General features: G+C 36.7%; 1 protein-coding gene and 1 long non-coding RNA gene across 2 annotated transcripts; one reads left to right on the top strand and one right to left on the bottom strand.

Annotated features, from left to right (window-relative positions):
- Nucleotides 1-2764: 2764 nt before the first annotated feature.
- LOC131029560 (uncharacterized) lies at nucleotides 2765-5566 on the bottom strand. The gene is made up of 2 exons (XR_009102794.1): nucleotides 5121-5566; nucleotides 2765-2991 (listed from the first exon to the last, which is right to left on the bottom strand). It is a non-coding gene; the product is annotated as an uncharacterized LOC131029560 (long non-coding RNA).
- Nucleotides 5567-51557: 45991 nt separating this feature from the next.
- On the top strand, nucleotides 51558-95454 carry LOC131029563 (uncharacterized). The gene is made up of 5 exons (XM_057960073.2): nucleotides 51558-51816; nucleotides 66500-67054; nucleotides 95032-95108; nucleotides 95239-95254; nucleotides 95390-95454. The coding sequence occupies exons 1-5, from the start codon at nucleotides 51558-51560 to the stop codon at nucleotides 95452-95454; spliced, it is 972 nt and encodes a 323-aa protein (XP_057816056.2).
- The last annotated feature ends 17426 nt before the right edge of the window (nucleotides 95455-112880 follow it).

Raw genomic sequence — 112880 nt, 5'->3', positions numbered from 1 at the left:
CAATGGACCTTTTGACCGCTCTACCTTTAAGACTTTGATTCTACAAATTTTATCCATGACTGTCCTTTGACAGTGAGCTTCCTTTCATTGTGTTCTCTATGTTCTTCTCTAATCACTGGCTTAATCCTTCATTCACTATTTTTGACAATGACTGCATTATCTGATTTGTCTTGATTGAAACTCTCTTTATGACTATTTCTTTAGTTTCTTCATGCATTTCAGTGGCTTCTTCATGCATGAAAGATTGAATTTTTGTGTAGAATTGAATGCTTGCATGACTTCTACCGAAGCTCTTCTTTGCAACTTAACTCACAAAAAACTTATCTTCCACGTTCAGGCATGAGAGGAAAAGATAGGGTCTATACAAAACTCAATGGGAAAACCTAATCATGTAACATGGAGATTACAACTTTGAATCTCTAGTTCCCTCCATATAGTGCATGAATACCTTTTGAAAAAAAATCAAGGATTTTGACAAGAGAAATATTTCAATCTTTACTCCTTCAAAACATAAATCAAGAGTATTTGGATATATTGTTTTCCCTTTTACTCTTTTAAAACAACTTGCAATAAAGTCCTTAAAAGACCTAGGACTTCCCTTTTAAGGTATTTTTATCCTGTATGCAAAAAATATTTAACAATTACAATAGTAGATGGTCCAAGCTAGAAAACCATGCTAGGAGATATAGAAGGGGTACTAGTCATTAGGGTTTTGACAACAAGAAGTCTTTATTGTAACTTAGTTATGGGTATATTTTGCCTACAAGTTGTTTTGAAGTGAATAGTAACAAATGAATATGCAATGTTGAATAAGTATAAAGAGAGGCCACATTATCTTTTTAACAAACCCTTGTCTCTATCACTTTTCTTTCTATCCGCTCTAAAGGCTTCTATTATCTTTTTTGCTCTCTTAGGATAGTTATAAAAACTAACCAAGGATCATTGTTTTTGACTTTGATTATCTTCCTTTTTCTCTCTTGAATCACATCCTTATTATGTAAAGGACTCACTTTTATTTTGCATTGCAGAACTTTGTTGATTCTCTAGGCTTCAAATCTTATGAAGTATGGTGAAGAATCTATGGGACATGGGGAATGTAATGAACTCCCCTTTTTCAAAACTCGTTGCTGTCATCTATAATTTGTCATTGTTGCTCGTCATCATCTGTGGTTCATTGACTGGTTGCATAATTTTATTTTGATCCTTGCTAGTGCTAGTAGGATATAGAAAAACTACTTATATTTGTAGTGCCTTGAGTTTTGTTTTTTACTTTAGTTTCTATTTTTATGGATATACTTGTGATTTGGTGCTTTTGAAGTTGAAAAAATCTAAAACTTTTAGTAGAATTAATATCTGTCCAGAAGATGGATTTAGAACACATTGTATTTACAATAAGAATACATCAGATAAACTATATGCTTTTCAAGCTACCTTAACTATATGCTTTTCAAGCTACCTTGCACATGGATTGTAATTGTTTCATGCAAGACTAAAGGAATTGAGAAATTGTTTTAACATTCACTACTGCAGGATGAAAGTTAGATTAAGGAACTTCAATTATTTACAATAAGAATACATCAGATAAACTATATGCTTTTCAAGCTACCTTGCACATGGATTGTAATTGTTTCATGCAAAACTAAAGGAATTGAGAAATTGTTTTAACATTCACTACTGCAGGATGAAAGTTAGATTAAAGAACTTCAATTCTCAACAATAGCAAAAGGGTATGAACTACCACCAAATGTTTCCATCATCACACTACAGGTAACTTTTGTGTAACTGATGATTTTAATTCAATATAGGTGCTCTTATTGGGAATCAATATAAATTGCCAAAATAGTGAAATCAAGCTCTTATAGGTGCTCTTATTGTTGATAATGAGGTGAATATCAAGCTCATTCAAATGAAACACTGCAATTGCCTTTTGTGTCTCCCTCATTCTCCATGAACTGCACCTTGAAATCCTTCATGCAAATGGTGCTAATATTGAGGAGCATTATATCTTCATTCTCAATACAAAGGTAAACAACCATTATTTCTCTTATAACACCTTCTAATGACATAAAATACTAGTAGATTAGAATGCTTCATAGACCACCAATTTTCTATAAATCTTGTGCAAGTTGGGAAATATCAGAGAAAAACTATAAAACTAGATTTTTGTTCTATCATTCAAATAAGATATTAATTTGTATGAATTCCTCATATGTTCTATATATTAATAGAAATAGTTGGTTTTGTTTTCTTTATGTAGATCTATGAAGGTTCATGTGAATAGGCAAGGTCCATTGCTACAAAATTGATGGAAGTTGTAGATCGTCAAACAAACTACATTTCTAATTTTTGAAGTACCATTGAAGAGTTGATGTATTTATACATTTGGTGATTGACTGATAGGCAGTTTTCTTGTAGAAATGACACTTGAGAACAATTAAATGGTGGCCATATGGGGCTTTAGATGCAAATGATCACTGCCCTCCTATTGCAATAGCTCTTAGAAAACCTATTATAGTTCATTCTTCACTATCTAGAAAACTGTGAGCAAATTTTTTTTCATGTATAACTTGCGATTATTATGTACTCGTACAAAGTCTTTGCTAATGCATACAATGTACATTTGTAGTTGTCAACTAATTTTGCTCCCAACTCACTCAGATAGAGCTAGAAAAGTGTTTACAGCTTAAAAGGTAGAGGCACACATTTAAATTCTACTAAGTATTATTTTCTGAAAAAGAAATGCAATCAATGAATAACATATTCATGAAAGTATTTGAAAGAGAAGAAAATTACATAGCTTTAAATATCAAAATATTGTTTTCTTTATTCATAAATGTTAAAGATATAATGTCCCACACAAGCCGTGGGAATAATTAAAATGATGCATCATAAAAGAAAACAATGCATATGAGAATGAAGTACAAAAAAATGACGAATCTCATAGTTGAATTCTCTATCTCTAGCTCCAGTTGCTTCGCCATCCAAAAATACCTGCAAGGAGATAGGAGAGAATATGTTAGAGCTCGGGATTCCAGATCTTTACTTGCACATCATTAACTGATGCACAATTTGCCCTCACAATACATCAGATCAATTATGCAGTCATTTTATCTATCAAAGAAAAGCAAAGAACCATCATTGGGATTCATCAAGATCATAAGCAAATCAGAACTTCATTGTTTTATCCAACATGTTTGTTCACTATGCAGGTACATGTATTATGTTCATTACTGAATACTTTAAACCATTATCATAAACATCACAACATGTGGAGTAAAATGGGCACCTACAAGGGTTGAGCCTAACGTGATGCCCTCTTATATTATGACAGAGATAAGAGTCTTGCATTTTCATAATCATTATATTTCTATCAGGTAAACATTTATCATTTATGACAGTGAATAAAAGTGTCACTGTTAGAAACAACAAACATTTGCTCAATAGAACTCTAATGGTTATGAAAATGCAGTGCTAATGGCAATCATAGTTTTGAAGACACCAAGTATAGTGACATATAGGTGTGCATATCTCAAAGCACATAAAAATGTTATAACATTAATCTGCAAATCAATGGCCCCATCGACTTATGCATAGTGATCAGCCCCATCGACTTATGCGTAACAATCCATTGATCAATGGCCCCATCGACTTATGCGTAATGATTAGCCCCACTTATGCGTGACAATCCATTGATCAATGGCCCCATCAACTTATGCGTAGTGATCAGCCCCAGGTAGAATGGCTAGCTTGAATTCTCCTCGCGGACTACTCTCCCCACCCCTATCGAGTCCCCCTCACCCGGGAATCTATCTGTGACCTGTTCATTTCTCCCGGAACTATAGTTCGAAAGGCCCTATATATTCTATGGGATGATCAATTCATTAATCAAAATATCAAAATTTTAGGTCATATGACTGCCATAAATTTCTTGGGACAACCCATAGAGATGTCAACTTCTTTTTGTCTTCGCATCTGGATCTACGATCGGAAATGCCAGAACTACGGACTCTCGATCTAGAAGTGGATATGAAACAACTCAATCTGTTCCTTCAGATTCTCTTCCTACTCTCCCTAGTCATGTACGAGAGGAAATGGAGGGGTCCAAACTTTAGTTCTACCAAAAAGTTATGCCCTACTCTCTTAGTCCTTTTTCGGTGAGTCTAGTGTAAGTAAAACGCCCATTATTGTGTAGGCTTGACACATTGAAATGCTCCATGTTTGTAAAACAAGTGTTTGGGTTGATTATTGAAACACCCCTTCGTGTGTCTAGTTCCTTCACTTAAATACACCATGCCTTGAACTCATGTGTAAAGGAAAGGTCAGCCAAACTACTGCATTGACTTTACCAATTGAAATGCTTCCCTGATCCAGTGTCTGGTTTACCTAGGAAAACGCCCACCCAAATATGTGTATAGCTTCCTGAATGAAACACTCCATGCCCGTAAAACAACTGTCTGGGTTGCTTATTCAAATGGCCAAGTTAGTTTGGTTTGCCAACGGACCATAAAATTTTAGGGGCAAAACGCACACTACTGTTTCTAGTTTCGGAATACAAATGCCTGGCCTGTCTCCGCTCCTGCTAGATCTCGGTATCGATATGGAAGGGATTTTCTTGATGCTGGTAGGTCTGCCTCTATCTATACTGCTGGCTTTGGAACTATCTTTACGATCAGAGCATCACTACTTGGCCAGAAAAATGTGGGGGAATCACTTATAAAATAGAGCATCATTGTATATCGAAACTAAAATAAGCTATGCTACCATGATACCATCCTTGCTCCTGCAACTGATGACTTTGCTTTTTCCTACTCTTTGACCATCCTATGCAAGCATTTGAACTGGTTCTAGCCATTGATCGATGTTGAGCCAATTGCCTATAGAAACAATGGGGGATCCGGTAGTAGGAGAGGCAATAGCAGAGGTACTACCACTTGTTGACCCAGTTGATCCAGCAAAAGCAACATAGCTAGTTATTTATACTTACCTGCTCTCTATGCAGGTAGAGCTCACATGTCGCATTAAGTAGATTTTATTAGTTAAGCGCAAGTGATTCAGCAGCTTACTAAGCAGTAGATCTAGTAGCTTGAGTAGATTTAGTAATTGGTTAAGCAGTTCCTTACCTACCAGTTGCAGTTCTTATACCAGCTGCATACCTTCCATTTCGAGAAACAACCCTTTAGTTTCTTTAGGCCTGTACTAAGAAAGACAAGGGTAGGTGCAAGTGTAGATCAGGATTGAGACATCGTAGCTATGGTAGATTCATAACCGACTCTCTCTTTGTGGGTCTAATTATTGCCTTTATCCTTGTCTATGCCTCTTCGGGATCAAATGATTCAAGGTAAACTCGCTCGAACTGCACTTGGAACGAAGGTGCACGTATGAATGAAGATACAACTGGATGAAGGTACGGAGTCACTTGCATGCTCCCATGATGGGTCATTCATACATAGGGGTGGCATTTGAACCAGTTCCAATCGCATGAATTCGATAGTTAGGAGTGTCCCTTCCTATTAAAGAGAAAGACACAACATCAAGGGTAACATAAGTTTAGGTGGTGAAACCCACAACGAAAAGGCAACCAATTGCAATCTATAAACTCCCCAAAGGACAAAGTCAGGTAGAGCGAAGGCATAGACATCGTAGGTAGATGTGCGAGAAGGGATGCGTCTATTCTAGCTCCAAAACGGACCTTTTGTACAACGTGTTAGCAATAGGTTAGTCAATCGCGGCCGGTAATTGCAAAATCGATGGTGTAAAACGCGCGACTAACACGCGTGTTAGTCAATCCATACTGTCGTTTTGGAGCCAAAATAGACACATCCTGAGAGAAGAAGCATAGCTAGGACTTGGAGTCAGAGCATAAACTAAGCTCATAAGTATCAAAGGCTCGACAGGAATCAGAACTATAATAGTGGGGAGGTGCACCGAAACTACTAATCTTGTAAAGGATCAATGGCAGCAAAAGAAAACCCATGACCTTCCCTTTGGCCATATTACTTGCTTTACTTGTACATTCCTATTCCGGTCATTGCCTTTCATGTTCTGTATTACCACCCCTATCTTTCCTATCCTACCAATGTATAGGTTTGACTAATCATGTAGGTTGTGCTAGAGAATTATCCGATTGATCATTTCTCTTTCTGCCCAACCTATTTTGAGATGGTCATATGGGTGAGGAATAAGCCTATGGTTCTGCATTTTATTGAACCGAGCGAAGGTCGACTACCTATATCCACTTCCTCGAATTCTAATTGGTTTATCTAGAAAGCCAAACTCTGGCTGGAACTATAGTTTTTGGCCTGTCAGATAGGTAGGTAGGGCCTCCCACCCAACGGCTAATCCCTGGAACATATATAGAATTGGGGCCACACCCCCTACCATTCTATAGGCTAGTGGTAGATCCCTTACTATTCGGCTAGGGTGGGCCCCTACGGCTTCTATAGGTAGTTTAATGATGCCCTAAAATGGTGTCTATACAGAACTATAGTTTCCCACCCCCTACTATTTGCCTAAAGAAACAATTGGGGGTCACTAACTACAATTCCCAACCCAACCCAAGTGGAAGGTATATATATATATATATAATTCTTTAAATTTACCTATGAGTTTGACAGTATAAACATTCATATGCAAACAACTTAATGTAGAATTTGAATCTCCATTTCATTATTGTTATCAAACCCCATTTATCACTGTGTTCCAACAAATAATAGTCACTATCTTCTAACCGTTTTGATAAAAATGACTAAATCTACAAACAATGGACGGAAATCGATGAATAAAAATGACTAAATATACTACCAATTGACAATAATTAATTATTAGAATGACTAAATAAATGACCAATCAACAACAATCAACGACTAAATTAATGACTAAACCAATGACCAAATTAAGGGCTAAATCAATGACCCAATTAATGGTTAAACCAATGACCAAATAAACGATCAAATTGATCAATCAAAACAACCAACAAAATGACCAAAATGGTTTAGTCCTAAATTTGGTCACGTTATAAATGACCGGCAATAAACTAACATTGGTCACGTGACCAAGTTTGGTCATTTATAGTCCATTTTTAGTAGTTTTTTTAGTCATTTATTTCTATTTTTCTACTAATGAAGCTCAAGTGCATGTTGGTGCTCCTCATCACCTTTTATTTTCTTCTTCTTTTTGTTATTCCACATTTAATAAAAATCTAAATTTCTTAAAAACCAAATTATTACAATGCACTACTTTCATTTATATAACTTTGATGATTTCCTTTACGTAGATGAACATAACTCTCATAACCAACTTACCAATCCATATTTCATATGGTGTGTTATAATCAACTAGAGTAGTAATAGAAGAGCACTTTATTAAATTAAAAACAATACTAACAACTTTAGCCCAAAAAGATTATTTTTTTAACATTACATAACATACTTCTACTTCTAGCCATTAATATTGTGTTCCTCTTTTCTACTACTCTATTTGTGGTAGCATAGAAGAAGTTCCTTTTTGTTTCACAACACTTACATATTTCAAGAGGATATCAAATTATCTAGAGTAATGGTATCCCTATTATTTGAGCTTAATATTTTTATGTTCCCATCCATATGATTTTCTACAACCTTAAATTTTTTAACTTGCAAAAAACTTTAAGATTATGTCTCAAAAAACAAATCCAAATATATCTAAAGAAGTCATCAATAAGGGAAACATAATATTGTGAAACTTAATGTCGAGATTTAGCAATAGAAGGAAGACCCTCAAGATCAAAAAGGCCATTGCGTATAAACTCTTAAATTTCTTGTGTTCTAGTACTACCAAAATTAAATTCAACTCTTAAAATTATCAAATAGAAAAATGTTCACAAAAATTGAAACCAACAAAATAATCTAACAAACCAACTATCATATCTTTATTGACCAAGGTTCTTAAATCTTTTTCAACAATGCGACCCAATTTATGGGGTCACAACATAGTTGAATCAAAAGGTTCAATTAGATAAAGTGAAAGCTTCCATTTTAAATAAGGTACCAAATGAACTCCCCTTAGCCAACACTAAACTCTCTCTAGCTAACATGTAACCATTTTTTTATTATAAAAAATTGACATATGAATCAACACGATTCATTTTAGAGACATAAATCAAAATTCTAAAAATCCCTAGAATATGCATTTAACATCAAAACTTAGGCTTTCCACTCTAGTATCATTGCATACTAGTTTTAACTTTTATTAATAAATAATTTTGTGAGAACTATTGTCATGAAGAAACTCTCACCACCATCATATTTCTTGTATTATAAGAAAAGCCCCTTATAAAGACTAATCTAAGATAAGATATCTGAATTAATCAGCCATGAATCGTCATTAATAATGTTAACTCATACAAAAAATGCATCACCACTAACATCACTATCCAAATATTTTATAGTAGATGAATAATCATCCCTATTTATTTTTATAAGTATATGCTCTTTCTTAATGTGGTCATTTTTCTTGCAATTTGAACATTTTACTTTGTTTTTACTAAGAGACTTAGACCTATCCTTCAATACAAATATTTCCCTATCCGCTATCCTTGCACCCTCTTTTCTTAGATCTACTCTTAACATATACAACATCATTGGAGCATTCATCTATGAATTTTTTCTTAATACTCTGCTTAATAGTATAATAACAAGCATATCTATTTTACGTGTATAGACATTGCCACTAACAACAATAATTAGATTTTCTCATGAATTGATTAATGAGTAGAGTAAAATAATACCTAATTCTATCATCTTCATCCAATTTAATATCAATTCAACCTAGTTACTCACAATCAATTTAAATCATTTAGATGATTTGTAATAAATTATCACTTCTTTGAAATTAAAGACTCTCCAAATATATAAAGTCATGGTTGAATCTCTTTCTTTGTTTGACTTAAAAACATCGATTTCTATGTTTGGTTCGAATCATGAACTCCATTGACTTTTTAAAAACTATAAGAATTTTCATTATGCAAATGAAACCATAACTTTGATTTTGAATTCTCATATGTTCAATCTGCTAATACTTTCATTCCTTTGAAACATCTTTACATTACAAACTTCAAAGAAATTTATTATAATGTTCCCCTGCCTTCTCAATTAAAAGATTCTTATAAGAGTGGATTTAACATAATATCAAAACAAGGTTTTAGAGGACAATGACTTGGAAAATTTGAACAAGGAATTTGAGTCCCTATAAACCCTCCTACACAAATTACCATAGAAGGCCTAGGAAATAATAATAAATCTCCTATGGATGAACTCCTTAGGATTCAAGACTTCAAAGATCATCTTGCAAGACAACAAGTCATTCGCTCCCGTAAAAGTGCTTCTTTTTCAAAAGCTCATTTTTGTTCAAAATTCAATAAAAGAACTTATCAATAATGGTAAAGTTAAAATCATGGATGACAATCCTTCTTCTTCTAATAATATCTCTTGTCCTCAATCTCAAAAGAATAAGCCTACGCACTCATTAATGATCAAGAAAGATTAGCAACTAGAATCTTTTGGAAAATGAAGTATGACAAGAATGTTGTTTTTCCTTTTGTGAAGTTCAGCAATAAACATAAAGAAGGAAATGGATATTGTCTTTTTCATCATGGTGGTTCTCATCGTCTTGGAAAGTGTAAAGCATTTAAGGAATTTGTTCAAGAACAATACGATTGTGCTTGTATATGTCTTTCAATCAATCTTGCTCACTTTCTTGGTGAAAAGGTAGTGCCTTAGCACTCCTTTCACCCTCATGTTTCTCCTCACCCTATGACACAAGTAGTAAACTTAATTGAGGGCTCTTTTCCATTAGAGGTGGTAATTCTTCAACATCAAATATTTTGAGGTGGCAACATGATTTCTCCTCTATCTTTCCTATTTCTAAGGTTTCACTATTCCCTTTATGGATTGCATTATTTATAACTTGATGTCTTTTCTTGCATGAAATTATCCTTCATGCGAGAACATGTTTGTTCCTTGGACGAGACCTATTCCTTGCTTGAAACGGTGCATTTATTATGAATAATCTCTCCTTATAGAACTTGTGTGAACCTTCTTCTTCCTCTTTCTTTCTCTTTGAAAATTACCCCTTCTTTTGTGTTGTGTTATTCATAATTTGATGTCCTTTCTTGCATAGAGTTATCTTTCATGCAAGCACATTTATGTTCCTTGGTTAGGATCTATTCCTTGTTTGAAATGGCATGTCTCTTATGAATAATCTCTCTTTAGAAGATGTGTAGTTCTTTTCCTTGTCCTCTTGATAGGGGGCAAAGATGGCTTTTTCACTCTCTCTCTTTCTATCTAATGTATCACTATGCCCTTTATGGGTTGCATTTTTCATGTGTTGATATCTTTTATTTCAATGGTATGTCTCTTATGATTAATCTCTCCTTAGGGGAATATGTGATCTTTCTTTCTTTCTCTCTATCTTTTAAGATTACCACTTCTTTTGAGTTGCATTTTACATATGCTAATGTCTTTTCTTGCATTGTATATTTATTCATGTAAGTACATTGTGCATTTGCTTATGCCTAATCTTTCCTTATAGGATTGTGTAATTCTTCTCATTTTCCTTATAATTGGGGGGAAATTATTTATTTATCTCTCTTCTTTCTAAGGATCCACCTTTCCTTTGTTGAGTGGTGTTTGTTTCATAATTTGGCGTCATTCCTTGTGTGAAGTTATTGTTTGCTCAAGGATTCTCTCTTATACAAGAGGTGTAAGTCCTTGGTTACAACCTCTTCTTCCCTTGCCAATGTACATCTATCATAAACTTACCCTTCACATTGGCTCAAAAGGTGTGTCATCCTTCATCAAGAATCTCTTTGACCTAGCAATAGGAGGAAGGTATGAATTCTTGTTCTCCTTCCCTTCTTTTGGTAGCAGATGTTATGTTTGTTCAAGATAGCTCTTTTTGGAGGTAGATGTCCTTTGAGAAAAGATCTCTTCTCATCTAAGGATCTCCTCTACACATGTTGCAAGATATCTCTTTTTCAACTATCTTATCCTTGTTTGAAGAGTATTCCCTCTCTGGCTTGGATTTATGACATTGTTTCCTAAAGGATATCTCCTTGGTGTTGAAGGATGATGTCCTTGTTTCTAATCTTCCTTAAGACATAAACAAAAAACTATGTTGACATCTTAAGGGGGGGCACCCATATTGCTCCCTTTGTATCATATTGTACTATATTTTTGCGTATCACTCTTGCATGTCTTAAATGAGTTTTTCATTCTCTGAACCAGAGTAAAAAATCATAGAGCGAGATGCTTCAAACTCAAAACAAGATGTAGTATTTGATATATGTCTTAGATGGGGTTACACATCACTGAAACTAGAGCAAAGACTCTTAAACAGGATGACCTCGAAACCAGGCATGTATTTGTCATTCGCCACTTGGCATTTGCATTTACATTATGTGTCTTAAACAAGTTGAAGTACACTAAAAAACAGAGCAAAGACTCTTACACGAGGTGATATACACTTGAAACCAGAAATTACTTGCACACACGCACAAGGATGGGTGGAACTAGCTAAAAATAGCTAGACTATTCTTACTCTCCTCTCCACATGGATCACCTAGATAAAAACATCTAGGGGCGAGTTGTCCATGTCCTTTCCCACCATGGATCAACTAGATAAAAACATATAGGGGTGAGTTGTCCATGTCCTTTCCCACCATGGATCACCTAGATAAAAACATCTAGGGACAAGTAGTCCATGCCCTCTCTCATCATTCTTCTCATGGATCACTTGGATAAACACCTCTAGAGTGTATTCATGTTCTCTCTTCTTCCTCTCATGGACTCATAGTTTTGCTATTGATAGTTCATGGATGATGCTTGCTTTGATCTTTTATGTGATCATTTGTGTTCGTGAGATGGCATTTTTTTTTCAAGAATGATATTAGTTGTTGAGACCTTTTGATATCGATGTCTCTTCGGCTAGTTGACTTGAGGTCTTGTTTTGGTCTTTAGCCTTGGTTGTGTGTCTTTTTCATTTGTTTGCCCTTTTGTCTTTGTTTTCCTTTTTTTTTTCTTGGTTTTTTTTTGTTCCCTTGCATATGTTCGAGTGAGTTAAGATCCTAAGATTGGGGGCTTGGTTCCTCAAGATTAGTGATATCTTATACTTCTTGTGATTTTGGTCTGCATTCCTCATCTTCTTCATCTCTCTTTCTTATACTTTATCATGAGTATTTGCATAATCTCATACTCTCGCTAAAGTGGCGACTAAACGTAGTGTCCTAAAATTGCATCCCTTGCAATTTTGACCATATTTGGGGCCCTCACCTTAGCAGTCTCATCATCAAGCTTGATCGGGACCTCTTTGTGCCTCCCCCATGCAACCAAGCTTCATTTTTCCATCTTGCACCTTGCATAGCCCCTTGTTCCTGACCCAGTTTGGGGTAGTGCCTTGGTCCACCCTGATTGGGGCCCATTTTGGCCCCTAGGCCCTATCTCAAATTTGAGCGGGAAAACAATTCCTCATGTCAATCAATATCAAAAAATTAGAATATTTGACGACAAGCAAGTATATAAGGAGGTCTCCCTCTCTCATTTTGATATAGGAGGAAATCATGATAACAAGTATAAGGAGCGTATAGGCGACAAAGGTGAAGAAGGCAAGGAGACTACATCAAGCATTAAGCATTCTTCAAGGCTGCATATTCTTCATTGGAGAAACATTACATCATTCATTTGCAAGCATGTGTGTGTTAGTATTTTATCATGTTCATGCCATTTCATAGAACATATGTGATTACATTCAAGAAGCAAATCATCATTATCAATCATTGCAGATATAAGGCATACATTTCCATTATTTATTTTAGTATTTGTAATATTTCATTCAAGGTTGATTCCTCAACCGGGGTTTGACTTAGGCAAACCCCTATTCCCAACACATTTCCCTTTCCTTTTGTGTGTAGGAAATAGCTAAACGACTGTAATTTTGGAAATAAGCTTCAAACACAGAGACAGAAACACACTTTTCGATGATCGGAAATTTCAAAGGACCAAGAGGGGGCGTCTTGGTCCCTGCACTCGGTCCTTGCTATTTTTGGCAGTTTTCGCAGGGCAGTTCCGAATCAGCTCAAATTACTCAGATCCAGGTGCACGATGGAATCTCGAACCTGTAACTCACTGTTTCTGCATATTTTGTCTTCAATTTCAGCATTCTACTTATTTTAACAATTCAACTTACAAAAGAGGAAAACCCAAATCAATTCAATCCACTCAATATTCAATCCTTGTCCCATTTAGGATTGGATCTAGTGGATTCCCTTCCCTCTTTTGAATGTAAAGGTTTTCCAAATAAATTTGATTTGATTATTTCTCCCTCCTATGTTGCAAATTGCCAAATCAAATTTTCCCCTTTACAGGAACCATATCCCCTCTCTCAAACACTGGACAAAATTGTCCTTAATTCATAATTGTATAGGATTATTTATTCATGTGATACACTCTACATCAATTAGACAAGTCACTCTTTTGCAGCATAGTGCCAACAATAGACATGAATGAGACCTTAAATCCACCCTTGTAGAACACTCTTCCTTCACCAAACACCATATCTACCTATATGTCGCACAAATATTAGTTAAAGAAGACAAGTACTTCAAGAGAAAACTCAAAGATGTCATACATGGAGTTTCTCTTGACAACCCATATCAGCTCACCTCAAAAAAATATCCCCCACTCTTGAACCTCTCTTTTCTTTTTGTTCTATTCCTTTTTTCTCCTTCTTTCCTTTGATTTTTTCCCATTTACATTCCTCCCCTCTCCCTCCACTATCTCTCCATTTTTTCCATTCACCACTTCTTTTTTTATTTTCCCTTTCTCTTAACCTTTTTTTTCTAAAATCATGTCCCCTATTCCAATCCTTGTGAGCCCTCAAGCCACCTCTACTCTTCTTTGAGATCTTTATATCCTTGTTGGGTCCCAAAATTATTACTTCACAATCTTAGAACTCCTCTCACTTAAGGGCTAGGGGTTTGTTATCAAGAAGATAAAAAATTAGGTCCATCAATAGATTGAGGATGATTAAAGGCCAATTGATGAGGTTGAGTAAAATATCCCATAATTTGAGCTTAGATAGATATAGGAGGGTGTTCCTAGACATAACCTTGAACAAGGTTTTCACTAGGATTGACAATAAACACATGATAAACATATTACAAGAGTACCCAAATGCAAGTTTGATCCCAAATTTTGTCACTAGATCATAACTAACTTAAGACTATGACCTCTACTAAGATGACTAATACATATTTCTCTTAAGGCCTACTTATGGTTTAAATATTTTCTCATTTAAGGAGGATGATTGGTCACACATTTCCAAGATTAGTGCCTATGCAATGGGCACATAGTCATAATTTACCATGATGAGAAACACATCAAAAAAAAGAATGACTAGTTGTCCATTGACATACACTAGAGATATAACATCAAACACAAAATGTACTTAATAATCCATCCACACACTGCAAAAATCCATGTGAAATATAGAAAAGACCATTGCAAAGCTTGAAATAAATTAAAATACTATCACATTTATCAAATACACATTACACTCATACAAAAAAATATGACGAGAAAATTGTAAGTTATTCAATAATTCCCTAAAAAATCTATAGGCATATATAGATACATTCATGTGTTGATTTGACATCAAGTTTTATAAATCTTGTAAGATTCACAAAATTATTGCTTAAAATGGATTGGGCTTGTGGATTAGAAATAAAACCAATGTGAATTATCAAAGAATAACCACAAAACCCCTCAAATTAACAAACAATTCTAATCTACCAATGAAGCATGCAAAATGAATGCATGAATAATGAATTATACCTCACTCGAACACTTTGCTTATCTTCATTGTCTCTTCAAACTCTCTTTGATGAATGATTGTATTGTTGCTCTTATATTTTTTCTCAAGCACAAGTAATCATATGATAGCGTGAAATCTTAAAGATTGTGGTTGGAGAATGATGATGGATGAATGTCAAAATTATATATTGTTTTCATATCAATGAATGGTGGAGATCAGTTGAGACAAACCATAAGATCAATGATCAAGAATTGGATGGCCCTAAAAATATGAATTAAATGATTGCTTGATTTGGTGAATTGAATGCATGAAGGAATGATTGATGAGTAGATTGAAAGTGAGTGTTAGTTGAATTTGATGAAATGAAGATATTAGTGGAGTTAAATAATTAAATAGTATTTAGTTTATGTGCATGAGGAATTAATTAAAAAAAGAACCAAATAAATCAATTATATAGTTAACGTGCATGTGAAAAATAAATAATAATAATTTTGTTTATTTTTAGAGGAAATATATTTAGAAAAAGAATAATTGAATAAAATAAAATAATTTTTAATCATAGATGGATAATTAGCTAAATAAATAATTAAAAATAATTATTTAGTTTTGTGAGCTAGAAGAAATTGATGAAATTAATTATATTTAAAAAATATTTAATTAAAGTGGACAAAATAAATAAATTAAAAATTATTTTATTAAATAGGATGAAAATGGATAAATTGATAAATGACTAATTAAATAATTTTATTAATTAATTTGGTAGGCGTTAGGTGATAAGGTGGTGTTGTGTATACTATGTGATATGATGATTAAATGAACTAGGTGCAAGCAAGACCTAGGTGATGCTTAGATGAATTAGGTGATAAGTGAAGTGGAAATCTTTAAGTGTCTACATTTTGTCCCTCTTTGAAACAATGTTCAAAGTAGCATTGTTTCAAAGGAAAAAAAAGGTAGCCAAGAAGGATAATTAGAAATGAAGAAGAACATGATAGACATGCCCCAGTTAGGTATGGAACAAAAATATTAGAAAACAAGGTGGTCGATGCTCCCTCAAGAGAATATTGTGTATTAAAGGCATGAATGATTTCTCAAAAGAAGAAGTAGAATAATGTTAGATGAAAGATGAAAAATGAAGAATGAAAGATGGATGTAGGAATCATGAAAAATGAATGTAATGATGAAATGATGATGATGTGAAAATTGATATGAAATTGTGATTTTCTTGTGCTTTTTATCATCCTATAGCTTTTTATTGTGGCAAATGGATATATGTATGCTAAGATACGAAAAATGAGGATGACTTTGGCACCCTTTACATAGATTGTGGCTTTGCAAACAAGGAGTGTCTTGTTCATAGTAGACACAATACAACCTTGTTGGAATATGCGAGGAAGTAGTCGTAAAGCATGATATTCCAAATGTAAAAAGTGTTAGATGACCTTATTTGCACCAGATGATCATTCATACAAGAAGTTATTATAGCACACACAAAGAATGTATTTTCTCTAGTAATGTTTAAAGAACATTCCACAAACATGACATATAAAGACAATGACTATGCCCATCATCACTCATCTAATCATTTGTAGATATCCTTGAATAACAACATAGGAGCATTACATAGGAACATAGGAACATGACATAAAATGAATCAAGCAAAGTCAAAGACTCATTTACCAAACTAATCAGTAGTCATTTAGATCTTTTTGCTAAAAGATATGTGCTTCAAACAAGATGATGTTGGATAAGATACCTATTTTAAGAAATATTTTTCCGTTAAGGCATGATATTGTGATAAGGATGGCTAAATTTGATTAGGCAATCGATCAGTTAGGCAATAGATAGCTTGGTAGTCATCTTTTTGTTTGCAATTTGTTTAAATCTTGATGTTTTCCATGTAATTCTTAGTTTGTTCTCGTCTAAGTGCTAGATTCTAGGTGAATGACCATTTATAATGGATCCATAATATATGATTAGATGGTTTTGACTATTTGACTTTCTTGGTATATTGAAGATTTTTTTGGGGATTTTCAAGATATTTAAGTTTTTGGATTTTTAGAATATGTGATTTTTTGTTTGTTTTTAGTATATAATATTTTTTGAATTTATGGAATATTTAATTTTTTAGATTTATGGAATATTTATTTTTTGGATTATTTTTTGTATTAAAGATAGTTTGATAATGAAAATATAAAATATCGTGTTAGATCAGCCCATGTGGCTACACAACAAAATGGAGGAGACCATTAGGGTCTCAATTCAACTTAAACCAACTACAATGTACTTTTTTTATATGGAAACATAATGCATCTACATAGAACCATCATCCTTAAACAAATGAAGCTAGACATATATGATACTATACATGATGGATCATGCATAATGGGAGATAGAGGAAGGACTCAAGCGTTTAGTTCCTTGGATGGTATCACTCGATGATGTGCTACAATGGACCATGGCTATTGGAGGTATGCACATTGACATTGGTAGAATGATGATAAAGGAAGATGAGATACACAGTAAGATGGAAAGGGGTAAGGATTTATGAAAAGGATTGGATGAGAGGGATGGAAGGATGGAACATAGGTGTTGGATAATGGATGGGGTGTTGTAATATTTATGTATGAGTGGATGGAATTATTGGAAAGATCAAAATTGGCATACAACTTGAGCGGTGGTGGAGTGATGGAGGAAAATTAGATTTTGGATTTTGAAATTTTGACGGAGGAATGGATGTGGATTTTGTGACATAAGGACCCAAAATGGATGAAGGAGACAATGAAGGATTTAAGATAATGGATTTTGGCACATAGGAACCCAAAATATATTTGAAAGGTGAGGGATTATTAGATGGAGGAATGAAGCTTTTGGAATAGAAATTTTGGAAGCATATTTTGATCATTCTTTGAGATGTATTGCTTCTATGAGAAAATCCACATGGTTTTTTATTTTTTATTTTTTCTTGATGGGCCTTTTTGGCCTTTTGAATTTTATTTTTTTCTTTTCGATAAATTTTTTCTTTCTTTTTTGATGTCTTTTAGATGAGACATGCCGATCCATAGATGTATGTTGATTTTTGAATCTATGTTATTTATGCTTGGCATCCAAATTGCTTCCAAGAGCAATGAGATTCATGGTCCTGGATAATTAGAAGTGATATGGAGGTCTTTTGGATGTGTTGGCATTAGGTGGATTGTTGGATGAATGTCAAGGATGTGTGCCTTTGTTGATCTTGATTTATGATAGGGTAAATGGATTGTGAAGTATAGTCTTATGGATAATGGATGGAGGATTATAGAGACCTAAGATGGATGGAAGGGATGATGGATTGGTCTTTGCAATATACGATCAATACAAATTTGGAGGATGGGGAATGTGAATGTTTGAATTTAAATGGAGTGACTTAGGATTTAATAGGGATGCTAACATCTTGAGAGTGAACTATGTAGACAAGTGTTAGGGATTTGGTAGTTCTGAAGCAAATACAAATTAATAATTATACGTAGATACAAACACAAAAGATGAAGAAAAAATGCATAACACAGATAACATAGATTTAACGTGGTTCACCCATGATGGGCTACATCCACAGAACACAGTCATCCAATCTTTTCTTATTATCCAGTAAATTAGTACAACACCATTACAATGCCTTTTTTACATTCCAGCTACTTATAACAAGCAATTTTTAGGGAAACACTCAATGATAGTTATTTTTAGGGGGTTTTCAATGTCGGTTTTTCAACAAAACAAAAAACAAAAAAAAATTCCTTGGGGGTTGCACCCCCACACCTCGACAAGGATACACAATACTTGCATGATCAGTTGCCATATATCAACAACAAGGCCATGATAATTTGGATTTTATTTGATATAAAGAGATTCTAATATGCCTTGTTCATGGAGGCCTAACCTTTTGCCTTAATAAATCATATTTTGACAAACATTTTTACCAATAGAATACTTGTTGCTTTTGAAACAATATGCAAGCCCGTTTAGAGGAGGATTTGGAATGGAAGGAATGATAGCTCATGAAGTAAACCAAATTGGATGAAAATGGAGGAACCCATTTGGTAAATAAGGGGTTCATAAATTGCTTGGATAGGGGTAATGGGATCTTGAGGAGGATTAGGATCATGAGGGGGATTATAAAGGATAATGAGATCTCGGGGTGGATATGAAGGACTATGAAATGGAGATGAAGGGATAATTTGATCTTGACTTTTAAGGGGATCTTTGGATCGACTGGAAAGGGTTCTTCACTCTTGATTTGAATGAGATCATTGGATAGGATGAAAGGGTATCATGATATTTCTAAGGAAGTGTACTATGAATTGGAAGGATACTTTTTTGTTGATATGGAAGAGGATCAAATTGGATGAAATGAAAAGGGATCATGGGATTCTAGATAGATGGGATCTTGGTCAACAATTGGATGAGATGGGGGAGTTTTGGTACCTTGATTCATTTAAGGACTCTTTTCTTCATTGTATGGATTACCCTCTTGAGATAGATTCAATCCTAATGATGGGATTGAGTTTGGATATGTATATGGGTATCTTGGATAGTTTCAATACTTTGGCATGATATGAGTTAATTTTTAATAGGATTCTATGGATTAGGATTGATTGGTAATGACATGCATGATGGCATTGGATCTAGGATTTCTAATCATATAAGGGATTTGTATAAATCAATACATTAGCTAGGATTTTGTGATCATATATTGTGGATAGCCCTTGGGGGTAAAATTGAAAGGTTTCATTGTCAAGTGAGTTGTTTGATGGAGATGGTGTGTATTGTTTCTACAAAGCTTTATGAGATGAAGGAATGGTGCGGGAGATGGAGGCTACTTGTGGCCCAATTTCTTTTGGATAGCCTATTATAGAATCATATGAAATGGACATATTATGGCCATGGGTATTATTGGTGTGATTGTTTTGGAATGAACCATTGCTAGAAATGTATGGTTGATTTTGATCATGCTTGAAAAAATTGTCTTGACATATATGCCTAATTTATCATTGGGTGATCAATGAATATTATTGGTGGTTACTTTTGGTTGAAATGATTAGATGATCTTTAATGGTAATGTCACCTTAATTGATAAGTCCTGAAAGAGATTTTTAAATTTTGTGCAATTAGGAGTTTTATGTCTATTGGTCATATGGTATTCACAAAAGTCCATGTATTTCCACTATGATAGTTTGATTTGTGGTCATATTCAACAATTTTAGGTAATGTGATGATATTTAATTAGACCAAATTTCTTAAGAAACATTTGATTTGTTCTCCAAGATGAGTGTATTTTTGTGTTGGCTTTTAGAAATGTTTTATATAGAGTTGTTGTTTGGAGGAATGCATGAGTAGTTTTGAGGATTTATCAGGCGGATGGATGTAGTGATATGGCTAGGTGATGTGGTTTGTTGGTAGAAGGGATTTATCAATTGTGAGATATATGATGGTGATTGGGATGATTAACATGAGTATGTGGAGATTGGATAATTTTGGGACATGGGTAAGTTGGTTTAGTATGATTGATATGTTGGTTGTGATGGTATGATCTCGTAAGATAATGAAGGTTGGTATGATAGTGGTTGGATTGGAGGCATGGTTTGATGAATTAGGTTTGATATAGATTATTTAACTTACATATCCATTTTGTCAAACCAATCCATGATGTTTTTTTTATAGGTTTAGGATTAGGATTAAGTATCTTTTAGACAAAAATGATGATGTGTCAGATGTGAACTCGATACTTGGTTTTAATGTTGAATTATTTGAATGAAACAAAAAATGGTCAAAGAAAAATATAGATCTAATTATGATGGGATCAGGTTTGATGGATATGTTGAATTTGGACTAGATTAATGAGCCCAAGACAACAAATTAAGGGGGACAAAATAGACCAACTTAAAGGCAACCAAAAAAAACTAATCTAATATAACGAGTTGATAGGATAACTTGACCCTCAAATTGGATAAGGAAAACCTTCAAGAAAAAGACCAAATTAGAGATACATGGGATGTAAGATCTAGATAGCTTATGAGAAATTTTAGTGTGATATTGATTGTTTTCTATTTAAGGATGGATGATAAGTTTTTACAAGCCTAGTTTGATCTAATTCCAATGAATGTTTGAGGTGTTGGTGGATGGATGCTTGTGATATATTTCAAGTTTGATTTAAAAAATATTTGTAAGTATAAGCACATCAAAATTTAAAATCTTCAACCATTATGGTATCAAACACAAAGGCAATAAGATTCAAAAATAAAGAAGAAAACAATAACAATTGTGCAAGAATAAATGACAATTATACAAGAATAAGTGATATTATGTAGGAGGATGTGACAATTGTGTAGGAAGATGTGAAAATTGTACATCAATTAGTGACAATTACATAGGAAGATATGACAATTATGAATGAAGATGTGACAATTGCACAAGAATGAGTGACAAATAGACAAGAAGATGTGACAATTGCACAAGAAGATTTTAATAGCAATTTTCTCTAAGGAAATTATTCTTGGAAAATATGATTGTTTTGATTTACTTTTTTGGCAAGAAGAAAAATTAAAACTATAAATACATAATGGATTTTGATAATTTTTAGGGTATAAAGCTAATTGGTTTCATTGGTCTTGCACAATAAAGACATGCCAAGTTAGATACCAACCTATCTTTTCAGCTGGGTATGTTATTCCTCATGGAATCACAAGGTTGACATTCACCCCCACTCTATGAGAATGGTGACACTTGTCCCCTTAGTGCCATATTATCATGGAAAGGATAGCTAGAGAATATTGGGTCATGAACCACCATACATCTCTTACTTTATAGGACTATCCTTTCCCAAATTAGACTTTATCTTAGTCTAAGGAGACATAATGTGAGCACTTCTTGTTAGCAACAAAGAGGAGGAAAATTAAGAGTTGGGGGGGGGGGGGGGGGGGCGGGTGAATCAATTTTCACCAGATCTACAAACTTAATCACAAATATAGAAGTGATAAACTATAAGAATAGCAAAGATAATAAAATTGAAAGCACAACTCACAACACCAATATTTTGACGTGGAAAACCCGGTTAAGGGAAAAACCACGGTGGGAACCTGCCCACAGTAAGATGATACTTTGCAATAGTATGTGAAAATATTACAATGGGGAATGCACATGCATTCAGGCATACTACCTAGAGCTCACTGCTCAAATACAATGACTCGGAAGGCCACAACCCTCAGGGAAGTCTCATTGACTTACAACAAGATTCAAACTACAATCCGGAAGAAATGAACTTAAAGAATAACATCTCCAAGTGCCTGATTACAGTTCTGGTTAAGCACAAATGTCTTCTCAGAAATACAATTCTCTCCTCAACTACAACACTTAAAGATGAATCATTGTTTGGACATAAACTACTCTCTGATAATGTAGACACAATTTTGATACCTAAATTACATGAATATATCACATATTTATACAATCCATCAACCTTGATAACTAGGCCAGATGAACCCTCAACTCACAAATACAAAATTACATCTCATGATACAAAGATCAACTACTGGACCAATATAATAATTTAAATGCAATAACATGGACCTAATTCAAATTCCCAAATGCTTAACTCCACCAAAAATCATGCCAAGATCAACTGCAACACGCTACACCACCAGGAAAATCACATAACACAAAAATAATCACCAGTTCATAGAAACCATCAAAAAATCACACAATGATCAATGCAGATCACCAAAACAAATAGGACACGACTAGGAAAGACCAACAAGCATGTTAGAAACATCAAAATCAGCTGCACCAACACCACTTATCAAATCTTCATTTGTCAATGTCTGAAAGCTCAAGAACACAACCAATCAGCATCTGTCACGAAGAAAGATAGCTTGCAGAGCACCAAATCAAAAACCATCTGAAATGAAGATACACAAGACCATCCCAAACAATATCCCAAAATACTAGCACAAAATCTTATCACCCTAGAATATAGCGGAGGAAATACCGAGCTCTGCAAAGCAAAACAAAACTGCAAAACCGGATCATAAGATCTTCCCAATCTACAGTCACCGGAGAAAATCATAGGAATATGCTGACATAAATGACAATAACATATCCTAGCAGCAACAATGACCAACAATATCCAACAATCTCCCCCTTTGGCATTGATGGCAACATATGAATGTGGAAAACAATCAATGCAAAGAAAGAAGATATCTCCAACAAACTCCCCCTAAGATCAAGACATATAAAGTGGCTTTTCACATGATCTCTCTCCCCCTTTGACAATAATGCCAAATATCTCAGAAAAGATAACCAAATCACGATTCTCTATCCCCCTGACACACACAACCAAGTCAACAAACTACTCCACCAAAGGAGCAACACCATCTCATCAATCTAGATAAAAGGATAAGGCTCTGAAGTCCACCGGATTGATGCAACTCAATGCATATAGTTCTCAATAGGAGGGGTAGATACCCCTAACTTGTCTCTCAAATAGACAAATGTATCTGCAAGCAAAGGGTTAGTAAAAATATCAGCTATTTGTTCCTTTGTAGATACATACTCCAGCTTCACCTTCTCTTCACTGACTTGCTCTCTCAAGTAATGATATTTGATTAACACATGCTTAGTCTTTGAATGTTGTACCTAATTACTTGACATGTTAATTGCAGTAGAGTTATCATAGTATATGACAATAGGCTCATCATAGATAACTTTGATATCTTTCAACATTTGCTTCATCCAAACTACCTGAGTGCAATTACTAGCAGCAACAATGTACTCAGCTTCAGCAGTAGATAAGGACACTGAATCTTGTTTCTCACTATCCCATGAAACCAATTTCTTTCCCAAAAAGAATGCTCCATCAATAGTTCTCTTCCAGTCATCTACATCACCAGCACAATCAGCATCAGTGTAAGCACATAACATGAAATCATCATTCCTGGGATACCACAAACCATAATCCACAGTTCCCTTCAGGTATCTGAATATCCTCTTCACAACAGTGACATGACTCTCTTTTGGATCAGCTTGATATCTAGCAACCATGCACACAACATGCATAATGTTCGGTATATTTTGAGTAAGATATAGCAGTCCACCAACCATAGATCTGTACAAACTTTGATTAGCTTTCGGAGATTCATTATTCTTAGACAATTTACAACCAGTCACCAGAGGAGTTCCAACCGGTTTGGAGTCATCCAACCATAACTTCTTCAATAATTCCTTGACATACTTAGTTTGAGATATGAATATACCTTTTCCAATATGTGAAATTTGCAAACCTAAGAAAAATTTCATCTCACCAATCATAGACATCTCAAATTCTTTTTGCATATCACCGGCAAACTTCATGCTTAAGTTATCATCTCCTCCAAAGATAATATCATCAACAAAGACTTCAACAATCAAGATGTTATCATTCTCAATCTTAAAGTACAAATTGTTGTCAGCAACTCCTTTATTAAATTCCAATTTCAATAAATACTTATCTAGTCTAGCATACCAGGATTTAGGGGCTTGCTTCAATCCATAAAGAGCTTTCTTCAATTTACATACCATGTCTCTTGTTGCCAATTGACACTCATCCGGTGGTTTTTGGTGGTTGATTATAGGTTTAGGGTTGTCATTGATGGAAACTCTTCATAGAGATTTGATCTGGTGGTTGTAATTCTTCTTATCTGGAAGTGGGTGTTAACTGGTAGTTGATTAACCAGTATTTTAGGAAGAACAAAGCATTTTTGGGTCTAGAAGCTTTCCGGTGATCGTGGTGCATTGAAGTGTGTTTGGGATGATTGGGACAACTTAGACACATCATTTTATTATCATTTTGGTGATCTGCATTAATCCTTTTAGATCTAGTCAAGCTGACACATGGCTACACGTTACACCTTAAGGCCGACATGGTAAATGACCTATTTTGTGATTGTCGGTATATAAGTTTGGTGTGGGTGATCTTTTTGATATGTGGTGCAATTGTATGTGAGCGAGAGGTGATCGAGAATCTATTTTGGCATAGTTTCATTTGCACATTCTTGATTTGGTAGCTAACTGAGAGAGAGAACATGGCAGAAAAGAGCAGAATGGAGAAGGTGCTCTAGTCAATGTATTTAGAACTTAATTGGAACTCATCCAAGCATAGTAGATGTTATTTCAGAGTTCATACATTTTAATCCATCAAAGTAACAACTTTTTAATTCAGTGAGACTCCCATGAGGGTTGTAGCCTTTTGGGTTATTGTAATTGAGTAGTGAGATCTAGGTAGTGTGCCTGAATGCCTATGCATTCCCATTTCGTAATATTGTTTTGCTACTGGCCATAGTGGAATAATATTGTGGGTTCAAATCCCACCGTTATTTTTCCCATTTGGGTTTCCACGTAAAAATACCGGTGTTATGATCTTGTGGTTGTTTGGTTCATGTTTCTGCATTTCAGTTTTAAGTGTTTGCATTTGGTGGTTGAAAGTTATTTTGAAAATCTGCTAATCGGTAGATCATTGATTCACCCCCCCCTCTCAGTGATCCCTAATTCCAACAATTGGTATCAGAGCCTAGTACCTATGAGGAAGCTTAATCGCTTGAGGAAGGTCCGGGAGATTGATTCAATGGATTTCAGTTTTCAAAGACAACTCAGTGTGGCACTTGAGGATCTTGATGCATCCAGAAATGAGATCTGTACCTTGAAGAAGAACCTGAATGCTCCTGATGATTTCATTGATGAATTAAAGGATCAAGCGAACACTTCAAGAGACAAGAGGAAAGAATTGATGGACAAGCTGAAGGAGAAATAAGATTAGATCATGGAATACTAGGATAAAGTTGATGAAGTCAACAAGCTTGAGAGAGAGAATGTTGCTTTGAAGAATTTGATGTAATCCATTGTGATGAGGCTGAATAAGGAGATTGAGGACCAAAAGAAAAATAAAGAGAAGCTGGCACAATCATTGAAGGAAAGAGCTGATGAATGCTTTAGGCTTACCTATGAGAATGATCAATTGAATCTTGAATTGACTCAGTCAAGGAATAATGGTCAAGAACTTGAAAGACAAATTGCTACCTTAAGGGATGAACTTGCTACTGATAATGAATACAAAGACAAATTTAAAGCTAGCTCAACAAGGCTTGATGAGATGCTGGAAAATCAGAGACATGGAAAGGACATGCGAGGACTTGGATTTGGGAAAGGTGAATCCTCTGGATTTGGACAAGGCAATGCTAAACCTAATCAAAATAAGAGCAATAATCCTCCAGTAAGACAGCCTAATGCTCACAAATTCAATGGTAGATGATTTACTTGCAATAAATTTGGTCATATGGTGAACCAATGCAGAAGTAGGATGAATAATGGAATGAACAACATGAATAATGTTCCCACCTTTATCAGTCAGTGTCTCATATGCAATAACTTTGGACACAATTCAAATATGTGTAGAGAAGTTTTGAATAACTTCGAAAACAAAATATGCTATGCTTGTGGGATGTTTAGACATATCTCTAATTAGTGTAGGACAAGACAAAATTAGATGAACTTTAGACCTATGCAGAATAATGTTGGTTGTTGTGCATGCAACAAAACTAGTCACATTGCAAAGTACTGCAGAAGCAAGAATAGTGTTCTGGTAGACAAGAGAAAATCAAATGAGAAGGGAAAAGCGAAGGTAGAAGAGATCATAGACAAACATGAGAAGACGTGGGTTAGAAAATATGAATCCAAAGCTGACAATGGGTCTTCACCTGAATCTGGTGCAAGATCTTCATTCGATAACTAGGGATTTATGCCTTAGGGGGAGTTTTTCATGCAGATTCTAAGAACCCCCTCTTCGGTGGTTTGTAATCGATTTTGGATGGTTGTAGAAGGATTGCATCATATGTGCAGATGATATCCAAAAGTTTCAGTAATGATTTGATGCTCCAGTATGCGACTTTATGAAACTCATGGTAACCGGATGCTATATTTATTACAGTGGAAAATTAGGTTTTCGAAGGATAAAATTTCATCTCAAATCTTTGTTTGTCACAATGTTATCAAGCGAACAATGCAAAAAACTAGAGTAAAGCAATTTGGAGATTTCAGCAGCAATTTCAGCAACTCCAAAGCGAATTTCAATGCTCGGTTGTGAAGAAAGGTATATATCCATTCAGGATTTGTGTTTTCACAAACCCTAGCATTCGAAATGGCTTTAGTTTCTGGTGTTGCTACCCCATTGGTGGTTGAGATTAAGGACATGGCCCAACCTGTTTTCAAGAAACACCCTTTTAAGTCGATTGAGGATGATCCGGAAGGTACATTTTCATCCGTGCCCTACGACGTGCTTCATAATGAAGATATCAGGGCTTACATTCATTGTGATCTCAAGGAGCTTGAAAATGCGGACATGCTAGACCTGTACAACAAACATTTGGCCAATGGTTTGGGAAATCTCAAACCTAGATACAAGATGCTTCAAGATAAGGGTTTCTCATAGTTCATTCACTTTTCGTTGTTCAATAAAGCAAAGTAGACCTAGTACATTCTTAGCCATGTTCATGATGAGTTCATATGGATTGATAGGTCGCACAAAATCACCAAGCAGGTGATTTGAGCTGTGGTAGGCTTAGCTGGAACCCGTGATGTGTCCAACTTGAGGAAAGTGTCGAATGACACGGTGATAGCTACCACTGGCTCCAAATTTGATAGCAAATCAATGACCATAAATGACATTCTGGAGAATGATGTGAAATTTGCATCGATGGTAGTTGGTTACAAGGTTTACCAGTCAAGTAGGTACAACTCTATCTCTAGTACTGCCATGTAATCTGCATATCAGATGCTAAAGGATGACAAAAGGTATGACCTATGTTCAACCCTCCTGAATAAATTGTTAAGTAATTTGAAGAAGATCAAGAAGGATAAAAAACACACTTTCAAATATGGTACACTCCTTATTTGCTTGGCTTTATACTTTCTGAATGAGATACCCGATGTAAAAGGAAAGGTCCAATGGGCCTATGATAGATCGATGGCCATGCAGATCAAAGAAGGATTAGGGGGAGTTGGAGATGCAACAATGAGGATATCTTCTCTTTGGGGATATTTAAAATCCTTTCAAAAAACAATGAAAAGAAAGGAAAGGATCCCTAAACAGATTGTTGAAAAGTATGAGAAACCATTTTCTTCATGGTTAACAAAGATCAATGCCAAATGCAAGTAGTGGAACCCAAAATCATATGGATCATGCCCATGGCGTATGAACTTGACTCCATTACACTTGAGGCATATGCCCAACACCTTCTAAGTCAACCAGTGGACCCTAAGGAAGGGAGATTTAGAACATTCAAGGAGAAAGACCTTGAATTGCACAAACAATTCATTGCACCAGACAGGAAGAGAAATGTTACTAAGATGGCAGAGGAAGTGGTTGCTTAGATTGGATTCACCCAGGAGGAGGTGAAGAAAGAAAGGTATAGATATACGCAGAAGGAGGCCAAAGAGGAAACCAAGAAACCTAAGGTTGATCTAGTTCCCTCCAAGGTCAAACCTAAAATAACCAAGTCTGCTCCTGCTCCAGTGACACAATTTGCAGGACCTAGCCCATCCGGGAAAGGTGTGTTGAAGTAGAAAGAAAAGCCCAAAAGGACCTATGTTGTAGTATCTCCGATGGCTTCAAAAACTGAGTTTGAGGAGGAAGAAGGAAAAGTGAAAAAGAAAGGAGAGTTTGTGAGAGTGGTGAGGAAGCCACAGTCTGGTGGAGCCCAACAAAGAAAGAAGGCAAAATCTGATCGTGCTTCTACTGGAAGATCCAAAAGAGGTAGACAGGTAAAAAGTAAACTTGACAAAGACCTTGAGTCTGGTGACTTACAAGGTAAGTACACAATTGTTCCTCCACTGTCAACAAATCAGCTGATAGATGAAATAATATTTGATGAAAATTTAAAGAATATTGGAGCTTATTATGAGAATTTAGATGAAGTTGATCAATGAAAGATTGAAGAAGTAGTTGTACTATATTTACACAATTTTAGCAAAACATTAATTGAATTGGAGAAGACCATTCCAAAATATTTGTACAGCCTTATAGACACAAGAAGAATGACTGCAAGTAAGATTGATATGGAGATGAAGGAGAGAGAGTTAATAAATGTTTATAACTATGCCTCTCAAAGTGAAGCAAATAGGCGAATTGAAGAGGCTAACAAGAAGGAATTCTAAAGCAAGAACATGATTAACAAATTGATGATTGGAAATGTGGAAGAGGTGAGGGAAGAAACAGAGGAGATATGGAGAAAGATAATTCAGAATGACCCTCTGTACAAGGATGCATTCAAATCATTTCAACTGGAAGAGAAGCAAGGTGTTTTCGGAAGTCAGAAGAATAAAAATTAGACTGAGGATCATTTAGAAGATCAAGGAAACACTACAATTGATGCTAAGACTGGTGATGCTTTGGTGGTGGACAACTCTATAGCCCCTGAGATCCAACAGGTTGATACTACACCAAGTGGCAACACTGGTGCAAAATTTAAAGGGGATGAGTCAGAAAAGAAGGATGCTGAGAGCGCAGAGGCCAAGGTTGTTGAGGTTGATAAAGGTAAAGGAGTAGCTGACTTGACAATTGTCACTCCTCAGGTTGTACAGGGACCCTACCTCAGATCCCTATTAATCTTGATGGTTCTGTTAATCTTGGAAAGTTGTCTCATGCAGAGATGATCATGCTCACAGTTGTTGTGCAAGCCCAGGCTAGTCAAGGTCTGGTGAAGTTAGAGTCTTAAGATAAAAAGATAATTTTGATGTCAGTAGATGTTTTGCAAAAGGTGGCACCAAATGTACAGTTAGACTCAAATAACAACCCCTCTAGTAAATCATTACAATTGATTAACAATGTAAATACAAGTTTTGAATCTTTGGAGAAGACTGCTACTTAAAAAGTTTTGGATAAATTTAAGGATGTTAGGATGCAAACTTTTCAGAAGATGATTGAGGATAATAGAGTAATATTAAATAAGAGATTGCACATTATTTCTGACACATTGTCAGAAGCCGGTAAATTATACAAGTCTTGCCTAGTTTTGCCTAAATTCACTGTTGACATAGACAAGTAGATAGGTGTTTGCTAGGGCAATCTTGCTGGTATTTCACAGGCCTTTGATCCAAATGTAACTTTAACCAGAATTATTCAAGGGAATATTATAGCTCTAAATGATCAAATTTAAAGCCTCCAAGCAGACAAGGACAAAATTTTGAGAAAAGTAGGTGAACTCTGGAACCTGATTGCCCCCCGGTTGGATACTATGTTGAGTAACAAGGTAGATTGCATGAAGGAGATAGCCCGACATGTATCATCTGACCTAAGGGAGTTATAAATTCACGCTACTGTATTTAGTGCATTCATCACAGTTTTGGATAACTTGAAGAGTGGGCGGGATACTCACCTAGGATTTTTGAAGACTATTTATGTTGACCTCTTCAAATACTTGTAAATTTTTGGAGAATATCTCTGTAAATAGGTTTTGGGCAGGACCCCATCTTTGGCATTGTTGTCAAAGGGGGAGAGGAACAGTGAAAAATGTATAGTATTGAAGAGTGGAATTATTTTTCTAAGGGGGAGCCTTGCCTTAGAAATTTCTTTGATTCTTTTGAACCGGTATACAACGCTCAACACTTAGTCATTTTTCAAGAGTGTTGCCATCAATGCCAAAGGGGGAGATTGTTGGCAATTGATACTCATCTGGTGGTTTCTGGTGATTTTCAGTGGTTGATTATTGGTTAAGGGCTATCATTGATGGAAACTCTTCATAGAGATTTGATCTGGTGGCCATAATTCTTTTTATTCGAAAGTGGGTATTAATTGGTAGCTGATTAACCAGTATTTCAGGAAGAACAAAGCATTTTTGGGTCTGAAAGACTTTTTGGTGATTGTGGTGCATTGAAGCATGTTTGGGATGATTGGGTTGACTTAGACACATCATTTTGTTATAATTTTGGTGATCCACATTTATCCTTTTGGATCCGGTCAAGCTGACATGTGACTACACATTACACCTTAAGGATGACATGGTAAATGACCTATTTTGTGGTTGTCGGTATATAATTTTAGTGTGGGTGATCTTTTTGATGTGTGGTGTGATTGTATGCGAGTGAGAGGCAATCGAGAATCTGTTTTGGTGTAGTTTCACGTGTGCATTCTTGATCCGATAGCTGACTGAGACAAAGAACATGTCAGAACAGAGTAGAATAGAGAAGGTGTTTTAGTTAGTGTATTTAGCACTTAACCAAAACTCATCTAGGCATAGTAGATGATATTTCAGAGTTCATACATTATAATTCATCACTGTAACAACTTTTTAATTTAGTGAGACTTCGCTAAGGGTTGTATCCTTTCAGGTTATTATAATTGATCAGTGAGCTCTAGGCAATGTGCCTGAATGTTTGTGCATTCCCATTTTGTAATATTGTTTTGCTACTGGCCATAGTAGAATAATATTGTGGGTTCAAATCCCGCCGTGGTTTTTCCCGTTTGGGTTTCCACGTAAAAATACTGATGTTATGATCTTGTGGTTGTTTAGTTCATGTTTCTGCATTTCAATTTTAAGTGTTTGCATCTAGTGGTTGAAAGTTAAGTTTGAAAATCTACTAACCCATAGATCATGGATTCAACCCCCCCCCCTTAGTGATCCTTGATTCCAATAGTCTCCATCATCTGATAATAAAAATCCATCAGGTTTCTTAATGTAGACTGCTTCCTATAGATCACCATTCAAAAAGGCAGATTCGACATCCATCTGATATACCTTGAAATCTTTATAAGCAGCATATGCAAGCAACAATCTAACAGCTTCAAGTCTGGCCTCCAGAGCAAAAGTCTCCTCATAATCAATTCCTTATTTTTGAGAATATCCTTTGCAAACCAATCTAGCTTTATTTCTAACAACTTCACCGACTTCATTCAATTTATTTTTGAATAGCCATTTAGTACCAATAACATTCTTATCCTTAGTTCTAGGCACAAGTTCCCAAGTGTTGTTCTTTTCAATCTGATCTAATTCTTCTTCCATAGCTCTCATCCAATTTTCATCTTTTCAAGATCCATCAACATCTTTAGGTTCAACTTTGGAAATCAAACATACTTCTTCAGCAAATAACCTTCTTCTAGTCATCACAACTTTATTTTTATTACCAATAATCTGATTTTCAAAATGATTCAATCTTACATACCTCAGAGTCTTCTAATTGTTTTGATTATCAGGTTCTTGCACATCTTCACCGGCAGCAACAACATCTGGGTTAATTGTTTCTATCGGATTAGTCTTCTTAGGTTCTTCAGTCTGAATAGGGTTTAGAACAATATGTTGACCATCATCATATCCACATGCTCTGCTCTCTTTTCCAAGGTTCTCATCCACCTTCACATTTGCACTTTCTACTATCTTCCTTAGTCTCTTATTGTAGCACCTGTAGGTTTTTCTCTTTGTTGAATATCCCAAGGAAATTCCATCATCACTTCTAGCATCAAAATTTCCTATATCCTCATCTCTCTTGATATAATATTTGCTACCAAATACTCTGAAATATCTCACAGTAGGAATGTGACCAAACCACAACTCATAAAGAGTCTTACCGGTATCACCTTTAATATGAACTCTATTGAATGTGTAAATAACATTTCTAATAGCTATTTTCCAATAGATCTTTGGAACATTCCCTTCAATCAATATCGTCCGTGCAACATCCAAGACAATTTTGTTTTTCCTTTCAACAACTCCATTCTACTGAGGGGTTCTAGGAGCAGATAATTGTCTTCTAATTCCATGCTTCTCACAAAAGGAATTGAACTCACCGGAACAAAATTCTGCACCTCTATCAGATCTCAGACATTTTACCTTCAATCCAAACTCAGTCTCAACCTTTGCTTTGAATACTTTGAACTTGTCCAATGCTTCTGATTTCTCCTTCAAATAGACAACCCGCATCATTCTAGAATAATCATTAATTAGCAACATAAAATATCTATCACCCTACACACTTCTAACATTTGTAGGTCCACATAGGTCAATATGCACAAGATCTAGCAATCCATCAGACATATACTATTTTCTCTTGAAATAAATTCTTGTTTGCTTACCCAACTGACATTCTTTACATATCGGATTAGCAGGCTTAACAATATTAGGCAAATCTCTAACAACTTGTGTAGAACTGATCTTAATCATTGAATCAAAATTTACATGACACATTCTCTTATGCCACAACCAAATTTCATTAATCTAATCAATCAAACAACTTTTCTCACTGGCATTGAAATGAAAAATGTTACCTTCAGTCTTAGTTCCAGATGCAATCTCTATATCAGAGGCATTCAGGATCTTGCATTTTCCATTCTTGAATTGTAGATCATAACCTTTATCAACCGTCTATTCAACACTCAAAATATTATGCTTCAAACCTTCAACATACAAGACATCATCAATATTATGCTTACCATCAAAAGAAATATAACCTCTCCCATGGATCACACAGGCTTTGTCATCTCCAAATCTAACTATTCCACCATCATATCTTTCCATACTCACAAATTTGCTTTTATCATTGGTCATATGATGTGAAAAACCACTGTCAATCACCCATTCATCTTTCTCTTCAACTTTAGTAGCTAAAGCTTTCTCCTCAACAATACAACTTGTAGAATCAATAGGCACAGGTCCATCTTCCTTAATGGCAAGAAATACAACTTCATCTCCTTCAGATTCATCATCTGTAACACCTTCATCAGTAGCATAATAGCAATTCTTCTAATTCATATACTTCTGGTTAGGCTTGTAAGGCTTGTTATACCTGTCATGCTTCTCATATCTATAATTCCTATTATGTTTGTCAAACTTATCATGCATGTCATACTTAGCCATTCTCTCTAGGCATCTAGAAGAAAAATGTCCTATCTTATTACAAGAGAAACATTTCAAAGGCAATTTTCCATCATACTTACCAGCTCCTTTAGGCAATCTTCAAGCAATCAATGCTTCAAGCTCATTATGCTCTTTTTCTTTCTCTTCCATCTCTCTTCTCTCTCTTTCATATCTAGATATTTTGCACTCATTAGGATTATACTTCTCCTTTCCAGATACAGATGCTGATGTTCTAAATGTTGTCTCAGACTTTCCATGTGATTCTCCAAACTCGCTCAGTCCAAAAAAAGCAATCCTTTCAACCAACATATCTCTCATCACTGTAGTCACACTCTGAATCTCATCAATAGCAGCAACCTTATGCTTATAAGCAGGAGGCAGAGATCTCAACACCTTAGCAACAATTTCATCTTCTTCAAGGGTTCTACTAGCACATCTGATACCTAGGACCAAACCATTCACCTTAGCCATGGAAGAGTGTATATTCTCATCATCTCCCATCTTCAATGTCTCATACTTTCCTTTCAAACTCTGTAACTTAGCAACTTTTACTTGTTTATCACCTTCATATAGTAATTCAAGATTTTCCCAAATCTCATGTGCGGTCTGAAGTCCCATTACATTTGTCATTTTAGAATTAGTCAGGGCACTAAGAAATGCTTCCTTCACTCTAATATTATGTTCAACTTCATTGATGTCATCAACAATAACTGGTCCATTTAGAGGAGTAGAATAAGTATTCTTTGTAATCTTCCAATAATCCTCTCCAAGATGTTTCAAGTGCACTTCCATCCTGTTCTTCCATATAGCATAATTACTTGCATCAAATCTCAGATTGTTCTTCTTAAAGATAAAACCTACAGCTGCCATCCCAGATCTCCTCAAGCGGTCAAGCTTCTTCTAGAGGATCTAGCTCTGATACCAATTGTTAGCAGCAAAGAGGAGGAAAACTGAGAGGGGGGGGTGAATCAGTTTTCATTGGATATTAAAATTTAATCACAAATATAGAACTGATAAACTGTGGCAATAGAAAAGATAAAAAAATTAAAAGCACAACTCACAACACCAAGATCTTGACATGGAAAACCCAGTTACGGGAAAAACCACGGTGGGAACCTACCCATAGTAAGATGATACTCTGTAGTAGTATGTGAAAATATTACAATGGGGAATGCACATGCATTTAGGCACACTGCCTAGAGCTCACTGCTCAAATACAATGACCTGGAAGGCTACAACCCCTAGGGAAGTCTCACTAACTTACAACAAGATTCAGACTACAATCCGGAAGAAATGAATTGAAAGAATAGCATCTCCAAATGCCTGATTACAGTTTCGGTTAAGCACAGATATCTGCTCAGCAACACTAATCTCTTCTCAACTAAAAAACTTAAAGATGAATCCTTTTTCACACATAAGCTACTCTCTGATAACCCAGACACAACCACGATACCTAAATTACATGAATATATCACCTATTTATACAATCCATCAACCTTGATAACAAGGTCGGCTAAACCCTCAACTCACAAATACAAAATTACATCTCACGATACAAAGATTGACCACCGGACTGATATAACAATTTACATGACATAACATGGACCTAATTCAAATTCCCAAATGCTTAACTCCATCGGAAATCATGCCAAGATCAACTGCAACACGCTACACCACCAAGAAAACCGTACAACACAAAAATCATCACTAGTTTATAGAAACCATCAAAAACTCGCACAATGATCAATGTAGATCACCAAAAAAAAACAGGACATGACTAGGAAACACCAGAAAACACATTAGAAACATCAGAAACAACTGCACCAACACCACTTTTCAAATCTTCATCTTTCAACGTCTGAAAGCTCAAGGACACAAGCAATCAACAATCATCACGAAGAAAGATAACTTGCAGAGCACCAAATCACGAACCATCTGAAATGAAGATACACAAGACCATCCCAAACAATATCCCAAAATACCAACACAAGATCTAATCACACCGGAATATACCGGAGGAAATACCGAGCTTTGCAAATCAAAACAAAACTACCAAACCGGATCATAAGATCTTCCCAATCTGCAATCACTGAAGCAAATCACAAGAATGTGCTGATATCAATGACAACAACATATCCTAGCAGCAACAATGACCAACAATATCCAACACTTCTCCTCCCCATCAATGATGCACCACTTGGAATAATGATCGAAGGTCTCAAAGGTTTCTTAAAGAAAAGGTTCATAGTGGGGAAATATATGAACAATGAACTTGTTTATAGGAGCCTAAGATTGGAGGATCTCCAAAAACTCACTCTCCTCACTAGAAAGTCTTAGTGGACTAAGACCAACTTTTATTCTCCCTCCTTTGTATAGCTCATCAAAAAACATGCTTGAGGTCAAACCCTAGGGTGATGAAATCCCTAAGCAAGCTTTCTACTGATTTTTTTTTATAAAGATACTATTATTTTTTATCAGTTAGGTTTGCACTAGGTGCAAAGAGAAAGCATACATATATAACACCCTTGGGTAAATAGATAATAGATATGTGTGTAGACACCTAAAATTGTCCTGTCTAATTAAATAAATATTTTTATTTATTTAATTACTTAAGCCTAATTCTTCTATTAATTAAATAAATATTTATTTATTTAATTAATTCATTTATCCTCTTCTAGCCTTATTTTGTATTTAAATAAATACTTTTATTTATTCAAATTATCCTTTTCTTAAATTAAATAAATAATTTTATTTATTTAATTGATCCTACTTCTATTAATTAAATAAATCTTTATTTATTTAATTAATTCATTAGCCTTTTCTACCTATGACACATGTCATTCATCTCTTAATTCCTACACTACCTACCCTCTCATTATTTTATTATTTCTTTTACCTACCCTCTAATCATAGCCAACCATTTATCTTTTACACCTCTCAATCTTATCCCTCCATTTTCTTATAGTGTCTTCTATATAAGGAGATGCTTCCTTCATTATCAACCCTAATCTCCTAATCATTCTAATCAGCCCTACCCGACTACGCTTTCAAATTTTTATATGCGATCAAGCCTACTTGCAACCACATTTCCGTTTTTTGTTGAACACTTGTGCACACATAAAATCTGAGAGCAAATATATAAAGCAAGATCAATGGAGATAGGAAGAATGGAGATCCAAACCCTATTGGACATGTGATGGTATAATGTTTGTGATTTCATTTGATTTGCATTGTCTTAGGTAATCTTCATATGTTATGGTGGATCTTTGTTGTTGTTAGGCTAGGGTTTTATGGTTGAATTCATTTAGTCTTTCAATATTGTTGTTTCCACTTTTCACCATAAACATTTTGGCACGCCCGGTGGGACATGGATTTTTGTTAAATCTGTAATTTTTGTAGCTTTTTCTAACCCTATATTGTTGTTTTGTAAAACAATTTGGAGACTAACCTTGTGCAGCTAGGGTTTTGGACACAAAATCAAGATCTTGGAGAGATTTGATCCGATATCACAAACAACTTGAAATTTTTGCATCAAATGTTTTTTACAGGTTTGGGACAGTATCAAGAGCTCGCAATCCAAAATTCAGATTTTTTGGAGTATATTTGAATTTTATATGGTTTTTTTAATGAATTTTCATAAAAAATTAATTTTGAGGGCAAATGAGCTAATTTTTCGGATTTTCTTATATTTTTGGAAAGCTCTCTTATTTATACACAAGCTCTGTTCTTTATGATTTTAATTTTGATGCAAAATATTTCCTCAAAAATTGGATCTTTAAAAATTAGGGTTTCTCATTATTTTGATCAGATCTCACAAACGGTTTTGCATGATCAATTTTTTTTGAAAGTCAAGGACATTATCAGAGGTTCTCAATACAAAACTCAATTTTTTTGGAGGATATTTGAAATTTCTATGAATTTTTTATGTATTTTCATGAAAAATCAATTTTGAGAGAAAATTAACGAATTTTTCGGATTTTCTTATATTTTTGGAAAGTACTCTAATTTATACACAAACCCTATTCTTTGTTATTTTAAATTTGATGCAAAATCATTTCTAAAAAATCGGATCTTTGAAAATTAGGGTTTTGCATTATTTTGCTCATATCTCACAAACTGCTTGGATTTTTTGCAGATATTTTTTTATGCAGGTTGGGAAGACCATCAGGACTGTCCAGTAAAAATTTTAGATTTTTTGGATCACTTTTGCATTTTATATGATGTATCATAAAAAATTAATTTTTGGAGCAAATTAGCAATTTTTTGGGATTTTCTTACATTTTTGGAAGTTTCTTGAAATTTTACAGGTGGTCTTTTTTTAATGATGAATTAGATCTTTGAATCTATCAAAAAAACGTCTTGTTGAAGGCCCCTATTTCACAAAGTCTTTTGGATCTAAAATTTACCTAACTTGTGTGCTTGCAGGAGGGGTATTATTGCAAAACTACTAACAAATATTTTTTTCATAATTTTGGCAAGGGTTTTTAATCTTTATTGTGTGCCTTGTTTTCATAGATTATCAAACACTTCAATTGGTGCACTAAAATTGAACCATTGTCTTTTTTGTCTTGAGCAATAGGCTCTTTTTGTTTAATCTCTAGAGGGCCTGTCTCCCCGTGTGGTCATTAGGATTACTAGTGAAGAGAGAACGACCCAGGTGGTAGCGAGGAAAACCCACCTCTTTCGAACCACTATAAACAACTGTATCCATGGTGAAAACCATGGGTAACGTGTGTTGATTAGTTCATACCGACACTATGTTTCCCCATAAACCCGTTTGATCAAATTTATTTGATCGGTTGGGAGCCTTCTGTATTTACAGAGCTGAAAGTGCTGCATGTATGGCTACACGAGCGGATGCCCTTACTAGCACCTTTTTGTTTTAGAAAGTCAAAATCCTTCTAGTTGTTGGGTCAGGAGGTCGGACCTCTAGAGCGACCCACACATATATGGTTCTTAGTAGAGATACAAAGTTCACCACAGGGAGTTTTTGTGGGGACTAATGCTTGGCTTCCCTAGAGAAGTGAGTGCTGAGGGTGGAGCCAGTGGGGTCAAGCATCTAAGTGTCCACTCTGAATAGTGTAGCCTCGGGGGAAACCCCATGTGGGATCAACAACTATTGTCTTGGCTAGCCATAAGAATTGTGCTTGTCTTATTTTGAACACTCAAACATTCAAGATCAAACATCAAAACATTGTGTCTTTTGTGTCTTCAAGTGTATGAAAAACATTTTTACATCAAACAACACACTTTTTCTTTGAGTCATTTTGAGTCTAAACACTTGCAAACATTGAGTCTTCATCAATATTGTGTCCTCTTGTCACGAAAACAGTCAAAAAAATTCTGATTTGGTCACAACAAACAAATTGGAAAAATTTACAGTCCAACAAACAAGAGCAATCAATTTCAGAATTCTTGAGCTTCCTAAGTTATTTCTCTAGGTTTTCATCTAGAATTCAACCTATCTTTGGGTCTCACAAAGTCCATCATTTCTTTACATCTTGCATTACATTCACATTTGTCTAAACTTGAGTCAAAAGGTCACTTGCTTGTCCTCATCTTGCTTTGTCAACACACTACATACACCAACATTTTGCAAAATGGTCCCTCATCAAGGTCTATCACCTTTGGGTCTCATTTGGTCTTACTTAGAGTCAAGGTCAACTTACCTCATCAAGAGAAACTATCATCTCTTTGGAAGTCACACCTACTCTACTACATACAAACTTGTTCTTACACTTTGGACATTGCAAGTACACCTCAGATTCATTTACATTCCATCCAAACTCTTGGTCTTCCATACTCTTTCCATTTTCATCTAGTCTCCCACATCTTGGTCAATACCTAGTTCATGGTTGAAACCCGTTCCCAAAAATCTAGGAGAGAAGCTAAAGAGGCTCAAGAGTCCGCAAACATGAGTTCCTATGAGAATGATAATGATGTCTTTTTCAATTCTGATCATACAACATTACCTGACATGAATGCCTACAGAAACATTCCAAATGTTGAGAACATGGACACTACAAACAACAATGATACACACAATGACAATATGGACAACATTTCAGTACATTCTGAAGAAGTGGAAGACTCCATTATGGATCCCCATTTCAATCAATTTTTTGAGGAAATAATGAGGAGAGATAGACAATACTTCTTACAAGTGATGGCACAAAGTGAAGCCAAAACCCCCCATGATTTTGACATGTCTCAAATAATGGAAAATTAACCTTTGCAACAACCTCACCTCAACATGGATCAAAGGAGGCCTAATAGTGGAGGCAATAGAGGACCACATCTTGTGCCTGAATCACCATCATCTTTGTTTCAAAAACTTGAGGTCCCACATACACATGGTCAAGCTTATGATAGTCACCTTCGCAGACCATTATGGAAGTCTTATGCAGAAAATATATGCTCAATCACATACCAATGTTAAGGACCAACCACCAAGGCAATTGGATATCCAAAGGCATAAACAAAATTTGGACACAAGGAAACCCCATGTCAAATTTGGGGGAAACACATTAGAAAAAACTCATGACATGCCTGTAGAGTATGGTATACATCGACAAAACAAATATTCCATTCCTCATCATGACTCTATACCAAGTGGTCCCTATATGCAACATCATTATAGACCTCCTCTATATGAACATGTGTATGATCAATACCATCCATATATGCAACATGCTCCTCCTCCACACAGTGGCTCAAGCATGGGGTATGGTCCAAGAAGTCGATCTCCACCTATGAACAATTTGGAACAGAAAATTAAGGACTTACAAAAGAAAATGGAGGACATAAATACACCGAAGCTAACTTACACAATGAGAGACATATGTCCCTATCCATTTGATAAAAGCATTCCAATGCCTCCTTTTCCTATACACTTTGTGACACCTAAGTTTGATAAGTACAGAGGAAAAGGGGATCCTAAGGCACATATAAGACAATTTTTCACAGCTTGCATTGAGGTAGCAGCAGAAGAGACATATTTGATGAGATTATTCCCACAAAGCTTAGGTGATCAAGCTATGGAATGGTTCTCCCAACTCCCACCTGGAATTAAGTCATGGGGTGACTTAGCAGAGGCATTTATCCAACATTTCTCATAAAACATAGAGACAGACATATCAATCACCACTTTGTGCAACACCAAGCAAAAGGATGGAGAATCTTTTTCATCATTTTTACAAAGATGGAGAAATCTAGCCAGTAGATGCTCTTGTGAAATTCCACAAAAAGAAATGGTAGAGATGCTCACCTAGAATGTTAACAAAGACATTGGTTATGACTTGAGAAAAGCTTGTTTGTCCACCTTCAAGGACGTAATTGAAAAAGGCTTAGCAACAAAGAAGGTCCCGATTGAGCAAGGCATCATCAAAATATTCAAAGAAAACAAAGAGGACTTTAAAGGAAAAGACAAGCCAAGATTTTGGAATAAAAACAAGAACACAGTCAATGATGGTGTTGTTGATGCCAATACAGTACGACCCAAAATTATTTTTTCGGGATCAAGCTCTACAAACAATCAAGTGAATACTCAAACAACTTCAAAATCATGAAGTACACCCCATTGGGAGAACCACTAGAGTCAGTTTTCAAAAAGCTAGTGGCAAACAAGATAATAACAATTCCAAATATGCCTCCATATGAGACAAAGGTCAAACCAAATTGGTGGAATGACGATGAATACTGTGAATATCATAAAAGCAAGGGACATAAAATAGGAAACTGTCATCAGCTGAATAACATCATACAAGATCTCATTGATAGAGGTGACATTGAGATTGAAGGACACTCATCCAATCAAGAACATGAAATGTTTAAGGAACCATTCCCAAAACATGACAAGGGAAAAGCTAAAGCCACAGATGAGCAGACCAACTATACCAGAGCATCCTCTAACTATGATTCAATTGTCAATCACATTTCGATGGACAATTATGTCTCTACCATTATCATCAAGGACAAAACGCCTGAGAATTCTACCCAAAGACCCAAGGTTGTCCTAAAAGGTATTGGATCTTCTTCCAAACCTACCTCTGAATGTAATGTTACAACTCATCGAGGTAAATTCACTTTGCAAGGTGCTCCAACTAAAACCATCGCTTCCTCATCAATCAAACCTGAGTATGACCTTGTAGAACAGTTAGGGAAGACACCCACACTTATCTCAATCCTTGAGCTCTTACGCATATCCCCTGCACATAAGGCCATTCTTGACAAAACTTTGAGAGACACTTCCGTCCCCACTGATCTGAATGTGGACTAGTTTCAAGCCATGGTGGGATACCTTTCCATTCCACACTCCCTTACATTCAGAGAAGCTGACGATGCCTCCATGAGCCAACCACATAATACACCTTTACACATTGAAGCTTTCCTACACAAACATCGAATAAAACGAGTCTTGATAGATGGAGGAGCTAGTCTCAATATATGTACTTTGAACACTATAATACAATTGGGATATTCAGATAAGGTTGTGAATTCTGCAAACAAAATTACCATCAAGGCATATGATGATGAAGAGCGCTCATCCAAGGGCACAATCACCTTACCTCTCAGAGTAGGGCCAATTACGAAGGATGTGGTTTGTCAAGCCCTAGACCTCGATCTCACATACAACATACTTTTGGGACGTCCATGAATTCATGAGATGAGCGCAATCCCATCTACATATCATCGATGTATCAAGTTTCCACACAATGGATTTGAAATAGCCGTCAAAGATGATCCAAATCCATTCATATATTGCAACAATCTATGACCTAGATCAGAACTAACAATTCCAGTCAATCGAGAAGCTATTCCTTCATTAGCATATGTGGATCCAGAATCCTTGAAAGCTTCTACATCAAAACAAGCAGAGATCAAAGACAAGTTCAAGATTAAAGACATGGGATGTGGTGAGTATATCTTTCATGTTGATCAACTCCCGCTATCTCCTAAGGTATTAAGTCAACAAGGACAACCTACAAAAAATTTGCAATGCCAAGGAATTGGGTATGAACCACCTAGTGTTGTGGCTACTAAGTCTGAATGCAAATCTCCTCTAGTGGTGTAAGCAACTCTTGATATCAATATTCCTAAGAGTGGTTCTAGCAAAGAATTTGTTGAGCATATTGCCAGCCCTCTTGAGAAACCATATAGCCTTACCATTTCATCCGCTCATTCCATTTCCACTCCTCTCCTAGACTTGGATCAACAAGAATTACAAAAGCCCTTACTAATTGGGGACGAAAAATCAAGCCTTGAAAAGAAAAAACTAAAAGTCAAAAATAAAGAGAAGTCCTTTAGTTCAAATCAAAATCAAAAGCTATTGGACTCTACAAAAATCAAAGTCAAGGATAAAAATCCTATGAAAGAAAAAGAACAAGAGTTGATCTCCCCTAATATCAAAATAACTAGGGGCAAAAGTTCTAAAATTTCAAGTCAAAAAGAACACTTGTTGATCCTAAGTCTCCATCATGCTATCCTACTTTCACTTCTTTTCACAATCATAAGCCTTCCTAACTCATCCACTTGTTCCAAACATCCTTTCCCTTTTGGCAATACATCATGGACCTTTAATGGAGCTTCCTCGAAGGACTTTGTTATCAGGGGTGCCCAAACTTCTTCGGGTGACACGCATACGGGTCTGTGTAGTCCACACACTAGTAATTCTATCTCAGTTCCTTTACCAAGGAAGACAGTCACTTGAGCTACACATCATTTAGTCAAGGAACAATCCAACTACAATCACAAGGTGAAGCCTCGCACATTTGAGATAGGTGACTTAGTTCTCAATGAAAATCCTAAAAATCAACAAGACAGAGAGAAGAAGGGCAATTTTGAACCAAATTGGCTTGGTCCTTACATCATCACGACAGTCTATGGATCTGATGCATATCAACTTTCAACTCCATATGGTGAACCTTTGGAGGATCCTATCAACATCATGCACCTTTGCAGGTTTTACACATAGCTCTTCAGAGTATCCTAATTCAAAAATACAAAAAAAAAAAAAAAAATCAAAAATACAAAAAAATCATAAAAATAAAAAATTGTTACTTGGTGAAAACATGGCAAACAGGCGCCTTGTGACACAAAAAAAAAAAAAAAAAGTAAAGAAAAAAATTTCGTCCAACGGTGAAAATCACTTCGGTGGTGCCCTGGGCAAGTACCATGGTGAAAACCGGGTCACCGACGCCATGTGTAGAGACATTGCTCCTCTCTCCTTCAGAATTCCATCTCATCCTTTCACTCTGCACACACTCACAACCTATCCATTCATAACAAACTTACCCATTCCCATCATGGCTTGTTATTGATCTACCCAAGATTGGTTAGCCATTCATAATAACATTCCTTCTTACCCCTTTCCATCCATAATAAATCAGCTCCTATCTGTGGCTACAAATCCTAAGTCTCGTGATGGGTGTGGAACTGAGAGCATCGCCTGTTCTGAGGAGTACAGTTTCTTCCAATTTTCTTCAGTCTATCTGTGCACAATCCACAATAAAGCAACACTTGCATCGCCAATCCGCAATAAAGTTCCATCTTCTCCGCAATAAAGTATCAGTTGCATGGATTTAGTCAGTTTCAAATGAGATGTAGTAGCAACAATGGGCTTCAACAAATCAAATTTTTCAACATAGGCTTCAACAAATCAAATCTTTCAACATACTCAGACAACATTATGGTTCAATGCTATCTATCCTTTTGTGAAAGTAAACATTGTGACCACAATAAAATAGACTTATACAAGTGACAAGAGACACTAAACCTGAGGACTACAATGGATGTTGGTGTCGATTCTTGGTTTTCTTTTGATTATATCTTTTGGTGACATGTCTTTTAGCTTTTCTGGGATGTCTCTGACTAGAGATTCTATCTCCATGATGTCTTTGACTAGAAAGGCAAGGATGGGGTATCGTCACCTATTTTTCTTTGTTGTCTGCAGATTGTCTCCTAGTAATGCTATGACTTGTCCAAGGATATGAGGATACTATGAGTCTAGTGTGAACTGGGGCATTCCTTGTTTGCGACTATCTGATCTCCATGTAAACGGGTATAATGACTTTCTGGGTAACCTATTTTGCCATAATAAGCTCAATGATGATAACGCACAAGAAGCTCTTTCACTTCCATATCTTCTATCTTCCATCCCCCTTTCTTGATTGACCTCCATCATCCTTCCCACGTCCGTGTAGCCCGCTATCATATGACTGAGTATAATGACATGCCAAAAATATTTGCATTTCATATAGCTTTGCACCTGCATTATCACATGTTAGCATTTCATACATACATACATACATATAGATATCACAATTGCACCATATCCTGCACACAACACATGTTAGCACATTTTACATTCTCATCATGTAAATAGTTATTTGCATTTATCATATTCATCTTCATTTCATACATTCACATTTGCATTTACATAACATATTAAAACATAAAAAGAACAAAAAAATATATTGCATTTCATCATGTACATATTTGCATCCATATCATAAGACACATAGAAACATCTCATCACATAGGTACACATGCATATAGCTTCTGCAAGGATGAATCATCTCATATATATATCAAAAATCATAAGTGTCATGATACAATGATGTCAAAATACATATGGCTACACAATCACCCGAAGGTGTCTACATCATCATACACAATGGTACAAAACTGATACATAGGGAGCCCTCTAGGCTATGATGAACTCCCTCCCTCAGAGCCAGCTGGCCTCGACAGAGTCTGAACCCTAGAAGGACCCGCCCCAGGATCATCTCTCCTGCCCCCTCTATCTAGTGGTGGTGAAGGATGCATGACCCCACCACTAGATGCATGTCTCTTGTCTCTCCCTCTAGTGGTCGTCGCAGTCCACGATGGTCTACAAAAGCTCCTAGCCCGTTGCTCAGGTGGCACTGCTCCATAGTATAGGTCTCTCCAGTAGCCTATCTCCTCCTCTGCCCGCAGAGCATAGGCGTATCTGACCCCTATGTCCTCTGCTGCCTGCCTCCTTGCCCTCAGTGGTATCTCAACCTCTATATAGCGTTGAATAGTTCGATCCCTATCCTGCTCACTATCCCTCAGCTATCTCTTGAGTCTAGTTGTATCCCTCTCTAAAGTCCTCCCCCATCCTACAGCCAATCCTCGTGTCACCCTATCTGAACAAAGGAACCCATTGATCACTCCTTCTAGTACTGCTGGTAGTGCTAATCCTATCTGTGTCATGGTATCCCAAGCCACATGTCCAGCCCTCATCTCCAATCCCGGATCCTGGAACACTCGTCTCAGTGCATCCCTGTGTCCATCTCGATCGTAGGGTACTAACTCTCCATTGATCGATATCCTCAGAATCCTGTAAACATCCTCTAAGGTGACTGTCATCTCACCCATCGGTAAATGAAAACTACAAGTCTCTGAGTGCCATCTCTCAGCCAGCGCAGTCAGCAACCCCATGTTCACTCGAAACTCAGGCACATACAAAATATGTCATAGGCCCATAGCCTGAACCGCTGCTCTCTCCTCGACTGTCAGCTCTGCTCGCAAACTCTAAGTCGACGAGAATCTCTCTCATGACTCCAGCATAGGTAGGTCCTCCTGCAGTCAAGCAAATCAACTGTGTTAATCATAGTGGCATTCCCTATTCATCACAAAATGCTGCTTTTTATGCTAGTGGTTATGGTACTCTATCCTAGTGACACTCCCTGTTCATCACAAAGTGTTGCCATTTATCCTACTGGCACTCCCTGTTCATCACAAAGTGTTGTTGTTTATCATAGTGGTACTCCCTGTTCATCACAAAGTATTGCATTTTTTTTTGCACTCCCTGTTCATCACAAAGTGCTGCTCTTTTTAATACTCCCTGTTCATCACAAAGTACTATGTTTTGGCATTCCCTGTTCATCACAAAGTGCCTCGATCTATCTTATCCTAGGGCCTCTGCTTAAGTGTATCCTCTTGAGTAGCTTCCCTATTGGCAACGTATGTTCTATCACAAAATTGTCAATCCTAGCCCTATCTGCTATTCTAGTCTTCCCTAGAGGACCTGATTGAGTGTATCCTCTCAGCAACTTATCCAATCGACAACGTATGTTTATCACAGAACTGCCGATTCAACCTTGAAGACATAAACGCGCATTCATGACACAAATGTGCCTTAACATTTTCCCCCCCGCTTGACATATTCTAAAAAGCATTAAATGTGCTACCTAACATGCATTTATGACAACATTTCATGCGACAAAGTACAAGGAGGGTTTGTGGTACTCACCGGCTCTCTAATCGGCGAACGCGATCGAATCTGTGAACCAATGCCATCGGTGCTGACTGCTCTATTCTCTCTCTGCACTCTGATCTCTTGGATGTGTGGATGACAATGAGGATGTTTTCCCCTTGTGGTCTATCTTATAGACTACCCTAGCCCTAGCCCTAGCCCTAGTCTCCCGTGTCAGTCTTCGTTATCCCGTGACTCTATCACTCTATCCTATCCGATCAGTCCATTCTACCCTTTATTTCTTATCGAGAGATTGTCTGTGATCTTTTCAGACATTTTCGTCCAATCTCTCGAGGGGGCATATCATTCCCATCTTGGGACAACTTTGTATCAATTCATATTATCTTCTTTGAAACAACGCGACAAGTTGCATTGTCTCAAAGAGGGGCAAAATGTAGACACCTAAAATTGTCCTGTCTAATTAAATAAATATTTTTATGTATTTAATTATTTAAGCCTAATTCTTCTATTAATTAAATAAATCTTTATTTATTTAATTAATTCATTTATCCTCTTCTAGCCTTATTTCTTATTTAAATAAATACTTTTATTTATTTAAATCATCCTTTTCTTAAATTAAATAAATACTATTTATTTAATTGATCCTACTTCTATTAATTAATTAATTAGCCTTTTCTACCTATGACACATGTCATTCATCTCTTAATTCCTACACTACCTACCCTCTCATTATTTTATTATTTCTTTTACCTACCCTCTAATCATAGCCAACCATTTATCTTTTACACCTCTCAATCTTATCCCTCCATTTTCTTATAGTGTCTTCTATATAAGGAGATGCTTCCTTCATTATCAACCCTAATCTCCTAATCATTCTAATCAGCCCTACCCGACTACACTTTCAAACTTTCATATGTGATCAAGCCTACTTGCAACCACATTTCCGTTCTTTGTTGAGCTCTTGTGTACACATAAAATCTGAGAGCAATAATATCAAGCAAGATCAATGGAGATAGGAAGAATGGAGATCCAAACCCTATTGGACATGTGATGGTATAATCTTTGTGATTTCATTTGATTTGCATTGTCTTAGGTAATCTTCATATGTTATGGTGGATCTTTGTTGTTGTTAGGCTAGGGTTTTATGGTTGAATTCATTTAGTCTTTCAATATCGTTGTTTCCACTTTTCACCATAAACAATGTGTACTCACAAGGTTGTTGATCACCCAAGATCATACTAGGTGCAAGGGGAGAGCAAACACTTTAATGAATACACCAAACACAACAAACAAGTTCGGATATGATAACACGAAACCTTATAGATTGTGATTAGAATGATGGTGTATGAAGGTCAAATTTATAAAAAAAATTGATATCGATCAACGATGGAGAGTAGTTGAGAAAGATCATAAGATTAATGGTCAAGAATTGATAAGAAGAATTGAAGGCTAAAAATAGGAGTTAGTTGATTGTTTGATTTAGTTAGCGGAATGCATGGAAGAATGATTGATGCGAAGGTTGAAAGTGAATATTAGTGGAACTTGACAAAATGAAGATATTAATAGTATTAAATAATTAAAAACTATTTAATTTATGTGCATGAGGAACTAGTTAGAAAAACAATTAAATTAATATAATTTGATTCATGTGCTTGTAGAAAATATATTTATAAAAGGAATAATTAAATAAATAAAAATAATTTATTTAATCATAGAGGATTAATTATCTAGTTAAATAATTAAAAATAATTATTTAATTATTACGAACTAGAAGAAACATTATAAATTATTTAATTAATACGGATAAAAGAAATAAATTAATAGATTAATTAAATAATTAAAAAAATATTTAATTAAAGAGGATGAAAAGGGATAAATAATTAAATGACATTAGTTAAATAACTTAAGAATTAAATATTTTTTTAGGTGTTAGGTGATAGGGTGGTGTTGTGTTTACTGCGTGATATGGTGATTAAATGAACTAGATGCAAGCAATACTTAGGTGACCATTAGATGAATTAGGTGATGCGAGTTAAGTGGAAGTTTTAAAGTGTCTATAGGACCAATAAGATTTGAATTGCTAGAAAACTTTGACACCTATAGCCTGTAAAATAATAAATAACTAATCCTATATAATGAACAAAATACCTACATATATAATGTTAGTGTAAATGAGGTTATTTCCTAACTAATTATTAGTGGGAATCTATTCACATGTTAAGTTTACTTAGGTTCTAGCTTGCATTTAAGTTAGGTTCATCATCCTAATTATTTATCCTAGGTGGCATGATAGAAGTTTGCTTATAATGGGGTCACGTCTCATTATTTACTTTTGACACATAGGCTTTTAATATTTGCACATGCATTTAATGTTTGTATCAAGGGTAGTTGTCTCATCACATAGGATTAAGACACATGTCCACATCATGTGTACTCCTACCTCATCACCTCGCCTATATAAGTAAGCCATGTGTACATTTGTATTCATACTCAACCATTATCAATCTAAACATTGTTATGTAATTTATCTTGCCATTCTCTCTTGTGGAAGCTATTTTGTTCTTACAGGAATCTTGGGGGTGTTGAGGAGTCACATATCTACTCCTACATGGTATCAGAGATCTAGGTCTACAGACATCTTCCCAGATTGGAGAGTGATCATATGTCTTGAAGATCTTGTTGATTTCTTTTTGGGGTTTTATTGACCTCATGGGTTGAGTGGTTGAGAAAGTCAGAATTGGCTTTTATTTTGTCAAATTTCATTATCATTGCAAAATTTGCAAGGGTTTGAAGATAAGGGCTTTAGTTTTAAATTTAGGATGTAGCTACAATTTTGGGGCACTTGGGGTGAAATCTGACCACACCATTATGCTCAAAAGGCCCAAGAACCTTAAAAATTACTACTAAATCGTTAAAATTTGAAACTTAACTTTGTTCCAAGGGTGTTTTTGGATTTGGTGCCATTATGATAGTCATATATGTTTGTATTGGCCATACGATTTGTGTAGTATGGAATATTGCAAGCATTAGAAAAAAAGGTGGTGTAGGGGCACTAGGACATGTGTCTACTTCATTTTGACATGTGTCTACATCATTTTCATTTATGGTTATGTTAGGAATAGAATGTGCAATGTGTGTGTTTGAAAGCCTATTGATTAGGCCTAGGTAGTGTAATAAGCCTTAAGACCCCAAGGTGTGTCAACTTGGTCAAAGGCCTTGTATGGGCATTTTATATGTATTTTTGGTGTTTAGGGGTTTGCAATAAGTGGTAGGTTAATTCTCGACCTTTGGTGTGAAGGCAAGACCAAATTGTAGAAAGCTGACAAAAGTTGCAAAGTTGCATTATTGTCTTAAGCAACTTTTTTTGCACGATTGTGAAATGTGGTTATCCCAATGGTTAGTTGGTTGATTGTATGCTTTGGAGTTAGTTGTAGGAGTTCCTTGGTGTGATATAATCCTAGAGGAACGATGCCTACTGGAGAGAGATGATATTGAATGAATTTCTTGTCTTCAAAGAAAACGGTTATTGTGATTTCCTGCATTTTTCTTGATTTTTCTATTCTTGCATAATTTCATGTGAATGGTGGGTATGAATTAAAAATTTGGAAATTTGTAGAAGAGGTTCACTATCCATTTTTGGATGCAAATAGTGACACAAATCAGCATCTCTCTATGGGATTGATTTGAAACCTGGGAGGATGTTGATTTGACATGTATACTATTTGTTCCTGCTAGTGTTGGAGACAAGAAGTGTCATTTTCCTTTCCTAAGATGATACCCTAGGCTTGACATCGCTCATGTGACAAGCCTGTGCAGTAGGAAAAGAGGGTGGAAACCTTGAACAATAGATTGAAGGATGGCCAAACTTGGAATGAGAAGGACCCTTGGAGAAGTGTAGACCCTTGGCAAGTGTTATCCTTTCATTCCTTTGTGATTGGTGAAGCTTTTGAGAGCTTAAACCCCAATACCGACTAGAAGAGGCTAAATAGGGTCAGTAGGGTTTGACCATCAGTACTCAAAACCCAGATGAAAAAGTTTAGAATATTGTAGAAGGCCCAAAAGGGTATTAGAATATAAAATTTATTCAGGGGGTTTTTTAGGTAGGTTGTGAGACAAATCAAGAAAATTCCAAGTGGAGGGCTAATTGCTTGTAGCCCTATTTTCTAGGTCCAATAGAGGAAAAGATACAAAGGGCTAGTAAACACCCATCTAAGGGGTCAATATTAGTGAAAATACCATATAAAACATGTGTAAACACTCACATATGTTAGATTCCACCTTTTGAGTAAAGGTCCTTTTGCTTGGGGTTTGGGATTGTTAGGCGTCCTTGGTTGAAGGGTTGGAACCTTAGGGGTAGGAGACTCATTATCAGTTGTCAATTGTCCTGACTGAAGAGATCTTTGGGAAGGATATAGGGAAATATCTAGAAACCTTGAGAAGCATAAAGAAATTGGTCCATTGGATGGTACCAACTGGAGACCCTTTTTGAGTAAAAACCAAGAAAGTGATATAACATCCCAAACCCTCTGCATCATATTGGTATCAGAGCTATACCAAGAGTGGAATAGTGTATGTCAGACTCAAAATTTGGAGAAGAGGCTGCTACAATGCCTTCTAAGGCAATGAACCTAGAGTCCATCAAGAAGATGGTAGAGGAGTTGCTTGAAGATAAACTTAAAGAGAACGAACAGTCCAAGGGAAAGGACAAAACTTGTGATGATGAATCAGAAGAGGAGAATAAGGAGAAGGAGGCCATCCCTCAAAATATGGAACTTGGTCAAAAGATGTTCTTGGATGCCCTGAAATTAGTAAATATGGATAATGTGGAAAGTCTACCTATCTATAGCGATAGCCTGAATGGAGAAGAGGTGCTTGAATGGATAGAAGCACTCAATAACCACTTTGAGTACAAAGAGGTCCCAGAGGAGAAAAGAGTGAGTTTGGCAAAGTCTAGACTCAAGGGGTTTGCCTTGTTGTGGTTGACACTACTACGGGAAGAAAGGGTGAACATAGGGAAGAAGAAGATATCCTCTTGGGAGAGGATGAAGAACAAAATAAAGACCAATTCCTACCAATAGACTATGAGGTTCAGATGTATAAGAAGTTGAAAAGTCTTAGACAAAGGGAGTTGGATGTGAATGCATATACCGAAGATTTTCACAAGCTAAGTCTTAAGTCCAAGAAGCGTGAAGAAGAGGTGGAGAAGGTGGCTAGATACCTGAATGGGTTAAGGAAAAATATCCAAGATGAGATCAACATCATGGCTCCAGACACTATGTACAAATGCTTCCAATTGGCATTGAGGGTGGAAGATAAGATAAAGAGGAGAGGAGAACAAAATAATAGAGGAAGAGGTGACATAAATTTCAGAGGTAGAGGTGGCTTTGGAGGAAGGAATACTCCTTTTAAAAATGGTGATTCTAACTAGCAAGAGTCCAATAGAGAGTTCAATAACAAGAATGGAGGCTTTAGAGGGAAGAAGACCTTTTGGTAGGGGTAGGAAAGGAAACTAAGGCAAAGGACCTAGTGTCTTCACTGGTAAATGTTACAATTGCAACCAGGTGGGTCACACTATAAGTAGATGACCAAAGAAAGCTTCTAGCTCACATGGACCGAAAAAAAGGACTCAACTTGTGCAAGAAGATGATGGAAAAAGTGTTAATTCACCCATGGGAAATGCAGGTCCCACCTTGGATGAAGAAAGCCTTATGCTAAGGAGGACGTTGTTGAAGATACCCCAAGGCAAAGAGCCCCCACAAAGAAAGTCACTCTTCAAAACTACTTGTAAGTCTCATGGTAAGGTTTGCAAAGTGATTGTTGATTTTGGATCCACAGAGAATATTGTTTCTTTAGAAATGGTAGAGAAGTTAAAATTGAAAAGGTTACCACATGTGAGTCCTTATAGAGTATCATGGCTTAACAAGGGGCAGCATGTAGTAGTAGATGAACAAACTTGGGTAGATTTTGAAATGGGGAACTATAAGGATAAGATCTTGTGTGATATCCTTCCTATGGATGCTTGTCACCTATTGTTAGGTCTCCTTTGGCAGTATGATATGAAAGCACAACATGATGGTGAGAAAAATGTGTATGTCATTACCAAGAATGGTAGACAGTTTAGGATGGATCCTTTACTTGATCAAGGGGAAGAGAAGATTTTTAGTCCACATGTCATGTTGCTTAGTGGAAAGGAGTTTTTGGAAGTCCTAAAAGAAGAAGAGACCCAAGGCTATTCTTTAGTTTTACACCCAAAAGATGAGTCCAAGCAAGGAAATGGTGAGAAAGGAGAGATTCCTAGGGAATTTCAAGCCATGTTGGATAGATATAAGGGAGTTGTGGCCAAAGACATGCTTGATAACTTGCCTCCCATTAGAGAAATCAATCATCAAATTGATCTAATCCCTGGAGTGACCTTGCCCAATAAAGCTGCCTACAAGATGACTCTTAGTCAGAATGAGGAGATATCAAGGCAAGTGCAAGACCTTTTGGATAAGGGGTTGACTAGGAAGAGTTTGAGCCTATGTGTTGTACCCACTACGTTGGCACCAAAAAAAGATGGAACATGGAGGATGTGCATTGATTCTAGAGACATCAACAAGATCACAATTAGGTACCGGTTTCCTATACCTAGGATTGAAGACCTAATGGACTATCTTGGAGGGTCATGCTACTTTTAAAAGATTAATTTGATGTCAGGTTACCATCAAATCAGAATCAAACCTGGTGATGAGTGTCTACCCCAACTATAATGACAATAATAATATCTCTATTTGAAATCTCAATCCGAAGTTTGGGCATTCATATTGTAGAGTTTACTATTTTCATGGCTAGTGTTTATTTAGTTGTCAATCCAGGAACGTAAAACTTGAAATGGGTCTGCAATATATATGCACTAAGCTCCTTAAATGATTATTCTGCATTACTACAATGACTAACATTATGCAGAAAGGAAAGGCATGAATGGAAATCATAAAAGGCTACATGAAAGTTTCACAAAACAATGTTGAAATGATCTAATGAAAATAACAGAAATCACACCGTTCTGTCTTGGCTACAGGAACAATCAACGGATCTATTTCCAGTGGTTGCAGGAACAATCCAGTCATGAACTTCTACTGCAACTAAGTAAAAACTAACTTCAATGATCATAAACATGTTGGCAATATTACAAGGATATTGAGAAGGTTATTGATGATTATGGACATAACTGATTAAAGATGTTTTACTGTCTTGATCTTATTATTTTGTCATTGATGTCAAGAAATTGATTTTCTAATTCAGTATGATGTTGCCATATCTTAAGAAATATGATATGAAGATTATAAAGAAGTCGGTGAAGACATAGGAAAGAATATGATGAATAAAGGGATAAGTTATTCAATGGGAAACTCTACCGAGTCAGACAATGATGAGATCTTGATGTTTTAGATTGTTCTAACATCATACATATATTGTAAAATGTAAAGGTCAATACTATACTATGTTATCAAGCAAAGAACCTAGTTGGTAAACCCTAAGGAACCTAGTCAGTAAACCCTAAGGTTATCGCAGTCGGTTAATGAAGACAGAATGTCTACCGAGTAAAGTTTAGTATTCACCGAGTTGTAACCGAGCTATAACAAAATGCATTAAATTTTTACATGTGATATTTAATGAAAGATGTTGATGAGCTGGAGCGGATCAATGATTGGCAAGCCGTAGAAATTTTTTGTTAACGAATCTAAAGCAATGGAAAGTTGACAAGAAGATCTATAGCTCAGATTGAACCGCATTACCCTAACACAAGTTCTAAGATGAATGTGCAAGTTCCGAGGCGGGGTAAAACATTTTCAGATCGAAAGATACAATGAACTTGGACAAGATTGAAGATCTGATGGCTATGATTGATCATGGGAAATGTGATCAAGGAGATTAAGTGGTTAGAAGATTGTTTATAAATAAGGAATTGTTGATAAACAATGTATGCGGGCAAGTGTATGCACAAGGATGCTACATAGTGATTACCAAGCACAGAAGCTTGAAGACCTGTTAGAATAACAAAGTATTGATGCCCAACAGATAGACAAGATTAGTTCTATGTCTAGATTGTATTGAACAAATAAGAATCCGCTTTAGCATTTAGATGTGAAGTTGCAGATAGATTGTATTATTGTTATTTTGTGAAAGTGACAGGAAATCTCTTAACCGAGTGGACTTAACAGTCTTATATGTAAATCCTCTAACAAGGTGACATTCTGATTGAGTGTTTGAAATCCTTTGACAAGGTCACTTCTAACAAAGTGAAGATCCTAACAGATCTGAAGGAAATCCCTTAACCGGGTCACATCTAGCAATGTGTTTTGTAATCTTTAATAGGATTGGCTTTTAACTGAGCATACTCTAGAAGAGTATATTTCTTAGTGGGTCCAAAATCCCACAGTGGTTTTTCCCTATTTGGGTTTCCACGTTAAATCTGGTGTTATGAGGTTTATATTGTTCATATGCTTTTGAATTTGCATGTTTGACAGTTTTTGATTATATGACTGATATATGTTACCGAGGTTGAATTTGATGTTTTCATTGATGATTAAGTTTGTATGATTCACCCCCCCCCTCTCATCTTGTTGGCTATTGGATCTGTACTTATATTAAGTATCAGAACTATCAAAACACAGAACCACTCACCAAGTGGGCCCCCTTGGATGAGTGATATCAAACTCTCAGCAAAGTACTATTAATAGATCAGAACAACATATTCTTATTCATTTCTTCCTGAAAATGATTACATATTCTAAAAGAGAAAAATTCAGAATGCTTAACAAAACTCTGCTCAATTCCTTTCCATTCTGTCTAACTCTCAGAAAGAAGGAAGAGCTTATTATAAAGAAAAGATCAACTACAATGGACAAATCAAGTTACGCCCAGAAGAAGAGGCGGATAATTGTTAGATGAAGGAGATAACTAAGAGCTTGGCTGCAGGAACCGTGGATCTGAAACCGAACCACAGTCTTTGCACGCCAAAGCAATATCTTGCGAATTCAATATGCACCAGAGTTAAACTCCCATGGTGAAGTACAACTGCTCCGATTATGCCATTCATTGCGCTTGCTTGAATCTCCTTCAGTTTGACCTCCAGTTATCTGAACGTGATTCTCCAGTCCTTAGGCGTGAAAGAAAATCATACATCACAGCATCAATTATTATCTACACTAAAACAAAAACAACATACAAGGACATGCATATATATCTTACTTAATTAACACATTCATTAACTCACATATGACATTATCCTAAATAATCCGCATATAACAGGGACAAATCATTTGGCTACAGGAATAAATTGGCATGGCTGCAGGAATTAACCGACAAAGTTCAAACATGATTTCTTAAGTTCAGTTTTAAAACATGGATTACATATAGTCAATTCACAATACTTTACTATCACAACGCAACCCAAAAGATACCAAAAACCTAAGAGTATTGATAAAAAAACATGTCAAAGCATCGACTTATCATGCCCCCCAACTTTAAGGGTTTGTTGCGCCTGCAGCAAAAGGAAAATTTCTGATTTTTGCTGAAACTTTGAAATCACCAACAGTGTCTAGTCTGGTTCCCTTGGAAGGAAAATTCCAATAAAATCCTTTCACTTTCTACAACCTGGACCATCTAGCTGTTTCCTCTACAACTGCATCATAATTCTGTTCTATTGGTTGGCATGCCAAAAGTGGCCACATAAGGATCGGAGGCTGAAAGATTAATGGCAACCAGTTATTGGATTTCTCCCTGCCTAGCTGTATGTATCTGGAGGCTCTTTGTATAGCTGCATGAAAATTCTATAATGAGTAAGGTTCTCCCAGTTTTAAATGATCTGGTAGATGATTCCAGCGTTGAGTTAGCCCCTCTAGTGCAGTTGTCCTGTGGGTATGAACTAAATGCTCATACGCTTGATAGACTTCCTCTCTCATTGGAAGTACTATCTTACTAACATCATCTCTTATTAGCAACTTTTTCCAATCATAATACAGAACCCTGGGTGCTTCTGATTCCCTCCTCAATGGCAATGGACAGTCAAGTTCCAATTTTTCAAACTCCCTGGCTTGTGGTCCTATAATCATCTTATTTTGGATCCACGACATTAGAGCTCTGAGATGGATATCCCCAATATACAATAAAGGATTCCATTCTCTGTCTTGGGGTACAACATAGTTATGTAAATATAATTCACATAACAAATTCCTTACAACATGTGGAGAGGTTTGATAAGCATGATAGAATTCCTTAGGTGTTTCCAAGGATGGATTAAGGTCCCTAACAATGTGGTTTAGTCTAAAATTCAGATATCGCTCTTTCAAATGTACTGCATAAATTCTTGGGGGTGCCCTACACTGTATTATCTCAGGAACCATACCATAAATCTCTTCTACCTTAACTTCCAATTCTTTAATTCTATTATCTTTCTTTTCAATATCTTTTTGCTGCTTATTAATTATCCCTTGCAACCTATCCTTCTCTATTTCCCATTGCCTAAAAAATGTTAAAGCAATTGATAAACTAGTTAGGGATGAAGAAGGTCTAATAGGTCCTACCTTAGACCGTGGGATTTCTTCAACAAACTCCTCATTCTGAGTTGACATATCTCCCACATTTTCTTTAGGTTGTTGTAGAACATCATCAACAAACTCTTCACATTGTAATGCCACTGAAGAAATATTTGCTAGCTTATCCATTACAACTTCTTCCTGAATTTCTTCTTGGATTTCTTCCTCTGCAGGGTTTTCTTGAATTTACTCTTCCACAGGGTTTTCTTGCATTTCCTCTTCCATAGGGTTTTCTTGCATTTCCTCCTCTGCAACATCTTCTTCTTCCAAAGTTTCTACTGCAATAACCTCTGATGGATTACTCACAGGTTCAGTCTTTTGTGTCCTCCTTCTTGTTCTCCTTACATACACTTTTGAAACAGATGCAAGAGTTTTTGTTTTTGTTCGATGCCTCTTGGCTGGAGGAGGAATATGCACTTCCTACGGCCAGATAACAAATTCTTCATCTGATTCATCCTTTTCCAATTCTTTTCCTTCCCTTTGCAAAATAGGTGAATCTCTTTGAAGAGAGGTAGAGAGTTGTCCTTCAATTGACTCCGCTTCAATATTTCCTTCCATAATAACTGCGGCTCCTTCGGCAACCAGCAAACCCTCATCTTCATCAGAAAGATCTTCTGCAACAATCTCTTCTTGAGCTGACGGATTATTCGCAATAGGGGCTTCATCAACCCTAAATTGCAGAATATCCCCAAACACACCCCATTCCATTTGTGAAACATCTCTCAGGGACCGTTGTACAAGCAACTTCACCAGTCCATGATGGCTAACAAAACAATTTCCATATTTTTTAATCTCCTTAGCACTTATAGAAATGAGATGATACAAGAAATTTGGGACATTAACTCGTCGGTCATGACGCAGATGACTAAGTAACTTGAAATGAGGTGAATGTAGATTTGAATACCATCCTTCACATGTAATATATTTCATAATATACAGAGCTACCTGAGGCCAATGTGCTAGCAAAGAAACCCTTCTAGTCCCTTGTCTATCCACCATTAAGGGTCTGTCAGTAGAAACTGTGAACTCTGCCCTTGCACTCCTTGCATCCTTTGATTCTGGAAAGAGTTCTCCTTCCTGCAGTAACCCTGTGACCTCTGCAATTCGCTGCTCCATAGCAATTACCCTCAACCCTTTAACTATAGCTTCTCCTTCATCAAAGGGATGCATAAATTTTGCAGCTATTTCATCATTGAAATCCCTGATTTTCAAGAAATAATCTAGCCAGCCGTGGTTTTGAAAATAATGCACACAGACAACATCCTGTAGCAACCCTTCATGGACCATTGGTTCATGGCGAATTAGATCACCACCCATCTTTTACTCTGATACTTCCACAACTTCACCAAAATGTTTGATAGTTCACAGAAAACTAAAATCTACATATCTTAATTTTGGCGGCAGACCTTATTATTCACTTGCGTGAAATAATAATCATCATAAGTAATGTCAGTTAGAAAATCAATTCAGGATATCAAAAAACTGATAATAAATCTTATTGGAAAAAGGACCATAAATTACCCCCCCCCCCCCAACTTAACCTAGCACGTGTCCACACAGGCTGATGAGATTTCAGGTTTGGAGCGAATTTAAACAAGATAAAAATCATAATGAACTAATAAATGCATAATTAACATAAAGTACAATATACATGTACTTGCAATTGGGCGAAAATGATGGTGAAATGAAATGAAGTGACAAGTAAGAAAGTGGAATGGAATGTAGTGGATGGAACTTTATGTACGGAGAACAATATTCCCATGGAAATATTTTATTATGATACGGTGAATAAGTTCACTATAGAGGCTATAGGAACATCACCTTTATCAACATGCTCAGGTGCAACAAGAAGCTCATGAATTGATACCGAATCATTGGCGGTTACTAGAGGAACCTTGCCATTTACTATAGGAATTTGTATTTCATTTTGGGGAGCAAACTGCTGTAGGAACTCTTCTCTAGTAGCTGGCTTGTGATAAAGTTGTAGTCGGTGTCCATTCACTATGAGTTTAAATCAAACAGGATCTATTGTGGACAACCGGACTGCTCCATTCTAAAAAACTTCTTCTACCTCATAAGGACCTTACCACCTTTTTTGGAGTTTTCCCATAGCATCCTTATATCTGGAATCATACAAGAGTGCCTAGTCACCAACTTTGAATTTCTTTTCTCTGATATATTTATCATGCCATCTAGCTCTTTGGTTTTGAATCAATTCTGTCTGTTGAACAACTATCTTTCTCCATTCATCAAGAGCATTTAACTACTAAATGCATTCCTTCTGTGCTTCAGACAATGTCATATTCAGCTGTAGAGCTGTTCTCAAGGTTTTATGCTCAAATTCAATAGGCATCATTGCTATTTTGCCATAAACCATCTCAAAAGGTGTGAATCCAATTGGTGTTTTCCATGTTGTTCTATATGCCCATATTGCCTCTGAAAGTCGATGAGACCAATCTTTCTTGTGGATAGACACTATTTTGGTAAGAATAGCCTCAAGCTCTCTATTGGTAACTTCTACCTGTCCATTAGACTGTGGATGATATGGAGTAGATTTCTTGTGTCTTATATTGTATTCATTGACCAAAGCTTTTATCAATATTGATGTAAATTGAGGTCCCTGATCTGAGACAATTTTCCTTGGTACTACATACCTTGTAAATATTTCTTCATAGAGAAACTCAACCACCTTATTATCTCTTGCATGTTGCATAGCTCTAGCTTCTACCCATTTTGTCACATAGTCTGTACACACTAAGATATAAGATTTGCCATTAGAAGGTGGATCAATGGGGCCAACAAAATCTAATCCCCACTTGTCAAATGGTGTAACAAATATTTGAGGATATAGTGGCATCTCATCATATTTTGTAGGTCTACCCATTCGCTGACATCTGTCACATTTCCTTGTGTACTAAGCTGCATCCTTGTGTAATATAGGCCAATAGTAACTGGTATTGAGTATTTTCAGTGCTATCCTTTTGGCAGCAAAATGACCTCGACATGGCTTGTCATGACATGCATGCAAGATGTCATATGTTTCATCCTCTCTGACACATCTTCACATGACTTCATCAGGTCCATTATAAAATAGACAATTAGCAATCCATGAAAAGTTAAAACTTTTTTTGACTAGCAACCTTCTTTCCTTAGGAGAAAAAGAAATTGGCATCTTAGCTGCAGCTAAATAGTTGGCAATATCAGCATACCAAGGAGTATGAGCCTATATGAGAAACAAATGCTCATCTGGAAAAGTGTCATCTATCATTGTAGAATCTTCCTGCAATTGAAGACGTGAAAGATAATGTGCAACAACATTAGACTTCCCTGGCTTATCAACAACTGTGATATCAAATTCCTGCATCAATAATAACCAGTGAGCCAGTCTACCGGTGATTGATGGCTTATTCATGAGATATCTAATTGCAGTATGATATGTATGCACAAATATGGGATACCCTATAATATAGTGTCTAAAATTGTTAAGGGCATATATGATAGCTAGCATTTCCTTTTCAGTAACTGTATAATTCAATTCAGGTCCTTGCAAATTCTTGCTGATATAATATATTGCATTTTCCAACTTGTCAACTTTTTGTCCCAGCACTGCTCCTATAGCATAATCAGATGCATCAGTATGGATTTGGAATGGTAGAGACCAATTAGGTCCTTTTAGAACTGGTGCTTGAGTCAAAGCATGCTTAAGCTTTAAAAAAGCTTCATTGCATGCTGAGGTCCATTTAAATTCTGCATCTTTAGTAAGCAGTGTATATAAGGGACTTGCAATTTTGCTGAAATCTTTGATAAACCTTCTATAGTATCCAACATGGCCAAGAAAACTTCTCACATCTTTCTGCTTCACAGGGTCATTAATATGCTGAATAACCTCAATCTTTGCTAGATCCACTTGTATACCTTGTACAGATATATGATGACCAAGGACTATTCCTTCTTAATGAAACACTTCTCACTGTTTAGAGACAAGTTGTAGTCTTCACACCACTGCAAAACTTTCTTCAAATTACCTAATGCTTGATCAAATTCAGAACCATAAGTTGTAAAGTCATCCATGTAGATTTCCATAATCTTGAGAAATATCAGAAAAAATATTGATCACTGCCCTTTGAAAAGTGGCTGGAGCATTACACAACCCAAAAGGAAGAACAGAGTATGCATAAGTGCCCCATGGGCAAGTAAATGTTGTTTTCTCCCGATCCTCAGGAGCTATTTGTATCAAATTATAGCCACTAAATCCATCCAGGAATGAAAAATATCTCTTACTAGCAAGATAATCCAATACCTGATCCACAAATGGTAGTGGAAAATGATCCTTCCTTGTGGCTAAGTCTAAGGCTCTATAATCAACACATACTCTCCATTTGCCTCCCTTTTTAGGAACTATCACCAAAGGTGATACCCATTGACTGTCAGAGATAAACCCAGCTTTCAACAATTTCTGCAATTCTTCTTTAACTATCTCCTTCAAGGCAGGATTGACTCTTCTTTGAGGTTGTCTGAGGGGGCAACACTCATCCTTTATATAAATGCAATGAGTACAAACTGCTGGATCAATTCCATTCATATCCTTGTAATCCCATGCAAAAGCATTTCTATGGAGTTTTAGCAAGTCCACTAGGCTATCCTTTTGAGTATCTTCTATATTCTTATTGATGTTCAAATATTTATTCAATTCAACCTCTATCTTGATAGTAAGATCAATCTGATTTATATCAGAAATATGAGAATAAGACAATTCCTGCAGCAACAAGTTATGCAAAATATCAGTGGCTGTAGGAGAGTCCAACCTTGCAATATTCAGAACCAATTCCTACAATTCTTGGTCTTCTATTAATTCATTTATCAAGACCTTATAAAGGATTGATTCTTCATCATATAGCTGCATGAGTGGCACTCAATTAATCATCATAAGGTGATTAATAGAGTCAATTTCTTCAGATTCCTCTCCCAAAGTAGGCCAAACAACCTGCTGCTGCTCAAGCTGAGGTTGTGCAGGGGAATACAAGGCTAATGTTTTTGTGGAATTGCCATCTGAAATAGTCATGTCTCCTGATCTATACCCAATATATGCATTAGTTGTGGCAAGCCATGGTCTTCCCAAAATGACTGGATATCCCCCCAATGTTGCTTTTGGAGATAAAATCATAAAGTCTGCAGGATATTCCCAAGAATCTAGAATAACTACTATATCCTCTATGATACCATCAGGTCTTACTGCAGAACCATCAGCAAGTTGGAGAACTACGGGTGTAGCCCTTAAAATATCTATCTCTAGATGTTTCATTACTTCCCTTGTCATTACATTAATGGCTGCCCCTAGATCAATTAAAACATTTTTTATTTGACTGCCATTAATGACTATACTCACAACAGGACTACCTGGATCAAAATACTTTGGAATAACAATTTTTCTTAACATAATATCAGCTAATTGACGCATAACATGAACTGTTTGTGGATCCTTTTTCTTTCTGCCAGGTTTCTTTAGGCATGCTTGTCTCAATGCCTTACCATATATTGGGACATCCTTTATTGCTTGCAACAATAGAATTTTAACACAAATATGCTTCAGTTGATCAAGAATATCAAAGCTTTGTTGTTGTTCAGTGGAAACTTCTTTGTCTTTCAGTCTATGGGGAAATGGTGGTAATATTTGATTCTGAGGTATTACATCTTTAGGATCAAAGATTGGTTGTTCTTCTTGTACCTCAGTAATAATTGGTTGAGAGAGATTAGGTAGAGTTGTGCCAGATCAAAGGTGAATATCATCTAGTGATAAAGAATAGGCTGGGTATTGATTAGCATCAGCTGAATAAGATTGTTGTTGTTGCTAAGATTTGATATTTGGATTAGGCAACAGTTGAGTAGGCAACTGTGTTGGCTTAGGAGGTGGTGTTATTGCTATAGGAGGTTATGGCTGCTGAGCAGGGGGCTGATATCCAGAAGATTGGGATGACCATGATGGGTTTCCCCTCCATTGAGAGGTAGGTTGCCAATTCCCTTGAAACTGGTTCCCTGCACTCTGAGGTGGATACCAGTTTCCCAGTGGCTGCTGCCACGAGGGGATTTGATTAACAAATTGTTGTCCTTGGCCTTGTGATCCATACCAATGTGGATAATTACCAAAATTTTGAGAATACTGTGGTTGCCATTGGTTATTTAGTGCATAAGAATTACCACTATAACCAGAAAAGGAAAGTGGATCAGGTGGCATACCTTGTCTTTGAAAATTTGGTCTTCTTTGAGAAACATAGAAGACTTGTTCATCTTCACCTTGAATTGGTTTGAAATCTGGTACTTCAACATTTGCAACCTTCTTACATCTACAATCTTTCTTCCGCTGCTTACAATGAGGACAAAATTCTGCAAGAAATGCATAAGCTTCCTCATGCTTCTTCTTAGCTGCCAATGTATCCAACTGAGTAGCCATATTGTTTATAATGTCCTCCTTGAAATCTTTTAACAAATGGCTAAGTTCCAATCTAGAAACTCCAATTCCAGATGATGATGATGGTGCCCCTGGCTTAAATCTCCTATTCTTCTTAGAAGTAGATCTGGAATACTTCTTGCAAATTTGTCCTATTTCAGCCCAAGTAGATTGTGTAATGTCACCTCCCCCCATGAGATCTAAGGAATCGGTGCATTCATCACTGATACCCCTCAAGAATATCAATTTGAGGGAATCTTCATTCAGAGTACTATGCTTGGACTTCTTGACACTAAACAAAAACCTTTCCATATAATCCTCAAGGCTCTCACCTTCAGTTTGTGTCATTCTAAAGATATCATCCCCATGACGATCAGTGCCTCTACAATAATCTTTGTATTTTACAAGAAACAACCATTTCATCTCATCTCATGTATTGATTGTGCTACTACCCAATCTCATAAACCATCTCAAGGATGACTCCTTCAAAGTGGCTGAGAATTTTTTGAGTCTATGGGTATTTGTAGTATAGTCAAAACTCCTATAGAGAACATCAAAATTAAACAGAAGTTTATTCGGATCCTCTGTCACCAACCCATAGAATTTAGGAAGTGAAGATGTTGGAATGTTCTTGAGGTTAGCATTATCATGCTAGTCAGAGATGGGAAACTCAAATGTTGGACCAGGTGGTGGTGGTGGATTATTTCCAACAGGAGGTGGGTTCCCTTGCATTGGACTTGTGGGGGTTATTACAATAGGCAATTCTTCTTCTTGTGGACCAAAAAGAAACTGAAGACTACCTTCTGGAAATTCAGACTCAGGGTGATTCAAATTTTGTGGGACTTGATACAGTTCAACAAAAGGGTTTATATCTGGAAAATTATCTTCTGCATGAGTAGTATGAGTGGGTAGAAATCTACCTCTAGCATCTCTTCTTCTATTATGCATGCAGATTCATAAAATTTCAAACAATTAACTAAAAACTAAAATAATCATAAAAAGTTCTTAGCTTGACACCATCCCCGACAGTGGCGCCAAAAATGTCTACCCCAACTATAATGACAATAATAATACCTCTAATTGAAATCTCAATCCGAAGTTTGGGCATTCATATGGTAGAGTTTACTATTTTCATGGCTAGTGTTCATTTAGTTGTCAATCCAGGAACGTAAAACTTGAAATGGGTCTACAATATATATGCACTAAGCTCCTTAAATGATTATTCTGCATTACTGCAGTGACTAACATTATGCAGAAAGGAAAGGCAGGAATGGAAATCATAAAAGGCTACATGAAGTTTCACAAAACAATGCTGAAATGATCTAATGAAAATAACAAAAATCACACCGTTTTGTCTTGGCTGCAGGAACAGTCAACGAATCTATTTCTAGTGGCTGCAGGAACAATCCAGTCATGAACTTCTATTGCAATTAAGTAAAAACTAACTTCAATGATCATAAACATAGGATCACTCACCAAGTGGCCCCCCTTGGATGAGTGATATCAAACTCTCAACAAAGTACTATTAATAGATCAGAACAACATATTCTTATTCATTTCTTCCTGAAAATGATTACATATTCTAAAAGAGAAAAATTCAGAATGCTTAACAAAACTCTGCTCAATTCCTTTCCATTCTATCTAACTCTCAGAAAGAAGGAAGAGCTTATTATAAAGAAAAGATCAACTACAATGGACAACTCAAGTTACGCCCAAAAGAAGAGGCGGATAATTGTCAAATGAAGGAGATAATTGAGAGCTTGGCTGCAGGAACCTTGGATATGAAACCGAACCATAGTCTTTGCACGCCAAAGTGATATTTTGCGAATTCAATATGCACCAGAGTTAAACTCCCATGGTGAAGTACAACTGCTCTGATTATGCCATTCATTGTGTTTGCTTGAATCTCCTTCAGTTTGACCTCCAGTTATCTGAACATGATTCTCCAGTCCTTAGGCCCAAGATGCAGGTAGAGGTAAGAATATTTGTGGAGCATTGTCCTATTTGTCAAAGGGCAAAAGGCGTTTCAACCAATGCTAGTTTGTATCAGCCTTTATCGATTCCTACTAGGCCTTGGGAAAGCCTTAGTATGGAATTTGTACTTGGATTGCCCAGGACTCCTAGGGGGTTGGATAGTGTCTTTGTAATTGTTGATAGGTTTAGCAAGATGGCTCATTTTATGCCATGTAAATGCACAAATGATGCATCAATATTGCAAGTTTGTTTTTCAAAGAAGTTGCAAGGATACATGGATTACCTCTCAATATTGTCACTGATAGAGACTCCAAGTTTGTTGGTCATTTTTGGAGGACTCTCTGGAAGAAATTAGGTACCAATCTATCATTTTCATTAGCATACCACCCTCAGACTGGTGGGAAAACTGAGGTGGTTAATAGATCCCTTGGCAATCTCCTTAGATGCCTTACCAAGAAGCATGGACAAAATTGGGATTTATTGATTGGACAAGCTGAATATGCATACAATGATTCAGTCAATAGGAGCACAAGGAGAAGTCCATTTGAAGTTGCGTATGGCCTGCACCCCAAGGGGATACTTGAACTCAGAGATCTTGGAGGCATGGACAAAAGGAGTGCCCAAGGAGAAGATTTTACTAACACCATGAAGGAGATTCATGAACAAGTTAAGCCTTCACTTCAACAAAGTGCTGATAAATATAAAATCAGAGCAGATGTAAAGAGGAGATATGTTCAGTTCAAAGTAGGGAATTTGGTGATGGATTACCTAAGGAAAGAAAGGTTACCTAAAGGCCAACCCTCTAAATTGCTCATGAAGAAGATAGGTTTCCTCTGGGTGGTTCATAAATTTGGAAACAATGCATATGAATTTGAACTTCCAGCAGACTTGGGAATATCTCCCATCTTCAATGTATGTGATTTGATAGCCTTCAAAGGATCCTTGACAGATGCAACACCTGATTCATCTCTTGAGGAAGAGGATGTAGAATGGATGAAAGATCTGCCACCTAGCAAGCCATTGGAATTGGAGTGCTTTATTGACTCCAAGGTGATAACAAAAACAAGGAAAGGTGTGTACAAAGACTATCTGGTCAAATGGAAGGGGCTTCCTGAGTTAGAACCTACTTGGATGAGTGAAAGTGATATTCTCAAGCATGGAACTACAATCAACCGGTTGGCAACTTAAGGGACTTGAGTTTTCTTGTCCATGGGAGTATGGTGTAGGGGCACTAGGACATGTGTCTACATAATTTTTACATGTGTCTACATCATTTTCATTCATGGTTATGTTAGGAGTAGAATGTACAATGTGTGTGTTTGAAGGCCTATTGATTAGGCCTAGGCAGTGTAATAAGCCTTAAGGCCCCAAGGTGTGTCAACTTGGTCAAAGGCCTTGTATGGGAATTTTATATGCATTTTTGGTGTTTAGGGGTCTGCAATATGTGGTAGATTCATTCTTGACCTTTGGTGTGAAGGCAAGACCGAATTGTAGAAAGTTGACAAAATTTGCAAAGTTGCATTATTGTCTTAAGCAACTTTTTTTGCAAGATTTTGAAATGTGGTTATCCCAATGGTTAGTTGGTTGATTTCATGAATTGGAGGTATTTGGAGGAGATCCTTGGCATGATATAATCCTAGAGGAATGATTCCTACTGGAGAGAGATGATATTGAATGAATTTCTTGTCTTCAAAGCAAACAGTTATTGTGATTTCCTGCATTTTTCTTGAGTTTTCTATTCTTGCATAATTTCCTGTGAATGGTGGGTATGAATTAAACATTTTGAAAGTTGTATCAAAGGTTCACCATCTGTTTGGAGTTTATTTGAGGTCTTGAAGCCTTCGGGTTTGGAAGAAACTGAATTTTCAATCCCACTAGCCTAACAAAACCCTCAAAACCAAGGTTTAGATGCAAATAGTGACACAAATCAACATCTCTCTATGGGATCAATTTTAAACCTAGGAGGATGTTAATTTGACATGTATACTATTTGTTCCTGGTGGTGTTGGAGACATGAAGTTTCATTTTCCTTTCCTAAGATGATACCCTAGGCTTGACATCGCTCATGTGGCAAGCCTGTGCAGTAGGAAAAGAGGGTGGAAACCTTGAACAAGAGATTGAAGGATGGTCAAACTTGGCATGAGAAGGACCATTGGACAAGTGAATAACCTTTTCAAGTTTTATCCTTTCATTCCTTTGTGACTGGTGAAGCTTTTGAGAGCTTAAACCCTAATACTTGCTAGAAGAGGCTAAATAGGCTCAATAGGGTTTGACCATCTGTACTCAAAACCTAGATACAAAAGCTTGGAATCTTGTAGAAGGTCCAAAAGGGTATTCAAATATAAAATTTATTTAGGGGGTTGTTTAGGTAGGTTGTGAGAAAATCACTAAAAGTCCAAGTGGAGGTTTAATTGCTTGTAGCCCTATTTCCTAGGTCCAATAGAGGAAAAGATACAAAGGGCTAGTAAAAACCCATCTAAGGGGCCAAGATTAGTGAAAATACCATATAACACATGTAAACACTCACATGGGTTAGATTCCACCTTTTGAGTAAAGATCCTGTTGCTTGGGGTTTGGAGCTGTTAGGTGTCATTGGTTGAAGGGTTGGAACCTTAGGGGTAGGAGACTCCTTGTCAGTTGTGAGTTGTCTTGACTGAAGAGATCCTTGGGAAGGATCTAGGGAAGGCTCTAGAAACCTTGAGAAGGTTAAAGGCATTGGTCTATTGGATGGTACCAAATGGAGACCCTTTTTGAGTAAAAATCAAGAAAGTGGTATAACATCCCAAACCCTCTACATCAAAAGGCTACTATGGGTTCTTTTTCAACATTTGATTTGACATATTTTGGCATTTAAAAAAAAAAAAATTGTTTTCCACATTCATGATTGGGCACCTTCATTGTGTATTTTTTGGGCAATTTTTTTCTTTTTTTGGTGATCTTCAAACAACATAATCTTTGGTCATCTCACATAGGGTAGAATACTATTCTCAGCATATTCAACATTCATACTCTTTGCATCATGACAATTTTTTTTGCAAAGAAGGTTAAAGCATCATGATGATTAGACTATGCGCCAATGCTAGTTTGTGGTATGATTTTTGATCCAATCATGCCTTCTTTCACGGGTACACTATGCTCTACAAGCTTAATGAGACATGGTACTTTATTTCATTGTGAGGTAAATTGCACATAACCTCATTAGTAGTAATCTAGTCAAATCCGGTATGAATTTTTCTTTGTGTTGATTTTTGTTTTTGACAATTTGGCATATCATCTGTATTATGGCCTAGTCAACCTTACCTTTGTTGTCCTCATTTTTGTTTCCAAAAATGAAGGACCACTACATGAAATTTTTGTGAAAAAATAAAAATTTTACTCTATGGCATGCTTCTCGAGGCAAGATTTTGACTAATCCTTGGACTGGCTTAATCTTCATTCCATCCTTGAACTGTGTTTTGAATTTTGTCAAATTCTGGGTTCGTTTGCTATGTCTTTCCTTCAATTTCGGGTTTTAAAATCTTGACTGCAGGTGGAGAATTTTCTTCAAACTGCAGGTTTTAATGATATTCATTGTTTTGGTTGTTGTAGGGAAATTTTTAGCTTATTACATGTGCACTTTTATTAAAAAAATGTTACTTGCAATTTGTTTTAAATTTCCCTTTCTTGTTTTTGTCTTTTTTATTGTTTTTTGGTCTTGTTTAGTTAAAATAGGGATTTTTTCGCCCAATTACAAGTAAACTTGCAGTTTGGTCAAAAAACCCCTACTTTAATGGTTTTTGCATGTAATAGGGATTTTAAATCCCCATTACATATGTGCAAGTATTTCTAACTTGTTGTAGGGATTTTATTTCCCTTTTACAAGTAATTAAAACTTGTATTCCTCTCCAAAAAACCCGATTTTGCCTTGCAAGTGCATTTTTGACAATTTTAAACTTGTCATTTGTCTAAAAAAACCTGATTTTGGCTTGGCAAGTGAAAAAGTAAAAATAAAACTTGTCATTTGTCTAAAAAAACCCGATTTTGGCTTGGCAAGTGAAAAAGTAAAAATAAAACTTGCAGTTTGCTCCAAAAAACCCGATTTTGGCTTGGCAAGTGAAAAAGTGAAAATTAGAACTTGTCATTTGCTCCAAAAAACCCGATTTTCACTTGTTATGCAAAATCGAACTTGCACTTGTCTTCCAAAAACCTGAATTGCAAAAAAAATGGTTTTTGAAGAATTCAAAGCAATTTTTTGTGGAGATTTTCTAGGAAGGAAAGGCGTTTTTGTTTCTACCCTATTTTCATGCATTCATGGACATCTTTCATGCCAAATGGAGGTTACATTGACTAGTTTTTTGCCCCAAATAAGCAAAAATGTGTTTCCAAAATGCCACATTTTGGGGGATTAGAACTTATTGAAGTTGCATTCTTCTAAATCATTTTAAACTATCCTACCTAGGCATGGAGTTTGGGATAAGATTTAAGCTATTTAATGATCCATCAATGATGCATTGAATACCACGTTTTTCCTCCATGTGACTCCTTTGGTTGCAAATTGGAAGGGTTTAATGCCATTAATCTTTGATAAGATGAATCGGTTTTTCTTTCCATGCTAAGGCGTTGGGATTTGAGGAAGATTTGACCTCTTCTTGTGCCTCCAAGTTTGCATTTTGTGCCACGATTTTCTGCTAAAAGACGTTTTTCAAAAATGTGGCAAGGGTTTGTGCATTGCGGTTTGGGTTTATTTATCAGTTTTCCTTCTTCTTTCCAAGGATTGTTGCATTTTTGGAGAAGCATTTGCATTTTCAAGAAAGGTATGGTTTCTTTCCTTTCTTTCCTTCATTTTGTTATTTTCTTGCTCTCTTGATTTTCATTCTTAGTTGTATTTTTAGCATGTATTGTTCTTCCCGCAAAAATCGGTTTTTGTGAGAGAATTCTTCCCTTGTTTGAATTGTATTGTTCTTCCCTGAATTTTCCCTCTTTACTTGTATTCAGGATTTTTAATCCTGATTACAAGTTCACTGGAAATTCTTGTTCTTCCCCTACGGTTAAGGAATTTAACCATTTTTGGTTGAAATCCCAAGTCGAAAAGTGTGAAATACCCCTCCCTTGCAAATTTGGGTTTTGAAAACCAGATTACATGTTGAAGAATTCTTCCCATTTTCATGAAAATGACTTTCCTGGATTTTCCCATTTCTATCCATCCATGTTTGCCATATTCGTACTTTCCATTTCCGTCATTTTCTGCAAGTCAAAATCTCATTTTTCGTCCATTTCTCCATTTTCAAATTTACAAGTGTACTTGTATTTGGGTTTTAAAACCCCGATTGCATGTATGTCCTTTCCAACTTGTACACTTGCGAAAATTCTCCCAAGATCCGAAATTGGTCAAAGTCAAGATTTTCCCATTTCTACATATTTCCCCTCTTCCTCTCACAAAATCATGAAATTCAAGGATCAAAGTTTTACCCATTTGGAGAAGGAAGAATGACATTTGCAGTTGACTATGATGTTGCCTTAACTCTTTTAAGTCTTCATCATAGTATCCCAGGTTCACAATCAAGGTCAAATTTGCCAGCATCTCCAACTCCAAAGAAGATGAAATACAAATATGACAAATATCAGAACGAGGTTTCACCTTCCCAGGTTTCTTCTCCTTTGGATCACATCAGAGACACAGAGATAGGGCACATTGATATGGCAGAATTCGTCAACAGGGTAGAAGATCCACAGGATAATAACTTGCAGCGGCCGTTGGACAACCATATCCATCATGCATCTTCCTTCCCAGTGGCAACCCTAGAACCTGAGTTCGTTCTTGCATGCGACCATCATTTTGACAAAGAATCAAGAGTCATAAAAAATGATGATGGCGAAGCTATAATCCGTCTTGATGCAGATATGATCAAGAAGGTCTTCAGAATACCTCCTACACTTGTTTATATGGAAATCACTAAAGAAAGTGCAGCAGAATATTACGTGAAGAGGGAAAAAGATTGCAAGTGACACATCAATAGGTGGATCCAAGAGCCACGAGCCTCCTTATCAAGGTGGGCGAAGTTGTACCGCTGTGATTTCAAATGGGAGATAGGAGACACCATCACTCTTCTCAGCAGGATGATGGGCCTTGAGCATTCCAATGTCTTTGAGCCATGGATGTATTAGTTCATTATGTTCATACGACAGTCACATCACATTTCATGGGGGGAAGTCATTAGCGATGCCTTGTGTGAACAACTTGCAGTAGTTCCTACCACCATGACCTTCTTCATGAATTCTTATTTGGTATATTTAGCAACATCACTTAGACACTTTCTAGGTCTTTCTACCAAGGGTGATCGCTCACTTATACCAGCTTGGAAATATTATGACCAGTTACTATTGAAACCCAACAGACTGCATTTCAGAAGGGTCCAAGATGCATTCTTTGGATATTTCATGTGTCAGTTTGATAGAAATCTCAGGAACAAGAGAGTATTAGATGAGGCATGGGACAAGGTGTACGAGTATGGATGTTTGTTTCTGCAGTTTCCCACCTTTACCTATATAAAGATCGGATGCTATGATGGTCAGCCACACATGCTTCCTAGATACCCAACTAATAAGATCATTCTTATGGAGTTGGGAAGACAGATCATGGTTGTTCACACTTTTCAGTCTGCTAAGCACAAGGTTGGAATGGGGATCTCTACCACAAACCCATTGAAAATTGGCTGGTACTCCCTTGTCACATATGTGAAGGCTAAGGCCATGGAGACTGAGTTGCAAGAAATCAAGCTTAAAAGGTTTAAACCTAGAGTTGATTTTGATTATAGGGGTATGAAGGAGAAGATCAAGAAATCCTTTGTGCATGTTCATCGCATTGAAGACATCTAGGTAGATCTCCGTACAGAAGCTGAAGTCCTCAAGATGGATTACTGTAAGCTCACTGTTGAGCAAATTGTTGATTTGAACTTGGTGGATATCCCACAAGGGATGATTGATGATGGACATATACTTGATCCTGAATACACTTCATGGAGGGTTGAGGAAGCTCCACTTCCTTTGATCCAATGGTCACACAAGGAGTGCATCTCCATCCTTGACAGATTTCAGCCTATCTTGGCCAACACCAAGTCATGGCTGAAAAGTAATGTTGTTAGACTTATCAAAATCAAGGTTGGTAAAGAAGATGATTCTATGGGGCCTCTTGGATGGAAGTTTGAGATTCAGATTGATGACAAGGAGGGTGCTTCATCTTCAGGCACAAGGATCAAGTTACGATTCAGTCATGCAATAGTGCTTCCTCTTGAGGAGACAACTGTTTGTGGGAAGGAAAAATCATGATTCCATGTTCAGGTGATTGATCTGGATAATCCAAAAGAGGGGCAACAATCTGATGATGCTCCTAAGTCTCCAGTTTCAGACTCACCTCATGAGGTCATTCCTCCAGTTTACATTGAGACGCCTCTTTCTCCTCCTAATTTGCTTGTGGATGAGTCTCCTCAGAATGCAATTCCTATTTCAACATATGAGCCATCTCCTGGTCATCAACAAGAGACTATGTTGAAAGATCTTGAGGATAATCCTACTTGCATTCAGTTGTCAGAAATTGATACTTCCACTTCTGGTTTTGAAGAGTTCATGAGGCAATCTTCATGCCCATTGGTAACTGAGCAAATTGTGGTCGTTGTCCAAATAGATATTCCTCCCAAGATGACCACGGTGATTCAAACAGAAATTGCTTCTCCTTTGCCTACGGCTGTGACTGGAGGGGAGTTGATGACTTTGCCTCCATGGCTTAGTTCTTTCACCCCGAAAAGGAAGAAGCAAGAAATCTCACCTGACACCTTTGACTATCAACAACTAAAACATTCCAGATCTAAATATGCTAAGAAGGCCAAGACTATCTCCAGAGTAACTGTTGATAGTAATAAGATGAAAGTAGCTGAAATTGTGGAACCTATTGCAGATAAGCCACTTGATGAAATGTCAGCTGCTGATTATAAGGTTATAAGGATAGAGTTGGGAAAACAAACGCATGAGGTCATTAAACATGATGCTCAGTTTTTTGTTTCTTCATTGGTGCAAATGTGTGATGAGCTTCTAGCAAAGAAAGACAAGCTAGAAGAGGAAAACCGACAACTAATGGCAACCATTCATAAAATCACAAAACCCGCTGCTGAAGGGAGTAACTCCATAGGTTCTTTTGGTTCCCAAGAATCAATTCATGGAGTGGAAAGGGCTGCCCAAAAGGTACAAGCACTAGATTCCTGGGTTGATCAGCTTCACAATCTATGTGCACAGGTAATGACAGATATTTTCCAGATAATGTCTAAGTTGGAGACCATTGAGGAGAAACTGGATTAGACTTCTAACACTTTCAAAAAGAATCTGGAAAGCGTTGAGAAAAGTCTGACAATCTGGCATACCATGCCCCAACAATAGTTGAGTGTTCTACAAGAGCACGCCATCATCTCTTCTAGGGTCATGTACTTGGAATTTGAAGAACTCCTAGAAAATAAGACCCTTGTTCTTAAATCCCTCATTGAGGAGATCAGTGATGCAAGGAGATTCCGGGGTGAAGTTTTTCGAGATATTGTCTCACATTGTGAAAGGGCCTCTTGCAACATAGTAAGTCAGGATGGAGAGCTGATTCCAGAAGAAGAAGTTCTTGCTGATTTACAGATGAGGATTCATAATGAATGGAGGAGCAAACAATTCTCGGCAGCTTCAATTCAAGCATTGATGAAACACCAAGCCTTTCTGCATGAAATCCAATCTATCCTAGATAAAAACAATTCTGCGCTCCTCCGCTATCATGACACTATTGTGAAGACTATGGTTGTTGCCAATAACACCCATGAACCAAATCTCGATGAACTACAAGCGAGCATCCATAAATTTCAAGGATTTGTGTCTTCACAAAATGCAACTTAAGTGTTTTTCAACACTTAGTTGAATTTTCCCTCTTTTGTAATCTTTAGTTGTAATTTAGTTTTGGCAAGTTACATGTAAAAGTATTTTTTGTAAAATGCAAGTTACACATTACTTACACTTTTGTAATTACATGTAAGACAACTTCAAGTTATGTCCGATTAGGACTGTAGTTGGAATAAGTCTTAGTTAGCTGGAGTAACTCTTAGCTAGTTAATGAAGTCTCAGTTAGTTATTGAATGAGTCTTGGTGGTTGAGAGAATCTCTCAAGTTAGTTAGGATCCTCACACCTTTTTCTCAAGGCTCCTCTTCTATAAATACTTAAGGGCTCTATTGTAATATTTATCTTTTGGAAAGCAAGCAAAAACTCTGCCAAATTTACAGCAAGAAGTCTTTGAGCCTATGTATGTGAATTGAAGGTTTTGAAGAATAATAAAGAAGGATTACTCAAATTTTGAGTCTTTGAGCTACATCTTTGAGTTTGAATCTTTTTATCTCTTCTATGCAAAGTGTTTCTAAAGGAGCTTAGTCCAATCTGATTTGAATTCTTTGATCTGCAAGTAGAGAAGATTAATTAAAATAGGAAACTCTCTTGAAGGAGCAGCAAGTCTTTGAGCTTGCGTCTATTCTTGAGGAAAAATTATTGTTTGATAAGAAATGGCAGCAAGTCTTTGAGCTTGCATTAGTTCTTGTCTTTGTGTTGAAAGAATAGATTATTCCAGTCTTTGAGCTGTTATCTTTTATTCGTTGTAAAATTTAGTATAGCAAAGGGTAGATAGGACTTCTAATAGTCAAGTCTTTGAGCTTGATATTGCTGTCCCGTCCCGAAGGAAGTGATGGAAGTCTTTGCGCTTTCAAGAAACTTCATTTCCTTTCTCTCATTTCACTTGAAAGTGGTTACTGCTGTTCATATTCAATCTCTATCCTCTTCTGTGAAGAGAAAAGGATATTGTCTTTCTTGAAAAAAGAAGAAAGATTGCTGTCCCATCCTATTTTATTTTCCAAGTTGTAGTTAGATAGGGGGAGTCTTCCCTTAATTAGGAGAGTTTTTACTTGTGTGCTGTGGTTGAAACCACAATTTTGTATATTTCCCCAAGTGTACAAAATTTTCAACCAACAACCTTTTTTGGCCATGTATATTCCTTGCTTTGATTGGCATTGAATGATTTTGCATTGCTCGAGTTTGGAATTGTCTATGTAGGCACCAAAAAGGAGTCTGACAAGACAATTTTCCTTATTTAATAATTATTTTAAAAAACAAAATTATTGTATTGTGATTTTTAAAATAATTATTAAATGAAGAAAATTGTCTTATTAGGCTCCCTTTTGGTGCCTACATAGACAACTCCCCAAGTCTGATGGCATGGACATGGTACTTACATGGATCTATTTATGCAGGTATCAAAAAGAAGTATGATAAGATAATTTTTCTATTTAATAATTAAATTAAAAATTTAACGATAATTGTATTGTATTTTTTAATTTAATAATTTAATATTTAAATTTGTCTAATTAGACTCCCTTTTGATTCTTGCATAGACAATTTCGTACTTACACAGACTGGAACTACATTCCATTGGACACATTTCCTATGTTCCTTTCTCTATCGTCTATTGCGTCCCTTACTTACATGGAGCGATTTGTTCCTCAATGCTTTACTTGCTTTTTCATGGCATCATATTGTGCACTTTATTACCTAGGCATCATTATATCTGGTTAGCTTTTCCTTCTTCTAGATTTGTTTGGTATGATTTGTCACATTCATTCCATGGTCTATGGCTTGACAATTATAGTTTGACATCTTCTAGTACTAGGATGCACAATCTGACCATTTATGATCAAATACCAAAAGCCATTTCAATTGGATTTCATTTTCCTTTAAATTAGGCATTTTATTGCATCATATGTGTGTGGTTTCATATCAACAGTCCCCTATGAGATTCTTCTTATTTAAGCAGGAATGTTCACTCTAGAAGCCTCAGCTATAATTCGTTTGATAAGTTATTTAAAAAAAGTTAAAAACATGGATGAGCAATGTTGGCCCAAAATGGTGGTTGAAGAGGAATTAAAACGGAGGAAGAAAAATTGGATGAAGCAGAATATTAAATGGACCAGCAAGTGGGACACCAATTTGAATGATTTCCCAAATAATAATGAGGAGATTAAAAGGTTCGTGTTTGAAAAAAATAGAATAGCCATGTGGACAAAGCAGGTTGACAGAAAAAAGCACATTATATCAAAGAGTTTAACCCGCTTGGTGAACATGTGGTTAAAGACTATCTAAGGGTGCAAATTAAAGGAAAGGCTAGATTGCTTGTCACTCAAATAAAAATTGGGTCTCACCATCTAAGATGCGAGGCGGGTATATGGACAGTTCCAAATGGAGATTGAGAGGAAATAATTTATCTTTTTTGCAATAAAGGGGTAGTAGAAATTGAATGGCGCTTCATCTTTAAGTGTGTAGCTTATGAGGATATTCATATGTAGTATGAGGAAATTTTGAAGGGATCCAGTCTCAAAGAGATATTTGAAGAGGCTAAAGTTCACAAGACCACTCGCTTATTATCAAGATCCACAACAGAAGGGCTGACAAGGAAAAGAACTTGAAAACTGCTAATACTACTACTTTGGGTCCCATAGACTAATGGTCTCGTGGACATTATTAAAACTCATTCGTTCATTAATTCATACTTTATATGTTATAAACTTTATTTACTATCGTAGAATTAATGAAGCAAGCATGTTTAATATACGATTTGACTTGTTTTATGTGGATGACATGTATTATGATGATCGCTTGTTTATTTGTTGTGATTTATATGCCTTTGGCAACGTGCTTGAGGAAATCCACATCTCTATAATATATTTGGGTTATTTGGGTTGCATGTGTTTTATTTGTGATAAACGTTATGAGCTAAACTTGTGTGGTCATATCATACATCGATGGATATATGCTTAGGGTGGTGCATCTTATGGCCCACCACCCCAACGCCTCTATTAGCATCGATCACCCTAGCAACACCCCTTGTTGCTAGTGGCAAGCCTATTTTTGCCTCCATTAGCGGTAGGGTCACATGGGTGCCTAGGGGGCTAGCCCCAAGGTGTTTTTTTTTCGTTTTTGTGCAACTTACTCCCAATGGGAAATTTAGCATAAGTTGGAAATAAAACAACATTTTTCTGCAAATCAAATATCGTTGGAAAGTTGATTCTGCCAACTTTGTAATAGAGCAAGTTATTTTGTTAGATTTCACCGTTTGTAACTATTTTTATTAGTTGAAGCCAAATCTTCATTTTTGATTATTGAGATCATAAATTTTTGCCATGATCTTTAATTTTCATGATTCTTGCAACATTGAAAAGGTATTGAGGAGCTCTATCATTTATCCTATGCACATTTCTAGATTCAACCCTAGGTACATTTTATTTTTTAGACATCATCCAATGGGTCCTTGAAGTTGTACTTAGATATTATGTCACTTGGGAAGGTACTATTTTGATATTTGTACTTCATATTAGTTCCAAATTATTAGTAAATCACTTGTTGTATCATAGATTATAGGGTTGTGCCAAATTGAGAGCTTTCTAGTTGATCCTTCACATAAGGACTAATTTTGTTTGCTTATCATGATTCCTATGAGACACCCTGATCAAGAGTTCTCTAGTGTTTTTGTATAGATATATCTGGTCCTTTGATTGCTGAGATTTGAGGGTTTCGGAGTTTACTCCACACATTGCTTCCAACATTCTTTGCAACAAGTTATCCCATTGTGAGAGGCAACGTCTCTTGTATTAATCCTTTGTCTAAAGAGAGATTGATTGAACTTGTGATGGATCTATTTTTCTTTTAGATTTGTAATGGAGGGCACATCTTCATTGCCTTTCATATTTATGATGGAGGACATACACATTTGAGAGGTTATCTCTCCTCTTTGATGATTGATTTGATTGTCTTATTCATCTTTGGAGCTTATTCTACATCAATTTTTGCATCGTTTCACATTGTCACCTTCTTCATTGATTGGGCATTCACTTGATTCGATTGTAGCATCATCTAAATGGACAAGGTGGTGTGAGCATTGTTTAGAGATGTCATCAACATTCCTGCATTCATACATGGTTTTGTTTCTTCTAATGGGATACAAGTTATTTGTATGCATGACATCACGTTTTCAGACTTTAATATTGTGTAGGTGATTATACATTACAAGGGGCTACATAGTCTCTCTCCTTCTCTCTCATAGGGGGTCTATCAATTGTATCTTTGTGATGGATGTATTTGTTGGGGGCTATTGATGTTGAGACCTCCATACATCACTCATTCTATCACTTGATCTTATTTTCATTTTCTCTTTTTTTAGAGAGGAGTTTTGTTCTATAGGGTTTTCTCTTTTTCTCCATTTGTGAGAGAGAATTTGCTTTGTACATGGGTACCTAGCATGGCCTAGTTGTCAAGACCCATCATCATATCATGTTACATAGTGCATCATTATCTTGCATTATTTGCATAATAATTTCACTCCCTAAGTTGCACTTAAGGGGGGTGCTAATGCGAATGAAGTAATTTCTTAACCACTTATTAGTGGGAACTTATTCACATGTTAAGTTTACTTAGGTCCTAGCTTGCATTTAAGTTAGGTTCATCATCCTAAGTTAGTTATCCTAGGTGGCATTCTAGAAGTTTTCTTATAATGGGATCATGTATCATTATTTACTTTCAAAAACACAAACATGTAATATTTGCACATGCATTTAATGTTTGTATCAAGGGTAGTTGTCTCGTCATGTCATGCTCACGTTTTACATAAGTGAACATAACACAACCCCAATTTTTTTAATTTCAAAAGCAATTAGTTTAATAATTCAATAGAAATTACCCAAACCAAATAAATTGTGTTCACTATTTTTGTGCACCCAATAACACTTGAGTTGTGTTGACAATCACATCCTTTCTTCTTTTTGAAGTCTTATATAATTGAAAACTAATTTTATTCATGACTTCCCTAAAACATTTAATCATTTTAAGAATGGAGTCTATACATATAAATGAAAACATCACCTACAACTAAATGCTAAGTACATAACACTTCAATAAAATAGCTCATTAAATTTAAAATAATAAAAATTTGATTTCACTTTAGTTTCAAAATTTAAACTAGTGAATAAATTATCATAGGGTCATAAGAATATCTAATAAACATTGTAACTTCTCTAACCAAATTTTGAATAATGATTCAATTTTTAATAATTATGAATTATTAGCCACTTAAATATATGACAATTTTTTATAATATTTTAATTAATTTAATTGACTAATCACCACAAGGGACTTAATATTTATAAAACTACATACAATTTAATTCAAATATTAAGCTACTCATTAATTCATTTAAAAAAATGATTATTTATTAATAAAAAAATATTTTGGAAAGCTTATTATTCTTACATAAGACGATAAATTTGATTTAAAATAATAATTAATGTAAATTAATTAGTTGAGAGGCTTTTTTATCCCTATAATTTTAATGAATAGACAACGGATAATTTAAAAATAAACTAAAATTAAAAATCTTAATTCTCTAAAAATTATATTTTTCAATGTAGATTTAAAAGATACTTCTAATTAAAAAAAATATGTTTTTAAATCTAGATTTAAAAGAAACTTCTATTTATTTTGCATGCAAATCATTTCATAATCTAAAATAAGACTAAATTCTAATAAATATTAACCATATGAAATTAACTAATCTATGCTAAAGTAAAGATTTTTTAAATTTGATATCTCTCGGCGTCATTTACATAAATTTTATTTATAAAATATAGGTATGCTAGTATTTAATATGAACAAATCAACATTTAAATTAGAAAGTAAGATCAATTTATGAAAAAGTGAATTTCCAATTATCTTATTCGATTTTTTCTTCTTTACTTTTTATTAGGATATTAAACTTTCCATTTTTTTAAAAAATAAATATATAAATCACTTATTCAAAATTATTTTATTAATAAAATTTAAGAAAAAAAAAATACTTTAAGAAAAATGGCTCTGCAAAAGCTCGGATCCACAAAAAGTGGATTACAAAAAAACTCGACTGCAAATTTGAAAGGAACAAGGCAGAAGAAATCTCATGGATTCACTAAGTGCTCACCTGAGAAAACATGATAACCTCAAAATTTTGCACACTGTAATAAGGTGGGGTTTGCAAACAGATTTGAGGCCTTAAATACTTGCGCTACGGGGGGAAATTCCATCCCGATTTCTTTGAATTAAAGATGCAAGGAGGCGGCTAGGGTTCTTAGGGGTCCCCCAATCAATATTGAGGTCTCACAATCTCATAAAATAAACCCTGCATCTGCCACATGAGTCTCTAGCTGGTATGGGAAACAATGGAACCCTAGACTAGCTCTTAGCATCCATTACAATGTAGGAATGTGGATGGTCAATAGGCGGCCTCCACAAAAGTCATCACCTCCTGGTAATTTTGTCGCCACTGGAGTGAATTTGACAAAATTAGGTGAAAAACGGATTAGGGTTGAGCCTTTGTCAAAGGTCCCTGTGAACCCTCCTCGGGTTAACATCCCAAAAAATAAAAGATTGAAATGCAGAGAGGAGCAACAAGCAAAAAGTTATTCCAAATTGGACCAAAAAATAATTATTATCAGCAATCAATACACAGACAACCTTTGGGAAGAATATATGAGGCAGAGGCTGTTTGGAAAATGGTGTGGATATGGCACTTCCTCCTCGAAAATCATCCAGTGGCTGGTTTTGGCCACCAAGGGACAGGTAAGTATCACAACCTTAGAGGACAATTATCTGTTTATTCTTTGCAATTCATCAGAACTAAGGGAAAATATACTTAACAATCAATCTTGTTTCTTTAAAGCTTACTATTTTTCCTTTTTTTAATGGAGACAAAATTTCTCCCCTAAAATGTTTGAGAATTGCTTAGTTCCCAGATGGGTAGAACTGCCAAATCTCCCAGTAGAACTTCTTAATGAGCACTGTCTGATTAGAATAGGGGATTCATTGGGAGGTTTTGAAGGTTTTGAATAAAATTATAGAGACTCTGCTACAGCCAGAATAATGGCTAAACTGCATATAAAGGACTTAAGCTTGGAACCTATTAAAATAATAACTAACCATTCGATGTATGTGGTAAGACCAGATATATATATATAAGGATAGGGTGGAACATATTGAAGTAATCTTACCATGTCCAACCCTTCCCATCCCTAAACAACACAAAAAAGATCAAAAAACACCATTTGAGGATATGGTAAATGCCACCCTTAGCCCGACTGAAAGCGGTTTAGTTAGAGAAAAACTGGGGGAGAGAAAAACTACCAACACAGATTCAACAAATATGAATGCAAAGAGAAATCCAGATCCAAAACCACTTCCACGAGAAACTCCAACCCTAGAGTTGGAGGAAGGGGAAATTGATTGTAGCTCTGAGGGTGCATATGAAATTCCCTCACTAATGGACCAAGACATCCTGATTCCTCCCATGAGAGACCAAACCCTCCTTAAATGGTGCATGGAGGATCACTCAAGAGAGAAGACAAATTTGGATTGTCCTATGGAAATGAAACATAGCCTGGAAAAGGTTACCCAAATAGAGAACACACATGAAAATGGTAGCTTTGAGTCATCACCCATTAGTCCCTTGATAATAGAAACAAAGTAAACAGAGGAGGAGTATGACAAGAGGATCATTGAGGAGAATAAAATCATTTTGGAGTATGTGGGCAATGAAACAGTCAATGACTTGACTGTCTCCTTTATAAATGAAGTAGCGGATGAGAAGGAATTGGCTTATCAGAAAAGACTACTAATGTCAGGTCTCCTGGAAGAGAAAATTTGAAAGGCTAAAATTCTAGAAGTCGAAGCCTCTATGGATAAAGTAGAAGAGGATTTGGGCTTAGCCAAAATACTAAACATTATTGAATCCCCTGATTGTGCAAGATAGGTAAAAAGAAGAGGTAGGAAAGCAATATTAGAACTCATTAGTAAAGCGGGAAATGCTGAGGTCCAAACTACTCTAACTAATATCTTTCAGGAAGGGAAGGGGAAGGTCCTTCCCAAGGAGAAATGAAGCTCTTTACATGGAATGTTAGGGGCATGAATGGCCCTAACAAGTAGCGCATTTTAAAATGCTGCATAACTAAATTTAACCCAGATATAATAATGATACAAGAAACCAAATTATGTAAAGATGAGTTAGAAATATTTGACAAAAAATTGGGAATAAGGAGAATGGAAGGCTCCCCAGCCAAGGGGGCTTCAAGAGGAATAGCAATAATATGGGACCCCAAGATAGTGGCCTTTAACCTACTTTATAAGACCCCTAACTGGTTGTGTGGCAGGATTAATAATATTAAGAGTAATTTAAATTTTGTCTTATTTAATATCTATGGACCTATTTAGAATAAAGACAAAAAGAAAATCTGGGATGAGATAGAACAATTTCTTACCTCTATCCCAGATCAGTTATGTATCATTGGAGGTGACTTCAATGCCATTATTGATCCATCAGAAAAATGGGGGGGCAAAAAAAAAGTCAACCAGGCCACCTTTGATCTCAGAGATTGGATAATCAATTGTAACCTCATGGAGATTAAAATAGCTCTTTCACATGGAACAATAGAAGGAAAGGTATTTGTAACATTGCAGAAAAGTTGGACAGATTCTTCATAAGAGGAAATTTGGCCAACATTTCAAACACCTTTGAAGCAAAAATCCTCCCTCTCTCAGGTTCTGACCATTTCTCGATCCAACTTTTCATCTCTGAATCCATCCCCTCCTCTAAAAGCCCTTTTAGATTTGAATTAATGTGACTAAGAGATGAAAACATCTTAAAATTAATAGAAAAATGGTGGATGAAATTTAGAGTTATAGGCTCTAAACCCTTCAAATTAATCACTAAATGAAAAACAGTTAAACAAAATCTAATAGCCTGGAACATAAATCAGTTTGGGAACCTCTTTCAGAAAAAAATAGAAATAGAGGAAGCTCTAAAAGAAGTGAATGAAGAGGTCATTAGTTCTAGGATGGATAATAACCTCTACATGCAGGAAAAATCCTTATTAATTGAATATGAGGAAACTTTGGCCAGAGAAGAAATCTTTTGGAAGAAAAAGTCTAGAGAAAATTGGTTGGAGTCTGGAGACAAAAACACCAAGTTCTTCCATAACAACACAAAGTAGAGGAGACTAGTTAATAGAATTACTAAAATTAAAACCAAGTCTGGGGCTCTCAGTTGCAACCCGGAAGTCATAGGTGCAGAAGCAATTGAATACTTTATGAACATCTTTAACAATCAGGATGGCTCTAGATTATCCTCGTGGAATGAAGTGCTCAAGTGCATCCCGAAGATAATAAACAAGGATCAAAACCAGTTATTAAATGCTAAATTCTCTAAGATAGAAATTGAGAAAGCCCTTTTCCAAATGAATCTAGACAAGGCCCTTGGGCCAGATGGATTCCCTACCGCCTTTTTTCAGAAATGCTGGCACTTCATCGGGGATGAAGTCACATAGGCATTAGAAGGAATTAGGAATTCAGGGAAGATCCTTAAGGAATTAAACAACACATTCATAGCCTTGATACCAAAAAAAGACAAAGCTAAAAGTTTTGAAGAATTCAGACCTATTGCTCTATGTAACACATTATACAAACTTCTAACTAAAACCATAGCAAATAGACTTCACAATCTACTCCCTTTGTTAATTAGTGAGGAACAAACAGGTTTTGTTCTAGGATGCTCAATCTATGATGGAATCATTATTGCCCAAGAAGTGATACATATAGTTCAAACTAATAAAGACCCGAGTATGATCATCAAACTAGATATAAAAAAGCCTATGATAAGGTTGACTGACACTTCTTATGTAAATTCCTTGAAGCTTTTGGCTTTGCTAGACAATGGATCAATCTTATATATGAGTGTATATCAACACCAAGAATGTTAATCCTCGTTAATGGGTCCCTAGTTGGTTTCTTCAATATCTCCAGGGGACTAAGGCAAGGGGATCCAATCTCTCCCTTCCTCTTCATACTAATGGTTGAGTCCCTCGAAAGACTATTAAATACTGCAAGAGAACAATCATTTATTCAAGGAATTAAAATTACCAGTGTCCTGGAAGCAATTACACATCAACAATTTGTGGGCGACACCATGCTCTTTGGACATAGTAATGTTCAAGAAGCCAATGCCATTAAACAAATTCTACAGACCTACTCATTGGTGTTGAGACAAGAAATTAACACCACAAAATCAAATATTTTAGTCTTCAATACTAAAGAGAAACTAGCAGACAAGATATGCAAAACCTTCAAATTCAATAATGGCATAATACCATGCAAATACCTGGGCATCCCCTTGAACAAAGGTTGCAGATCCTCAAATTTGTGGGATCAAATTATATCAAAAATAAAAAATAGAATGAACTCATGGAGCGAGAAATGGCTATCCTTAGCTGGCAAGGCCACTATGATAAAATCAGTATTATTGGCTATGCCCATTTACTGACTCTCTTGTATAGACCTCCCTTAAGTAAAAAAGAATGAAATAAATAAACACATTAGAACCTTCTTCTGGCAGGGAGCTAGTGAGAAATTCAGAAAGCCTCTGATGGCCTGGGAAAAAATCTGCAAACCAAAAGAGAAAGGGGGTTTGGGGATAAAAGATATGATACTACAGAGCAAAGCCCTTGGAGCTAAATTGGTATGGAGAATGCATAACAATCCCCATTTAAAATGGGCCAGGATCCTATACAATAAATATCTCCATAATAACGATCCAACCAACATCTTTAGAGTTCTTTCACCCCCCAATGGATCCAAAATATGGAATTTCATGATGAACTGCATGGAAATAGTATCAAAAAAACTAACATGGAATCTAGGGAATGGCAAGAAAGCACTATTCTGGTTAGACTCATGGGGAGGTTACCCTGCAATAGGCAAAGATAACAAGTTTGAAACCTCTAGGGTTATCTTGGAAAGACTATGGGGAGATAAGGTTGCTGATTATATTGAGAAAAATACAGTGGAGGGTATAAAAGTCTGGAGATGGAAATCGTTTGAAAATTTGGGACTGCCAGCCTATGAAGTAAGAGAACTGGAAAAGATACTATTGTCCAGGAAAACCTCTTTAGATAACGATGAGGATGGAGTAATCTGGGCAGGGACTAAGAATGATAGGTATAGCACAAAATAAGGATACAACATTCTTATAGAGAAGGGGCATGATACTGCTAAGGACATTCCATTAAGACTTTGTCAGGATAAGAGATGCCTTCCCAAAGCAAGGCTATATGCTTGGCTAGAATTACATAACAAAGTCCTAACTACTGACATGATCAAAAAAATGGGGTATGAAGGCCCAAGCAGATGCCCGCTATGTGAGAAGGTAGAAGAATCAACCAATCATCTCTTACTTACTTGTGAATACTCTCATAATTGTTGGAGTTGTCTTAGAAATCAACTAAATTGGTACTCGCCCATCCCAGACTCAGTCATAGTTATGTTTCAGGCATGGCCCATCAAGAAAAAAGGGAACATTTATGATGGACTTTGGGTGGCAGCTCCCTCAATTCTTGTATGGGAGCTTTGGAAAGAAAGAAATAGGAGAATTCTCAGAAATGACAAGTTGGAATGGTAGCAACTCACAAACAAGTTTGAGGCGGCCATTATAGAACTAATTAATAGTCACTCTACAAAAAAAAAACATGGAAATGTCACTGTGGGATGATAAAATGAGATTAAAATGGACCGGCCTAAAGATTTCCCTGTTTGTTGGGGATGGTCCTATTAGAGCTATTCAAAAATGCAAAGACTGTAAGTGGATGCCCCCAAATGAGGGTTGGGTTAAACTCAATTTCGATGGAGCCTCTAGAGGCAATCGAGGAGTGGCGGGCATTTGATGCAACATACATAACTCAAAGGGAGAAGAAATAGCAGCTCTAGCTCATCCTTTGGGATTTAGCACAAATAATGAAGCTGAACTTAGAGCTCTTGAGGAAGGAATTAAATTATGTAAAATCTTGAAAGTTAACAAAATTAACATAGAAGGAGACTCTGCCATCATTATCAATGCCCTCAGGAAAGGGGATATGCCCAATTGGAAACTCAATACAATCCTTAAAAACATTCTTAGTATGGTCTAACCCTTCGAAGGAATAACCTTCAATCACATATATAGGGAAGGTAACTCCAGAGCGGATCATCTTGCAAACCAAGGTGCTGATGGTAAACCGAGTATCTACATAAAGCCTGATCACTCACCTCTAAGTTGATCCTCTCAACAGTCAATAGTGGCAAGGGATGACTAATAGAACCTAAAAACTGCTATAGAAACTACAAAGTAATCCCTTTAATTTAAATAAAATCATAATTCTTAAAGAAGAACTCCGTAGTTAAGAAACTATGAGGCCCCCTCTATACATAGCACCAAGATAGCATCTAAACTCAACATATGTTATGATACTTATTAATGGATAATATTTACTTCCCCATGAAAGTATAGTTTCGAGGATGATGAGGTGCCATTTAATTACCTTGCTGACCTCACATCACAAGTAGTAATAAACCGATCTTATCAACACTCTACCAAGTTATGGGAAGATGTACTTATATGATCACTTTTTTTGGCTAACGGGAAAGATCTGTCTAAATCATAATTACAATTCGACATCAAAGGCGTGCCCATTAATTATGGTGGTATCTAGAAAGTTCACCTCTAGCTTAATAAAGCTAGACATAGTCGTCTTCACTTACGATAGACTCTCGCTAAACTATCTAATTCCCTATGTTACCAGCTTCTTAGACAAAAACCATGGATACCCCAGTAAGACTGAAAAGCCTAAAAAAGACAAATGGCTTTGTTGGGGAAATTTCAAGGGATAGGTTGAAAAGGATCATCAAATTCCCTCATGAGCTGGTGATGGATGTGGTGGAACGCATCCTTGGCGAGGAATTCTTAACTAATGAAGACCGAACCAGAGCCAACAATGACATTGCGGCCATGTTCTTAGCGGTCACGATGTTTATGGAAAAGGATAGAGACATTACAGAGGGCCAATGCAGGGCAATCTTCAAGGCTTCAATTCTAGTTGAATTAGACAGGGTTATGGTCAATATCAGTGATGAGATGACCATTCCCAGACCTTCACACTATGACATTTTGATTTTAAACAACAATCTGGTCCCTAGAAAGACAATACTGGTAATTGAGGACCATGAGGCCTTCAATGCAAGGATAGAAGAGATACACAGAAGCATTGAATTTCTCCTAAATCTATTCCACCTCCGAGCACCTAGGAAGGCGTCGTGGTTTGAAGACTACCTCAAGATACAAGGCATCAAGCTCGAAGGGGAATCCGAATCCCCAAAATCTTCAGAAGAAAGATGATATACCTGAGGCAAGCCCTCTTTCTTTCACAGTTTTTTGGTTATATACAATAGCTAGGGATTATGGTTAACAATGCATAGTTTATAAATTCTCTTTATACTAAAATAGAGGCATATTATAGCTAGAAGAAGATCCGCCCAATAGATTGTTATATATAAGATACATATGTAATCAAATGAAGTCAGAGAAAGGTCTGGGAAAACTCTGAATTTAAAGTATGTTTAAATATAAGGTTATATAGTGTTACTGCAGTTTATATAGTTTAAGGCAAGTGTATGTTATTGTGCCCTGTAATAGGTGGGAATGGCGCATTTGGCAAAGCGCAACCCTAATTTTTTGATATCTGGTTTATACTTAAATTTTGCTAACCCTCTCTATGGAAATAATTCCTTGCATCAAAATAATTCAACGCTTAACTGTATAGTACTTAAAAAATCAAGTTGGTTCTTGATAATTATCTACAGGGGATTCAACAGGTAATGTGGGGCACCCATAACAGGCAAGCTAGTGTGTAACATTTACCTACGGAGTGCCCCGTATACACTAGCTCACTTATATAAATATATAAATATATATATGTATATACATATATATGTATATACATATATATGTATATATATATACATATATATGTGTATATATATATATACATATATATGTATATATATACATATATATGTGTATATATATATGTATATACATATATATGTATATACATATATATGTGTATATATATATATGTATATATGTATATACATATATATGTATATATACATATATATGTATATACATATATCTATATATATATATATCTATATATATATATATATATATTTAGACATATAAATATAAATAGACTTATATATATAAAGATATATACATACACAAAAGTGTATTTTATATATATTCATAACTTTATATGTTGTCATTATCAATCTGTCGTCCTTTCGTGCCAAGCCACAGGCAATTTAGGGCCTTATTGTCTAATTTGATCTAGTGGTAGCCTATCATGGCTGGTTGTTCCCCTCATGGTTATTAACAATATTGGAAGTGCACTATTAAGGAGGATATCACTAGAGATTATAAGATAAGACTAAATCTAGGCATTAAATATTCATCATTCAAAGATATGTAAACTTGTCAGAAAACTGCCAGAACAGGGTAAGCCAGGACCCTATTTTCTGCTACCTAAGATCTTCATGCTTGGACTCCCTATCAAAATCGGGGATGGGTCATTTAGAGACTGTGAAATAAGACAGGTATACTCCATGCAGGATATGGCCTGTTGGAGGCCTCGGGGTGGTTACTACTATATTAACTCTTAATAGAGCATGCGAATGCTACCTGTTGTTATTTAAGACAAATATGTTCTGAAGGTTTTGTGTTCCTTCTCCTATAAAACACTATCTATAAGTAATAAGTTAGCTAAATTTTGTGTTTCTTTCCCTTTAAAATTTATGTGTTAAAGGGAAGATATGAGGTCCTTTTATCCTGAAGTCAACGCAAACCGGAAACATCCTGCTGGGTTGATTTCAGGATACAAGACTTTGTACCCTCCCCTCTGTTATTAATATCATTTTTGTGCAGTTGGCTGGGAAGGAAGGAGACAAATTTATGACTGACCTATTTATGATCAGTAATGTATTTCTCTGCAACATTCAAACAGGTTTCACTGGTATTTATTTGTGAGATCAGGGGGTTTGGTCCTTTCACATTGAGCATATATATGATAATATAATTGCATATTCCCAGGGTATCAAGGAGGATATGGTTCTAACAAATGCATTCGATAGAAGGATATGTGTTTTGGTGTTCTGGTTTTTTCTATGTGCAGGAGGTATCAGGAAATTGAGGAAATACATAAGGGTCCAAGCGCTCCTGGAAGGATGAAAAAAGAAAGCACCATGGCACCACCTTGAAGACATATAAATAATACCACAACAACAACACTGATGAAAGATTTAACACAATAGATATTGTGTATTTTGTAATTGGTTGGCCAAGCCTAACTATAAAACAACAAAATGGCAAATAATGTAAACTTATATGCTAGGAAGAAATTCCTTGGGTGAGACTGGAGGTTTTCTTGACTCGGTTCTTTCCTACCAGTGCCCACATTGAACCGAGGTGTAACTCTTAAAATTTAATAAAATATTGCGGCTACGGCCTATTACCTATCCAAAAATAAATAAAAATAAATAAATAAATATTTAAGAAAAAATTAGTAAACTTGAGAAATATCAATTCACTCCTATTCTAAAATAAATTTGTCCATTATTAACTCTTATTAGTACTTTCCCTAGGCAATACTATTACATTCACTTAAGCCTAATTAATCGATTGTTTGCACCAATCAAAAGTGATTATTATTTTTGTTTTCAAAATAAATTTCACTTTTATAAAGTTGAGATTTATATTTTTAAACTAGAAATTATTTATCTACAGTATGATTGGATGAAATTTTTTGGTGTTATAGGAACAAATTTATAGTAATGATAGACATTATAAGCTTTTTTAAAGATTTTTTTACATTTGAAAAAATAAATTTCTATTTAAAATAACCTGTTTCATTTTTTATTGATAATCTTGCAATAAAGTGATTTTTTATATAAATATATATAAATTTTAATTTTTTTTTGAAAATATAGGTAATAAAATCTACTATAATTTGATTCACACCATTTAACCTAAATAAAGTAAAAAATTAAATAAACAATTAAACTATTTCATTACAAGCATTGCACAACAAATATTTCTATTTAAAAAAAACTCAAGTATGCATCTTTTATAATTATAATTTTGTATAATTTTTTTTGAAATCATTCTATTTTTTATTAATACTTTTTGAAAATCATATTTTTCTTTTTAATCATTTTAATATAGACAATATAATTTTATAACATTTAATCATAAATTTAAAATTTTTAATATATACAATATAGTGTAAAGGGTCAACAAGTTTTGTTGCTTCTTATATCAAAAAAACATAAATTTAAATATTATTTATTTAATCATTAAAAAATACCTATTTTCACTTTATTGTTTATATTATATAATTTTATAATTATTAATTGTCATTTTAGTAAGATCAATTATATATATATATATATATGATCGGTAATATATGATTTTTATTAATTAGAAAATCTATGATTCATATCGTTGGGCTGAGTCATAAATCCAAGCGACATACCGCGAAGGTTGGGGATACCATTGGAGTACCAAAAAAATATATATATGTTTTTTATTAATTAGAAAATAAGGATTACATTTAAAACTGTGAAATAAAGCTATCCAATATCATCCTAGTCTAAAATAGTGACAACCCAAAATGCCCACCACCTTCCCAAGCCCCATAATACCATACATTTTTCAGAGTACAAAATTCTGTAAATTCTATCTGCCATTAAAAAAGACTATAAACCAAAATGGTCACCTGAAACTATAACACTATACATACTAACACTACCCAAACCCTATTCATATATAGAGATGGAAATATCAAAAACTACGTACGATACAAAATTGCAGGCAAATTCATACCCCAAAAACTCCATCCCTACAAAAACAGTGTACACCTTGCTTCCTACTACTTCAGCTTTCCAAGTCCATTGTCCAAGTAGTATTCTAATTTAAAGCTCAGACCTTCACCACCTTGTCTCCTTTTCTCCTTTTGACACTGTTGCTACTTAATCTCCTTCTCCCCAACAAATTCTTTCAAGCCTTCTCAACCGATTAAGGCCTCCTCTCGTCATTCCTCTCCGTTCATCCCATCCTTCCAAAGATTGAAGGGCCTAAAATCATCACTCTCTTCTCAAGTATAGATGCCCTCACTTGCATTCCTTCATAGACTCTCCCCTGGAACTGCCTTCACTAGTAAAAAATTCAATTCAAAGAGATAAATCTTTGGAACACAAGCTTGAAGCACCCATTCAACCTCCTCCTTGATGCCTGATTCCAAACCCTAGGTCGCCATCATAAACATAAAATCAACATTGGTTTGAACCTAAATTCCAATTTCATATAGTCTTCTCCCAGTAGTAAATCTAGAATTTTGATGAAAATGGGCTCCTCATGCGTAAAAATTTCACTATTGGATGACAAGAGTGTGAAATTCACCTCCATGGTCACTCTCCTGCAATAGTTTGCCAACTTTAAAATACCCTTGCTTTCACTCTTTTCTAACTCGCTTTGGAAAGAATAAATAACCTAGAGCATCCTTTTATCCCACACCACCTGTCCTAGCCACTCACAACCATCATTCCCACACAAACATCATCATACTATCATCCCCGTGTGACAACTCAGTCCCTTGGAAATCCTCCCAAATCTCCCTCCCTTGCAATACATTTAATGATGCAACTACTTTAGATAGCGCGCCCACCACTGTATTGCCCTCTTGCAAAATGTGAGATATTTAAAAGTTTTCAAATTCATTTAATTCTTTTTATTAATATTTCTATAAATTTATTCAATTTCCATGACATCTTCTCTTTTGATGAGGGTGTTGACAATAATCAATGAGTCCCCTTCAAGGTGCAACTTTGAAACGTTCAATCTTTTAGCCATCCAAACACCCCACAATGCCACTTGAGCCTCAACTTCATTATTGGTCCCTTCTAGAAGCCATCTCATGCCAAGGGCAAGTATATCACCCTTCAAATTGTGAGATACATATCCAGTGCCTGATGGGTCTAGATCCCTTTTTGATGCACCATCAAAGTTGATCTTTATCCGTCCCTGATCTAGTTTTTGCCATCCTTGACACCGTCGTTGTAGTAGAAGCAAACAAATTAGCAATTAGCCAATCCTCACCTAAAGATCATTTGCACAACCCATTCAATGTTAGCACATGGGATGGAAAAAGCATCACTTAGGTGCAGAGGAATGACATTTCCTCCTGAAAAGCTCACATGAAATCTGCATTGTAAATTAATTCTAAGAGCCATAATGTTGCCATAGAGAAGCCTTGAGTGCAAAGAAACTGGAAGCCTAAATTGGGAAACAAAAGCCTAACCCCATATTTATCAATCAACACCTTGAGATCGGATATTAATATTATTTAATTGAAGTAAGAGTTGTAGTTAATATTACAAAAATATATATTTAAATATATAATTTTAAAATAATAATATTTCAAAATTATAATAATTAAGAATTACAATAAATATTTTATTGCAATATAAAGACAAGTACTCGCTATTACATAACACTTGTTTAATTTAAAAATGCAAAATTTAATTATTCTATTGCAAGATTAACTTATTTTACATAGACAAAATGGATCCAATTCTAAAATAGCTTTATAAAGGTGGGGGATGAATCTCATCCATTGGATGGGATTCATTCTCAACCTTAGATCAAGGGCTTTTCTATGTTGCCCTAATCTCTTATTTTTAGACTATTATCCAGATAGTTCTTTTTGTAGACACTTAAAATAATTATTTTAATTTTTTTTATTCCTCGCATAATTAATTAATTATGAAAATTCTAATTCTCCTCAATATTAATTAATTATAATTAATATTGTCAATATAGTATGTGATTGATTTATTTAATAAATCAATCCCTCTTTTTATTCTTCTAAAAATTAAATCTTCTCAAATTCCCCTCTTAGATAATTAATTTCAATTAATTAGTTAACCTACATGATTCTTACAAATCATCTTCCTAATCCATCATTAACCTAATAAATTCTTCTAGAAACTCCCTAAACTCACTTAACCTTATTCTTCTAATTTTTAATTCCCCCCACTCATTCTCTCTCCTAGTCAAATCCTCCTACAAATCCTATCCCACCTAACCTTTCCTCTAATCCCCCTCCTAATGAGTTGCTAGTGGCTAATCATCATGATTAGCCACAAACTCAACTCCTTGTCTCTTCCATCCAACCACTATCCTTAAATGTTCTTTTCCTAGGTGCATGTGAGATTTTCACATTCCTCTAGGCATTTCATCTCCCAAAGAATTTTTAATTCCTTCTTATTCCTCAAATCCCCACGATCATCCCTTTTTGAAGTATTTTAAATTCTTCCTCCCCATTCTTCAAGGAATGTCCCATCCCTTTCTCTTCTCAAGGCACATTGGGAAGTCTTCCCAATGCACCTTGAGGAGTGTGGAAACAAGAAATGCCTTTAAGGCATATCTCTTGGTCTCCACACCCTCTCTTGGGCCTTGTGTGAGCTCACAAGAAATCCTAGCCCTTCATCTTGGGTCCATCCTAGCCATCCATTCTTCCTCTCCTCTTCCTATAAATTGAGGACTTCATTCCTTCATTCATCATCTCCAAGTTTGGTAAGCTTATGCTGTTAATTTGAGCCTATAAAATCATCATAGCATCCTTACCATGCCAAAATCATCTCTCATCCACACTTAATCATCTCATCCATATCATTCTTCAAGATCCATTTTTATCCATTTGTGCACAATATTTGGAGAGCCATCCACATCAAGCAATAAAATGAGCACATCAAGTGGAGCATCATTAAGGGGTGTCTTCACTTCACCAAGCTCAATCTGAGGGAGAGGTAAAAAGGTTGTAAGGTATATGCATATCATTCATGTTTTCATGTGATTTAAGTTGTGTCTTTGATTTCATATGCTTCCATGTTTGATTTGCATGTTTATTAACTAATCCACCTCACTCTCCTTTTCACCATCTTCATTTTGGCACGCTCGGTGGGACCCACGTCCCTAAAAACTAACATTTTTGTTAGTTTTTGTGAGTTGTGAGATGCAGATTCTGGAACAGCGCAAGAGATTGCAAATCAGCACAAGCGACTCAAGTTCAGCGCGAGAGAAAAACTATTTCGGCGCGTGCGCAGGCGCATCAGCGCGAGCGCAAGCGCATTAGCGCGACCACTTTAAAACATTCAAAATATTTTCCCGCCCTATTTAAATTTAAATTTTTTTTTGCTTTCTGTCTGTCTTTTTTACGCTTACACAGGCGCATCAGCCTGAGCGTAGTCATTTCGACGTGAGCGATTTCTAATCAGCTCGACCGTTTTTACAAAATTCTCGCTCTTAACCCCATTTCAATATTTAAAATTGAAAAAAAAAAATATTTACCTGCTCACTTGTTTGGCCTATGTTTGCAGGATTTCAACGCGAGTACAGGCATTTCGGTGAGCGCAGGCGTTTTAGCGTGAGCGCTTTAGATTAGCATGACAGACAAGTATAAAACTCTTGTGCGCTCTATGTTGATTTTATCCTTTTTTTATTGTTTTTATTTACTTCAACGCGTACGCAGGTGCTTTGGCGTGGCTCACTACACTTCAGTGCGTGCTCTGTATGTACAGTGCAGTGGGTACTAATTTCTTTTTTTTAGTTTTGTAGTTTTAATTGACCGTCCAAGACCTTAAAAAGCAAAAAAAACTACTTATGCACTTTTTTGCAGGTTACCTAGGAGACCCAACCAAACATTGTTTTTTTTTTTTTTTTTAACTAGGCACCTAGATGTTAATTAAAGGGTGAATGAATCATTGTTTGATGTGTTTTGAGAAAAGCGTAAAGGTAGGAGAGTATGCTCTCATCTAGCTAGACGATCAGAAATCCAGACCCTCCAACCTTTTCTTGTTTGATTGCATGCTTACCCTTAGCGAGCCTGCCCTCCTAGCTTGCTCTTTGAGAAGGTAAGAGGGGAACGACCCAAGTGAGTACACCCAGACCTGGGGTTCCCAACTCACTATAATAAATAGGCCATTGACTACGAAAGAGTCAATGGTTGGGGCTATATGAGAGTTCACTCTCACATTGGGTGCTTAGTAGGATCCTAGAGATCTCAATCACGCTTGCGTGACTGCTAAGTTCTTGGTGCTTCGTTGGGCTATAGGCCTCAATTGCGCTTGCACAACTACGAAGGGTAGCTCCTAACAGGAATCCATACTAAACACCTTGTGCATAGTGGCCAAAAACCTTCTAGTCATTGGTGCAGGAGGTCGGACCTCCGAAGCCACCCATATTTTTACGACCCTTAGTAGAGACACAAAGTTCGCCATGAGGAGTTTTCATGGGAATTGATGCTTGGCTGCCCCAGAGAAGTGAATGCCGTGGAGGAGAGCCAGTGGGGTCAAGCATCTAAGTGTCTGCTCTAGGTAAGCGTAGCTGGGAAACCAATTGGGAGCCAATGACTATTGTCCTTGCTAGCCTTAAGAGTGGTATATGAGCATGAGTGTCTTTGAGTAAAAATGCATTTGATCATTGTGTTTGCTTTGTTTGATACATACTTGCCAAGAGTAGACTAAAAACACATCATTATCCTCAAACACTTTGCAAAAACACAAATAATTATCCAAGTCATTACCCACATAAAGTCCAAAATTGCGTCAAAACTTCGTTCGTCTCATGCTTCATAAGTCCAAGTTGTATAAATATCCTAAGAAGTCAATTCACTGACCTATCAAGAAGAAAAGGCTAACACAAGCACAACTCCTTAGGCATAAAATTTTTTGGTATACCAACCGTAAACTCTTGCTCAAACATAGGACATACTTGCATCATTACCACGATTACGTCCATGGTCATAGAAATGAGTTTGATGCTAGTGATGAACTAAGAGTCCATGCTCTCCATCAAGGTTTAGGTTTGTCCTTTAACACCAACTATCATCAAAATCAGGGTGGTTGCGTCCCTTCATACAACTTGCCATCTGAACCAATCATCTATTGAGTCATGTTCATGCCAAGAATAACCTAGTCATCAAGTTTCTTCTAGTCATCACTATCATACATCCTCAATCAATCATCCTCAATTTCCTAAGGACTTAGCACATCAAATAAATCTCCCTCCACTATCAAATCAATTCTTAAAATCCAAATCCAATCATCCTTTAATCCAATTTAACCTCACGTTAAGGTTTCATGCCTTGTGAAGTTCCATTTAGACCTCATCATTAATCAATTGGCTCTTGTGCTTAAAGAAGAATCATCTCCAAGTATCTTTTGCCTCATCCTTTTTGAGTTGATCAAGACTCTTAACTTACGCCTTTACTTTGCTTAGGGTCATTAGTCAACCCTTGGTGGAAAAGAGGCTTTTTAATCATCATTCCAAGGTCTAAATTCTACCCAACTTGGTCATTACCTTGCTTGTGGTCTCATCTGCCACCTAAAATCCTCATCCAAGGACTAAGGTGTCAATCCTAATCAAATCCGGGCTCTAATCCAAGAACCCCACCAATTAGTAAAATCCCTTGTCATCAAAGACAAAATCCAAAAATTCCACAAAAATCTTGCTAAGTCCTTTCATCAAATTTTTCTTCCTCCAAGCTTTTCTAAGGTTATTCATGTATGGTCACAACTCGATCTCAAAAGAAAAATATGGCTAAACAACAATATGGCATGCCAGACATTAGTGTCCTATATGAAGATCCCACACAAGATCCTACACAAAGTGGGCAACCTAGTAATCAAGATCAAAGCCAAAATCCTAACATGGTTAGCCAAGATGAACTCTCTCTGGAAGTGCAAACTTTCCTAGCAGACTCTTATAACCAAGAGATGAATGAAAAGTTCATCCAACACAATCCTACTGCACTTCTAAAAACTCTCTTTGAAAATGGAGCTCAACTTCCACCTGAATTTGATAGATCCGCTCTCGGCCAACAACAACAAGGAGACCTTGCTCCCACACAAAATGTTGCACCTGTTAGTCAAACTCAATCAATTGCTCCCCCATCAATTATCCAAACTCAATCAATGTCACTAGCGGAACCTCCCACCATGGTCTCCATCCCACCTTCTTCCTCCTTACCATCTATACCACTATCGAATCCGATCTCATCTATTCTCCAACACACTTCTATACCACCTCCTTCCATTCAACCACATATTTCTATTCCACAAACTTCGCTTCATGTCAACAATGTCGCAAATTTTATCCGAGCCGTACTCAATCCCGTCACAACAGTTTGTGGACCGCAACCAACTATCACTCAAATCCCTATGACATCGATTATCACATCTCACGTTCCCGCCTCATCATCATATCAATACATTGGTGGTGGTGCACTTTCCTTGACTCATCCAATTCTTGGGGCAAATACAATTCATCATTATCAAAATCCACAACAAGACCTCATCAAGGAAATTCAAGATATGAAAAATATCTTCAAGGACATGAAAGAAGGGACTAATAAGAGGAAACCTTACTCGTTTGAGGAATTTTGTCCTTGTACTTATGACCCATCTATATCAGTTTCACTTTACCCTCTAGGATTTAAGATCCCTAAATTCACCAAGTATGAAGGCAAAGGAGACCCCCGCGACCATGTCCGAGATTTTCACATCTTATGTCAAGAAGTCTCCTATAGTGACCTATATCTTCACAGGCTCTTTCCCAAGAGTCTCACAAGAGAAGCCCTAGCATGGTTCTCATCTCTACCACGAGGCTCCATTCTCTCTTTTGCAGACTTGCAGAGAAATTTGTAGCTCACTATGCCTACAACATGGCTAATGACGTTTCTATGATGGACCTATGTAACACAAAGCAAAGGCTCGAAGAGACTTTCGCCAACTTCTTACAAAGATGGCGACATCTTATCAAGAAATTCCAGTGGGACATGCCAAAACAACATCAAATTGAATTATTTCAAAAGAACTTGGTACCCGAACTTTCAAGACCTTTGACGTCTCAATGTATCAATTCCTTCCAAAAATTGACCGATAAGGGCCTCGCCCTCGAACGTGTCTTGTTGGAGGAAGGAAACTTGAAACATTACCAAAAATCGACACAAAGTTCTTCCTCTTATCATAATGACAAGCCAAAGTTCTAGAATAAAAATCAAAAAGTAGTCAACGATGGTGTAACTAATGCAAAGCGGGTCCAAACCATGGTTGCTCCCTCAAAATCCACCACCAATAATCATCAATTCAACAATCAAAACAATCGAAATCAATCCCAAGAACCTCACATCAATGTCTCAGTGCAGGGATGACCACCCCGATCAAATAACAGGACTCCAAGAGACTTCACTCCTCTTGCTGAGCCTATTGAAATGATGTTTCAAAAACTTGTTGAAGTAGGTGCAGTGGTTTTTTTGATCACTCGCTCGTTTGACCCCAATCAACCCAAACCTAGATGGTATAATGAGAATGAGTATTGTGAGTATCATCGTATCAAGGGACATGATACACGAAAGTGCATGAAGCTTAAAATCTACATACAAGATCTCATCGATAGGGGTGAAATTGAAGTAGCAAATGCAAAACCTGGTAATAACAATGACAAACTTAAAATGTACCAAGAACCCTTCTCGAAGCATGATAAAGGAAAAGGCTCATCATCTAACGCAATAAGTTATGACTACACTAATCACATAACCGACTTTGACTCCTTAGTAGGTCGCATTGAGCCCGCAGAGAACCATGTTAATGTCATAACTATCCAAGGAATTAATCCTCCCCCTTCCCAAAGCAGACCAAATCCTGCTAAGATAGTCATTCAAGGCGCCATGCCTTCCACCTCCCATCCCTAAAATGACTGCAATGTAACCACACGTCAAGGTAAAGTCACTGTCCAAGGAGTTCCTCCCCCACCAAACCCCCCGCCCATGTCTTCCACCTGCCGATATGACCTCCTTGACCAACTTGGGAAGACCCCCACGCAAATTTTCATTCTAGGACTTCTCAAGACTTCCCCTGTACATAAACAAATTTTGGAACAAGCCCTCCTTGAGTCTTGTGTCCCTGATAATATCAATCCTACCCAATTCCAGGCTCTTATTGGAAACCTTGCTACCCAACAACACCTTGTATTCACCTCCAATGATGCTCCCGCAGATGGAGACCACAACAAGCCTTTGCACATTGAATCCCTTATCCAAACCACAAGGTCAAACGTATTTTGATAGACGGTGAATCCGGACTTAATCTATGTACATACAAGTTAATAAAACAATTGGGACTTTCTGAGGACCTGGTAGACACATCAGAAAGGATCACAATAAAAGCATAAGATGACGCGGAAAGAGTTTTGAAGGTCATGATCACCTTACCTCTTCAACTGGGCCCTATTACAATTGAAACCCCTTGCCAAGTACTAGATATTGATCTCCCCTACAACATTCTCCTCGGTCGGCCATGGATTCACTCCTTGCAGGCTGTACCCTCTACCTATCACCAATGTATCAAATTCCCCTTCAACGAAAGAGAGATCACTATCAAAGGTGATCCACAACCTTTTCAATATTGCAAACTATTGGAGGGGAAGCATCCATATCATTGCCCACTAAATAGACCTTTGCCAATGCCTCCATCTGACACATCAAATGTTGCCTCCACTTCATCCCAACAAGATACTCAAATCGAGATCTTGGACAATGGTTGTGAAGAATACAAATTGGAAGATGTCTTATTAATAGGCAACCTCCCCCTATCTCCTAAGTCATTTGGAAAACCAAAAGAGCTCAAGAAAGACCCGGAACTAGTCATGCAATGCCAAAATACCACCTTCCAGCAATGGGGCCCACTTGATGAGGAGAGTCTCGATGTAGATGTCTCTTCATGGTTGTACTGGGAAGACGATGATGATCCAACGAAAATATCCAAAAAGATGTACCCAAAAGCATCAGCTATAGTCAAAAAAATGGGTTACAAAGGACACGGCTTGGGACTAGAGGAAAAAGGAAGAAAAGAACCCATAAATTCTATCTCCTACAAGTACAACAGAGGCTTGGGGTACACCCCGGTGCCTAAGATTACTATCGCTGATGCCCCTTCTAGTCCTTCTTTGGATATCAAAAGCATTGACGAAGAGGAGTTCCACGAAATGCCTTATGAATATGAAAATGATATCTTCTTTGACTCTCACATCAATACCATCACCCCCATAACCACTCCCCCTTCACATGAGCTACATCTTGTCCATCTTGAACTCATAGACTGGGGCCAATGAGACAAACCCACTTTAGACATCTGCGCCGATGATAATGCTCTCATTACTCTCTTGACAGTGCGAAATCTGGAAGATTGTAACAGAATATAGGGTATTCAACTACATGAAAAGGGATACTTTGGTAGTCAAGTCAATGCCCTTAGTCGCAAAAAAGATAATCAAAACAAAAAACATGATTCCCTAGGTGAAAACCTCTCTGAGGCACCTTTGGATGAGCAAAAAATAAAAACAAAGGGCATATCCAAAAGTGAAAACCTGGAAAAGGCACTTGACGATGAGGGACTTGACCTCCCTACCATTGGTTACCTTCCATAAGACAGATCAAATTTGCTGATAGAAGAAATAGACAACATCAACATGGGCATCAAAGTCACTCCGAAAAATGTGCTCATTGCCAAGTCCCTCACAAAAAAAGAGAAACAAGATTTCATCAACTTCCTTACAGAGGTAAAACTCAATTTTTCATGGTCCTATGCCGATATGCCAGGGTTGGATCTTGCCTTGGTGGTTCACAATCTTGCTGTCCGCCCAAACGCAAAACCTGTAAAACAAAAATTGTGCAAAATGCACTCACATATTGCACTCCTAGTCAAGGCAGAACTCCAAAAGATGGTAGACACAGAATTCATCAAACCAATAGACTATGCTGAATGGGTCTCAAACATTGTACCTGTCGGCAAACCCATCGGGGGCATCCGCATCTATACAGATTTTTGAGATCTAAGTAGAGCTTGTCCTAAAGACGATTTCTCGCTCCCCAATATAGATATGATTGTGGACCTTACAACAGGACATGAGATGCTGTCGCTTATGGATGGATTTTCTGGATACAACCAAATCAAGATTGTAGACGAGGATCAGCATAAAACAACATTCACAACACCATGGGGGACTTTTTGTTACCAAGTCATTCCTTTTGGCCTCAAAAATTCTGGAGCTACATATCAACATGCCATGACAACAATTTTTCATGACCTCCTGCACAAAATTATGGAGGACTATGTGGATGATCTGCTAGGCAAATCTAAGACAAGACAAGAACACATCCCTATTCTGAAGCAAATCTTTGAAAGATTGGAAAAATATAAATTGCGCCTGAATCCCAAGAAGTGTGTTTTTGGGGTCACATCGAGAAAACTATTAGGATTCATTGTTTCTCGCAGAGGCATCGAGGTCGATCCTGCAAAGGTAAAAGCTATCATGGAAATGCCTCCACCAAAAACTCTCAGAAAACTGTGCAGTCTCCGGGGAAAACTCCAATCGGTTAGACGTTTTATTTCACAACTATCAGATAAGTGCCATCCATTTGTACACCTGTTGCGCAAAGACATAAAATTCAAATGGGACTGCTTATGTCAAAAGGCCTTTGAGAAACTAAAAGAATATCTAGCATCACCTCTAGTGTTGATGCCTCCTACTCCTGGAAAACCCTTTATTTTGTACATATGTGCTACCGTAGTGGCATTGGGGGCATTGCTGGCACAAATAGATGATCAAGGGAAGGAACATGTCATTTACTACATCAGTCGGACACTAGTAGGGTATGAACTCAATTATACCCCATTGAAAGAGCATGCTTGGCATTGGTGTTTAGCACACAGGAGCTCCGATACTATATGCTAAACAACAAAACAAAACTAATTGCTCAGATTGATCCACTTAAATATCTCTTGTCAAAAGCTACTCTCACTGGCAGAACCACTAAATGGGTCATTCTCTTAAGCGAGTTTGACATTGAATATGAGGATAGAAAGACAATCAAGGGACAAGTCATCGCAGACCAGTTAGCGGACGCTCCACTCCCAAGTGACCATCCTATTCTCACAGAATTACTGGATGAGTTCATTATGATAGTTACCACATCCTCCACATGGCGATTGTACTTTGATGGCTCTTGCACCCAAAATGGATCGGGGGCAGGAATATTATTGATCACACCTCAAGGAGATGGCATCCCAAAGTCATACAAGATAGCCTTTGCATGTACCAACAACATTGCAGAATACGAGGCACTCATCACAGGTTTGCACTTGGCTATCCACTGGAAAATAAAGGAATTACAAGTCTATGATGATTCCCAACTTGTCATAAAACAAGTCAATGATGAGTACCAGACAAAAGATGATAAAATCCTTCCCTATCGTACCATTGTTGAAGATCTTAAGCAACACTTCACGACAATCAATTTTGATCAAGTCCCACAAACAAACAACAGGGTTGCAGATGCAATGGCCACCATTGGCTCCCTCCTTCAGATGCCAGCACACAGTCAAAAGTGTGAGTTCTTGGTTGAGAAACTATTTATACCGACATACGACCTGCCAGAATCTGAAATGGTGTGTGTACTCGTTGGTCTCGAGTCCCCTTGGTACCAAGAAACCTTCACTTTCCTAAAAGACAATACCATTCCCCCACATCTCGCCAAAACCCAACAACAAACATTCATTCACCGATGTGCTCATTACACCATCCTTGGAGACACACTATTTAGAAGGCATTTTGATGGTTCCCTCTTAAGGTGTTTAGATAAACAAGAGGTGGAATGGGCATTACACAAAGTACACAAGGGCATCTGTGGGGCACACTCAAGTGGGCTCAGCTTAGCTAAAAAGCTTATGAGAACAAGATATTATTGGCCTAAAATGGAAGTAGATGCATATAACTATGTGAAGAAATGCATCCCCTACTAGCAACATGGTGACAAGATTCATGCACTGTCACAAGAATTGCAGCCATTCATTACGCCATGGCCCTTCTCATAGTGGGGACTCAATCTCATTGGGAAAATCCACCCCTCATCTTCCAACAGACATAAATTCATTATCACTGCCATTGAGTATTTCACCAAGTGGGTAGAGACTATCCCTCTTACTTTTACCACCGATAAGCAGATATCCAAATTCATCCTGAACTACTTGATCTGTCGATATGGCATTCCAAAAGTTATTATCATAGATAATGGCAGACAATTTAAAAACCAGGATGTCAAAGAACTCTGCCAAAAATTCAACATCCAACATCGCTTCTCCACCCCATATTACACCCAAGGCAATGGTCAAGCTGAGGCTTCTAATAAACCCTAATCAAAATCCTCAAAAAGACAATCAATGAAGTTGGCCATGATTGGCACCTCCAACTCCATCCTGCTTTGTGGGCCTACCGCACCTCCATCCGCACCCCCACAGACGCCACCCCTTATTCCCTAGTCTTTGGCTCCGAAGCCATCCTTCCCCTTGAGATTGAGGTCCCCTCTTTAAGGGTATTGCTGCAAAATATCCTCCCAGATGAGGAATACATAATTTCCCGCTTACAAGAGCTAGAATTGTTAGATGAAAGGCGCCTCAAGGCCTTGAATCATCTCCAGGTATATCAAAACCGTCTGCGCATGAGTTATCACAAAAAATTCAAAACCCGAGAATTCCAAATTGGTGATCTTGTCCTCATGGAGAATCAGAAAAACCTACAAGAAAGAGAAAAGAAAGGCAAGTTCGAGCCTAATTGGCTTGGACCATATGTAATCACAACAAAATATGGATCAGGAGCTTATCAGTTGGCTACTCCTGAAGGTGATCCTTTGGATGATCCAATGAATATCATGCACCTCAAAATATTTTATGCCTAGTCCTCAGAAAGTCTTAAATTGTCCAAAAATCTCAAAAAAATAAAAAAATCAAGAAAAATACAAAAAAAATAAAAAAAAAAAATCAAAAAGGAAAGAAAAAACAAACAATTTGTCCATCAATTAAAACCACTTTGTGGTGCTATAGACAAGTACCTCAGTGAAAACCTCCATGCAGGCGCCAAGGTAAATAATCGGATCCATTGTCTATCAGGTCGACACTGCAAAAACACCATCCATCCAGTCCACCCATTCGCAACATTCCTTCCCTTCTGCCTCCCAATAAAGCATGCATATGATGATGAGTCTTCGCCTGAGTCATGAATAAGGAATGTCCCACTAAACTGAGCTTCTGTGCCTCTGTTTGAGCTTCAAGAAGTCTTGAGAACAGTCCTATGTCCGCAAGTCAATCTTCAAAACCATAGGATCACTTGCCTAATCCAAAAGTCCACTTTTCCCTAGGGATGAATCCTTCGCTCGCCTGGCAACCTAATCCTCCATCCTAATCCTACTCTTGGCAAGAGGTATCAAGTTGGTGTTGAGTGAGTGACTTATTTGACTTATTGGATTTTTCATTTAGACTTGCATCTTTTGCCCTATGACTGCAACTATCTACGACTGCCTGGATTTGCCATATCCAGGTATGTTACAATAGCTGCATACTGGGGCATATTTTCATAGCATGGCATGTTTTGGGTCTCTCTTGTATAAACTGATGACCTGGTACTAGTGTTTATCAACACTTACCTTTTCGTGTACAAGAGGTATCAGTGTGTTTGAGGGTTTCCTTGCACGTACCCACAACTTTGTCTTAGTGTTTCTCAACACTTGCATAGCTGTGTGTAAGAAATTCTCATTTGTCTAAGAGTCAGTCCATGCCTTGGATTTCTCATGGCATCCTGATTTCTATAATCAGCGGTGCAAGTCACCCAAGGCAATATCAAACTAGGTTGGCTCTCCACATTTTTTGTGCACAAAATTTCACCATCATTATATAAAATCCTAAACTCAATAATCCCATGAAGTCCTCAATTTCCTCCATTTCCTGTTTATTCCATATTCTTCTATTTTTCTATCTTAGATCATTGTGTTATTATTGGCATATTCCCTCTTTATTATTTATTCACATCATATAGATTGCATTACTTATTTCATTTAGATAGTTATTTTCCACAAAACATTTACCACATAGGTTGCACTTAGGTTGCATCACATAAATAAAAGATTCTTTTTCATCCATGTAACATTACATTCAGATTGCATCATAAATCATTTTACATCTACGAATCCATCACACATTTGCATATATGCACATCAAAAAGCATAAGTCACTCATCCTGCATCCAAAAATGTGTCAGCAACGCATCATAAACATACATGTATAAGCATCCACTCTGCATCACAAATAGGTCAGCACAACATATCCATAATTGCATCCATATATTGTATCACAAGAAAAACAAAGAGAGTCCATCATAATAAAAAGTACACATCATCCATCATCATCAAATCATGTATATATATATATAAAGAGGTAAATGTGTCTGTCATAATATAATGATCGCCTCGAAGGGTAAAAATATGATACCCAAGCAAAACAAGGAGCTAGTTCTCCCCTCCTGTCTCTCCACCCCCCTCTGTTGTACTTCCTCCGCCTTATCCTCCTACCTCCCCCCTGCCGATGGCCGAAAACCCATTGAACCCCCATTTGTTGACTCTGAGATGACCACTAACTAAGGGTCCTATGAGATGACACACTCCCAATGTACAAGGCTGCTCACTGTGCTATAGGCACTGCTCCGTGATAAAACCCCCTATAGTACTCTGCCTCTCTGGCTGCCCTCTCCACCCTATCCCACTGCTGCATACTATCAATAAATATCTGCACCAGCCCTACAGGAACTAATGCCTGGCGGGCTACATCCCTCTCCCCCTGCAATAGTGTCACTTCCGCCTCTACCCTCTATACCCTGGCCTCAAGCCCTGCTAGCTCGACATCCTATCGATGAATGACATCCTATAGCCCTGCTATGGTTGTCCCTATCCGGGCCTCCTCCAACATCCTCTCTGACTCCTCCCTCTCCTCCCTCAAGGCATCCACCTATGTCCTAACAGTATGGAGACTCTCTGTCAAATTGGCTATCTCCTGTGTCAACCACTCCACCTCTTCTCCCATGCTCTCCCTCTGAGCACTCTCTACCTGTAGCTCATAATCAATAGAATGAATCCTCGCTCGATAGGTATCTCGCTCCCGCTGTAAAAGGTCAAAATCAACCTGTATCACTCCTCCCCTCTCCTTCGCCTGTGCCTCAGGAATATCCATAGGTGCAGCCTCCCCTCCCTTGCCAACTGTGGCTTCCGCAGCCTCTCTCACTGGGGCATCCTCTCCCTCTCCCTCTCCCTCTCCCTCCTCTGGATCCCTCATCCATACCACCCAGACTCTTCTCTGTTGTCCGCCTGCAACACGCCCTGCACCAACCACAACTCTCTCTCCCGAGCCATCATCCTCCCCACCCACCACCTAGTCAACCCTTGACTGCAGCTCCTCATCCTCCAACACCCCAGGAATGATAAGCCGCACTGACAAGTGCCCCTCCCACCAACTCTTATATCCACCTATCATGCTTGGATCCTTCCCTGCCCCCATCCACTCATCCCAAACCAAGTGAAATGTTGTCTGGAAGTTGGTCCGGCCCTCTAAGGGACTTGCTGTAGGGCCCCAATACCTCACCTCCCATGTAATCTGAGGATACACTGAAATATCCCCCACTATATCATCTGTCTGTCCAAGCTGTCGGGCCACCCTGAATGGAGCATAGTACTCCATGATATATACAGATCTCCCAAAAATCCACATCTCCAGTCTCGCCCAGTGCAGCTGCTAATCACCCCTCCACCTCTCACATCCCAAAAATGGCCTGCATGTGAACTGTACCAGCTCATCCAAAATCCTCCTCCAGAACCATACAAACGTTGTCTGTGTATAATGCAAAAATCCCCTATATCTGTCCACAAATGGTTGTTGGGGCTTCTTGTCCTATACTCCCAATAGCCGAGTCACTGCAATATGCTCCCACGCCTAGATGTGTAGAAGTTTGACCCCTACAGATAAACTGGCGTACTCTCTGTAGACCACCAGATGCATATCATGATATAGCTAGGCTAGCATCATCGTGCCCCACGCATACTACTGACCATCATGCAACATGAAGTATAAACACTTGCTCCATCCCAGAGGAAATCCATGTCCGCCCAAATCCGGAATGATCCGCCCACTCAAGAATCTACAAATAACTAAAACCAGCTGAGGAATCCGCCAAACACCCATTGCTCGGCCCAAATGCATCCTGCTCCTATCCAACATCGGTGGCATCTCATACTCGCACACCTCCCATAGATAAAAATTTGTTGCATCTAGCTGATACTTGGGGATAACACCACGAACGAGGATCTTCAAGATCCTCCAAACATCCAACAGAGTAACTGTGGCCTCTCTAGTCGGCAAACGAAAGGTGTTATACCGACTATCCCACCTCTCCACTAGCGTCGTCATCATAGCAGTATGCGCCCGTATCCTCGGCCACCTGCTTACATAATGAAATCCCAACGCAGCTAGCACCTCTAGCTCATCGCGGCCTAACTCACGATACAGGCTCATCGTAGCAGGCCAATGCTCTCTCGAAGCCAACGACCCCATCTCCACCTACATTCATAAGACCAAATCATTACTTCCATGCCCCAAAATACTCTCCTAACCTCCGGAACCAACCATACCCTCCCCTTATTCCAAAATTCTAAGCAAAAACTTCATTTCCCCCCTTCCTAGGTGCACGCGCTGATCTACCCAGCGCTCACGCCAATAGAGAGTCCTACCCTATTCAGGCCCCTTCCTAGACCCATCGACACGAGCGCCCGTGTCAAAGCACGATCATTCGTGCTGAAGCGCGAGCAACTGCGCTAATTCCCCCCATTCCCCTAGAAACCCCTATTCTACTTGACCCTGTTGCGAGCGCCCGTGCTAATCGCTAGCGTTATCACTAACCTAGGGGCATGCGCGCTGAAACAATGATCAATGCATGCACCTCGCCTAACCTAGACCCCTATTTCTAGCCTAAATTTTTACCCAAAATCAAAAATTCCAAAAGAGGGATAGTCATACTCACCGGTGGTCCATAGCTAGTTGGTCGGTCGAATTGTCGGATCCTCTCGGTGCGATGATCATGAACTGGAATGCGGTCCATCTCTCCTTCTCTTCTTCTTCGCTTCGAGTGGCTCCAAGACTTGTGTGTAACAATGACTCCTCATTGGGCCCGTTGTGCCTTATATGGGCCCCCATGAGGGCCCATTTTCCTCCGTGGTCTCGCATCTTCTATTCTTCCTTCCAAATTTTCCATGTTTGCTTCATATTTCTTCCTCACTTATCTCTTCCACCCAAATTCTTCTTCCTTTATTTTCAATAATTTTTCGTCTTTTTTCTGAAAAAATTCTCAAGGGGGCATACACCTCCCACGCTTTACGTTGGGGCATCTTATTCTTCTTCTTCTATCTTCTACCCGTCGCTAAATTTGCTGCTGCGTAAAAGAGGGGCAAAATGTAGACACTTAAAAATAATTATTTTAATTATTTTTAATTCCTCACATAATTAATTTATTAATTAATTATATAAATTCTAATTCTCCTCAATATTAATTAATTATAATAAATATTGTCACTATAGTATGTGATTGATTTATTTAATAAATCAACCCCTCTTTTTATTCTTCTAAAAATTAAATCTTCTCAAATCCTCCTCTTAGCTAATTAATTTCAATTAATTAGTTAACCTACATGATTCCTACAAATCATCTTCCTAATCCATCATTAACCTAATAAATTCTTCTAGAAACTCTCTAAACTCACTTAACCTTATTCTTCTAATTTTTAATTCCCTCCACTCATTCTCTCTCCTAGTCAAGTCTTCCTACAAATCCTATCCCACCTAACCTTTCCTCTAATCCCCCTCCCTCCTAATGAGTTGCTAGTGGCTAATCATCATGATTAGCCACACAGTCAACTCCTTGTCCCTTCCATCCAACCACTATCCTTAAATGCTCTTTTCCTAAGTGAATGTGAGATTTTTCAAAATCTCACATTCCTCTAGGCATTTCATCTCCCAAGGAATTTTTAATTCCTTCTTATTCATCAAATCCCCATGATCATCCCTTTTTGAAGAATTTTAAATTCTTCCTCCCCATTCTTCAAGGAATGTCCCATCCCTTGCTCTTCTCAAGGCACATTGGGAAGTCTTCCCAATGCACCTTGAGGAGTGTGGAGACAAGAAATGCCTTTAAGGCATATCTCTTGGTTTCCGCACCCTCTCTTGGGCCTTGTGTGAGCTCACAAGAAATCCTAGCCCTTCATCTTGGGTCCATCCTAGCCATCCATTCTTCCTCTCCTCTTCCTATAAATTGAGGACTCCATTCCTTCATTCATCATCTCCAAATTTAGTAAGCTTATGCTATTAATTTGAGCCTAGAAAATCATCATAGCATCCTTACCATATGCCAAAATCATCTCTCATCCACACTTAATCATCTCATCCATATCATTCTTCAAGGTCCATTTTTATCCATTTGTGCACAATATTTGGAGAGCCATCCACATCAAGCAATCAAAGGAGCACATCAAGTGGAGCATCATCAAGGGGCACCTTCACTTCATCAAGTTCAATCCGAGAGAGATGTAAAAAGGTTGTAAGGTATATGCATATCATTCATGTTTTCATGTGATTTAAGTTGTTTCTTTGATTTCATATGCTTCCATGTTGGATTTGCATGTTTATTAACTAATCCACCTAACTCTCTTTTTCACCATCTTCACTTTTAATTTTTTTTTTAAATTTTGTTAGTTTACAGGTTTGAGGAACAGAGAAGGGGCATATCTCCAGAAGCATGAATGATTTTGTATATGATAGGGTTGTTGCAGATATAGAATTTATGGTGCAATGGGCAATAAACAACACAAAAGAATAAAGTTTATTCTTACATAGGAGAAGATTGCACAAAATATTATATGATCTACTTCTAATTTGGTTATATTCATTCATTTTTTTTACTTTTTTTTGCGGAACTTGTGATTCACTTATAGGGTTGTAGAAATTCAAGATAAATTTACTTGAATATTGTTTGCAGGAACAAACCCTCTTGTTTTTGACAGAGGTATTTATTTGGTCTTTTATTTAGCTTCTCGTTGTTTATACATGAGAGTGCATTCAGGGAGGCCACACCCCTTTCCTATGGTTCAAGAATATCCATACATATATATATTTTTTTAATTATAACTACTATTTTTAAAGATTGTTGTTGTGCATATTTCAAAGGAAAATGGCCCCTTTAGTATTCCTATTTTTTATGGCAACTACTCAAAGGGATCGATGGTTAATCTTCACCATATGAATTCTTTTTTAATCTATAAACAAAACAAAATAAAACAAGGTTAAATAATTTTAATTATCTATTATTTATTTGCTTGATCGGTAGAGTAGGGGAAATAGAGCAATGACCTCTATAGGGTTGCAATAGTTGGAGTGGCCTTCATAGGGCTCCAACCCACACAAAGGGAGGCATTGGCCCCTCCTAAAACCCCAACCACAAAATATAAATTCATTTTATAAATAAAATAAAATATAATATACAATAATTTGTATTAGTTTCTACATGATAAGATTTAAAACAAAAATCTTAGTCACATATAAAATTGTGAAACTTAATTTTGTTAAATTTATGGTGCTCGATCAACCACAGGCATTGATTTGCCCCCCAAGCCATAGACAATACACGATTGTCTCCCTCGAGCACTGTTTTTTCTCAATATAGTAGATTGTGTGCTATATCTCTATATCATTCAAAAGAGAAGATTGATCTTCCTTTATACCTTTTGTGGTGCCCCTTCACCAAGGGATGCCACTCTTCCAAGTGGCACCATTTATAATATTATTAATATAATATAATAGTTATTATATTATCTCATAATAATAATATTATCACAATAAATATAATTATATTATATTATAAATTTAATTACTATATTATCAATAATTATCAATATAATTACTATATCACAAGTAATTATATTATCACAACCTTTATGTTGTCTATGTCGGCCTGAAGGAATCCGACCATAGCATCAACACTCCCTCTAAGCCAATTAGGCCACTTACATATTTGTCTTCCTCGGGTTGGAAGTGATGACCGACGTTGCCAATCTTCAACACTCTCTCTCAGCTAGGGAGGATACTTCCAGCTGCACAAGACATATCACCTCATCGAGATGTCAACCACAATGGCTACTCTCATAGGGTAGATCCAACATGGACAAGAGAGGCATATATTAAATATTCAAAGTCGAATGACTACTTGCATATTTATGAGTTGGCCCTTTGAAGGATCCAACCTTAGCTATAACATCATCAACACTCTCTCTTAGCTAGGGAGGAATCCTTCTCGATATTTACAAGTCATATCACCTCATCATGATGATTAACACATTGTGATATTGATCATCATAGCTAATCCCATGGATGGTGAAAGAAGAGATATCACCTCATCGTGATATCAACCATTATGGCTACTCTCATAAATGGTGAAAGAAGAGATATCACCTCACTGTGATATCAACCATTATTGTGAGATTGTCACCTCACAATGATGGTAAAATGCACAAGTGTTCATCATTGTGAGATCGTCACCTCACAATGATATTCACCATGGCTCATCCTAGAGGGTGAGCTCACAAGTACAAGAAAATCATCAAGGACTCTCTCACGTGATGTTATCATGGCATCACACACATGACATCCACCATGAATCATCTCAGAGGGTGGATTCACCATGGCTTATCCCAGAGGGTGGAAATACAAATGAACACAACCACCATGGCTACTCCTAGAGGGTGGGTCCATCATGGCTACCCCCATGAATGGAAATGCAAAAGAAAACAAGTGCCCATCACTGAAATGTGATGTCATCATCTCATCATGGCGTTCACCATAGCTACTCCTAGAGGGTGAATAAACACAAGTATTAAGTCATGGAATTTCTCCC

The sequence above is a fragment of the Cryptomeria japonica genome, chromosome 3 (assembly GCF_030272615.1).
Source record: "Cryptomeria japonica chromosome 3, Sugi_1.0, whole genome shotgun sequence".
Classification (NCBI taxonomy): Eukaryota; Viridiplantae; Streptophyta; class Pinopsida; order Cupressales; family Cupressaceae; genus Cryptomeria; species Cryptomeria japonica.
Note: the sequence above shows the minus strand (reverse complement) of the source record. Positions and strands in the feature narration are given on the sequence as shown.

Excerpts from the sequence above, each read along its gene's own strand:
- LOC131029563 (XM_057960073.2), top strand. The coding sequence starts at position 51,558 with ATGTCAGACTCAAAATTTGGAGAAGAGGCTGCTACAATGCCTTCTAAG. Across the intron at positions 51,817-66,499 it reads AAATATGGATAATGTGGAAA|TCAATAGGAGCACAAGGAGA; the intron begins GTCTACCTATCT and ends ACAATGATTCAG. Across the intron at positions 67,055-95,031 it reads GATAACAAAAACAAGGAAAG|ATTCTGGAACAGCGCAAGAG; the intron begins GTGTGTACAAAG and ends TGTGAGATGCAG.